The sequence below is a fragment of the Salvelinus alpinus genome, chromosome 4 (genome assembly GCF_045679555.1).
Source record: "Salvelinus alpinus chromosome 4, SLU_Salpinus.1, whole genome shotgun sequence".
NCBI classification, from domain to species: Eukaryota; Metazoa; Chordata; class Actinopteri; order Salmoniformes; family Salmonidae; genus Salvelinus; species Salvelinus alpinus.
In genome coordinates, this window is record NC_092089.1 from 75,990,486 (window position 1) to 76,134,664 (window position 144,179).

At 42.3% G+C, this 144,179-nt stretch overlaps 2 protein-coding genes across 4 annotated transcripts; one reads left to right on the forward strand and one right to left on the reverse strand.

The window, feature by feature from the left end:
- Window positions 1–2,618: 2,618 nt before the first annotated feature.
- LOC139574457 (platelet-derived growth factor C-like) lies at window positions 2,619–73,874 on the reverse strand. Of its 2 annotated transcripts, none has more exons than XM_071399029.1 (6): window positions 72,915–73,874; window positions 42,973–43,168; window positions 36,029–36,206; window positions 5,019–5,178; window positions 4,556–4,773; window positions 2,619–4,127 (listed from the first exon to the last, which is right to left on the reverse strand). In XM_071399029.1, the coding sequence occupies exons 1-6, from the start codon at window positions 73,084–73,086 to the stop codon at window positions 4,014–4,016; spliced, it is 1,038 nt and encodes a 345-aa protein (XP_071255130.1). In that variant the 5' UTR covers window positions 73,087–73,874; the 3' UTR covers window positions 2,619–4,013. The 2 variants fall into 2 exon arrangements, with proteins under 2 accessions (XP_071255130.1, XP_071255129.1); XM_071399028.1 differs by having other exon boundaries at window positions 5,019–5,220.
- A 23,731-nt stretch (window positions 73,875–97,605) lies between these two features.
- Window positions 97,606–127,238, forward strand: glrbb (glycine receptor, beta b). Of its 2 annotated transcripts, none has more exons than XM_071399027.1 (10): window positions 97,606–97,926; window positions 104,404–104,540; window positions 105,707–105,813; window positions 107,163–107,230; window positions 110,321–110,547; window positions 112,491–112,573; window positions 113,210–113,350; window positions 119,078–119,230; window positions 122,402–122,481; window positions 123,413–123,518. In XM_071399027.1, the coding sequence occupies exons 1-9, from the start codon at window positions 97,924–97,926 to the stop codon at window positions 122,464–122,466; spliced, it is 984 nt and encodes a 327-aa protein (XP_071255128.1). In that variant the 5' UTR covers window positions 97,606–97,923; the 3' UTR covers window positions 122,467–122,481; window positions 123,413–123,518. The 2 variants fall into 2 exon arrangements, with proteins under 2 accessions (XP_071255128.1, XP_071255127.1); XM_071399026.1 differs by lacking the exon at window positions 122,402–122,481 and adding an exon at window positions 125,627–127,238 and having other exon boundaries at window positions 97,609–97,926; window positions 123,413–123,708.
- Window positions 127,239–144,179: the final 16,941 nt, after the last annotated feature.

A 144,179-nucleotide genomic window follows, 5' to 3' on the forward strand; every position in this document is an offset into this window, starting at 1 on the left:
CCCTCCAGGGTGTGATGATACAGGCCCTCCGGGGTGTGGTGATACAGAGAAACCTAGAGAAACCAGAGACACTGTTCAAAGGTTTTTAGGGTGATGTTAGTGTAATGTTTGATCAGAACGGTTTTGATGATCAATGGATTTGCAGGATACAGTGACATACAGAGGGAAATATCAATGCCCCTTCCTTAGTTGTTTTTGGAAAGACATTAATGCAATATGCCATGCAGGAATCCTGGCCTCCAAGCCTTTGGCACTGTATGATGGGTAGAGCAGGTTGGTTCCTGACGTTGCAGAGATAGCCTATGGTTAGTTATCCCGGACTATATGTTACTGTCTCCAATCTTGACAGATTTGAGTCATAGGTTTATTCATCACACATCCACATGCGGGATAGCGTGCAGGCACACAGTACATACAAACACACACAGTACACACACACGCTCATGCACACATTTGTACAGTACATACTTATACAGAATGTGAACGCACGCACGCACGCACACACACACACATTTGTTTTACTATCCTTGTGGGGACCAAATTCAAATTCATATTTTCCTTAACCCTAACCCTTAACCTAACCTTAACTCTAACTCCTAACCCCTAATTCTAACCTTAAACCTAACCATAAACCTAAGCCCTAAGACTAAAATAGCCTTTTTCCTTTTGGGGATAGCGTGCAGGCACACAGTACGTACTAACACACACACACAGTACACACACACGCTCATGCACGCATTCATACAGTACATACTTATACAGTATGTGCACGCACACACACATTTGTTTTACTATTCTTGTGGGATAATTCCCATTCAAAATCCTATTTTCCCTAACCCTAAACCTAACCCTTAATCTAGCCCTAACTCCTAACCCTAATTCTAAACCTAACCCTTAATCTAGCCCTAACTCCTAACCCTAATTCTAAACCTAACCCTTAATCTAGCCCTAACTCCTAACCCTAACCCTAAACCTAACCCTTAATCTAGCCCTAACTCCTAACCCTAACCCTAAACCTAACCCTTAATCTAGCCCTAACTCCTAACCCTAATTCTAAACCTAACCCCTAAGACTAACATATCCTTTTTCCTTGTGGGGACCGGTGAAATGTCCCCACAAGGATATTTAAACCAAAAACACACTTAACCCACCAGTTATTGAGTATAAGGGGGCAATTTATTTTCCACACAGGGTCATTGGGTGTTGCATAACTTTGTTTATGAAATAAATGAAATAAGTATGTAATTGTAGTGTTATTTGTTCACTCAGGTTCGCTTTATCTAATATTAGGTTTGGGATGAAGATCTGATAACTTTCAGAATAAAAAATATGCAAAATTCTAGAAAATTAGAAAGGGGCAAATTCTTTTTCACAGCAATGTATTTTGGGGCGGGCTTTTGCCCACCGAATACCCACCTGGGGCCAATGGGGTCATGCCTGCTGGGTAGTTATATTTCCAATTAAGTCTGATTTACAACTCTTTCAACAAGAAAGTTATGATGGTGTCTGTGTATTGCTTTGCTCAAAGTTATACATTTTTATAATTTTTTTTTCACTCATGCATGTGATGTTTTCATTTAAACGTGTCTCTTTGTCAATAAGAAACCAACTGAATGATCTTAGTTTCCCATGCCCCTTGTTCATATTATTTTAAAGGGGGGCTGAACTTCCTGATTTGGCCTTTTCTTAGGCTTGGTCATTAAGAAATGCAGCGGCCATGACTGAAGCCAAACGAGTGTTGTCTTGGGGGGGTTCTCACCTGGCAAGTGTTTGTACATTCACTCTGCCATAACAGTACCCAGTTACAGTCACTCACTCTTCTAGATAACTTGAAACAGTCTAACCAGGTCTTGTGTCTTGAAGTCGCCTAGACTAGCTGGTGCGAGGCAACTTCTTTCACCAATTAGCTTTAGCCAGCTGGTGTGCGACTGTGGCAAATTTGGTTTCACATTGGATAGCCTACCGCTGGGGCTAGTTAGGGACAGTCAAAAAATTACACAATGTAAATGGGACAATATTTGTATATACATTTCTCCAATATATAGTTGGTTTGAGGTTAAGTCATTGAAATGTGGAGCTATTGACATTTTAAAATATTGTCCCATGTACATTGTTTAATTTACTGATGTTCCCTAACCAGCCCCATAGGGATATCGAATGTCAAACCAAGTTGACTATGGGCATTACGATGGGGTTGCGTACAGGTGTGCTCCAAATGTATGATTTATTGGGCGCTGCTAGCTGTCGGCATGTGTGCAGTGTTGAAATAAACTCAACCCAAGGAAAACTGTTATGATAATTTTTTTTCCTGTCATCTCACAAATCTCAGTTTTGGATGAAACTGACTTTATGACCAACAACATTATTATATTTACACTTTAATCAATTTTGACACTAGAATAAATGTTTCTGAGTGATATCGATGCCACATAGGCCGTTATCAAAACGAGAAGTTTCTTTTTAGGAGCAGTTGCTCTTTAATGGTCATGCCTTTCCTATTTATTTAATGAATGTGGAGAGAGGTTATCTTAATTGTTTTGTTATAGAGCGGCAATAAAATACACACAATGGATCCAATCATCCGTTACCTTAGCCATTCCGTCATTAAACAACAACCGTGAATGAAATAGTTTGTTTATTTTCCAACCTCATTAATTGAGGAACATGAGTAGGGTTCCTAGATGACTGGTGCATAAAACAGCTATTTACACTGATATCTGACAGTGGTGTGTTGATACTTTGTCCATGAAGTGTATACGGTGTCACAACAGACCTACTGATAGAGCCATATACAGTACATGCCTATGACCATCATCTTATTCTGTTAGATGACTTTGATGTGTAGCCATCTGCCACCAAATGTAATTTCCTCAGTCAAAATTCCCTAATGATACCAATCAGACCATTCCAATATCAATGAAAAACAGAAGCTTTATCTTGTGAGACCAAATGAAAGTCCTTATATTGCAGGGGGCTATGTCAAAATACAAGTACCTATCTCCAGTAAAACACTGACTGATTTATTTCTTCCGACAGATACAACAACATACATCCTAAAAGGTCATGTTAAATACTTTGGTAGAGAAGAGAACACACCCATATGACATGGACAGACATAGAAATGAATGATATTGAAGAACAACACTCAACTACTGTACAAACGAATGAGAAACTACAATTAATTTCAGCATACAAAAAAAGCATATTGGGCATTAAATTCCCTTTCATTGAACAAATAAATATCTAATATCCACGAATCTATTCTTCCACTCACTAATTGGGGTTATATGAAGTTCTAAAGCAAGCAGATGTTTACACCTTTGCTGAGACGCTATGTACGTTGAAATGCATATTGGTCTAAGTGTGCAACTATCTCCTCACTGAATACAAGTATCTTTGGTAGAAAAATATGACAGCACAGAAGAACCATGAAAATGAAACATTTACACATAAGAGTTTGCAACAGTATGACAGTTCAACATTATTACCACTATTTCACTCCAGAGATCTAATCAGTGGGAAAATGGGGAAAAGAAGTGAGGAATCACTGATAAACAGTGATCCTTTATGGGATTATAAAGTAGCAGAGGAATTGGCCTGAAGGCAGCTCACTTATATACAGAAAGGTACTTGAATGAAGAGGAGCCCAATTTCTCAGATACTCCCTGGCCACGTGTTGAATTTTCACAAGACCGCTTAAAGGTATTTTGCACAGAAAAAGCACAAAAAAATCTCAGAAGCAAAGGGAGAGAAAACCTTCAGAGATTAAAGAATGATTAAGATTGGTCCATCATTCCAGTGCAGTCTATCCATCTCCTGTCTCTTCATTGCACTCAAAGTCAACTACAGGTCCTCCACAGCGGCCAGATCCATCCACAAATGAAGTAGTTCCAGTCAGTTTTTAACCTCGTCCAATTAACAAGAGAACGAGGATTGGCTGGGAGACGCTGGAAGACGCGTGCAGTTTCAAGTGTCTCCTGGGATGCCGGTGGCTCCAGTACACAGGTTTGAGATCAGTCCCAGTCATCTTTGCACACACAGGCACACTCCTCGTGGTGTTCCAGGGGCACATCGGTCATGGACTTCTGCAGGCCTCGGCCCCCGCTTCGGTGCTTCAGCAGGAGAACCTACAGAGGGCAGCGAACCAGAGAGCAGATTGAGAGTTGCCCTCCACCAAAAACAACATCAAACACATTTACATATCATATGCTTCAATTAGCTACATGGCAGAAAAGTCTCCATGATAGGCTACATTTGTTATACATCAATGACACATTTCAACCACCAAATAACAGGATGTAATTTAGCTTGGGTTTATTATGCTTATCTTTCTGAAAAATAATTAACTTCTTGTATAAGTAGCACATAATCTTACCAGGTAGGTACTTTTAATGACCCTTGTCTAGAAATGCAAACTTTTGATAACTTTCCCAAAATGTCCAGGTTTTCCAGAAATCATGGTTGGAAGATTCCTGGATTTCCAGTGTATTCCCTCCTGATTCCAGGAATATTCAAACCTCTGAACTTTGCAACGCTACGTATGCCGCATTTTTACCTCATGGTACTTGTTGACTACCCGGGTGGGCACACACTGGCAGTCGAAGCAGCGGTGCGAGCAGCAGGCACAGTTACCCCCGCAGCGCTTCACCAGGAGGCAGCTAGGCCAAAAGATGGCGTCCGTCCTCTTGAGCTCCTCCCTCAGGGAGACGGAGAAGTTGCGCGGCGTGCAGCTGTACAGTCTCACCTCTTCTCTCAACAGGTTGAGATCCACCCCTGTTCAAGAAATAGTTTAATCTCATCACGTCAGCCTAAAATTATTAAACACATTGTACTAAATTCCAAAGAAGGGGCATCAATTGCTAAGTTGACATTAAATTGCCATTTTCAAAATGGTAAAACTGTCTTGAAAAAGTTTAAAGTTCTTTGCTCAACTGCATCTGTTTTTCCCTCCATCTCAACATGACAAACTTTTCTTCCACTGCAATTCCTATCACTACAACCCCAGCTGTCAGCCATACCTGTGGATTTCTTGTTGTGGAGGAATGACTTTCCCAGGATGTGCCAAGTGGGCTTGTACAGGTCTTCCATGTCCTGCTGCCATCTCTCGGGCTCCAGATACTTCATGACCTCCTCCACGGTGCTGAGGCCAGCCACGGCCTCAGACAACGCATCTGAGCTCTGCAGAGATGGAGCTGGAGTTACCTCGGGCTTCAATACACTCTAAAGAAAACCGGCACAAGGGAAGACGGGGGGAAAATGTTGTTAGACTTCAGCCTCATGGCTTAACTGAATTAAGCATCGATTATTGTAGAGAGCCCCATACAATTACAGCATTGAATCAGAGGTTTAAACAGAATTATACAGGTATTACAGGCGAAACCCCTGAAAAGTAAGATACGATTTACATAATGAGTGATTGTGCTACAGTGCATTACAAAACTGAACATCAAAGCTCCATTTTGGTATCTCTATAGATTCCACAGCTCTTCACTTAGATAGATTTCCATCCAGAAATAACTTCAGTAGCAACAAGGTTTAAGCTGAGACTTCTTTCTGTTACAATGAGGGGCAGTATTGTTTGTTTTCTCTGACTGATATCTGCCTAAGACACGGAATGTACGTCCTCTTGAGCTCCTCCCTCAGGGAAACGTAGAAGTTGCGCAGCTCTGACACTCATCGGATGCGGCAAGGCTTGCAAACCATTACAGACTGCAAAGGGAAGCACAGCCAAGAGCTGCCCAGTTACACGATTCTACCAGATGAGCTAAACTACTTCTATGCTCGCTTCGAGGCAAGTAACACTGAAACATGCATGAGAGCACCAGCTGTTCCGGGAGATCACGCTCTGCACAGCCGATGTGAGTAAGACCTTTAAACAGGTCAACATTCACAAGGCCGCGGGGACAGATGGATTACCAGGAAGTGTACTGCGAGCATGCGCTGACCAACTGGCAAGTGTCTTCACTGACATTTTCAATCTCTCCCTGTCCAAGTCTGGAATATCAACATGTTTTAAGCAGACCACAATTGTGCCTGTGCCCAAGGACACTAAGGTAACCTGCCTAGATGACTACCGACCCGTAGCACTCATGTCTGTAGCCATGAAGTGCTTTGAAAGGCTGGTCATAGCTCACATCAACACCATTATCCCAGAAACCCTAGACCCACTCCAATTTGCATACCGCCCCAACAGATCCACAGATGATGCAATCTCTATTGCACTCCACATTGCCATTTCCCACCTGGACAAAAGGAACACCTATGTGATTATGCTATTCATTGACTACAGCTCAGCATTCAACACCATAGTGCCCTCAAAGCTCATCAATAAGCTTCGGACCCTGGGACTAAACACCTCCCTCTGCAACTGGATCCTGGACAGGCCACCCCCAGGTGGTAAGGGTAGGTAACAACACATCCGCCAAGCTGATCCACAGGGGCCCCTCAGGGAAGTGTGCTCAGTCCGCTCCTGTACTCCCTGTTCACTCATGACTGCACGGCCATGCACAACTCTAACACCATCATTAAGTTTGCCGATGACACAACAGTTCACTGACAATGCGAGACAGCCTATAGGGAGGAGGTCAGAGACCTGGCCGTGTGGTGCCAGGACATCAACCTCTCCCTCAATGTGATCAAGACAAAAGAGATGATTGTGGACTAGAGGAAAAAGAGGACCGAGCATGCCCCCATTCTCATCGACGGGGCTGCAGTGGAGTAAGCTGAGAGCTTCAAGTTCCTTGGTGTCCATATCACCAACAAACAAACATGGTCCAAGCACAAGGTCCAAGCACCTCTCGTGAAGAGGGCACGACAAAACCTATTCCCCCTCAGGACACTGAAAAGATTTGGCATGGATCCTCAGATCCTCAACAGGTTCTTCAGCTGCACCATCAAGAGCATCCTGGCGGGTTGCATCACTGCCTGGTATGGCAACTGCTCGGCCTCCGACCGCAAGGTACTACAGAGGGTAGTGCGAACGGCCCAGTACATCACTGAGGCCAAGCTTCCTGCCATCCAGGACCTCTATACCAGGCGGTGTCAGAGGAAGGCCCTAAAAATGGTCAAAGACTCCAGCCACCCTAGTCATAGACTGTTCTCTCTGCTACCGCACGGCAAGCAGTACCGGAGCGCCAAGTCTAGGGCCAAGAGGCTTCTAAACAGCTTCTACTCCCAAGCCATAAGACTCCTGAACATCTAATCAAATGGCTACCTAGACTATTTGCATTGCCCCCACCCCCCCCTTTCACACCGCTGCTACTCTCTGTTGTTACCATCTATGCATAGTCACTTTAATAACTCTACCTACATATACATATTACCTCAACTAACCAGTGCCCCCGCACATTGACTCTGTTCCGGTACCCCCCTGTATCTAGTCTCGCTATTGTTATTTTACTGCTGCTCTTTAATTACTTGTTACTTTTATTTCTTATTCTTAACCGTATTTTTTAAAACTCAAATCAAATCAATTTTTATTTGTCACATACACATGGTTAGCAGATGTTAATGCGAGTGTAGTGAAATGCTTGTGCTTCTAGTTCCGACAATGCAGTAATAACCAACGAGTAATCTAACCTAACAATTCCACAACTACTACCTTATACACACAAGTGTAAAGGGATAAAGAATATGTACATAAAGATATATGAATGAGTGATGGTACAGAACGGCAGAGGCAAGATGCAGTGGCATAGTGGCATAAAAAGTGCATAAAAGTGGCATAGTTTAAAGTGGCTAGTGATACATGTATTACATAAAGATGGCAAGATGCAGTAGATGGTATAGAGTATAGTATATACATATACATATGAGATGAGTAATGTAGGGTATGTAAACATTATATTAAGTGGCATTGTTTAAAGTGGCTAGTGATACATGTATTACATAAAGATGGCAAGATGCAGTAGATGGTATAGAGTATAGTATATACATATACATATGAGATGAGTAATGTAGGGTATGTAAACATTATATTAAGTGGCATTGTTTAAAGTGGCTAGTGATACATTTTTTTCCATCAATTTCCATTATTAAAGTGAGCTGGAGTTGAGACAGTATGTTGGCATGTTTAACAGTCTGATGGCCTTGAGATAGAAGCTGTTTTTCAGTCTCTCAGTCCCTGCTTTGATGCACCTGTACTGACCTCGCCTTCTGGATGATAGCGGGGTGAACAGGCAGTGGCTCGGGTGGTTGTTGTCCTTGATGATCTTTATGGCCTTCCTGTGACATCGGATGGTGTAGGTGTCCTGGAGGGCAGGTAGTTTGCCCCCGGTGTTGCGTTGTGCAGACCTCACTACCCTCTGGAGAGCCTTACGGTTGTGGGCGGAGCAGTTGCCGTACCAGGCGGTGATACAGCCCGACAGGATGCTCTCGATTGTGCATCTGTAAAAGTTTGTGATTGCTTTTGGTGACAAGCCAAATTTCTTCAGCCTCCTGAGGTTGAAAAGGCGCTGCTGTGCCTTCTTCACAACGCTGTCTGTGTGGGTGGACCAATTCAGTTTGTCCGTGATGTGTACGCCGAGGAACTTAAAACTTACTACCCTCTCCACTACTGTCCCGTCGATGTGGATAGGGTGGTGCTCCCTCTGCTGTTTCCTGAAGTCCACGATCATCTCCCTTGTTTTGTTGACGTTGAGTGTGAGGTTGTTTTCCTGACACCACACTCTGAGGGCCCTCACTTCCTCCCTGTAGGCCGTCTCGTCGTTGTTGGTATTCAAGCCTACCACTGTAGTGTCGTCCGCAAACTTGATGATTGAGTTGGAGGCGTGCATGGCCACGCAGTCGTGGGTGAACAGGGAGTACAGGAGAGGGCTCAGAACGCACCCTTGTGGGGCCCCAGTGTTGAGGATCAGTGGGTTGGAGATGTTGTTACCTACTCTCACCACCTGGGGGCGGCCCGTCAGGAAGTCCAGGACCCAGTTGTACAGTACGGGGTCGAGACCCAGGGTCTCGAGCTTAATGACGAGTTTGGAGGGTACGATGGTGTTAAATGCTGAGCTGTAGTCGATGAACAGCATTCTTAAATAGGTATTCCTCTTGTCCAGATGGGTTAGGGCAGTGTGCAGTGCACTGGGCCTGCAGCCTTGCGAGGGTTAACACGTTTAAATGTTTTACTCACGTCGGCTGCAGTGAAGGAGAGTCCGCAGGTTTTGGTAGCGAGCCGTGTCAGTGGCACTGTATTGTCCTCAAAGCGAGCAAAGAAGTTATTTAGTCTGTCTGGGTTGCAAGACACCCTGGTCCGCGACGGGGCTGGTTTTCTTTTTGTAATCCGTGATTGACTATAGACCCTGGCACATACCTCTTGTGTCTGAGCTGTTGAATTGCAACTCTACTTTGTCTCTATACTGACGCTTAGCTTGTTTGATTGCCTTACGGAGGGAATAGCTACACTGTTTGTATTCGGTCATGTTTCCGGTCACCTTGCCCTGGTTAAAAGCAGTGGTTTGCGCTTTCAGTTTCGCGCGAATGCTGCCATCAATCCACGGTTTCTGGTTTGGGAATGTTTTAATAGTTGCTGTGGGTACAACATCGCCGATGCACTTTCTAATGAACTCGCTCACCGAATCAGCGTATTCGTCAATGTTGTTGTTGGATGCAATGCGGAATATATCCCAATCCACGTGATCGAAGCAGTCTTGAAGCGTGGAATCAGATTGATCGGACCAGCGTTGAACAGACCTGAGCGCGGGAGCTTCCTGTTTTAGTCTCTGTCTATAGACTGCGTTGTTGGTTAGGGGCTCGCAAGTAAGCATTTCACTGTAAGTGTCACGGTCGTCGAATGAAGAGAACCAAAGCGCAGGGTGGTGAGCGTACATATTCCTTTTTTTTTTTTTTATTTTTTTTAATAGAAATGACGCCGACAAAAACAGTAAACAATACAAAACAACCGTGAAGCTTAAGGGCTATGTGCCACAAAAAAAGCTAACTTCCCACAAAGAAAGGAGGGGAAAGGGCTGGTATGGTTCCCAATCAGAGACAACGATAGACAGCTGTCCCTGATTGAGAACCATACCCGGCCAAAACATAGAAATACAAAATCATAGAAAAACAAAACATAGAATGCCCACCCCAAATCACACCCTGACCAAACCAAATAGAGACGTAAAAAGGCTCTCTAAAGTCAGGGCGTGACAGTAAGGCTGTTGTATTCGGGGCATGTGACTAATAACATTTTTTTTGAACGGTGTAGTAGATTGACACCTGGGGTATTGCTATCCCCACATGACCAGGATCAATAGGGCTCAGTCTAAAAGTAATGTACAATATAGGGAATAGGGTGCCATTTGGGAACTTGGTTTCACGCATGGTTTCTGCTCACTCTGTCTGACATGTCAGCTTAATGGTCGCTTTATGTGGCGATACTGACCTAATCCTGTGTGATTGACAAGTTGAATGCATCACTGATGCCAGCAAGCGAGCACTGATAATATTGACACTTCAGCACTGAAAGTGTAACTTTATTTGGTACATTAATTACTAATGATATCAAACTCCCTATATTGTCACAGTGTATGAAAAGCTTTGACAAATCACATTTGCATTATGTTACTTATATCTAGTAACCTACATGACAAACAGTAAATAGAAAGAAATCTTGAGCTGAGTCATAAAAGGAGAAAGGGATTTGATTTGACAGCGTAAAGAGATACAGAATGAATCAGTGAAAATGTCCTGCTACTGGATTGGCATTGTCACACTGAATAATGGCAACGATACAGGAATGTCTGTTCTGATTCACTGACAACATAATACATTCTGATATTACAGTCAGCACTCACTTTGCTGCTGCCACTGCATGAATTAGAGAGGAAGGCTACAGAGTTAAGCAACATGGCTGAGGCAGAGGTTGGAAAATGTTGTTTATGCAAATGCAGTGATGAGACAAGACCGTAACTACCAATTGGATACCACAAAATTAGGGAGAAAATGGGGTAAAATGTAAAAAATATATATACAGTGGCAAGAACAAGTATGTGAACCCTTTGGAATTACCTGGACTTCTGCATAAATTGGTCATAAAATTTGATCTGATCTTCATCTATGTCACAACAATAGACAAACACAGTCTGCTTAAACTAATAACACACAAACAATGATACGTTTTCATGTCTTTATTGAACACACCATGTAAACATTCACAGTGCAGGGTGGAAAAAGAATGTGAACCCTTGGATTTAATAACTAGTTGAGCCTCCTTTGGCAGCAATAACCTCAACCAAACGTTTCTGTAGTTGCGGATCAGACCTGCACAACGGTCAGGAGGAATTTTGGACCCTTCCTCTTCACAAAACGGTTTCAGTTCATCAATGTTCTTTGTATGTCTGGTGTGAACCGCTCTCTTGAGGTCATTCCACAGCATCTCAATCGGGTTGAGGTCAGGACTGACTGGGCCACTCCAGAAGGCATATTTTCTTCTGTTGAAGCCATTCTGTTTTTTTGGGTCGTTGTCCTGTTGCATCACCCAACTTCTGTTGAGCTTCAATTGGCGGACAGATAGCCTTATATTCTCCTGCAAAATGTCTTGATAAACTTGGGAATTCATTTTTCCGTCAATGATAGCAAGCTGTCCAGGCCCTGAGGCAGCAAAGCAGCTCCAAACCATGATGATGCTCCCTCCAACATACTTTACAGTTGGGATGAGGTTTTGATGTTGGTGTGCTGTGCCTTTTTCTCTCCACGCATAGTGTTGTGTGTTCCTTCCAAACAACTCAACTTTAGTTTAATCTGTCCACAGAATATTTTGCCAGTAGCGCTGTGGAACATCCAAATGCACTTTTGCGAACTTCAGACATGCAGCAGTTTTTTGGGGGCAGCAGTGGCTTCTTCCGTGGTGTCCACCCATGAACACCATTCTTGTTTAGTGTTGAATGTATCGTAGACTCGTCAACAGAGATGTTAGCATGTTCCAGAGATATCTGTAAGTCTTTAGCTAACACTCTAGTATTCTTCTTAACCTCATTGAGCATTCTGCCTTGGGCTCTTGCAGCCATCTTTGCAGTACAGCCAATACTAGGAAGAGTAGCAACAGTGCTGAGATTTCCCCATTTATAGACAATTTGTCTTCCCGTGGACTGATGAACATCATGGCTTTTAGATATACTTCTGTAACTCTTTCCAACTTCAAGCAAGTCATCAATTCTTAATCGTGGGTCTTCTGGGATCTCTTTTGTTCAAGGCATGGTTCACATCAGGTAATGCTTTTTGTGAATAGCAAACTCAAATTTGTGAGTGTTTTTATAGTGCAGGGCAGCTCTAACCAACATCTCTAATCTCATCTCAATGATTGTACTCCAGGTTAGCTGACCCCAGACTCCAATTAGCTTTTGGATAAATCATTAGCCTAGGGGTTCACATACTCTTTCCAACCTACACTGTGAATGTTTACATTATGTATTCAATATAGACAAGAAAAATCCAAGAAAAAAATCCAAGTAATTCCAAAGGGTTCACAACCTTTTTCTTGCCACTGTATATATACAGTTGAAGTCGGAAGTTTACATACACTTAGGTTGGAGTCATTAAAACTTGTTTTTCAACCACTCCACAAATGTCTTGTTAACAAACTATAGTTTTGGCAAGTCGGTTAGGACATCTACATTGTGCATGACACAAGTAATTTTTCCAACAATTGTTTACAGACAGATTATTTCACTTATAATTCACTGTATGACAATTCCAGTGGGTCAGAAGTTTACATACACTAAGTTGACTGTGCCTTTAAAACATCTTGGAAAATTCCAGAAAATGATGTCATGGCTTTAGAAGCTTCTGATAGGCTAATTGACATCATTTGAGTCAATTGGAGATATATCCGTGGATGTATTTCAAGGCCCACCTTAAACTTAGTGCCTCTTTGCTTGACATCATTGGAAAATCAAAAGAAATCAGCCAGGACCTAAAAAAAAAAGGTGAAGATCTCCACAAGTTTGGTTCATCCTTGGGAGAAATTATTTACAAACGGCTGAAGGTACCACGTTCATCTGTACAAACAATGGTACGCAAGTATAAACACCATGGGACCACACAGCCGTCTTACCGCTCAGGAAGGAGACGCGTTCTGTCTCCTAGAGATTAATGTACTTTGGTGCGAAAAGTGTAAATCAATCCCAGAAAACAGCAAAGGACCTTGTGAAGATGCTGGAGGAAACAGGTATACAAGTATCTATATCCACAGTAAATATCGACAACGTGAAAGTCCGCTCAGCAAGGAAGATGCCACTGCTCCAAAACCGCCATTAAAAAACAGACTACGGTTTGCAACTGCACATGGGGACAAAGATCATACTTTTTGGAGAAATGTCCTCTGGTCTGATGAAACAAAAATAGAACTGTTTGGCCATAATGACCATCGTTATGTTTGGAGGAAAAAGGGGGAGGCTTGCAAGCCGAAGAACACCATCCCAACCATGAAGCACAGAGGTGGCAGCATCATGTTGTGGGGGTGCTTTGCTGCAGGAGGGACTGGTGCACTTCACAAAATAGATGGCATCATGAGGTAGGAAAATTATGTGAATATATTGAAGCAACATCTCAAGACAGTCAGGAAGTTAAAGCTTGGTCGCAAATGGGTCTTCCAAATGGACAATGACCCCAAGCATACTTCCAAAGTTGTGGCAAAATGGCTTAAGGACACCAAAGTCAAGGTATTGGCGTGGCCATCACAAAGCCCTGACCTCAATCCTATAGAAAATTTGTGGGCAGAACTGAAAAAGTGTGTGCGAGCAAGGAGGCCTACAAACCTGACTCAGTTACACCAGCTCAGGAGGAAGGAGGAATGAGCCAAAATTCACCCAACTTATTGTGGGAAGCTTGTGGAAGGCTAACTGAAATGTTTGACCCAAGTTAAACAATTTAAAGGCAATGCTACCAAGTACTAATTGAGTGTATATAGTCTTCTGACCCACTGAGAATTTGATGAAAGAAATAAAAGCTTATATAAATAATTCTCTCTACTATTATTCTGACATTTCAAGTCTTAAAATAAAGTGGTGATCCTAACTGACCTAAGACAGGGAATTATTACTAGGATTAAATGTCAGGAATTGTAAAAAAACAGAGTTTAAATGTATTTGGCTAAGGTGTATGTAAACTTCTGACTTCAACTGTATATATATTTACAATATAAAATAAAGTAAAAATAAAAAGTAACACTGTAGAATTACATAACAATAACGGGGCTATATACAGGGGGCCCGGTACTGAGTAAATAGGGATTGGGGTGTCAATGTAAATGGTCCGGGTGTCCATTTGATTAATTGTTCAACTGGCTTATAGCTTGCGGGTAGAAACTGTTAAGGAGCCTTTTGGACCTGCTTGCCGTGCGGTAGCAGAGATAACAGTCTATGACTTGGGTGACTGGAGTCTGGTATATAGGTCCTGGATGGCACGAAGCTTGGCCCCAGTGATGTATTGGGCCATATGCACTACACTCTGTAGCGCCTTACGGTCAGATACCGAGCAGTTGCTATATCAGGCGGCGATGCAACCGGTCAGGATGCTCTTGATGGTGCAGCTGTGTAACTGTTTGAGGATCTGGGGACCCATGCCAAATCATTTCAGTCTTCTGAGGGGGAAAAGGTGTTGTTGTGCCCTATTCAGTGTTTGGACCATAATAGTTTATTAGTGATGTGGACACCAAGGAACTTAAAACTCTCGACCCGCTCCACTTCAGCCCCATCGATATAAATGGGGGCCTGTTCAGACCTTATTTTCCTGTAGTCCAAGGCACTGCTTTCTATAAGAAATAACAGTTGAGATTTTTGCTCGCTATTTGAATCCAGTTACTGTTGCCTGGACTTGGCACTGGGTATGAGTGTGGAATGGAAACCATTAACAGCTTGTGAATGTTGACGGTGCTACAGTCCTCCAATTAACGGCACTCCATAGGCACGGCCTCATAAGTGGCATTCAAGCACTCCTTCAGAGACAGATGAAATGCAGTGAATAAAGCTTTGGGAAGGAGCTGAGAGGCCTGACTAAAGGCATTGGGGAACAAAGCACTTAAAAGGGCCAGCGTAACTTTTGACAGGCATGAATTCTCTGAAAACGTTAATCTGGTATCGAGAATCTGGTTGTCGGGTAACTTTAGTTTTTCCTCAGAGGTTTGAAGTGTTCAGGTGTAGCAGAAGCTGTCAACTATTATGGGATGGTAGATAGGGCAGCAAAGAAGGTTCTTTCCAAATATACAGTACTAGTCAAAAGTTTGGACACACCTACTCATTCAAGGATTTTTCTTTATTTTTACTATTTTCTACATTGTAGAATAATAGTGAAGACATCAAAACTATGAAATAACACATATGGAATCATGTAGTTACCAAAAAAGTGTTAAATAAAATCTAAATATATTTGAGATTCGTCAAAGTAGCCACACTTTGCTTTGATGACAGCTTTGCACACTCTTGGCATTCTCTCAACCAGCTTCACCTGGAAAGCATTTCCAACAGTCTTGAAGGAGTTCCCACATATGCTGAGCACTTGTTGGCTACTTTTCCTTCATTCTGCGGTCCAACTCATCCCAAACTATCTCAATTGGGTTGAGGTTGGGTGATTGTGGAGGACAGGTCATCTGATGCAGCACTCCATCACTCTCCTTATTGGTCAAATAGCCCTTAAACTGCCTGGAGGTGTGTCAGGTCATTGTCCTGGTGAAAAACAAATGATAGTCCCACTAAGCCCAAACCAGATGGGATGGCAAATTGTTGTAGAATGCTGTGGTAGCCATGCTGGTTAAGTTTGACTTGAATTCTAAATATATCACTGACAGTGTCACCAGCAAAGCACCATCACACCTCCTCCTCCATGCTTCACGGTGGAAACTACACATTGCGGAGATCATTCGTTCACCTACTCTGCATTTCATAAAGACACAGCGATTGGAACCAAAAATGGATTCATCAGACTAAAGGAGAGATTTCCTCCAGTCTCCATTGCTTGTGTTTCTTGGCCCAAGCAAGTCTCTTCTTATTATTGGTGTCCTTTAGTAGTGGTTTCTTTTAGCAATTCACCCATTAAGCCCTGATTCCATGCAGTCTCCTCAGATCAGTTGATGTTGAGATGTGTCTGTTACTTGAACTCTGTGAAGCATTTATTTGGGCTGCAATTTCTGAGGCTGGTAACTCTGGGTCTTCCTTTCCTGTGGCGGTCCTCATGAGAATCAGTTTCATCATAGCGCTTAATGGCTTTTGCGACAGCACTTGAAGAAACTTTCAAAGTTCTTGACATTTTCCGGATTGACTGACCTTCATGTCTTAAAGTAATGATGGACTGTTGTTTCTCTTTGCTTATTTGAACTGTTTTTGCCATATTAACAAGGTACACCTGTTAATTGAAATGCATTCCAGGTGGCTACCTCATGACGCTGGTTGAGAGAATGCCAAGAGTTTGCAAAGCTCTCATCAAGACAAAGGGTGGCTACTTTGAAGAATCTCAAACAAATCAAAATATATTTTATATTTAACACTTTTTTGGTTAATACATGATTCCATATGTGTTATTTCATAGTTGTGATGTCTTCACTACTGTTCTATAATGTAGAAATAAAGAGCACAAATAGCACAAATAGAGAAAAACACTTGAATTAGTAGGTGTGTCCAATCTTTTGACTGGTACTGTAAATGTGGGGAAACTTGTCAGTGGTGGAACAATGCCCAGATTGGCCCAAAAGTGAAAGTCTGAAGAAGTTTTTTTCCAGTTTCCTATATTTGGAACTCTAACAGCACCACCAGACAACACAATTGTATTTGTATTAAAAATCAATACAACCTAAATACATGTGATGGAACGGAGTCAAAGACTACTTTTGTGTTTTCAGCCAATTATTTGCATGGTTATCAAAATGTGCAAGTCATCAACTCGCCTCCCTTTGACATAACTAAGCTATGACCTCTCCTTAGCAACCCTGCAAATATTTTGCCTCATAACTGCAGTTAACATGTTCACATTCTAACTCTTTTCTTGTGTTGCCTGATACTGAGTCTTTTATCTTAGCCACAACTTCATCGGGTAAGAATTCATCTCAAGAGATATAAAACCCAGACACAGAATAGAATCTATTGTATTCTGCAGCCATCACTAAAAGGTGTTTCAAATTGGTTGCAGGCTGTGTCCATCTTTTAGAAGGAAACTAGCTTAGCAGGCAGACGAGGGACAGCAACTCCTGCCAGAAACGATAGAGGAATTGACGATGTGAAGAGTGAGAGGTGAGCTGAACTAGACATCTGAGGTATGTGCTGTACATGTATTATGTCAGGAGGCACTGAAGAATGTCTGACAGGACTTTATGAATCCAGGACAATGTATCCATCAAAAACCTTGAAGCGCAATCTCATTGAGCAAGCTAATGTCACTTTCTTGCAGGATTGCATATTATGGAGGAATGTGATCAGCTCTAATGCTGGGAAATATTGTACAAATATTGCATAAATAAGTGGATATATTGTTTCAGAATATTACATAAATACATACACACAACACACTACATGACCAAAAGTATGTGGACACATGCTCGTCGAACATCTCATTCCAAAATCATGAGCATTAATATGGAGTATGTCACCCCTTTGCTGCTTTATTAACAGCCTCCACTTATCTGGGAAGGATATTCACTAGTCGTTGGAACATTGCTGTGAAGACTTGCTTCCATTCAGCAACGAGGGCATTAGTGAGGTCGGGCACTGATGTTGTGCGATTAGGCCTGGCTCGCAGTTGGCATTCCAATTCATCCTAAAAAGTATTCGATTGGGTTGAAGTCTGGGCTTGTGCAGGCCGGTCAAGTTCTTCCACACCGATCTCGACAAACCATTTCTGTACCACGCTTTGTGTACGTTGGCATTGTCATGCTGAAACAGGAAAGGGCCTTCCCCAAACTCTTGCCACACAGTTGGAAGCACAGAATCGTCTAGAATGTCATTGTATGCTGTAGCGTTACGATTTCCCTTCACTGGAACTAAGGGGCCTAGTCCGAACCATGAAAAACAGCTCCAGACCTTTATTCCTCCTCCACCAAACTTTTACAGTTGGCAATGTGCATTCGGGCAGGTATCGCTCTCCTGGCATCCGCCAAACCCAGATTCGTCTGGACTGCCAGATGGAGAAGCACAATTCATCACTCCAGAGAACACATTTCCACTGCTCCAGAGTCCAATGGTGGTGAGTTTTACACCACTCCAGCCGACGCTTGGCATTGCGCATGGTGATCTTAGGCATGCCATGGAAACCCATTTCATGAAGCTCCCGACGAACAGTTCTTGTGCTGAAGTTGCTTCCAGAGGCAGTTTGGAACTCGGTAGTGAGAGTTGCAACCGAGGACAGACGATTTTTACGTGCTATTCGCTTCAGCACTCGGCGGTCCCATTCTGTTTGCTTGTGTGGCCTACCGCCTCGCGTCTGAGCCTTTGTTGCTCCAAGACATTTCCACTTCACAATAACAGCACTTGCCCGAGGCAGCTCTAGCAGGGCATACATTTGACAAACTGACTTGTTGGACAGGTGACGTCCAATGACGGTGCCACGTTGAAAATCACTGAGCTCTTCAGTAAAGCCATTCTACTGCCAATGTTTGTCTATGGACATCAATTTTATACACGTGTGTGGCTGAAATAGCTGAATTCACTAATTTGAACGGGTGTCCACATACTTCTTTATATATAGTGTATTACATACACCCGCCGGACAGTTAATTAGGTACAGCCATCTATAGTAGTACCGGGTCGGACCCCCCTTTGCCACCAAAACAGCTTAAATTCTTCAGGACATTCTACACAAGATGTCGGAAACGTTCTTCCACAGGAATGTTGCTCCATGCTGAGGCGATGGCATCACGCAGCTGCTGCAGACTGGACGGCGGTACATTCATGCTGCAAACATGTTTAGTACACTCAGCGTATATCTGACATGGTGCATGTGTGTGAGGTGCATACTTTGTTTGAAAGTAGATTTGTTTAAGACTACCAAGAAACACTCTGTGTGACCCTGATCTAGCCCAATGCAGTAAAAGTTACCTTTCTGTGCCATCGACCACACTGCAATTGAGGTTGGAATAAAAATAGGTTCTTAGTCTCTTGGGAACCCTGCATGGCATTGCCAGTCATATCCTTTCACTAGTCTCTCTCTCTCTCAAGGGCTTTATTGGCAATGGAAACATATGTTTACAGTGCCAAAGCAAGTGAAATAGATAAAACAAAAGTGCCAAAGCAAGTGAAATAGTTAACAAAAGTGAAATAAAAAATAAAAAATGTACAGTAAACATTGCACTCACAAAAGTTCCAAAGGAATAGAGACATTTCAAATGTAATATTATGGCTGTATACAGTGATGTAACGATGTACAAATAGTTAAAGTACAAAATGGAAAATTAATAAACATAAATATGGGTTTTATTTACAATGGTGTTTGTTCTTCACTGGTTGCCCTTTTCTTGTGGCATCAGGTTACACATCTTGCTGCTGTGATGGCACACTGTGGTATTTTACCAAATAGATATGGGAGTTTATCAAAATTTGATTTGTTTTAAAATTCTTTGTGGGTCTGTGTAATCTGAGGGAAATATGTGTCTCGAATATGATCATACATTTGGCAGGTTAGGAAGTGCGCTCAGTTTCCACCTCATTTTTGTAGGCAGTTAGCACATAGACGGTTTTCTCTTGAGAGCCAGGTCTGCCTATGGCGGCCTTTCTCAATAGCAAGGCTATGCTCACTGAGTCTATACATAGTCAAGCTTTACTTCATTTTGTTCGGTTAAATTGTTCAGGTATTCTGCCACTGTGTATTCTCTGTTTAGGGCCAAATAGCATTCTAGTTTGCAGTGGTTTTTTGTTAATTCTTTCCAATGTGTCAAGTAATAATTTTTTTGTTCTCTAATGATTTGGTTGGGTCTAATTGTGTTGCTGTCCTGGGGCTCTGTGGCATCTCTCTCTCTCAAATGTAATTTCATGACTACTCGTTGTCTCACAGTAAGTGTGAAGGCACAATGGACCTCAGTCCCGTAAAGGCCAACTTACTGGAGTGTGAAAAACGGATCACACTGACGCTGACATTTAGGGAGACAATGGCATTTCAGTTTGTTTTCCTTTTTTCTCTCCCCATTCAGAGTTCCTCTTTCCTCCGAGCCATGCTGTGTTTTAACAACCTCTTCGCCGGGCCCTTTAGCTTTCCAAAATCGCTTCCTGTGAATTACAGACCGGGTCTTATTTTTTCCCATTTCCATGGAAGTGGTAAAGAGGAATTATTGCTTGTTTAAATATAAACTCAACTGCTGCCCCCATGGCCTGAGGTTCCAGTAGCGCTGGTTTACCACAGGGAAAAAGTGCTGCTGTTCAGTGGGGCCTTCCAGCGCCCGAGGAATGCTCAGAGAGAAGCCAGGCCGAAGCCAGGCCAAGCTACCCTTTCCTCTCGTGATTTTCGCCAGTAAACGCTCTTGCTGGCACAACACTTGGCTGCCCCGAGTCATAACATGAATGACAGGCCGCCTTGTTCTTGCTCTGTCAATCTATCAATACCCTCAAATATTAAATGTGTGGATGGATGGATGGACAGATGGATGTTGGCAGTATTTAGGTACAGTACCAGTCAAAAGTTTTAGAACACCTACTCATTCAAGGGTTTTTCTTTATTTTAACTATGTTCTACATTGTAGAATACTAGTGAAGACATCAACACTATGAAATAACACATATGGAATCATGTAGTAACCAAAAAAGTGTGAAACATATCAAAATATATTTTATATTTGAGATTCTTCAAAGTAGCCACCCTTTGCCTTGATGACAGCTTTGCACACTCTTGGCATTCTCTCAACCAGCTTCACCTGGAATGCTTTTCCAACCGTCTTGAAGGAGTTCTCACATATGCTGCGCATTTGTTGGCTGGTTTTCCTTCATTCTGCGGTCCAACCTATCCCAACCCATCTCAATTGGGTTGAGGTTGGGTGATTGTGGAGGCCAGGTCATATGATGCAGCACTCCAACACTCTCCTTCTTGGTGAAATAGCTCTTACACAGCCTGGAGAGGTGTTGGTTCATTGTCCTGTTGAAAAACAAATGATAACACTAAGCGCAAACCAGATGGGATGGTGTATCGCTGCAGAATGCTCTTGTCACATCTACTCCTGCTCCTCCGTCCGGTGTTCAACATCGCCGGTTCACTAACCACCGGTCCAGGCAACCCGTCATTACGCGCACCTGGCATTCATCATTACGCCCACCTGCGCTTCATCAATAGGCACACCTGGACTCCATCACTTCACTGATTACCTCCACTATTTCTGTCATTCCCTTAGTTCCATTCCCCAAGCAGTATTAACTATGTGTTTCATGTCTGTACGCTGCTCGTCTATCTTGTATTGTTCCACGTTCCGTTTATTATTAAACTCACCACCGGCACTTTCTTCCAGACTCCCAGCATCCACGTGACAGAATACTCACCAAATGGAAGCAGCAGGAAATCAGGACATCTCCCAGACAGTCGATGAACAGGGATTGCTACTTCGTAAGCACCACGACCAGCTGGCGCAACCGTGCACGGCTATGGAAGAGGTTCTTCGCAGTCTTCCACGTCTCGGACATGCCTGAGAGGCGTTGCCTCCCACTAGCGGAGGATGCTCTGCCACCAGTCGACCCAGCGAGCCAGCACATCAGTCCGCCCAGGTCAGCGATGCCTGTTTGTCCTTGTCAGAGGGGAGCCCCCAAGCTAGCCATGGTTATTACTCTGCTGACTGGGCGGGCATTGGAGTGGGCCACGGCCGTCTGGGGGAGAGAAGAGGAGGAGCTGGCTTCGTATGAGGGGGTTCAAGGCTCTGTTCAGAGGTATTTTTGATCAACCACCGGAGGGCAGGGAGGGGGGTGAGCGCCTAATCCAACTATGGCAGGATGACAAGGCCGCTGCAGAGTACGCACTCACCTTCTGGACAGTAGCAGCATCTAGCGGATGGAATGAGCTGACGCTCCATACGCTATTCCTGAAGAGGACTGCGAGAGGAGGTCCAAGCGGAACTGGCATGTCGGGACGACAACCTCTCCTTGGACGCACTCATCGCGATGGCCATTCGGTTGGATAATCTACTTCGGGAGCGTTGGTACCCACATCTCCCTCAACCTCCCTCAGTGAATACTCTGTAGCAGAAATGAAACCTATGGAGGCAGCGGTCACTTGCCTTCCCGGGGTGGAGCGACGCAGACGGAGACATCGGAGGCTCTGTCTCTATTGTGGTCAAGGGGGCACCAGCTTTAGCAGTGTCCGGTATATCCCAAATCGGTATCCACAAGAGCAGAGGGGCGGTCGCGTTATCTTCCACCTCCCTGGGCAGGTGTGAGTATCCCATCTTCATCAGTTTCTGTTAAACCCTTTTTAGTGTCGATCACACTAGCTGGCTGTCCCTCATGTACTGTTTCTACAGCGCTAGTGGATTCCGGTGCCAAGGGGAACTTTATTGACCAGACCCTTGCCTCCTCTCTGAACATCCCCTCATGCGCTCTCGTCTCCGTTTCAACCATTGATAATCGGCCACAAGGATCCGGGAACCATCACACACGTCAGCACACCACTCAACCTCACTGTTGAGTCCATTCATCAGGAAAACATCCCTTTCTTCATCACTAGTGCACCAGCTCACAAGATCAACCTCGGCCTCCCATGGCTCCAACGCCATAACGCCACCATAAGATGGCATCAGAGAAGAAGGCTGACGTTTTACGTGTCTCCAACCGATTGTGTTTTATTTCTTCGTATATTTGCGTTGTTTGTAACTTATTTTGTAACTTATTTTGTACATAATGTTGCCACTACCGTCTCTTATGGCCGAAAATAACTTCTGGACATCAGGACTGCGATTACTCACCACGGACTGGCAGAATACTTTTTTTCCTTTAACGAGTCTGACGAGCTCGACGTGAATGATATACTGCTTTCTCGGGAACAGGCCCAGATCCCCGTGATTTGCGTGAAGAGGTGGAGAAAAGGGGGCCAGAGGGTGGGCTGACTTCTGAGAATTCGTAGGTGATTGAATAAACCCCCACTTTCTTCCATTCTGCTAGCAAACATGCAATCTTTGGAGAATAATAATCGATGACCTATGAGGAAGATTAAACTACCAACGGGACATTCAACACTGTAATATCTTATGCTTCACGGAGTCGTGGCTGAACGACGACACAATTAATGTACAGCTGGCTGGTTATACACTGTACCGGCAGGACAGAACAGCAGCGTCTGGTAAGACAAGGGGCGGCGGACTATGTATTTTTGTAAATAACAGCTGGTGTACGATATCTAAGGAAGTCTCGAGCTATTGCTCGCCTGAGGTAGAGTATCTCATGATAAGCTGTAGGCCACACTATCTACCTAGAGACTTATCTGTATTTTTTGTAGCTGTTAACATAACACCACAGACAGGCTGGCACTAAGACAGCACTGAATGAGCTGTATTCCGCCATAAGCAAACAAGACATTGCGCACCCAGAGGCAGCGCTCCTAGTAGCCGGGGACTTCAATGCAGGGAAACTTAAATCCGTTTTACCAAATTTCTATCAGCATGTTAAATGTGCAACCAGAGGGAAAAAAACTCTGGACCACCTTTACTCCACACAAAGAGACGCATACAAAGCCCTCCCTCGCCCTCCATTTGGCAAATCTGACCATAATTCTATCCTCCTGATTCCTGTTTACAAGCAAAAATTAATGCAGGAAGCACCAGTGACAAGATCAATAAAAAAGTGGTCAGATGAAGCCAATGCTAAGCTACAGGACTGTTTTGCTAGCACACAGACTGGAATATGTTCCGGGATTCCTCTGATAGCATTGAGGAGTACACCACATTTGTCATTGGCTTCATCAATAAGTGCATCGATGACGTCGTCCCCACAGTGACCATATGTACATACCTCAAACAGAAGCCATGGATTACAGGCAACATCTGCACTGAGCTAAATGCTATAGCTGCCGCTTTCAAGGAGCTGGACTCTAACCTGAAATCCCGTTATGCCCTCCGACGAACCATCAAACAGGCAAAGCGTCAATATAGGACTTAAATTGAATCGCACTACACCGGCTCTGACGCCCGTCGGATGTGGCAGGGCTGGCAAACCATTACAGACTACAAAAGTAAGCACAGTCGTGAGCTGCCCAGTGACACGAGCCTACCAGACACGCTAAACTACTGCAATACTTGTTTCGCGGTATTTAACACTGAAACATGCATGAGAACACCAGCTGTTCCGGAAGACTGTGTGATCACGCTCTCCGTGTTGCGGAGAGCAGGAGAGCAAAAATTCCCCAGTCCTTAACGATTACAAACATACCCATAACATCATGCAGCCACCACTATGCTTGAAAATATGTATTTGCTCCAAACATAACACTTTGTATTCAGGACAAAAAGTGAATTGCTTTGCCACAAGTCAAGGGGTGTGAATACTTTCTGAAGGATTTGTATGTATGCATGCAGGTTCAATATACATGACATATGTATGTGTTCGGCATGCTGTACATATCTTCCTACTACTGTATATATTTAGTCTATAAACCAAGTGTCAACTCCCCTCTATCCCAAGCTGGTCTTCAAAAACTAATGCAAATATGAAAGTGCTTCCCAGAAATCCACTATCTGCAGTTGATTCAATCCCAGTCTAGTGTAAAGAATTCAAATCCCAGACATTCACCTGAGAAACCTCCACACCCAGCAGTTGCTTTGCATTACAGAGGTACAGTATGTATCCTATCTAAATGGCTTCATCTCAGTCTACAGCACTTACAGTGAGGGAAAAAAGTATTTGATCCCCTGCTGATTTTGTACGTTTGCCCACTGACAAAGAAATGATCAGTCTATAATTTTAATGGTAGGTTTATTTGAACAGTGAGAGACAGAATATCAACAAAAAAATCCAGAAAAACGCATGTCAAAAATGTTATGAATTGATTTGCATTTTAATGAGGGAAATAAGTATTTGACCCCTCTGCAAAACATGACTTAGTACTTGGTGGCAAAACCCTTGTTGGCAATCACAGAGGTCAGACGTTTCTTGTAGTTGGCCACCAGGTTTGCACACATCTCAGGAGGGATTTTGTCCCACTCCTCTTTGCAGATCTTCTTCAAGTCATTAAGGTTTTGAGGCTGACGTTTGGCAACTCGAACCTTCAGCTCCCTACACAGATTTTCTATGGGATTAAGGTCTGGAGACTGGCTAGGCCACTCCAGGACCTTAATGTGCTTCTTCTTGAGCCACTCCTTTGTTGCCTTGGCCGTGTGTTTTGGGTCATTGTCATGCTGGAATACCCATCCACGACCCATTTTCAATACCCTGGCTGAGGGAAGGAGGTTTTCACCCAAGATTTGACGGTACATGGCCCCGTCCATCGTCCCTTTGATGCGGTGAAGTTGTCCTGTCCCTTTAGCAGAAAAACACCCCCAAAGCATAATGTTTCCACCTCCATGTTTGACGGTGGGGATGGTTTCTTGGGGTCATAGGCAGCATTCCTCCTCCTTGAAACACGGCAAGTTGGGTTGATGCCAAAGAACTCCATTTTGGTCTCATCTGACCACAACACGTTCACCCAGTTGTCCTCTGAATCATTCAGATGTTCATTGGCAAACTTCAGACGGGCATGTACAGTGGGGAGAACAAGTATTTGATACACTGCCGATTTTGCAGGTTTTCCTACTTACAAAGCATGTAGAGGTCTGTAATTTTTATCATAGGTACACTTCAACTGTGAGAGACGGAATCTAAAACAAAAATCCAGAAAATCACATTGTATGATTTTTAAGTAATTAATTTGCATTTTATTGCAAGACATAAGTATTTGATCACCTTCCAACCAGTAAGAATTCCGGTTCTCACAGACCTGTTAGTTTTTCTTTAAGAAGCCCTCCTGTTCTCCACTCATTACCTGTATTAACTGCACCTGTTTGAACTCGTTACCTGTATAAAAGACACCTGTCCACACACTCAATCAAACAGACTCCAACCTCTCCACAATGGCCAAGACCAGAGAGCTGTGTAAGGACATCAGGGATAAAATTGTAGACCTGCACAAGGCTGGGATGGGCTACAGGACAATAGGCAAGCAGCTTGGTGAGAAGGCAACAACTGTTGGCGCAATTATTAGAAAATGGAAGAAGTTCAAGATGACGGTCAATCATCCTCGGTCTGGGGCTCCATGCAAGATCTCACCTCGTGGGGCATCAATGATCATGAGGAAGGTGAGGGATCAGCCCAGAACTACACGGCAGGACCTGGTCAATGACCTGAAGAGAGCTGGGACCACAGTCTCAAAGAAAACCATTAGTAACACACTATGCCGTCATGGATTAAAATACTGCAGCGCACGCAAGGTCCCCCTGCTCAAGCCAGGGCATGTCCAGGCCCGTCTGAAGTTTTCCAATGACCATCTGGATGATCCAGAGGAAGAATGGGAGAAGGTCATGTGGTCTGATGAGACAAAAATTGAGCTTTTTGGTCTAAACTCCACTCGACGTGTTTGGAGGAAGAAGAAGGATGAGTACAACCCCAAGAACACCATCCCAACCGTGAAGCATGGAGGTGGAAACATCATTCTTTGGGGATGCTTTTCTGCAAAGGGGACAGGACGACTGCACCGTATTGAGGGGAGGATGGATGGGGCCATGTATCGCGAGATCTTGGCCAACAATCTCCTTCCCTCAGTAAGAGCATTGAAGATGGGTCGTGGCTGGGTCTTCCAGCATGACAACGACCCGAAACACACAGCCAGGGCAACTAAGGAGTGGCTCCGTAAGAAGCATCTCAAGGTCCTGGAGTGGCCTAGCCAGTCTCCAGACCTGAAGCCAATAGAAAATCTTTGGAGGGCGCTGAAAGTCCGTATTGCCCAGCGACAGCCCCGAAACCTGAAGGATCTGGAGAAGGTCTGTATGGAGGAGTGGGACAAAATCCCTGCTGCAGTGTGTGCAAACCTGGTCAAGAACTCCAGGAAACGTATGATCTCTGTAATTGCAAACAAAGGTTTCTGTACCAAATATTAAGTTCTTCTTTTCTGATGTATCAAATACTTATGTCATGCAATAAAATGCAAATTAATTACTTAAAAATCATACAATGTGATTTTCTGGATTTTTGTTTTAGATTCCGTCTCTCACAGTTGAAGTGTACCTATGATAAATATTACAGACCTCTACATGCTTTGTAAGTAGGAAAACCTGCAAAATCGGCAGTGTATCAAATACTTGTTCTCCCCACTGTATTTCCCTCATTAAAATGCAAATCAATTTATAACATTTTTGACATGCATTTTTCTGGATATTTTTGTTGTTATTCTGTCTCTCACTGTTCAAATAAACCTACCATTAAAATTATAGACTGATAATATCTTTGTCAGTGGGCAAACGTACAAAATCAGCAGGGGATCAAATACTTTTTTCCTTCACTGTATAATGTACTACCACAGATCCCCTAATCATCAACAACTTAAACCAGCAGTGACATGGAGAAAACAGCATGGTGGTAGAATTGTAGGTAACACAAATACTCTCCCCCTATTGGACATTATATATAGCCCCTCACGATCCAGCCATGCCTCTTGATGTGCACTGTACGCCGGAGACTAAGCCAAAACACACCTCCTTCCCTTCCACTAGAATAAAAAAACAGTTCTACCATAGAGCAAAAACAAATGGACAAATTGTAGACCTTAGGACAGATCAACATTGCTTTTGAGAATCACTGTTTAAGAGGCAAAAATCATACAGCAAACTGGATTCTTACAAGGTTATGGATTCAGAGGTTTGGAGTGCCAGTGTAGTAAATGGTTTACGGTATTTAATAAGGTAATTAGTATTTACTCATTCTGATTAGGATTGATGAAGACTACAGAAAAGTTCACCTAGGGTTCAGAAGAGAAACTGCTGCTTTAGCTAATAAAATACTACTAGATCTCAGATCCTGGTTTGATTGACTGTAGGCGAAATTTCAGATGATCTGTGGTTTGTGAATAAAACATACAACTAGAGCAGAAGAAAGCTGTCCTCATCTTCTCTCCCCTCATGACTTTCACATACATAAATAAATGCATTCATGATCTATCTTAGAACTTGTACAGTGCTTGGATGGGAGACTAAGCAAAGCAAGTTGATGTTGGTGTGCCGTGAATTTGGTGGAGGACCTATTCTGTATGGATTGACAGGTGTCACTGGGGACATTGTTCTGTAAAAAGATGCATTCAAATCAGTAAGGTCCTTATTCTCTGTAAATCTATCTGCTTTATAACTCTCTCTCCTGATATTCGTCTTGAAGATAAAGGAGAGAAACTATACAAAAATCAAGTCCCATCTGGTCTTTCTGACAACATCAATATGGTGCTATATGGAAGGATGATTAAACACCAAAGCTGCTCGTTCTTTTTAGCATGAACTGAAAAAGATGAACAATGCCTTTGTTCCACAGGAGACAATGAAACTCGTTTAGCAGAGATTGAAAGGTCCGGGCATGCACAAATGCTTTAGTAAACACCTCGGGGAAATAAATAATGTTCTGAGCAGGGTATCACACATCAAAGAGAAACATATCTATTAAATCATTTCTGGAGGATATGCATCAGAAATTACCTTCCAGTAATCGTTGATGTGTAAAGTGAGATGGGATATTGGAGCGGAAATCACGGCAGCACCAATCCAGTTGTCAATGCCACAAATGTTTTTCAATGCCCAAAATTGTGTAGTATCATCAAAGGTCTACTCTCAAAAAAACCTTGTGAGATTTATGATTCGGGGGATCATAATGTTCTCAAAGGCATTGAGTATGTTTACATGCACACTAATATTTCGATATTAAACTGAATTTGGCAATCGGCCATGTCGGGCTATCGAGTGGCGCAGCGGTCTAAAGCACTACATCTCAGTGCTAGAGGTGTTACTACAGACACCCTGGTTCAAATCCAGGCTGTATCACAACCGGCCGTGATTGGGAGTCCCATAGGGCGTCGCACAATTGGCCCAGCGTCGTCCGGGTTTGGCCGGTGTAGGCCGTCATTGTAAATAAGAATTTGTTCTTAACTGACTTGCCTAGTTAACTAAAAGGTTACATGGCAAAAGTCATGAGTGGTCCCGTGTGGCTCAGTTGGTAGAGCATGGCGCTTGCAACGCCAGGGTTGTGGGTTCATTCCCCACGGGGGGACCAGGATGAATATGTATGAACTTTCCAATTTGTAAGTCGCTCTGGATAAGAGCGTCAGCTAAATGACTTAAATGTAAAAATGTCATGTAAACACCTTACTCTGCTCATTGGCGTAAGGTCAAAATCGAAGTAACCATACACAGATTAAAAACACATGGTTTTCTGCGCAGTCTTTCGAATTATTAGGACATGTAAAAACCTTAAATCGACGTTCCAGCTGTGAATTTGATCTGCACATGTGCTAGCACCAGCCGAGTGTGTCTCCTTCTTTAGCATGAGTGAAGTGTGTTTGGAACAACTGAATGTATGCGTCTTATAAAGTTTGTATGTTAAAACTACTTCTATGTAGTTCTTTAGCATGAGTGAAGTGTGTTTGGAACAACTGAATGTATGCGTCTTATAAAGTTTGTATGTTAAAACTACTTCTATGTAGTTCTACTTCTATGTAGAAGCACAAGCATTTCGCTACACTCGCATTAACATCTGCTAACCATGTGTACGTGACAAATAAAATTAGATTTGATTTGATATGTCCAAAATAACATGTTCACTGTGGTAGAACGTCTATTTTGATTGCCGATTTTCTGCATTTATCAGAGTTCCATCAGGTAGCCTGATTTCAGATGTGTCCATGTAAACAGGATTTTTAGGGAAATCGTTCTTCTTGCAAAGTATGTAAACATTTTAATCTAACTACTATATTAATCTGACTAGCCACAATTATCGCATTATTGAGTGCATGTACAGTTGAAGTCAGAAGTTTACATACACCTTAGCCAAATACATTTAAACTCAGTTTTTCACAATTCCTGACATTTAATCGTAGTAAAAATCCCTGAATTAGGTCAGTTAGGATCACCAATTTATTTTAAGAATGTGAAATGTCAGAATAATAGTAGAGAGAATTATTTATTTCAGCTTTTATTTCTTTCATCACATTCCCAGTGGGTCAGAAGTTTACATACACTCAATTAGTATTTGGTAGCATTGCCTTTAAATTGTTTAACTTGGGTCAAACATTTCAGTAAGCCTTCCACAAGCTTCCCACAATAAGTTGGGTGAATTTTGGCCCATTCCTCCTTCCTCCTGAGCTGGTGTAACTGAGTCAGGTTTGTAGGCCTCCTTGCTCGCACACGCTTTTTCAGTTCTGCCCACAAATTTCTATAGGATTGAGGTCAGGGCTTCGTGATGGCCACTCCAATACCTTGACTTTGTTGTCCTTAAGCCATTTTGACACAACTTTCATGTCCATTTGGAAGACCCATTTGCATCCAAGCTTTAACTTCCTGACTTATGTCTTGAGATGTTGCTTCAATATATCCACAAAATCTCCCACCTCATGATGCCATCTATTTTGTGAAGTGCACCAGTCCCTCCTGCAGCAAAGCAACCCCACAGCAAGATGCTGCCACCCCCGTGCTTCACGGTTGGGATGGTGTTCTTCGGCTTGCAAGCCTCCCCCTTTTTACTCCAAACACAACGATGGTCATTATGGCCAAACAGTTCTATTTTTGTTTCATCAGACCATAGGACATGTCTTCAAAAAGTACGATCTTTGTCCCCATGTGCAGTTACAATCCGTAGTCTGGCTTTTTTGGAGCAGTGGCAGTTTTGGAGCAGTGGCTTCTTCCTTGCTGAGTGGCCTTTCAGGTTATGTCAATATAGGACTCATTTTACTATGAATATAGATACTTTTGTACCTGTTTCCTCCAGCATCTTCACAAGGTCCGTTGCTATTGTTCTGGGATTGATTTGCACTTTTCGCACCAAAGTACGTTCATCTCTAGGAGACAGAACGCGCCTCCTTCCTGAGTGGTATGATGGCTGCGTGGTCCCATGGTGTTTATACTTGCGTACTATTGTTTGTACAGATGAACGTGGTACCTTCAGGGATTTAGAAATTGCTCCCAAGGAAGAACCAGACTTGTGGGGGTCTTTTTTCTGAGGTCTTGGCTGATTTCTTTTGATTATCCCATGATGTCAAGCAAAGAGGCACTGAGTTTGAAGGTAGGCCTTGAAATACATCCACAGGTACACCTCCATATGACTCAAATGATGTCAATTAGCCTATCAGAAGCTTCTAATTTTCCAAGCTGTTTAAAGGCACAGTCAACTTAGTGTATGTAAACTTCTGACCCACTGGAATTGTGATACAGTGAATTATAAGTGAAATAATCTGTCTGTAAACAATTGTTGGAAAAATTACTTGTGTCATGCACAAATTAAAAGTCCTAACCGACTTGCCAAAACTATAGTTCGTTAACAAGAACTTTGTGGAGTGGTTGAAAAACGAGTTTTAATGACTCCAACCTAAGTGTATTTAAACTTCCGACTTCAACTGTAACCGTATTCAGTGATAGGAAAACATATTTGGATAATTCAGCCTGACTAAACAGTCTTGGCCAAGGGAGGGAGCATGGCTAGCAAAGGGTCTCATGTCACTGGATAGGATGTTTTTAATCTAGATCTGCATGACTTCTGAAAAGGTCTGATCTAATGACACTTTGGGTCATTGAACAATCCAAATGGATCACCTTTAAACTGGAACATGGCTGAAGTTGATGACATCAGTTTTACTCACATTCACACAGGCCTCTACACTCTGGGGGAAAAAAGTGCTATCTAGAACCTAAAAGGGTTCTTCCTGGAACCAAAAAGGTTTTTACCTGGAACCAAAAAAGGACTATCCTATGAGGACAGCCAAAGAACCCTTTTGAAAAACTTTTTTCTAAGAGTGTATGTGCAAAATTAGGGTTAACTATGATCGGCCCAGCATACTATTAGTCTTGACAGATATCATTAAAGGTTAATGAACACAAATGGCTTCCTCTGTACTGTTTCCTATTGCAGAAAATGGGTTACAAGTTATTACACAACCAGATGAATGTCAATTATTATAATGCTTAGGGAAAATTGCATGAAAGGCTCTTAGTATTAAGACAGGCCTTTGTTTATGTGTATGCATGTGTGGGTGAGTCCCTTCAGTTAAGCATATTGGCCTCCAGATTTCATCTAATGAATATAACTGGTTGTACACACTATACGGTGTAGAATAAGGACTCAGCTCCACATTTGACCATCTTTATGGTATGAAAGTATATAGCAAACTTTTAGGTAGCATTTTGGGTGAAAAGAGTCATGGCTCACATTATTAGAAGAAGGACAACATGTTAGGCAGCTGTATACTTGAGATTCTGAAAAAAGTATCAGAAACCCGAAAAAAGTCAGAAAGTACAGGAAATGCATTTGTTTAAAGAAATACGTGGAAGTGTCAGCTCATCTACCAAAAAGAGAGCAAAGTCAATAAAACCAAGTGTGGTAAATATAAACCAAAAGAAAACTGCAAAAGCGCATGAAAAAAAAAACCTGTCTCGTTCTCAGAAAAAAGGGAAAACAGACAAAAAGATGCACCGTTGCTGACCTCCTTTTCCCATTTGTGCCTGTCAGTAACAGAAATGATTTATCTGCACTGCAGGCCATTACGGATTGATGAAGGGAAGAGTTGTTTACTTAGAGTGAGGCGCACACAACTGCAACATGACAGGTTAAAACATGGCAGTCTTCACTTCAGTTTATCTCTGGGTTTTTCCGTAAGTGAATTGTGTGGGCATTAAGGGGCCTCTATGTGTGTGGTCTGGGATGAGGAGAGAGAGAATGAAGGAGAGAGAAGAGAGGGGAGGGGAATGTTGGAGAGAAGACAGGGGTCAGGAAAGGAAAAAAAGTGAGATAGGGTTTAGAGAGAGAAAGAGGAGAGGCGAATAGGATGCGAGACGTAGGATGTAAACAGACAGACAGAGTAATGTGATCTTTCATTATCTAAAATGGGACTATTGACACACATCCTGCCAATAGAGGCTGACTGAATTGAGAGAGAAAGGATGGAAGAAACGGAGAGAAAGAGAGACAGAATGAGAGAGCCATGTAAAAACCTGTTATTTCAGACACAAGTCCAAAGCTAATAGTTGGATCCAGCTCTTAATCCATGTTTTATATCAAATCAAATTTCATTTGTCACATGCACCAAATACAACAGGTGTAGACTTTACTGTGAAATGCGTTCTTACGAGCCCTTTCCCAACAAAGCACATGTAAAAAAATATATAATAAGGAAATAGTAACAATAAAATAACAATAATGAGGCTATATACAAGGAGTACCGGTACAGAGTCAATGTGCAGGGCTACGAGGTAGTTGAGGTAATTGTGGTAATGTACATGTACGTACATAGGTGTAAAAGTGACTAGGCCATTAGGAGAGATAATAAACAAAGTAGCAGCAGCATATTTGAAGAGTGTGAAAGTGTGTATGTGTAAGTGTGTGTGTGGTGTCAATATGCCTGTGTGTGTGTGTGTGTGTGTGTGTGTGTGTGTGTGTGTGTGTGTGTGTGTGTGTGTGTGTGTGTGTGTGTGTGTGTGTGTGTGTGTGTGTGTGTGTGTGTGTGTCATTCTAGTATGTGTGAGTGTGTGGGTAGAGTCTAGTGAGTGTGCACATAGCCAGTGCGAGAATTTCAGTGTAAAAAAATAAACATAACTTAACAAGGGGTTCAATGCAAATAGTCCCTGTAGCCATTTGATTAACTGTTCAGCAGTCTTATGGTTTTGGGGTAGAAGCTGTTCAGGAGCCTTTTGGTCCCAGACTTGGTGCTCCGGTACCACTTGCCGTGCGGTAATTGAAAAGGGCAGTGTGGAGTGCAATTGAGATTGTGTAATCTGTGGATCTGTTGCGGCGGTATGCGAATTGGAGTGGGTCCAGGGTGTCTGGGATGATGGTGTTGATGTGATCCATGACCAGCCTTTCAAAGCATTTCATGGCTACAGATCTGAGTGCTACGGAGTGATAATCATTTAGACAGGCTACCTTGGGCACCTGGACCATGGTAGTCTGCTTGAAACATGTAGGTATTACAGATTGGGCCAGGGAGAGGTTGAAAATATCAGTGAAGACAACTTGCGAGCTGGTCAGCGCATGCTCTGATTAAGTATCCTGGTAATCCGTCTTGCCCTGCGGCCTTGTGAATGTTAACCTGTTTAAAGGTCTTGCTCACACCGGCAACGGCAAGATTGATCACACAGTTGTCCTGAACAGCTGGTGCACTCATGCATGGTTCAGTGTTGTTTTTCTCGAAGCGAGCATAGAAAGTACTTAGCTCGTCTTCTAGGCTTGCGTCACTGGGCAGCTCACGGCTGGGTTTCCCTTTGTAATCCGTGATAGTTTGCAAGCCCTGCCACATCCGACGAGCATCAGAGCCGGTTTAGTAGGATTTGATCATGGTCCTGTATTGATGCTTTGCCTGTTTGATGGTTAAATTGGCGGGCGTAGCATCCGGATTAGTGTCACGCTTCTTGAAAGCTGCAGCTCTAGCCTTTAGCTCTGTGCGGATCTTGCTTCTAATCCATGACTTCGGGTTGGGCTATGTACGTATGGTCAATGTGGAGACGATGTTGTCTGATGCACTTATTAATGAAGCAGGTGACTGATGTGGTGTACTCCTCAATGTTATCGGATGAATCCCAGAACATATTCCAGTCTGTGCTAGCGAAACAGTGCTGTAGCTTAGCATCCATTTCATCGGACCAAATCCGTATTGAGCGCGTCACTGATACTTCCTGTTTGAGTTTTTGCTTGTAAGCAGGAATCGGCAGGATATAGTTATGGTCAGATTTGCCAAATGAAGGGTGAGGGAAAGCTTTGTATGTGTCTCTGTGTGTGGGGATCTAGAGTTTCTTCACCTCTGGTTGTACCGATGGCATGCCGGTAAAAATTTTGTAAAATGGATTTTAGTTTTCCTGCATTAATATCACCGGCCACAAGGGGCACCACCTCTGGATGATAATTTTCTTGTTTGCTTATGGCCCTATACAGCGCGTTGAGTGCAGTCTTAGCGCCAGCATCTGTGGTGGTAAATAGGCGGCTATGAAAAATATAGATAACTCTCTTGGCAAATAGTATGGTCTACAGCTTATCAAGAGTTATTCTACTTCAGGTGAGCAGAACCTCGAGACTTCCTTAATATTAGAGACCGCGCACCAGCTGTTATTAACAAAGAGACACAAACCCCCTCCCCTGAGCTTCCCCGACACTGCCATTCTGTCCTGCCGATGTATAGAAAAAATAGCTAGATTCATATTTTCCATGTCCTTGTTCAGCCATAACTCTGAGAAACATAGGATATTACAGTTCTTTAGATCACGTTGATAGGATAGTCTCGAAACGGAGCTCGTCCAGTTTGTTCTCCAGTGATTGCGCGTTCACCAATAGAACAGAGGGCAGAGGCGGTATATCCACTCTCTGACGTAGTCTTGTCAGGTACCCTGCACGCCGGCCTCTACAGCGCCACCTCCTCCTTCTCCACATGTCGGGGACTTGGGCCTTTGCCTCCGACTCATTGAAGTAAAAGTCCTCATCCAAATCGAGGTTAGTGATAACGGCTCTGATGTCCAGAAGCTCTATTCGGTCATAGGAAACAATGTCGGAAACATTATGTACAACAAAAAGTTAGAATCAGTGGAAAAAATATGGTCAGGAGCCCTAAAACGGCTGGTATTTCCTCCAGCGCTATTCTTCATCAGTCGGAGGAGAATAATTAGACGTGGATTGAATCCAACCAGAGTCAGCAGGCCATGCTGTGCCTGAGAGCCTATCTCAACCAAATCTATTAACACTTCTGCACCATTGCCTCTAATCAAAACCTTGTCTGATTGGATCACAGGTGCATCAAATGTCCGTACAGTCACGACTTCTATTACAACAGCACTTAGGTATAAACACTGGTCAAAACAAATACGTTGAGAGAGGTTTGCACATACAGAACAACAGATTGAATAATAGGTCATTATGTAAGGGAGTGTTTTTGTGTTGTTTGTGTGCTCAGAGGAAAGGTGGCTTACGATTGGGAGCAGGGAGTAGCGAATGCTGAACCCGGGCTCGGAGGGGAAGTACTCGTCGGAGATAAATCGCACCCGGATCTGACTGCCTTTGGACGTGTGACTGGCGGGTACCTGGGACCCGCACCAGCGGCCCAGGATGGTGTTCTCAGATGGCTCCTCGATCTCCACAAAATCATACCTGGAAAAAGAACACAGAGAGAGGGGGGGGGGGGTAGCGAGAGAGAGAGGGGAGGTGAGAGAGAGAGCATTGGCTCAATATGTGTGGTCCCCTGAATTCACATTGCCATTGGAGACAGGACATAAAGTTGGCATGCATTGAAAGAGAGCACTTAATGCATATACTGAACATTACACACCAAACTGGGTGCTGGCACATTTATATATCCTCTGAGGCACTGAATTGGTGTGGAAATCTAAAGGGCTTTCATGGTTCCTTCTCTCAATCTGGGACCTTACCCATGTAGCATGATGCAATTTCATAAATTGCCTGTGATTGCTTATTGTGAGGTTAGCTTTGTCCCTCTGGAGCCCTAATACACCCCCCACTGAGCTGTAGCTGCCCTACACAGCCCCCTCCTGTTTTATATTTCCCTTCCCCTCCTCCCGCCCATCCATCCATCCATCCATCCAGTTCTCCGAGGAGAAAGGGATATTCTATCACTAAATGGTTTCTAACGGTGGGGCCTAATGCTCAAAGTGTCTCCGCCGGGAGCGATGGGCAGCTCTATAATTTAGAGTCGATATTAAATGAAGAAAACATAAGCTGAGTATTGCTTGTGCAATCATTCAGCGAGCAACCTCAAGTGGGTTAGGAGGGAAAGTATTAGCAGTCGTCGCCTCTGGTTAGCGATAATGGGCCAGACACAAACCCTGGCACAAGTCTATTAGGCTAAGGCTAAACACTGTAAGCAAATACATATTTTGTTGAGCTTTGGATTTACTTTTGAATTAAACCTGTGCTCATTAGCGGTAGCATAGCGCTCCACTCGCAACGATGCCTCTTGGCTCCTCAAATAAGAGTTACCTTGTCCGTGCCTTGTAAACAAAATCTGATAGATCTTTACAAAGTCGTATTACAGTCGATTAAAATAATCGGTACTTTATTTGAGATTACATTATCACTTTCAGGAATTGAGTAGAAGGAAAACAAAATCAGGACAAATGTGCATCTGTGATTGTGTTTTGTAACAATGTATTCCAGCATAATAGGTTTTGTTACTCGATTTTGTTAACCGTTGATATTCAGATTTCTATTTAGGCTTCGGACGTAGATGACTCGTCACTGGTCTTCATGGAAATTACTTGAGCAACTAATTCACATCGTATCTCTATTGATTAATTGGTTTCAGAAATGTTGTCAATTAGCATTCTAGAGTGGAGAGAGGGGACAGACAACCTTACCTTGTTTTATCACTCTCTAAATACAGCAGAGTTCCAGAAAACCTTTCATCCTAATTTCAAAGAGTCGTTCCAGGGTAGTGGGTCTTGTTATTTTGTGGAACCAATGATCCACATTCAATAAACCCTTGTTTCACAGTCCACAGTCAAGTCTGGTACTAATCACTCAAGCGTTGTTGACAGGCACACTTACCTTTCATTCAGCGCTGCCAATAGAGATATTAGGTTACCGAGGACATTGTTTACATTTTCCGTCTCCCTGACAGTTTCAGTTTGAGCTGGTTTCTATAAAAACAACACAGGGGACACGCATACAACTAAAAAGGGATTTGCTGTGATGTTAAATAAACCTTGACTGACAAATTTCCTGACATGGTTGCCTTTGATTTAGGAAAGGTCACGCAGGAGGAAGGGAGGGGCTCAATGGCGTTCAGAGGGAGACGTAAGGGTGCAAACGTTTTCTTATACACATGCAATAGTTAACGTACCTAATGTTATCAATATACTGTAAATCCCATTCAAACATTAATTTTATTCAGTGCCTACAGTGCATTCACTAAGTATTCATACCCCTTGACTTATTCCACATTTTGTTGTGTTACAGCCTGAATTCATACAGAAGTATCTCATTTACAGACACTACGTTCAAAGTTTGGGGTCACTTAGAAATGTCCTTGTTTTTGAAAGACAAGCACATTTTTTGTCCATTAAAATAACATCAAATTGATCAGAAATACAGTGTCGACATTGTTAATGTTGTAAATTACTATTGTAGCTGGAAACGGCAGATGTTTTATGGAATGACTTTTGAACGGTCGTGTAAGTATTCACACCCCTGAGTCAATACTTTGTAAAAGCACTTTTGTCGGCGATTACATCATTGAGTCGTCTTGGGTATTGTCACGCCCTGACCTTAGAGATCCTTTTAATTCTCTATTTGGTTAGGTCAGGGTGTGACTAGGGTGGGCAATCTGTTTTCTATTTCTTTGTTGGCCGGGTATGGTTCCCAATCAGAGGCAGCTGTCTATGGTTGTCTCTGATTGGGGATCATACTTAGGCAGCCTTTTCCACCTGTAGTTTGTGGGATCTTGTTTTTGGTACTGTGCTGTTTAGCCCTACTAGACGTTACGTTTCGGGGATTTTTTCAGTTTTTTTCGGTGTTCATTTAATAAATGAAAATGTACGCCTACGACGCTGCACCTTCCATTGACGATTGTAACAGGTATGCCTGTATCAGCTTTGCACATCGGGATTTGGGGATTTTTTCCCATTCTTCCTTGAAGATTGCTGTTCATTGCCCTCCTCCCTATCTAATTTAACAGAGATTGAAAATCTGCAAGTCTTTCCACAGATTGTCATTGGGATTCAAGTCTGGGCTTTGGCTGGGCCACTCAAGTACTTTCACATTCTTGTTCTGAAGCTATATGAGCATTGCTTTGAATCTTTGCCCCAGTCTAAGGTTGTTAGCACTCTGAAGCAGGTTCTCATCAAGGATTTGCCTGTATTTGGCTCCATTCATTGTTCCCTCTATCCTTACCAGTCTCCCAGTCCCGGCAGCTGAAAGCATCACAATAGCATTATGCTGCCACCACCATGCTTTACGGTAGGGATGGTGTTAAACAGGTGATGAGCTGTGCCTGGTTTTCTCCAAACATAGAGCTATGCATTCAGGCCAAAGAGTTACATGTTTGATGTCATATAATCTTTTGTCTTATGATCCCAGTCTTTCATGTGCCTTTTTGCAAACTCCAGGCATGCTGTCATGTGCTTTTTTCTCAGTAGTGGCTTCTGTCTGGCCACCCTCCCATAAAGCCCAGATTGGTGAAGCGCTGTAGAGACTGTTGTCCTTCTGGTAGGTTCTCCCATCTCAGCTAAGGAACCCTGTAGTTCTGTCAGAGTGGTCATTGGGTTCTTGGTCCCCTCCCTGGCCTATCCATCTTGCCCAGTTGCTCAGTTTGGTCAGACGGCCAGCTCTAGTCTGGGTAGTTCCATATTTTTTCAATTTCCCAATGATGGAGACCACTGTTTCTTGGAACCTTTCAACACCCAGATATATGCCTCATCACATCACAATATGTGCCTCATCACAATTCATAGATCTCTAAAAGATCTATGAACAGTTCCTTAGACTTCATGGTCAAATTTCTGCTCTGACATGGACTGTCAACTGTGGGACCTTATATAGACATTTGTGTTTCTTTCTAAATCATGACCAAACAATTAAATTGGCCACAGGTGGACTCCAATCAAGTTGTAGCGACATCTCAAGGATGATCAAAGGAAATTGGAGTGTCATAGCAAAGGGGTGTGAATACTTACGTAAATGTATTTTATTTTCAATAAATGTGCAAACATTTCTATAACCATGTTTTCACTTTGTCATTATGGGTATTATGTTAAGATGGGTGAAAAAAAAAGTTATACATTTTGAATTCAGACTGTAACAAAATGTGGAATAAGCCAAGGGATATGAATACTTTTGAAGGCACTGTATCTTTTCCAATCATTTGTGTTTGAGACATACAGTATAGCTGGATCTACACAACCTATGATGTGGGTTTTTGACTACATGTTGTAACAGTACACACAGTGCAATAAGCATCATTAGCTGTCAATATTCAGCTCTTCTTTCCTGATATGGTTTGGAGGACTGTGAAGCAGGCCGACAGCCCCACGGTGGCAGATGGCTAATCTATAATGCAGTGCAACCTGCTTATTACATAGTTCCATGTGTAATGCCACACTCCAACACATTATTTATAGAAATACAGTAAAAGTTCTGGAGAATGATTAAAGCCACTGTAGCCGTGTGTCTCAAGTGTCTCTGTGCTGCTATGCCAACCGACAGGTTGGTAATATGACTTTTCTCCGCTGGATTTGAGAAGAATGTTTTTCATCCCCCCTCAGACAAGCAGAATAGTAGATGAGCATCTGAACTACTGAAGATTCTTCTCTTCTTGAGGATGATTGTTCGCTGCATGGGCTCTCTCTTTCTGTCTCTCTGGAGTTTCCCCCCCCACTCTGTAATTTGTTTTATCCCCGGCTACTGCTGCTAATTAGAGAACCAAGGATTTGAGGATTTGTATTCTCTTATTTATTTAGTAGTTAATGTGCTGTGAGGCGTAGGGTAGAGCACAATTAACAAGATAATTGTGTGTGTGTGTGGGTGTGGGTGTGGGTGTGTGTGTGTGTGTGTGTGTGTGTGTGTGTGTGTGAATGTTTTCCGTTTACATATTTCAGCTTGCATTGGATTCCTATGGGGGTACACCGACTACAAGATAGACGGGGATGTACACAATGTGGTGGAAGGAGGTAGAGCTGACAAGAGTGTGTGTGTGTGTGTGTGTGTGTGTGTGTGTGTGTGTGTGTGTGTGTGTGTGTGTGTGTGTGTGTGTGTGTGTGACCCATTCTTGGTACGTTCTTAACACAGAACATGGAACTCCTGTAATGAAGCAGCCAATAAAATTTAATTTTCAATAATTTTCCAAAATGTAGGAAAACACCATTCTAAACAGTGCACCTGATGAGAGCGGTTCCATATGTGACAGAGATGAAAATACAGCAAATAAGGGCGTTATTGTGACCATAAACGGTGGGCATTTTTTCAGGCGGAGTTATAATGCTTGTTCAAGCATACACAGTTTAAAGACAAATGAATACTGCCTCCAGCTCACATTGTAAAATGGTGGGTAACGCACTGATAGACTGTTGTCTGCAATTGAATGGTGAACGGGAGGCGCGCTTCAATTGCCAATTGATGAATAAAAATAGTAGCTCTTTTTACTCGTGCACCAAAACTGTTTTAACACATGATTGCATTTAGAAATGTTGCGCAGTGAATGGGCTTATAAAAGTGCAGCAGCAACCAGCTGAGGAGCTGCAGGTGCGTGTGATAGTTGTGTTTGATAAATAAGATACATGATGACTAAGGAAAATACACACAGGCCAATTTAATTCCACAAAATTATGCAAATTAACCTTTTTTTGTTGTCATTTTGTCCGGCAACAGTTTTATTTTTCGGCTTTTCATTTTTAGCTTGCGCATGTGTAAGAGAGAATCAAATAGGGGAGGAGGATACAGACAGACAGAGCGAGAGAGAGAGTGTGTGTGTGTGTAAAAGAGAGAGTGTGCGTAAAAGAGAGAGTGTGTGTGTGTAAAGGAGAGAGAGACTTGTGAAGATGTCTCTGCTTCTGCTTATGTGTGTACCTATTCATCTGTTTGCTATCTCTGCCAACTGTGTGTCTTGGGACCTGATCAAATAAAAGATGTTCTCTGTTGGAAAATGAAAGAAGAGGGAGGTAAAAACGGAGAGGTGGCAATGACTTGTACGACAGTGCAAGAGGATGTTGTTATCATCTGCTCCCATCCTCTGGGACTGCAACTAGTGCAGTCTTGTATGGAGGTAGGGCCAGCACAAAGGCTGTCAATCCTCACTCTTCCCCACCGTGGGACTCCTCCTCTTGGGCTTCAGACAACACAGTGACCCCATTCATCAAAAGAGATCCACCCACCCAAAATGGCTGAACGTGGGGTCAAATTACCAGCACTGAAACCTCTGGACACGATGAGACAACCTTTACTATAAGGTGTAAATGCCCCCTTTTGGTTCTTCTGACCCCAGAATCAGCTATAGGATCAGCCTGAGTATGATCTCATCTCTGGGGATCTGGCTGTCTGTGGCACGGTCATGTCATACATCATAACTACCATCAGGGGGCTCTCCAACAATAGCTAGCCACTCTCTGTTCTCTCCCCCTCTGCTTTCTACAGGATCTCTCCATATCAACCAGGCAGTCAGATTGGATGTATTGACACCCGGATGCTGAGTATAATGCATGAAGGAAATCGATCACAGACTGGCTCAGCACTGCTGTTCCTAATGAATGGCAACAGAGACAAAGGTAGCTAGTAATTGAAAGGGGGTATTAGATCAAATAAGGGGAGGTCTAAGACCCTTCACAGACTTTAGCTCCTGGGGGGAAAGACCTCTCCGTCATTTGTCCAATCACACGACCCGTATGTAGAGGAACTTGCTGCCGACGAAATATGCACCCACGCCGTATGGCCTTGGAAAAACAACTCACTCTGAGCTGTACTTGTTCATTTTCATCAGCCGCCACACTGGGCAAAAGGCAATTTCACAAATGGGCCCTCTTTGACTCTAAATCTTGAAAAATGTACCACAACACTGCCATGATATATGTCATGCTCCCCGGTGCCGCCGCATGCTAACTGAACTCGGGAAGTCCTGATGAAAAGCTGGCTAAAGAATAGAGTAAAACTAGATTAACTACTACCACTGTAGATGGACATGTAGGCCTACATACTGCATAGTTGCAGTATACTGCACTGTATTGTCATGGTACGTCATGTATTTAATTTAGTTATTAAATGGCACGGTACACCCATCAGGTATATCTCAAGGTGAAACACAACATGCTGACTTGGCTATATTGGCTATTCAGTATGTTGCATTTTTATTTTACAACAAATCTGACAGTATGTCATAAGCATATGTTATATGCCTTTATGCGTATGATCTTACTTGCATATTCCGTCCTCTGGGTCTTCCAGGCCGAATCTCTGGTCAAAGGACAAGTGGATTCTCCTGTTGTCACTGGAGGCCATTAGTCTCCAGACCAACACGGTACTCCTGGGGTAGGTAAATGGGAAGTCTGGACTATGGATCATTCCCTCTCCTACGACTGTGATTATCTTCTCATGCTGGGAATCTTGGACACCTTGGAAAAATTGTTGGGAAATGAGAATGTTACTTTTATGTTATATTTACATTGGTAGAAGAGCTGTTTCAGAGAAGATGAGTGTGTAAAGATGAACAGTAATGGTCAACTTCATCCCTGCTGGGGTTGTAATTGCGGTTTTATTTAAGATTTTGGCCATTTCAGGACACATGGTAGAAACCTACTGATACAGAAGGCTAAGATAAAAAAATATACATACAATAACTGTTTTTGGATGGCCATTTATTGGAATAGTAAAATACCATACTTAAAATAATAAACCTTGTATTCACGTGTAAATGGTAAGTGCAATGGGGTGGAAGCGTCAAAACCTCTAATATAATACAACATTACCACAGAAAAACCTCCAATATAATACATTACCACAGAAAAACCTCCAATATAATACATTACCACAGAAAAATCTCCAATATAATACAACATTACCACAGAAAAACCTCCAATATAATACATTACCACAGAAAAACCTCCAATATAATACATTACCACAGAAAAACCTCCAATATAATACAACATTACCACAGAAAAACCTCCAATATAATACATTACCACAGAAAAACATCCAATATAATACAATATTACCACAGAAAAACCTCCAATATAATACATTACCACAGAAAAACCTCCAATATAATACAATAAAAAACCTCCAATATAATACATTACCACAGAAAAACCTCCAATATAATACATTACCACAGAAAAACCTTCAATATAATACATTACCACAGAAAAACCTCCAATATAGTACAACATTACCACAGAAAACCTCCAATATAATACATTACCACAGAAAAACCTTCAATATAATACAACATTACCACAGAAAAATCTCCAAAATAATACAATATTACCACAGAAAAAAAGACATGAGAAAATGAAGAAAATTAATATCTCTGAGGAAAAAGGAAGAATGCACTGACTGTTCTGCCAGGCTAAATATGCGAACACCGAACAGATAAATAATAATTTATTACACAGAGGCTACCAGCTAAATAGCTTTTTTATGAAATATTGATCGTCAGAACCGGATAATATTTAAAAAGTAATACATGGGAGTAATAAAAGTATAACTTAATGAATGATTATGAAACCTCTTTATTGAAATGCGGAGACCACGGTTTTATTTTCTGCTAACGCAGCCGACTGTTTCAGAGAGTTGCTGTGGATATTGAAATGATCCTTGAAGGAATCAACACACACTAACTTTTTACTCACAACAAGTTGGTTCGGGCCAGTAGGGGCCCAAGTAGGTAACAAGGGAAGAAACATCGAACATGTAAGGCCTGTTTGCAATGTACAGTAATGCTCACTATAGTCTCAATCTGACAAGGAAAATCACAGTAAATTGTATTATTTTATTGTTACGCTCGTCGTTTGAATGAGGAGACCCTGCCATAACCTCCTCCCATGTCCATGATGTCCTCCACTCCCTTTTCTCCAGGGCCAAGGATCCCTGCTCCTCCTGGCCACGCTGCTTGGTCCTTTGGTGGTGGGATCTTCTGTTAAGCTCGTCATTTGAATGAGGAGACCAAGGTGCAGCGTGGTAGGCGAACATCTTACTTATTTAAAATGAACACCGAAAAACAACAAAATACAAAACGAACGTAAAGTTCTGCAGGTAACACAGCAACTATACAAAATCAAGATCCCACAAACTAAGGTTGGAAAAGGCTGCCTAAGTATGATCCCCAATCAGAGACAACCATAGACAGCTGCCTCTGATTGGGAACCATACCAGGCCAACATAGAAATACAACATAGATTGCCCACCCTAGTCACACCCTGACCTAACCAAATAGAGAATAAAAAAGGCTCTCTAAGGTCAGGGCGTGACATTTATCTACTTTTGTTAGTAGAAAAACTGCTACAACATTGATTACAAACACTGATATATCTATTAGACTATTTATTTAGTCAAGTAAAATTCTGCCTGAACACTCTCCCGTTTGACAAAAGATTAAGTGTTGTTACAAGCAGCACCTGTGTCCTTCCCTGTAGGGTATTTGAGTGAATTTTTACAACCAGAGCAGAAAACAACAACCTCAAAGCACCTTTCTAACACAGACACTATAATTTCCGCAAATCTCTTGCCGCTGTCAGCTGTGACGCCGCATCTCATCTCCATGAACTCCTGGAAGGAAGTTTGTTGGACATGGGGGCCATTAAAATGGAAGGCGGCGCTGTGGGTTTTTAACAAGCTCCCTACGCCGGTTGCCCCCGGGACCTGCGGCCAAGGGGTCTTAAATCATACCCCTCCCGCCGCCCCTCTACGCTCCCCCTCTCCATCAGGGCCTGTCACCTCCAGGAGAATACACTGCCAATAAACCGTCTCTCTGTCTGCTGCCCCACCGGTTCATAATATACTGACTGCATCCCACCTGAGCCCCCATCAAGACAACAATAGCGAGCTGAACCAATCTCCTAGGAAACAGTGTTATGATGTCACAAACAGATTTATAAACAGACAGCCTTGGGAAATAAGAGGAAGGAAAGCTTTTCCTGATGAACAATTGGATTTCAATTGTGCAGTATAGAATTTCAATTTTCTAATCAAGTCAGGTAAAGCCAGAGGGAGACAGCACCATGATGTGAACATATCCAAGAGTCACAAATCATACATCTTGCTTTCCTAGTATGATTTGACAAGGAATGATACATTCTGCATCGGTAACACAGCCGTTTCTGATGGTGTCAGTGAGACCCCACAGATACCTCTTACAGGGGAAATACTAAGGCGTTAATAGTTTTGCTGAAGGAACGTGCCATTGGAAGTTTCTTAGTGGATTAAATGGATGTGTAACCATTTTGTGGCACTGCATGTGGAGGCATTTACACTAGGGCATATTGAGTTGAATTACTCTTTATTTTGCCGTATATTTTTAAGAGAGGAGAGTGCCTCATATCTGGCAAGCGTGATTCATGTCCTGCTCATTTGCTTTTGATAGAAACAAAAACACAGGCCATGCTAAGTTTGCCACGAGTGCCGACTGCGTTGGCTCTGGACAATCTCAAAGAATGATTCAATGTCAACCCCAAAATCGTGTTCGGAGAGTCCAAAGACAACATTGCTGACCGAGGGAGTGGTCGACAGAGAGACACTGTGTGTAAGAGTCTGATCCAAGATCCAACTCGCTTTGATCCACTTTAATACAGTCCGTTCCTCTGGCACAAAATACTGCACTGTCGATCACAAATATGAGATCTATAATGGTGATGACACCGCTTGGTGAGATAACACTTACATCAGGCTCTGTCCAAAAGACTTTGATGTTTTTATTTAGGTTTGGTGGCAGGCCAGCTAGGAGAGAGCGACACAAATAATAACACGGTAGCACGTCAAAACATTTCTCAATCAAACTGCTTCGAAAAATCTTTGCTTCCAACACCAACCACAGTGAGCAAAAAGAAAAGCCACCTTGTTTGGGAAAACGAGCTGTTGCGGCAAGATGATTCTTGCACTCCCCCGGAGATAGAAAAATTGCATTTTGTGCAACATCATCCCACAGAAAATGGTCTATTACCCTTCAGGCAGTATTTCATGGCTGTACACCTCATATACACCTCTTCCAGAAGACAAAACACTATGTTCTCAGTCAGAGATAAACAGATCATACTTGTTGCTTCAGCCAACTTTTCTTTGATGTCTTTGATGTCCATAAAAAAGTTTGATAGCTCTTTTCATCTGGCGGTGCAAGTAACGGCAGCACCGGGCCCAATTGATTGACTGCTCGCTTGCTATTCATTGGCTGGCAGGGCCTCTAACGGCTATAGAAGCAACAAGTGGATAGGCCCTTTAATGCTATTAAGCCTAGGCCTTCCATCACAATGGCATGTCTTTAATTACCTTCTTATTATATTACAGTGTGGGGAACACAGAGGCTCATAAAGTACATAATGATTAATGGGAAAATATGTGTCCTTTAACACACAACCTCAGATATACAGTAGATGTGGACATGTGGCACAGTAAGCATAGTAGGATACACATGGTTTTAATGTAGGTTGAGCGAACAACCAACCCCATGAAAAACATACTTGGTACAATTATAAATAGACATGTGCATTTGGGAACCATTCCCAAACATAATTCCTCTGGGAAAAAATCTGTTAAACGCTGAATGGAATGCCTGTTTAATAAGACTGTAATTAAGGGTAGAAATGTCAAAGGAAAATCTGGCCTCACTGTCGTTGAGAAAGGGGGGGAAATTGATATAGAAAATAGAGGTTAGGCCTTGATGAAAAGGTTTTTAGACACGTGGGGAGAAAAAGTGATATGCTACTCTATCCACAAAACAAAAAAGGATATTATGTTTCATGTTGAACTTTTAAAAACCACAGTCTGATATACCATACAAATCAAGTTCTATTTGCATGTGAAAATGTCATGGGATGCATTTGGCGATAACCCACTGATGGTACAGTTACAGCGTGTCTTTACTATAATACATGGGGAAGAGGATATATGTATGCATCTCTCTTCTGTCATGGGTCTTTCTGTTAAAATATGAACTAGAACAATTTTGTTGATCCTCTGTAGTTTATTGCCAGATTCCACTTGCACAAAACCTTTCTTTGATTACAGTACAGTATGAGATTACAAACCATCTTTCTTTTACATACGTACATTCAACCTCCATTTTCATGACTTTCTCAGGAATAATACAGCTTTCATACGTCGCCCTTTCAACTTTTCCATTAACTGACCCTTTTTTAGCCACATGGTCCAGCGTTTTCCCTATATGCATTTAGCAACGTGGCACCGGAGCTAAATGGTCAAATGTTTTCAGTGTAAACTTAAAAACGACTAAAATATCTAAAATATATATTTTTGATAAAATCATCTTTGAGAATAATCACCAAAATAAGAACTAGACCGAGGAAGTATCTGAAATTCAAAAAATGGCACGGCATGTGGTCGCCATTGATTTTGTTATAACGATTGAGTCACTCAGATAGCATAAGAACAAGACTTAAGTCATGGCAAAATGTGTATAATTGCAGGAAATGTTCTTTGAAACTGTAAAATGTTCTCTCTGTCCCAACGTGTAAAATTGCAGAAAATTTACTTTAAAACAGCAACATTGTCTCTGTGGCCAAGAGGAGGGTCTTTAAAACCGTGCCACACCCCCTTCCCCCAATGCTAACTTTGCCACCGCTGCTGGGGGAAACACTGTGGTCCTCTAGGTCTGTCTTTTTCTGGGTGAAATCCAGAGTTCCAGATGACCTCACTCTTCAGGTTAACCAATGTCACATAATGATCTGAGGGTTGTCCCCGGAGTGAATTACCTCAAACCTGACTTTTCCTTGACCCACTTTTATTTTTTCTCCTGCGAGGAAAGTGTAACCACGATTAAGGGAGGATGTGAGTTTGAATAAATAGGCCTATACAGTGCTACCATTGTGCTTTGTTCACACGTTACTGGGTAAACCATTCTGATCTATGCTACCGCTGTTAAACATTAACCTTACTATGCCCAAAACAGATGACAGTGAGTGAGTGCTCACATGAACACGCACATTGAGAGACATAGAGGGACGCCCACATCCACAATTACCCACAGTCATATTCCACAACACTCATGCATGAATGCTCAATCACACTCAGGAGCATGCACATACATATGCAAACGCACAAACACACAAACATACACACACACACAATATGAAAAGGCAGCCTGTGGGCTTGCTGTATGTGTCCTATCACAGTGGAATAACAAAACTTCCTCTGGCTTTGCTGTAACATTACAAAATTATCATGTTTTCATTATTATATCATAAATGTGTCACATTACAGAAACCCTGTAGCAATGAGCTTATCTAACAGACATGTGGTGTAGTATACGTCAGACATAACTTTTGTTCCCCTAATAGACCAGCACTATTCATGTCAGACCACAAAACACCTCAACTCCCACAAAACGGTTAGCATTCTACTCCAAGTTTAATGGAAGGTTCTCAGAGGTTACAGTAATAATTCTCCATTCCAGTTGGCACTGGTTAGAGGTAAACTGTATCTATTTGCTATGGATTGCATTGACATGAGGGTCACGCCTGTTAAGCGGACAAAATATCATTTTCACATGGAACAGCAAAAATCGGACAATTCAACACTGTGCCACCTGCGCCCTCGACTGTCTCGCTTAGGTCTCCGACGTCAACCCTAAGTGGCCATGGCAGTTATTTCCCTTCCTATAAAACAACACGAGAACTATCAGGGCACTGAATCAAAATAGTTTTTATTTTACCCGTGTTACCCGCTAATCAAAAGTCGCTATGAGTCCCTAAACAACAGTGTCCAAGCCGCTTTGCTCAGGTGATGAAACAATACCCAACAATGAATTCTTGTTTTTTCTTCCTCCTTTCAGGCCAAAGCAATGGCTTGCACATCTGTTGCTTATTACAGCTTAAGGGTGGTTAGTACAGGTGCAGTAAATTCCAGGCCTTGCTTTGGGATATTTATTGCCTTTGGGTTTAAAGTCGGTCAGACAAAAAGTTGCTGAAATACGGCATGGGATTTTTTCATGCCATTAAAAAATAATTTGGCTGCATGAGACCACTGCCTTCTGTAACGATTCAATCTGCCGGGCATATGCTCCTGTATGAGACGAAACATGAAGCGTGACGGCTTTGACACCTGAAATCCCTGGAGAGGTCACTGATGCTACTGTGACGGCTGGTGAGGAAGGGATGACAGAGGACTGCAAGCTGGCTGAGTCATGGCACTGTTTTGTGTGTGTGTTATACTGTAGATGTGTGTTTGTAGTTTGTAGGCGAGTGTATTTGTGTTGGTTTTAGTCTACAAAAGGCATCCTTATGTGAATTGAGTCAGTCATATACTGACTATGTCTTATAACATATAAACCACTATGGCTAGTGTCGAAGACAAAATCAATGGTAAAAATCACTGATTTTTGATTGACAGAATGACTCAAACCTTTGACTCCCTACCAGGTGAGGGGGAAATCTCACCCATCTACCACAGAGGATATGTACCTCCCCTCGGGTCCTCTGTCCATCACAACATGGGACCAGGAGTGGCCCTCTGTTAGCACGTCCTGCTGAAGCATGGCAAAACATCCGCGGACGCTATCGGATGGCCCAACCAGATACCGCCCAACCTGACAGCGGGCATGTGTAACTGGGTGGAGATGGCTGCTGGCATATTCATGTTTCTGTTTCCAGAGTTCTTGAGACACTTTAACTCTTCCGAACTTATCGGATCACTTTCCATCTCTTTCTGTCCCTCTCTCTCTTTCAAGCACATGGGAAGAGTTCTAGTGCAGGGCGGTACAACTGTGAAGCTTGTGAAAATGCCATGCAGTATCACTATTACAACTTGATGAGTCTATCTTTGACTTCAGTCCAACTGTTGCCTTGAGGGTACACTGTAGAGCTGTTGGTAACATGGACAGATTGTAAACCTGGCTCTTTATTTTTTCACATCTTTCTAGTGGACAGATATAGAATATTTGGCAAGTTTACAGAGACCATGTTCGTGCACTTGATGTACACAGTTTGAGGAAATATCAATAACTTTTTATTTTAATGAGATGCCTGTAGATATGTATTAGGGATTCCTCAAATTGGCATCCAAAATCTATGATGGGGGGCATTTGGATTGAACAATCAGAATGAGTGAGGGAATCTGGGTTGAACCATTGGATTGCCTGCAAACCCTCCAGGTATTCCAGGCAAAATCAAATCAAATTGTATTGGTCACATGGTTAGCAGATGTTAATGCTTGTGACAGTATTGCATAGCACAGTATTGCTATGGCAGCCTAAGAGCTCTGAAATATTGATTGATTCACATTAAATTCACATGAATACAGGCAAGCATTTTTTTTTGTTATGGCTCAGAAACACATACCCCTGGGTAAGACATATGAAACACGCAGGCTCAAACAGGGCTTTAGAAGTGGGGGCCACTGCAGGATTTGCATTACTTTGAGTAATAAAGGGGCATAATCTATAAATCTCTGTAACAAATCACTCAGTTTAAAGGCATGGTCCTGAGAGAAACAAACGTCATTTGAACATTAACTGCAATTTGTTGAACGTTAGCCGAGGTGATGAGGTCTTCTTCTACACACACTCTACCAGCGTGTGTGTGAGAGCGTGTGAGCACGTGCATTTGTGTGAAAATGAGACACACCAAATCTAAATTGAACTCTTTCGACACTTTGGCTCTTGCCATTCCAGTGACTGAATCGTACAGATGTAGGATGTTTATTTGATCACCCTGTTGCAGAAGAACTTGTAAAACTTGTAGTGTATTTGAGGTTTAAAAAGGCTTCTGCCGTTTGTAATTTCCACTTTGAAATGACAGATTTTCCAATATAACCCCTACAAAAATCATCCATTAATTATAATCCATATAATAATTTGCTTTTGTTGCAGCAGGGTTATTTTGCTGTTGTAGCATACTGGCTCAAATTAAGATCCTACATCTGTATGCCACACAAGGGCTCTGCTCCGGTTACAAATGGTCCCTGTCCCTCAACAATTTGGGCAAGCCTCTAATTAGTGCAGACTCTCATGTCTGGCCTCTTCAAAAAGAAGATCAGGTGTCGCTCCAACCGCTTCACTAATACTTTCACTACAGGATTTATATTTGTGTGCAGGCAACAGCTTGACCCATTGGATTCTGACCCTTGACCCCTGGGTCTGCACTTAGACATGACATCACCTGTGTGCCAACCATCACAGAGAAGCACAAGCTGCTATCTGATCAATCCCACAGAATGGCTTCTTTTGTATTTAAGACTCATCTAGTGAATAACAATTATGCTCATCTTTCTGACAGCGTTAAGTTGTTAGATACGAATGAAAAGTTGAACGTTTTCATAGTCTTTCTAAAATACTTCTGCTGGGAGTGAAAGCGACAGCCTGCGAACTGTAACCAGTCCTCACAATTAAACATATATTTTGTGGGACACTATCAAAGCTGAGATCTGTAGCTTGTTGGCTAAATCAAAGGCAGTCTAGTTATCTAGAAAAGTAAAACAACCACTGCCATTGTTGGAGGGCCAGATTTGCCTTAATTTCTGCATTAGCCGTCAAAATTAGTAGATATCAAAGATAATTCTTGTTTCACAGTAGACGTAATAGGTTAGGAGGAGAATGGGAGGTTCGAGACGTGTCTTACAAACACTGGGAAACAAGCCTAACCCTCTGTCTGGCTCAACACCAGCCCGTTGACAGACAGGCCAAATCTTTTTTGAAATTCTCTCCACAGCTGTGAGGTCTTATGGCGGAGGCTGCTCCGGGCCCCTTTGTAGTCACATCTGTTGAAATGGACAGCTGGATGTTTGGAGTAAATTACAGTTTTATCTGGGCAGGCCATATTGGTACACAGCTTGACTCAAGATCCACATACTGCTATTTAAGGCTGATTAGAGATCCAGGTTGTTTGATAGAGTTGGAGACTGAAGACAGAATGGCGATCATAGTCCCACTTTGCACATAGCAGCTCTTTAGACCCAAAAACAGAACACTACATTCGCAATGACCACCTTGAAATAGTTCCACAGTGGAGGTCTTGATAAAGTGTGAAGTTAACGTATAAGAGGTGGGGCGAACTTTTGAGATTCTTTTAACACAGAAAGTGCCCAACTCTGGGCTGGTAACTAATTGGTTGGCTATATCTCCGATTGCAGCTTGGACAATACCCACATTCACACTCCACAGAGAGCCTCAGCTTCACACATGTTCCTCCCACAGTCCATTACTTGTAATCTTAGTTTATAAATGAAAAGCTCTACTTGTAACTTCTCACGAAAGACCACACTGATTTAATTTGCCTAAGTCATGCCCTTGAAAACAGATTGCAGCCACCTACAGCAGCCGGAGACTGAAAAATTGGGCGGTACATAAAAAAAGTAGGTACATAAAAAAAAAACTTATGAGCAACCCTTTAATAAAAACAAGAACTTATGAGCAACCCTTTAATAAAAACAAGAACTTATGAGCAATCCTTTAATAAAAACAAGAACTTATGAGCAACCCTTTAATAAGCTTGGAGATATGCAAGTGAATCTGGGCAAAGCTTTTCAGAAGGTCTAATGTGATATTCAGCAGCGGAAAATTTTGTAAATAATCCTAGCCAGGAAAAGGGTGACAAGCACCGAAGAACATTTTAATCTGGGCAATTAAAAACAAAATGTTATGGCTCTGCTTTTTTCTCCGAGATATATATCTGTTTCTTTTAGAGGGTTACCCTCTACTTCTAATTAATGGCTGCCCCACCAGGCTCCCATAACCCAGAGTCCAGCTGTCTGGGGAAGGGAAGCAGCAGTGGGGATCGAGTGGCCTGAGAGAGCCCAAGGTAATGAAAGTAGGTAGTCAGCCGATTACTTTCCATTGCCTGAGAGCCAAAACTGTATGCCTTACTAAATATGGACATGTGTGTTTGTGCAATTTTCCAATTACTTTCAACTTGGCATATCTTGGTTTTGTAAAGCCAAGTGTATTTGTACCTGGTTATTTAGAGTAGTTGACCTAAGTAGCAATTTGAGGGTTACAAAATGGAAAGTAATGTATTTTAGTGCAAAAGTCTGCAAGGGGCACTGATTTAATTCCTGCAGGTGAGTAAGTAAGTTGGTTTCTGTATACTCAGCAGCTCAGAGCAGTAATCATGACCCTCTGATAAAATCATAGTGTGGTCAGTTGACAGATGTTTTAACTACAGAACATGACCCTTCATTAGTCCCTAGTGGTTAGAGTGTTGGGCCAGTAACCGAAAGGTTGCTGGATCGAATCCCTGAGCTGACAAGGTAAAAATATGTCGTTCTGCCCCTGAGCAAGGCAGTTAACCCACTGTTCCCCGGGTGCCGAAGACATGGATGTCGATTAAGGCAGCACCCCGCACCTCTCTGATTCACAGGGGTTGGGTTAAATGCGGAAGACACATTTCAAGTGAATGCATTCAGTTGTACAACTGACTAGGTATCTCCCATTCCCTACAGCACATTACCCTTCATTAGTCCCTACAGTACAATACCCTCCATTAATCCCTACAGTACAGTACATTGCCCTTCATTAGTCAGTCAGTACAGTACATTACCCTTCATTAGTCCCTACAGTACAATACCCTCCATTAATCCCTACAGTACAGTACATTACCCTTTATTAGTACCAACAGTACAGTGATTTGTAACGGAACTCTAATTCCTCCTCCTCCTCGGACGAGGAGAGGAGAGAGGGATCTGAAGACCAATGTGCAGCGAGGTATGATGCCATAATGATTTATTAACAAGACGAAACTAAACACACGAAGAACACTTGATAATTTTACAAAACAACAAAACGATGAAGACAGACCTGGACACGAACTTACATATAACGTGAAGAACGCATGAACAGGTACACGACTACAAAACAAACGCTACAGTCCCGTGTGGCACGAACATACATACAGACACAGGAGACAACCACCCACAACGAACACTGTGAAACAACCTACCTAAATATGACTCTCAATTAGAGGAACGCCAAACACCTGCCTCTAATTGAGAGCCATACCAGGCAACCCTTAAACCAACATAGAAACAGACAACATAGAATGCCCACCCAAACTCACGTCCTGACCAACTAACACATACAACAAACTAACATAAATAGGTCAGGAACGTGACATGATTAGTGCTTTTTGAGGTCGGTTTAGTTCCGGTTCGATAATTTTCTTTTTTTACATATCACAGTCTTTGATTTCAGTTTCAAATATTTGTTTTTACATGAAATGCATTATGCATTATGCGGGTTGAATGCTGTAAAAACACAGAATAAAACAATTAAGAAAAGTCTCATGATGGTAGTGACTGCCATTACTGCTTATCACTTATTAACCATAATTTATTCACATTACTCTACTTCAATAAAATATTTCAGTTGTGTATATTACATTAGTTTTATTTTATGACTGATTATTTAATTCCAAATCAACATCTCACCTCTATAGAGCTGCTGGCTATGCGGTCTGAAAATCAACATTTTTGTAGTTTTTCAAAATAAATTACGGATACTTTAATGACTGCTGAATACCAACCATCAAATCACTTAGATCATGTATTTTCAGGTAGAGATACCTCGCGAAGCAACTGCTCTCTATCCCTCTCAATCATTATTCTCTCCCTATCCGTGTCTGCTACACACCGACTGGACAAGTAGGCGCACAATTGATTATGGTCATTGTAGTTAATTACCACGTTTTCTTCACTAAACAATGTAGAATATTGGCCGGTTGGGAACTACAACTCCCTACTACATCGCACAGTTCGTGCTTGATCTGATTTATCTTTAGAGAAATTGCGCATTCAGCTCACAGAAAAAAAATAACTAAATGGAATTCAAATAATTTAACAGACATCGGTCAATTAGTTTTATTAAATCCTACAAATAACAAAAATGTTGGTTAATCGCTCAGCACTAGGCACATTACCCTATCATTAGTCCCTACAGTACAGCACATTACCCTTCATTACACCTCAAAGCCCAACGCATATGGCCTTCAATTAATCCCATTGATATGGCCTTTCACCCACCAAAACATATACATTTACTGTGACTAATGTCTGAGGAGTATTTAGCTCAGGGTTCCCCAACTGGCGGCATGGTTTCATTTGGCCCCCAAAGTTTTCTGAGCCATATATGTATATACACTGCTCAAAAAAATAAAGGGAACACTTAAACAACACAATGTAACTCCAAGTCAATCACACTTCTGTGAAATCAAACTGTCCACTTAGGAAGCAACACTGATTGACAATAAATTTCACATGCTGTTGTGCAAATGGAATAGACAAAAGGTGGAAATTATAGGCAATTAGCAAGACACCCCCAATAAAGGAGTGGTTCTGCAGGTGGTGACCACAGACCACTTCTCAGTTCCTATGCTTCCTGGCTGATGTTTTGGTCACTTTTGAATGCTGGCGGTGCTTTCACTCTAGTGGTAGCATGAGACGGAGTCTACAACCCACACAAGTGGCTCAGGTAGTGCAGCTCATCCAGGATGGCACATCAATGCGAGCTGTGGCAAGAAGGTTTGCTGTGTCTGTCAGCGTAGTGTCCAGAGCATGGAGGAGCTACCAGGAGACAGGCCAGTACATCAGGAGACGTGGAGGAGAACGTAGGAGGGCAACAACCCAGCAGCAGGACCGCTATCTCCGCCTGGTCTACCATTTTGTCTGATTTCTTTTAATTTTCCCATGGTGTCAAGCAAAGAGACACTGAATTTGAAGGTATGCCTTGAAATACATCCACAGGTACACCTCCAATTGACTCAAATAGTGTCAAATAGCCTATCAGAAGCTTCTAAAGCAATGACATTCTATGGAATTCTCCAAGCTGTTAAAAGTCACAGTCAACGTGTATGTAAACTTCTGACCCACTGGAATTGTGATGCAATGAGGTACAAGTGAAATAATCTGTCTGTAAACAATTGTTGGAAAAATTACTTGTGTCATGCACAAAGTAGATGTCCTAACTGACTTGCCAAAACTATAGTTTGTTAACAAGAAATTTGTGGAGAGGTTGAAAAACGAGTTTTAATGACTCCAACCTAAGTTTATGTAAACTTCCGACTTCAACTGTATATATACACACACATACACACACACAGTACCAGTCAAAGGTTTGGACACGTCTCCCGGGTGGCGCAGTGATCTATGGCACTGCATCGCACTTTTAGCAGTGCCACCAGAGACTCTGGGTTCAAGCACAGGCTCTGTCGCAGCCGGCCGCGACCGGGAGGTACATGGTGCGACGCACAATTGGGCTAGTGTCATCCGGGTTTGGCCGGTAGGGATATCCTTGTCTCATTGTGCACTAGTGACTCATGTGGCGGGCCGGGTGCAGTGCATGCTGACCAGGTCACTAGGTGTATGGTGTTTCCTCCGACACAATGGTGCTGCTGGCTTCCGAGTTGGATGTGCGCTGTGTTAAGTAGCAGTGCGGCTTGGTTGGGTTGTGTTTTGGAGGATGCATGGCTCTCGACCTTCGTCTCTCCCGAGACCGTACGGGAGTTTTAGCGATGAGACAAGACAGTAACGACTAACAATTGGATACCACAAAATTGGGGAGAAAAAGGGGGTAAAAATATGTATAAAAAAGTTTGGACGCACCTACTCATTCCAGGTTTCTTCTTTATTTTTACTATTTTGGCATTATCTCAACGAGCTTCACCTGGAATGCTTTTCCAACAGTCTTGAAGGAGTTCCCACATATTCTGAGCACTTGTTGGCTGCTTTTCCTTCACTCTAGTATCCAAGTCATCCAAAATCATCTCAATTGGGTTGAGGTCGGGTGACTGTGGAGGTTAGGTCATCTGATGCAGCCCTCCATCACTCTCCTCCTTGGTCAAATAGCACTTACACAGCCTGGAGGTGTGTTGGGTGATTGTCCTGTTGAAAAACAAATTATAGTTCCACTAAGCGCAAACCGGATGGGATGGCGTATTGCTGCAGAATGCTTTGGTAGACATACTGGTTAAGTGTCCCTTGAATTCTAAATAAATGACTGACAGTGTCACCAGCAAAGAACCATCACACCTCCTCCTCCATGCTTCACGGCGGGAACCACACATGCCGAGATCATCCGTTCACCTACTCTACGTCATACAAAGACACAGCGGTTGGAACCAAAAATCTCAAATTTGGACTCATCAGACCAAAGGACAGATTTCCACCAGTCTAATGTCCATTGCTCGTGTTTCTTGGCCCAAGCAAGTCTCTTCTTATTATTGGTGTCATTTAGTAGTGGTTTCTTTGCAGCAATTCGACCAGAAATGCCTGTTTCACACAGTCTCCTCTGAACAGTTGATGTTGAGATGTGTCTGTTACTTGAACTCTGTGAAGCATTTATTTGGACTGTCGTCTATTTGCTTATTTGAGTTGTTCTTGCCATTACATGGACTTTTACCAAATAAGGCTATCTTCTGTATACCACCCCTACCTTGTCACAACACAAATGATTGGCTCAAACGTTTTAAGAAGGAAATACATTCCACAAATTAACTTTTAACAAGGCACACCTGTTAATTGAAATGCATTCCAGTTCACCACATCATGAATCTGGTTGAGAGAATGCCAAGACTGTGCAAAGCTGTCATCAAGGCATAGGGTGGCTACTTTGAAGAATCTCAAATATTAAATATATTTTGATGTGTTTAACACTGTTTTACTACATGATTCCATATGTGTTATTTCATAGTTTTGATGTCTTCACTATTATTCTACAATGTAGACAAGAGTAAAAATAAAGAAAAATCCTTGAATGAGTAGGTGTGTCCAAACTTTTAACTGGTACTGTATATATTTAAAAGTTTTATTGTTGGACATTAAAGACTGTAAAAACACTTAACCAGCTACAAGGGATTTTAATTTAAGAAATCTGTTAAAGTATTCCCACACATAATAGAGAGACACATGATCGTATACAAATGTAAGCAAGGTTTGAAATGATTATGTTTTCGTCAAACATTATCTGTTTGGTCTTCTTGCGGTCAATTTGCAGTCTACAAAATATTTGTAATTATGTTCCGGCCCCCCGACCATACCCTCAACAAAAAATCTAGTTGATGATCCTTAATTTAGGTGATTTTGTGCAACCAAGTGAAATGTCTCATTTGGGGTTTTAGGGTGGGTTTCTGAATAGCACTTTGTGACATCGGCTGATGTAAAAAGGGCTTTATAAATACATTTGATTGATTGATTTTGTACATTTCAGTTTCCTTAAACTGAAGGCTGCAAATGACATAGGCAGATGAGCGCTAAACACTCAGTGTTCAGTTCCCTTTTTAACAGCCTCCACAGGTCATTAAGCTTCTGACTGTCCCAATTCGTCAAAGGGCCCACAGCCTTTTTCATTTAACTGTGGCTGCTAAAAAAACAGGTGCTAAATCATGTGTGTCTGTTTTCCTCCAAAAATAACCCATTGCATAAGACAAATGTTAGAGAAAGATAATACAAAAGCGGAATTATAATTGCAGAAGCATGTACTAAAAGCTTTGATTTTATCTTTAGAGATCATGAATATTCATGTACGAATGCACTTACAGATAAAATGACTGACTAATTTCCTTCTAGATGGATGCCTGAGAAACAGAGGTTTGCTCTAAAGCACACTTAAATTCAAATGCAGTCTTAAAAATGCTAATTTCCATCTTGGTAAGCATTGTGACTCTTATGAGAGGAAACTGCAGTTATGTATAGAGATGGGAGGAGCCCAACTATGACCTCTAAATGACTCCACACATGCAGATGGCTGGTTTAAAAAAAAAGGTACAGTAGCAATTGCTTCAGGGTGATTTGGACAAAGGGCATGTCTCAAAGTTCTGATGTTGCTGCCTCTCTTCCTGTCATCGACCTAAAAACTCTGGAGGTGAAATAATATGGAGCATGCCAGCTGTAGCTCTTTAACTAGGCAAGTCAGTTAAGAACAAATTCTTATTTACAACGACGGCCTACCGGGGAACAGTGGGTTAACAGCAGAACGACAGATTTCTACCTTGTCAGCTCAGGGATTCGATCCAGCAACCTTTTGGTTACTGGCCCAACGCTATAACCACTAGGCTACCTGCTACCCCATCATTGCAGTAGAGACAAGGAAAGGAAGCCTCAAGGAGAGGACTACTAAGACACCCATAGGGCACTATAATTTAAAGGAAGTTTAAAGGGCAGATATTATGTAATTACTTCGATTGACTGAAGTACTTATTTCCTTTTTTAAAATCCACTATTATTCCTCATAATTTGTTCTTCAACCATGTCAAATCAAAATCAAACTTTATTTGTCACATGCGCCGAATACAACATGCTACCTTACAGGCCCTTAACCAACAGTGCAGTCAGGTCTTTAATGATGTCAGGTCTTTAATGATGTCAGGTTTGTGCTAATACCACCTTTCTCCTTTTGTTTGCCTTTTTTATACACTGGAAGGTAAGATTTTTTTCACAGGTGTGAGGTGTTGACGTGTTGTATCTACAGTACTTTTCTGACACACCCTGACTGCCCTACAGTTCCTCTAGCTGCTTGAACTGTATGAGTGCACTCAAGATGAAAGATTCCTCTTGATTAGTCATTCATCATCTTGAGGAAGTTAGTTTAGTGAGATTAAGAAATCACAGAAGTAGATTACAAATGCATTTTAGGAAATGATTGCAAAACAACATCCATCAAAACAATGTCAAACCTTGAAAATGGCAAAAAGTATATCTTGAGGCGTTTTAATTGAGCTCCTCCTGTCACACGTTATCTCTGTGAGATATTGCGAAAACAAGCAGAGCCTTGTATGATTATTTTCACAGCTCCACACCATGACATTACACAAGATACTTTTCTCTTGCTAAGGTAACACGCATGTGTCTAGTACCTTCACACTCACGTCACTGTACTGACATGGTTTCAAGTGATATAAGATGAAAAGTTATTACTTGGCCCACTTCTTACCAATTATTGTGGTACAGTATGTTAGGGTTATGATTGTTATGTTGGTACCCCAGGACCACAGTATATTATTTACCATCACTATGTACATAGTATCTGACTCATTACTGGGCCTATAAAAATCCATTGACACCATCTGATCTCCAATCGGTGCCAGATATAAGCCAACTCGATGACCTAAGGCCTGTCAACAGGTGGGAGGGGAGACAAATTGTAGAACAAACTTTGTCCCGTCAAGCTGAATAGAATGAAAGATGGAGTTTGACAAATGGGGTGACACATGATAGATTGGGCTTGTCAATGGCATCTCAATAGCCAGCAGGGCTCCTGGGTTATTTTAATTCTGTCATCTAAGAGAAACAGCTGAGCAGATGTTTGGCTTGCTGTTGGGAAGAAAATTAAAAAGGGTCTCACACCTTTACTGATAACCGGAGGACCTGTCCCCAGACTGCAATTGATTCAGATAAAGATTGGTTGATAAATTCGGCCTCCCTTCAGGCGCTGCTGTAGCTCAATCTTTACCTTGTTTTCAGTTTGTCCTTTTCCCACCCTGACTGTATTATCAGTAGCTATGCACGTGTTAGCACTAGCACGGACTGTTGCCAAAGGGATGATAGCCCGTTGCTAATGTTTCCAAATGTATCACCTCATGATTTACACCGTCCTTGCGTTAATAGGATTGGGAGTGAAAAGCCTGAGACAATATTAAGCTTTTTATATCTGATAGTGTCATTCTGCATTGTCAGACAGTCATGGCCGCCAATGAGACAGACCTAGCCTTGCTCCATTACAATCAGTCTGCTAAATGAATATGCCTTCATCAATAAAAAGGAGATTCCCGAATACATTGACAGGCCATCTGCACCGTGCACCACACGTATCTCCAGAACACAGTTGCTCAAATCATTACAGTGAGTCTTACCGAAGCGCTAGCTAACAGCCCACTGTGCATTTCATTCCATTTGGGCTCTGGGAAATGGATACCCCTCCCAGGGGAGCTAGTGTGGGTACTGCAAGGGGCAGCATATGTGTAGTGTACTGAAAACCTATTTGTGCTTTGGAAAAAGCCATGCATTCTCCAAATAGTATGTGTGATTGGGTTACGGACTCCGTATGCTAGTGGCATACTGTCATATATCAAATCCCACCATGTGCAAGGCGATATAATCCAGCTACTCAGGACACTGGTGAACCCATGATTACTGGGACAGGTGCTTTTTTACTTTTCCTATAAATGTATTATGGCTGGCATATTTCTGGTCTTAGGTTAATGGTTTCTCGATTTTTCTCACTCAGTTCAGATGACACCCAAGGCAGAAACAGTCAGGATTTGATTTCTATAGATCCACTTGAATTATAGTATAGCTTAAATAAGTGGAACTGAGAGCAAGCAAGACAGAAACAAAATATGAACCATATTATGTGCACTCATTGTACCTACCTCTAGACTTCAAGGTGTGTCATAGGAACCACGCATGGACCCAAAGCTAAGTCATTGAAAATGGCGTGGAACTATGCATGATTAATCATAATTTTGAACTGCATTAAGCTCCCCTCCTCACTCACTCACTCACTCACTCACTCATTCACTCACTCTAGCTATATGAGGCCAGGCATGTGAGAACAACTGATGAGGGGCTCCTGTAAAACTCTTAACAGTATATAAGCTCTATACGTGACCCCATAAGAGACAGTGGACGGAATAAAGGGCTAATACTTATTTTCCATGTTCAGACTTCACATCTCAACCTGCAGCGAGAAGTTGATCTTGCTCTGATATCATAATTCATGCGTAGCAGATCATGCATCACTATCTCTCAGAATTACATTAGAAATTAGCTCAGTTGAGATAATAAATGCCTCAAAAAATGTACAGCATATCTAATAACTGTGAGGAGAGGACTTTGTTTGCTGCGTTTCAAACATAGTGGCACCTTCAGATTGTTACAATGGAGAAGAACATGCGGGTGGAACAGAGGGATTGGTACCAAATTGCTGGGTCAGTAGCATATTTCCTACCAGTGAGTGTCTTTCATCTCAGTCCTGCCACCCTGAATCATGCAAAAAGTGAGGCTGCATTGTTATTTTTTGGTGTGTGTGGGCTGCTGGAGGCATATATTGAAGTCACGCTTGTAAAACAATCATAGATTTCTTCAGGAAATCCATGATCACAATGGGAGTTGTCAGGAATAATTTATCAGAATGGTCATTTGTGAATACAGTAGTCTGGTTTTCTGTTTGGTCAATGATTGAAACAAAACGTGTTTACATGTCACATCTGAGTAATTCAGGTTCTGTGAACATTTAACATAGCGACCACTGACCAGTCCCTCACTAACCAGCTGTGATCTCCTACCAAAGCAATACAACTTTGTTCCCTTCTCTGCAACATGCAAGCACAGAATCAACAGCAAATGTTGGCTACCATCCTGTGTTGTCATGTGTTGCTGCCATGCTATGTTGTCGTCTTAGGTCTCTTTATGTAGTGTTGTGTTGTCTCTCTTGTCGTGATGTGTGTTTTGTCCTATATTTTGATTTAATTTATTTTTTATCCAAGCCCCCATACCCACAGGAGGCCTTTTGCCTTTAGTTAGGCCGTCATTGTAAATAGGAATTTGTTCTTAACTGACTTGCCTAGTTAAATAAAGGTTAAATAAAATAAAAATCCATCTGTATATTAGAAGCCACAGCTGCACAACATTTCAGTACTTGTCCGGGGTCATGCTCCTTGTCAATCAATCGCAAGGTGACGGCTGAGCCCCACGCAGTGAAGAGGAGATGGAACAGGACACTTTCAAATAGTTCTCTGACAGGGGTCGATGACATCTGCCAAACTATGTAGACATACCCTCCAGAGATGGTAACCAAGGTCAACTCATCACATCTTACCCTCTGACAAAATTGTAAGTCCAATGGAATTCAGTTTGCTTTCAAAACAGCTAATATCCCCCACAGACGGCTTAAGTCTATGTTAGTGCAGGGCTGTTCCAGCGATGTACTAATCGCAGGTTGACGTTTATTGTCATGGGTCTTGCCCTGGAGGCAGAACTGCACGGTTTCTGCTAGATCGGCCAGCTCCAAAGTCAAAATTGTCTATATCATAAAACTTCATGAAAGCTAAAATGAGCTTTCGGTCTTAATTTAAGGTTAGGGTTAGACATTGGGGTTAGTAGTGTGGTTAAGGTTAGGGTTTAAGGTTAGGGTTCAAATCAGATTTTATGACTTTGTGGCTGTACCAGCTAGTGACCACTCTGCAGAGCTGCCTCCAGTACATTAGTCATTTCAATAAATGCCAACCTGCGTACTAATCCTTAAACACAGTTACAGATAACCCAAATGTAATAAGTTTGGAAACGTCAATATGAGCTACATTGAGAGGAAGCAACTGCATGAAAAATGCTTTAATTACCCAACAGTAATGCACTGATTATGCCAACAGTAATATTTACACGCCATATTTAATTCTCTCGTGTAGTCGTTTCAGAAATGCTTTCTCCTCAAGACATTTCCCAAGGAAATGTCGGCCTATGTAATGTTTCATGTAATGACACAATAGTTACATGTAGCCTATTTCACCTCAACGACCCGAGTAAGGTCAATCTTTCTGAAAATGCCAAATTGATTATTTCAATTGTGCAATGAGCACATAAACCACTGGCAGAAGTGCAGCTGAGAGACAAGAGGCTTGAGGAAAAGATGCTGCCCAGCAGTAGATGACAGGTATTTGCGCTGACAGGTTATCCTGACTTGAGGCAGACATACTCCACCCTTCATGTCTAGACCGCACCGGGCAGACTTTCTTCTCTCTCAAAAATGTCAATGTTAGCATTGGGCTATTTACAGTGGCGTGTTTATATGACCAAATTTATGTGCTCTTGATATTTTTGTCTCCTCTGGGAAACGTGGTGCTTGGACTCGGTGGTCGGCTCAAAACCGAATAGATTTTCAGCTCTAGGCCTAATTCCAAGAAGGAATAGATAAAGAAACACTTGCTATATTGGATGTGCTGTAGCAATTGTTCAAAGGCAGCTGATAACATTCATTAACTTCTACTGCTATCTAAGAATCTCTCTTGAATTTAAGTTTCAATGAGGCATTTAATTTTGCAGGAAATAAGGAAAGTCTCTTAAAATGGAGCAATAGGTTTTCATGTCCATGTTCCTGGTCTAGGATTGGTTGGCTTTGTGTCTCGACAGTAATTAAGTCACTGGTTCACAGGTGTAAACATGCAAAAAGTTACAATGAAATTGCCCAAATTGAAGATCTAAAACTGTAATACGAACATGACACTGCTATTCATAATTTGCATGAATCCATAACTGTCATTGACACTCAGCGTGCTGGCTATAGTTTGGGTCTGTAAGGCCTTGACTGGTAGATTAAGTTGAGGACACAGATGTTCCCTATCCACATAGTATAGGAAGACTATTCCCCACTTACTCTTTAAAAGGACAAGAAGGGAATGTATTGTGATAGAAAAAGAAAAGGCATGCGCCGTTACAGAACTGTGGCTGGATGGGTGACCCTCCCCACAGGGACATATCAATGAGAAAGTCAAGATTTATTTTTTTGTGTCCTAGAAAAAAAGACACTCAGGATGCTGACCTGAAAAGGACATTGATTCTGCTGAAAACAACCGGGCCTTACAAAGTACCTGGGGGTAATGTTGATACTGCAAGTGAGAGAGAAGCCACCGCCTGCCTGGAGAGGCTTTTCTCTGCCAATGCAGAGCTTAAAAACCTGTGACCCAGTTCCCTTGAGAAACTCCCTCCTGCTTGGGGAGAATGTACACTCGCTGCCCAAAATGACAAACAGCAGGCAAGCGGTGGCATGCTCGCCTGCCAAATACAGTTCTCCGACGTTCAAGTTGTGCTGACAGCAAAAACATAGACACTGTTATCTACTGTTAGTCCTCACTTGAGACTCTGAGGTGGTGAGAGGGGAACAAGTCTACATGGACTGCTTGTGGAGAGAATGACTGTGTTTGGTGTCTCAGTGAGGAAAGGCTCTTGTGTGGTCAGTATATTTTCTGGTCTATTTGTGTTGCAATGTCCTTACAAGTGGGTAAAAAATTACCCATTTTACTTTTAGGCATTTTTTTGTTGTCAGTGTAGGCCGACTACCTTAGTGCGAGTAACTAACTGTACATTGCTACAGTACATTAGTTCACTCTGAGAAACTTATTTAGAGAAACATCTGAACCGTATTAAAGAATAACTTGATATTCCAAATCCTTTTCGTGTTGTTTCACCAGTTTACAGCTATCCCGTAATTTCAAATAAAATATAAACTTAACCACTATGGGATCCACTTAACACAACAACAGACTGGTACCGTGAATCCCAGCTGACAAACTGGTAGCTGTCAACAGACTGGGCTAACAGCTATATAAACCACCCTAGTGAGTCCAGCACACATTGGATAATCATTGCCTGATAGGGAGAGGTGTTACTTCCTAAACAGAGCAAAACATGCAATATGCTGACTTCAACAAATCCCACACCACACACAAGGCTATGGGTTTGATTTTTGGAAATTATGCTTGTCCCTGTATGGAACTACACAGTACATTAAGTTTTAAAAAAGTTTGTCAAATCTCCAGATAGATATGGGCCAGAGAGTGACTTGAGATTTGCAAGAATAACTTCAAGTTTGATGCAACTATCCATTGACGTCAACGCATGAAACGAAAGTCCCACCTCCATGTATAGCTACATCTCAAGTCCTATTCATGGTCTGAAGTGACCTAACATACTACAGACCATTATGCATGTTGGTTCCTTATCGTCTGTTTGTTTGTTTGTATCGGGACCTATTGAATGCACAATGCACTTCTGTGTTCCCAGACTAGAGGTCAACCGATTAATCGGAATGGCAGATTAATTAGGGCCGATTTCAAGTTTTCATAACAATCGGTAATCGACATTTTTGGACACCGATTATGGCCGATTACATTGCACTCCACGAGGAGACTGCGTGGCAGGCTGACTACCTGTTATGTGAGTGCAGCAAGGAGCCAAGGTAAGGTGCTAGCTAGCATTAAACATATCTTATAAAAAACAATCAATCTTAACATAATCACTAGTTAACTACACATGGTTGATGATATTACTAGTTTATCTAGCTTGTCCTGCGTTGCATATAATCGATGCGGTGCCTGTTAATGTATCATTGAATCACAGCCTACTTCGCCAAACGGGTGATTTAATAAGCACATTCGCGAAAAAAGCACTGTCATTGCACCAATGTGTACCTAACCATAAACATTAACGCCTTTCTTAAATTCAATACACAAGTTTCTATTTTTAAACCTGCATATTTAGTTAATATTGCCTGCTAACATGAATTTCTTTTAACTAGAGAAATTGTGTCACTTCTCTTGCGTTCAGGGTATATGCAGCAGTTTGGGCCGCCTGGCTCGTTGCGAACTGTGTGAAGACCATTTCTTCCTAACAAAGACAGCCAACTTCGCCAAACGGGAGATGATTTAACAAAAGCGCATTTGCGAAAAAAGCACAATCGTTGCACGAATGTACCTAACTATAAACATCAATGCCTTTCTTAAAATCAATACACAGAAGTATATATTTTTAAACCTGCATATTTAGGTCAAATAAATTCATGTTAGCAGGCAATATTATTTAGGGAAATTGTGTCACTTCTCTTGCGTTCATTGCACGCAGAGTCAGGGTATATGCAACAGTTTGGGCCGCCTGGCTCGTTGCGAACTAATTTGCCAGAATTTTACATAATTATGACATAACTCTGAAGGTTGTGCAATGTAAAAGCAATATTTAGGCTTATGGATGCCACCCGTTAGATAAAATAAGGAACGGTTCCATATTTCACTGACAGAATAAACGTTTTGTTTTTGAAATGATGGTTTCCAGATTTGACCATATTAATGACCTAAGGCTCGTATTTCTGTGTGTTTCATATTATAATTAAGTCTATGATTTGATAGAGCAGTCTGACTGAGCGGTGGTAGGCAGCAGCAGGCTCGTACGCATTCATTCAAACAGCCCTTTCCTGCGTTTGCCAGCAGCTCTTCGCAATGCTTCAAGCATTGTGCTGTTTATGACTTCAAGCCTATCAACTCCCGAGATTAGGCTGGCAATACTAAAGTACCTATTAGAACATCCAATAGTCAAAGGTACATGAAATACAAATGGTATAGAGAGAAATAGTCCTATAATAACTACAACCTAAAACTTCTTACCTGGGAATATTGAAGACTCATGTTAAAAGGAACCACCAGCTTTCATATGTTCTGATGTTCTGAGCAAGGAACTTAAAAATTAGCTTTTTTACATAGCACATATTGCACTTTTACTTTCTTCTTCAACACTTTGTTTTTGCATTATTTAAACCAAATTGAACATGTTTCATTATTTATTTGAGACTAAATAGATTTTATTGATGTATTATATTAAGTTAAAATAAAAGTGTTCATTGTTCATTCAGTATTGTTGTAATTGTCATTACTACAAATATATATATGCAAAAATCGGCCAATTAATCGGTATCGGCTTTTTTTGGTCCTCCAATAATAGGTATCGGTATCGGCGTTGAAAAATCATAATCGGTCGACCTCTACCCCAGACATCCATGTATACAGTGAGGGAAAAAAGTATTTGATCCCCTGCTGATTTTGTACGTTTGCCCACTGACAAAAAAATTATCAGTCTATAATTTTAATGGTAGGTTTATTTGAACAGTGAGAGACAGAATACCAACAAAAATATCCAGAAAAATGCATGTCAAAAATGTTATAAATTGATTTGCATTTTAATGAGGGAAATAAGTATTTGACCCCCTCTCAATCAGAAAGATTTCTGGCTCCCAGGTGTCTTTCATACAGGTAACGAACGGAGATTAGGAGCACACTCTTAAAGGGAGTGCTCCTAATCTCAGTTTCTTACCTATATAAAAGACACCTGTCCACAGAAGCAATCAATCAATCAGATTCCAAACTCTCCACCATGGCCAAGACCAAAGAGCTCTCCAAGGATGTCAGGGACAAGATTGTAGACCTACACAAGGCTGGAATGGGCTACAAGACCATCGCCAAGCAGCTTGGTGAGAAGGTGACAACAGTTTCTGTGATTATTCGCAAATGGAAGAAACACAAAAGAACTGTCAATCTCCCTCAGCCTGGGGCTCCATGCAAGATCTCACCTCGTGGAGTTGCAATGATCATGAGAACGGTGAGGAATCAGCCCAGAACTACACAGGAGGATCTTGTCAATGATCTCAAGGCAGCTGGGACCATAGTCATCAAGAAAACAATTGGTAACACACTATGCCGTGAAGGACTGAAATCCTGCAGCGCCCGCAAGGTCCCCCTGCTCAAGAAAGCACATATACATGCCCGTCTGAAGTTTGCCAATGAACATCTGAATGATTCAGAGGACAACTGGGTGAACGTGTTGTGGTCAGATGAGACCAAAATGGAGTTCTTTGGCATCAACCCAACTTGCCGTGTTTGGAGGAGGAGGAATGCTGCCTATGACCCCAAGAAACCATCCCCACCGTCAAACATGGAGGTGGAAACATTATGCTTTGGGGGTGTTTTTCTGCTAAAGGGACAGGACAACTTCACCGCATCAAAGGGACGATGGACGGGGCCATGTACCGTCAAATCTTGGGTGAAAACCTCCTTCCCTCAGCCAGGGTATTGAAAATGGGTCGTGGATGGGTATTCCAGCATGACAATGACCCAAAACACACGGCCAAGGCAACAAAGGAGTGGCTCAAGAAGAAGCACATTAAGGTCCTGGAGTGACCTAGCCAGTCTCCAGACCTTAATCCCATAGAAAATCTGTGTAGGGAGCTGAAGGTTCCAGTTGCCAAACGTCAGCCTCGAAACCTTAATGACTTGAAGAAGATCTGCAAAGAGGAGTGGGACAAAATCCCTCCTGAGATGTGTGCAAACCTGGTGGCCAACTACAAGAAACGTCTGACCTCTGTGATTGCCAACAAGGGTTTTGCCACCAAGTACTAAGTCATGTTTTGCAGAGGGGTCAAATACTTATTTCCCTCATTAAAATGCAAATCAATTCATAACATTTTTGACATGCGTTTTTCTGGATTTTTTTGTTGATATTCTGTCTCTCACTGTTCAAATAAACCTACCATTAAAATTATAGACTGATCATTTCTTTGTCAGTGGGCAAACGTACAAAATCAGCAGGGGATCAAATACTTTTTTCCCTCACTGTACGTGAAAAGCTGCACATTTCCATTGGCCTGTGAGTTCTATTAACCTCCCGTAATCCCCTAATCTGTCTGTTTCAGAACAGCAGTCCCTGTGATCATTGGCATGTCTTGCATGTTCCTTGGCTTCCTGGACTGGTGCTGAAAGAGGCTACACTAGATTATCCCTAGGTAATCTGCATCTCGTACTAAAATCTGCAGCTGGGTTCTTGAATCTTTGGAAAAATAGTTTCAGAAGTTTGATTTTGAGGCAGTTTCATTTGGCTGACAATGCAATGCCAACACTCACTTATCAACCGCAAGATCGTGGAAAAGACACTGTAAACATTTAAGCATATTAACAAAATGTTAATTCATCAAGAAACAATCCAACCTGAAACCCAAAGTGTAATAAGCTACAATACAAGGTGAAGTGGTTTAAGTAGTGGCTGAGCCTCCCTCACTGGAGATGTGAGCCAAGTGGAACAGAATGAGAATGTCATGGCCGATCGTTACTTCCTGACACACCAAGCGAATAGGACTCCATCTTCTGTAATAAAGATTAAAGCCTATGTATCAGGTTGCATAACAACAGTCAACAACAACAGTTCCCTTGGAGAAAGTTACTGTAGTACAGGGACTGCACTAGCAACCATGCTGAGACTGATAGTATAGGGACCACACTAGCAACCATGCTGAGACTGATAGTATAGGGACCACACTAGCAACCATGCTGAGACTGATAGTAGAGGGACCACACTAGCAACCATGCTGAGACTGATAGTAGAGGGACCACACTAGCAACCATGCTGAGACTGATAGTAGAGGGACCACACTAGCAACCATGCTGAGACTGATAGTAGAGGGACCACACTAGCAACCATGCTGAGACTGATAGTAGAGGGACCACACTAGCAACCATGCTGAGACTGATAGTAGAGGGACCACACTAGCAACCATGCTGAGACTGATAGTAGAGGGACCACACTAGCAACCATGCTGAGACTGATAGTAGAGGGACCACACTAGCAACCATGCTGAGACTGATAGTAGAGGGACCACACTAGCAACCATGCTGAGACTGATAGTAGAGGGACCACACTAGCAACCATGCTGAGACTAATAGTAGAGGGACCACACTAGAAACCATGCTGAGACTAATAGTAGAGGGACCACACTAGAAACCATGCTGAGACTAATAGTAGAGGGAACACACTAGCAACCATGCTGAGACTAATAGTAGAGGGACCACACTAGCAACCATGCTGAGACTAATAGTAGAGGGACCACACTAGCAACCATGCTGAGACTGATAGTAGAGGGAACACACTAGCAACCATGCTGAGACTGATAGTAGAGGGAACACACTAGCAACCATGCCGAGACTGATAGTAGAGGGAACACACTAGCAACCATGCTGAGACTGATAGTAGAGGGAACACACTAGCAACCATGCTGAGACTGATAGTAGAGGGACCACAATAGCAACCATGCTGAGACTAATAGTAGAGGGACCATACTAGCAACCATGCTGAGACTAATAGTAGAGGGACCACACTAGCAACCATGCTGAGACTGATAGAGTAGAGTAGAGTGACTGCAACTCTCCCAGGACTGTCACTCTCCCAGTAACCACCACTAAACATGCCAGATAGGGCTAGCTTTCAGTATCAAATTGTAGCCGAGCATCAGCAATCAACCACACTGCAGCACTGGTGAAACACTCACACGTCAGAGCCAAAGGTTACCGTTAGCCAGGGCCTTTATTCTCATTCAATGTGTGGCCACTGTTTGCCAATGGAGGAGCTGCATACAGGAATGTGAGGTATGCAAATTAGGTGTTTGGGGTGAAGGGTAGCCTAGCGGATGGTTGACAGTTCGAATCCTGTGTCTAACGGGAAAAATGGGGCGGGAAGTGAGCTAGCAACCAGAGGGTTGCTGGTATCAAATTCTAGATGCCATTGCCTGCCGTTGTGCCCTTGAGCAAGGCACTTAACCCCCCACAACAACAGGTCCCCGGGTGCCCAGTGTGGCAGCCCCCTGCACCAGTCCAAAACCTGTATATGTATGTGTATGTATTTGTGCCTTTCTGAGGGGTTGGGTTAAAAGCGAAAGTCACATTTCGGTTGGACCTTATGTGCAATTGACCAATAAAGTGATCTTACTCTTAAGAAGAATGTTTAATGTTTTAAGTAAGACATAGGGTGACATATGAAACTATTTTTGTTGTTAGTGACACTGTAATTATATGGTAATGACGCTGGTAAGTATTGAATAAACAAAGAGATTAGTGAATCAGATCAGATTCACTAATTCTGATTAGTGAATCAGAATTAGTGTAAAGCAAAAATCTGCAAACAGTTTACATATAATAAACGAATGGAAAGAGTACATTGCTATACGCCGCCTAGTGTATGCTTCATCAAATAATGTTAAATTAACTGCAAAATTACCTGGATGCAAAAGCTAGTTATGAATTTATGCACAGGTGTGCACATCCATGCACACAGGCACACACACACACCTCATCACAACAACAGATTGATTCCAAGTTCCACATGCTGGAAAGAATAAATTATTTGCAGAGATTATTAATTGGACAGTCTCTTACAATTTATGTATGTCTTATCACCACATTTATTTGACTTTAAAAGGGGAAATAACAACAAAACAAAAAACTATTTGACAGTCTAAATCAGTGGGGTTCAGAGAATAAGCAAATTACATCACCTGGAATGACTACCATTGAATGAATGGAGCCTTTTACGATCATAGAGAAAACCTCTCTCAGGGGACATTACATTTCAGAGGGGTTTCCCCCTTAAACACACACGGGCACACTTGAAATGTAAAGGTAATAATATCCACTTCCTATCCTGGATAATGCTGTTTGAACTGAATAAAACGTATTCATTCATTGCTGTTTAAACTCAAGCAATATGTGCTTTTTAAGAGGAGTATGTTTGAGTTCTGGAAGTTTATGTATGAGCAGGAATGGATATGTGAGAATTGTTAAAGTTCTTTATTTCCAACTCAACCCATGTTAAAAGTGACAGCTAAACACACATTCAAAACACGCAACTTACCGTTTTGTTCCTTTAAACTTGGTTGTTGGAATTTGCTGACATGACTTGATTCAGCTTCTGAGCCATGTTGTTGGAGAAGCGATACAAACAGGATTAATAATGGAAGGATCATTTGGATTAGTGGCGGACAGCGATTACAAAACACTGTTGATGAGACGTTTAGTATCACCATGCACAAACGTTGTTTGGATGACAACAATGCTGTTTTGGACACATTTGTAGCGGATAAACGCAGAGTAAAATCGACATAATCTCATCCAAATACGGAGTCCTTTGAAAAAAAATGAAACGTCAAAAAAATCCCGTAATATCCACAAAAGAACAACTTTGAAACCAACGGCCGTCTCGCAAGACAAACTGGTTCCGATGCAAGTGCGCACCTGTGGAGTATATGGAAAATTGGCTTGGAAGTTCTTTAGTCACTGCTGCGCTTGAACTAAATCACATATCCACTTTAAAGTTCCAACAAAGGCACCGAAGTACTTATATATTGAGTGAAATAAATCGTAAATTCTTAAATCTTTAACTTTTTGTCCAAGGAGAAGTGCGATACTGTTGCCTGCGCGCGACATTCATTAGTTTCCAAAGTCTCCGCCGTCTGCAAGTCCAATCCACAGATTTGCAGGCATTACAATAAACTTCACATTAACCGCAGATACCACAAGAGTGCAGTGCAATTCGATACAGTTTGTACAGTGGATGATATTGCAGAGCACACATAACTCCAGTTGTTTGGTGAGGTCTTGGCTCAGTGGCTGTTGACTGGAACTAAACTATGCTGGAGACTGGAGCTAAACTGTCGCTAAAAGTGAGACGACAAGGTCTGGATTTTTGGAAAAGCAGACTGCCAACTGAACTGACGACACAACAGGTGCTATACAAAAAGTAAAACTTCCTAGTGAAGAAAACTACACGGGAAGTTAACTATTCAGTTGCTGCAGCTCTCCTGGTGTATGTCCAGCTAGCACATTTGGTTCCTTGGAAGTTGTGGGAACATACGTTTTTGGTTTCCAGTTGGTTCTGGGAACAAAGCCATAAAACGGGTAAAACATAATGTTTTCTAAACGTTCTGAGAACGGAAGTGAACATTTCGCCTGTTCTGGGAAGTAAATGTTTAGGTTGCAGGGAGAATCTCAGAACGTTTTACTATAGTTAAAGTTACCTGAAAGTTTTCCTGGGAGGTTTTATTAACGCTCTGAGAGCGAAAATTTTAGGCAATTTGGAGTTTTTTGAATAACTTCCTTAAATCTTTCACTGAATGTTTCAATAAGACTTTTAATAACACTGCTAGGTTATTTTGGGTTAACTTTTAAACTCCACGCACAGACAGGGCACATGGAAATTAATTCCCTTAGGCATTTTTTAAATTTGTATTTTTTATTTCACCTTTATTTAACCAGGTAGGCAAGTTGAGAACAAGTTCTCATTTACAATTGCGACCTGGCCAAGATAAAGCAAAGCAGTTCGACACATACAACAACACAGAGTTACACATGGAGTAAAACAATCATACAGTCAACAATACAGTAGAAAAATAAGTCTATATACAATGTGAGCAAATGAGGTGAGATAAGGGAGGTAAAGGCAAAAAAAGACCATGGTGGCGGAGTAAATACAATATAGCAAGTAAAACACTGGAATGGTAGATTTGCAGTGGAAGAATGTGCAAAGGCATTAATCCTGCAAACACATTTATTTTTTATTGTGACACGGCATGAGTGAGATTTGAACCTATAATCTTCTGTTCTGTATTTGTTATTTAGCAGACACTCTTATCCAGAGCAATTTACAGTTACTGCATTCGTTTTAAGATAGCTAGGTGGAACAACCACAAATCACAGTTAAAGTAAGTACAATTTTCTTCAATAAAGTAGCTATCAAGTCAGACCTAGTAAGGGGTAAAAAAGTAAAGTGCGAGTGTTAGTTCACAAAAAGTTCACAAAAGGGGGGTGCTGTGGGATAATTTAAGATACTCTTTGAAGAGGCAGAGTTTCAGATGTTTTCGGGAAGATGGGCAGGGACTCTGCTGTCCTAGCGTCACGGGGAAGCTGGTTCCAGCATTGGGGTGCTTATAATCTTCTGTTCTCTGTCCATGGAATTATTCCAGTGCGCCACCAGGATGGAGCTAGCGTCCCATGTTTTTTTTTAATGCATACAAAGCTGTTCATTTTAGTCTATTAAACAGACCCCATTTCAAGGAAACAAGATCAGGTGTGGCCAATTACTGGGCTCAGCCATCACACATTAACACACTTAACAAGATAGAGGATAGAGAGAGTTCTGTTGATGCTGAGAACGGAATGTAGAGTATATGTTTAAGTGATAATGCCAGAGAAGCCGGTGTTTGAAGGAAATATTGGCACGGGTATTGTTAGGCCCGAGACGAAGTCGCCAATATATCCTTCAAACACCGGCTTCGAGGGCATTATCACTTTTATACAACGGGTTACCAACATATTCAAATAATGATTGACATGTTTTCATTATAAATGTTATTTTGATTAATTTATTCATACGATTTCATCCTTCCACAAGATATAGTCCCGACCCTAATCTAGGGTTGCTACCCAAGCAGGCTGGTCGTTCGTTCTATCGGTTCGGTTGCTAGAGACGCGACCCATTCGTACAGTCTTTTTGTTCTGTATCGCTCGTTCTAAATGTTCCATTGCTATACTGGCTGGCAACGTTCTTATCCCTTGCTTGCTAGCTAGCCAACTACGGCAAATGTACAGTCACGTCAAAAAGTGTAGCCAGAATAACTGCAAAGTAGCTGCATTTGCATTTGTTTAAGCTGTTTTCTAGAGACATTTATTTGGATGCATCCATAACAATGAGCTAATGAAGTGCGATTTCGCCTGGCATAAAAAATATGCTCACCTGTCAGGACACTGTGTTGTTTAGAGGAGCTAGCCAACAATATAGCTAACACAATCACTTCAAACTGAAGCTGGAAAGACTGCAAACTACCTGCACATTGTTTCGTTTTACCTTTTCATTTGACATTTCTTTGTATATATCCATAAACATTATGCCAACTGATTAACGATTTCGACTGGCTGAGAAACGCTGCTTGCCTGTCTGTCTCGTCCCGACTTCCCACATGTTCATTACTATGGGACAACTGGAGATCGAATTTGATTATGAAACAATGTTGCAAATGTCGGAGAGACAAACAGCAAGATTTATACAAATCTTGAAAACTACATTTTAGTGTAAAAGAAATGTGCGATAATGTCTAGATGCATTTTATAGTGGAGACATACATACATTTCTTGACTGGGCTGATGAGACAATGGATTGCGCTGTCAGATGGAACAGAGTAAATAGGCATTTTAACATCATAGATTTAGCCGTTGGTAAATTGTAGAATAGACACCAGCTGGAATGCGGGTTTAACCAATCAGCATTCAGGATTAGACCAACCCAATTTTAATTATAAACTGGGTGATTCTGGCCCTGAATGCTGATTGGCTGACAGCCGTGGTATATCAGACCGTACACCACAGGTATGTCAAAACATTTATTTTTACTGCGCTAATTATGTTGGTGACCAGATTATAATAGCAACAAGGCACTTCGGGGGTTTATGGCCTATTGCCAATATTCCACAACTAAGAGCTGTATCCAGGCACCACATGTTGTGTCTTGCGTAAGAACAGCCCTTAGCCATGGTATATTGGCCATATACTACACCCCCTTGTGCCTTATTGCTTAAATAACATTTTTAGAACATTCTCTGAACGTTACTAAAGTTTTCTATGGAAAGTTTTCTTAATGTTCTCTGAACAATTTGACAACATGTCTTTAAATAGGACCATGAGGAAACCTGTAAGAAACATTATGCTGAAGTACTGAAATTCCCACAGAACAACATTGTTTCTTAATGTTCTCTGAACTATTTGAGAACATTCCAAATGTCAAACCAGTTGGAGAAGGTTCCTAGAACATTACCACAATTGAAATTAAATGTAACCATGTTTGAACTTTAAGGAAGAGTTCTGTTAAAGTATGTTATTTTGTTAAGTTGCTTAAATGTGCTGAGAATGTTCCAAAACCAAGCAACTATCCTGCAGAATTTCCAGAAAGTTGTGTGAAGGTTGTATGCAAAATAACCATAGGACAAACATGCTCTAGAGTCTATTGATGCATCCATGCCTCACACAGTGAAGTCATTTTGAGTATTGATTATCTCCCGGTGTTTTTATACTAGAGATCTACCGTTTCTTATAGTGGCTGAAGCTCAATCCCATCTTTCTGCTGATATTCCGGGGCTTGTGAAAGTGGCTTTTTTCTACACATGAGAGGATCCGGACAAGAAAATCAGCACAAAATCATCTGTAAAACCCGAACCATATGAGTTACACACTAATATGTCATGATATCAAAATGGGATATTCTCACAAACATGAATGTGTCGGTTGTTCTATTCTACGAAGTACACAAGCTTCAAGGGAGTCTTCTGAAGGTAACCCAGTACCAATGTTGCCTATAATGGCCACTGAGCAAATTTCAGGTATGCTGAGCGCAAACTTGAACATTGTGCAACTTCCAGCTTGCGTTTACTGTAAGCACTGATGCTGCACCCCTTTTAAGTTACAGTTTTAACAGTGGCCATGTAGTCTAATGGAAAAAAAAGAAAGAAAATGCATCCCAGAATTTTTTTACATGGAAATATCTGTTTTTGTTATTCAGCCTACAGTAGCATCCAATGTGTGGTGTTCAATGTAGGCCTACATTCCATGAGACTTTTGATTAAAAAAAACATGCAGGGCTTGACATGAACCTGTTTATCCACTTGTCCTTCAGACAAGAAGATGACTGAACATGTTGTTGTGTTGTTTGATGCAATAAACCACTTCACAAAATAAACTGCATTATTATTCCCATACCATTATTACAGAGAATCAGACTAATTATGCTACCCTTATTGAAGCCTGTCTCAAAAAAAAACACTGCCCCTTTAAGACAAACACGCTTTTTACCTGACTCGCTTGTCTAGAAACTGATATATTTTGTACACTTGTAGGAAGCAATCACTCCCCTATTGCTGACTACAAATTATCTATAACTGGGCTAATAACTCACTAACTAGCAAAGGATATGAACAAAATGTGCACACGTGGCTACATGAAGCTCTCGCTCTGATCTCAAAACAAGAGCATCTACTCATGACCGCTAATGCTGTAAACACAGTCCAGTTCAAAGTAAATGGCACAGACCCATATATGGCAATGGTCTATTTGCATATAGGCCTAGTGCAGCTCTGATTGTTTAAAATCAAATAAAACTTTATTAGTCACATGCGCCGAATACAACAAGTGTAGACCTTTTCAAAAAAGATTTAAGAGAATATTGACCAAATAAACTGAAGTAAAACATTATAAAAAGTAACACAATAAAATAACAATAACGATAATATAAACATGGGGGTACCGGTACTGAGTCAATGTGCGGAGGTACAGGTTAGTCAAGGTAATTTGTACATGTAGGTAGGGGTGAAGTGACTATGCATAGATAATAAACAGTGAGTAGCAGCAGTGTACAAAACAAATGGAGGGGGGGTGGTGTCAATGCAAATAGTCCGGTGGCTATTTGATTAATTGTTCAGCAGTCTTATGGCTTGGGGGTAGAAGCTGTTAAGGAGCCTTTTGGTCCTAGACTTGGAGCTCCGGTACCGCTTGCCGTGTGGTAGCAGAGTACGCCGTGCGGTAACAGTCTATGACTTGTGACTGGAGTCTCTGACAATTTTTGGGGCTTTCCTCTGACAAAGCCTAGTATATAGGTCCTGGATGGCAGGAAATTGGCCCCAGTGATGTACTGGGCTGTACGCACTACCCTCTGTAGCGCGGTCAGATTCCTAGCAGTTGCCATACCAGGCGGTGATGCATCCGGTCATGATGCTCTCGATGGTGCATCTGTAGAACTTTTTGAGGATCTGGGGACCCATGCCAAATCTTTTCAGTCTCCTGAGGGGGAAAATGTGTTGTCATGCCCTCTTCATGACTGTCTTGGTGAGTTTGGACCATGATAGTTCTTTAGTGATGTGGACACCAAGGAATTTGAAACTCTCAACCCGCTCCACTATAGCCCCATTGATGTTAATATGGCTGCATCCCGCTACCGGGATTGATATGACAACAGCCAGTAAAAGTGCAGGGCGCCAAATTCAAACAACAGAAATCTCATAATAAAAATTATCAGTGGTCTTGTATGTCTTCCATTTCCGAATAATTGCTCCCACAGTTGATTTCTTCAAACCAAGCTGCTTACCTATTGCAGATTCAGTCTTCCCAGCCTGGTGCAGGTCTACAATTTAGTTTCTGGTGTCCTTTGACAGCTCTTTGGTCTTGGCCATAGTGGAGTTTGGAGTGTGACTGTTTGAGGTTGTGGACAGTGTCTTTTATACTGATAACAAGTTCAAACAGGTGCCATCAATACAGGTAACGAGTGGAGGACAGAGGAGCCTCTTAAAGAAGAAGTTACAGGTGTGTGAGAGCCAGAAATCTTGCTTGTTTGTAGGTGACCAAATACTTATTTTCCACCATAATTTGCAAATAAATTCATTAAAAATCCTACAATGTGATTTTCTGGATTTTTTTTTCTCATTTTGTCTGTCATAGTTGAAGTGTACCTATGATGAAAATTACAGGCCTCTCTCATCTTTTTAAGTGGGAGAACTTGCACAATTGGTGGCTGACTAAATACTTTTTTGCCCCACTGTACAAATTCCATTCAAATTAAGCTTCTTGGGGAATTTAGTCCACCGCCACCTTGTCAATTGATAATGGAGCTGTGAGGACTAATGGCAGACGCTGATGCCTCAGTGACTGAAAGTTTCCTTGAGCAATATACTGTATACCGCGGATGTTACTTGTAATCCATGGCTTCTGGTTGGGATATGTACGTATGGTAACTGTGGGGATAACGTCTTCGATGCACTTATTGATGTAACCGTTGACTGAGGTGGTATTCTCCTCAATGCCATTGAATGAGTCCCGGAACATATTCCAATCTGTGCTAACAAAACAGTCCTGTAGCGCCATCTGACCACTTCCGTATTGAGCGAGTCACTGGTACTTCCTGCTTTAGTTTTTCCTTGTAAGCAGAAATCAGGAGGATAGAATTATGGTCAGATTTGCAATATGGAGGGCGAGGGAGAGCTTTCTATTTATCTCTGTGTGTGGAGAAAAGATTGTATAGAGTTTTTTTCCTCTGGTTGCATGTGACATGCTGGTAGAAATGAGGTGGAACGGATTTAAGTTTGCCTGCATTAAAGTCCCCGGCCACTAGCAGCACCGCTTCTGGATGAGCATTTTCTTGTTTGCTTATTGTTTGCTTACTCTGCTACTTTGTGTAGAGTACGGGCTGAGTAGTGCGTATCAATGCAATAGAATCCTACTCTGATGCATTCTGCCTACAACAACATCTGTTGCATAGTTTGTTTTGTTTCGGTATTTTGCATTGAAAGTGGCTAATATTGTGTGTCACAATTGCCACAGTAATGGGAAACATTGATAGTGTTAACAGCGAAAACTCTAGCACAGTGGTCACCAACCTTTTCTGAGTCAAGATCATTTTGAGTCAAAATGCAAGATCTACCGCTCATGACTTTAAAAAAAAATGTAAGCCTTTGCAATTAAAAACAGTACTGTAGCAATGAGGTTTGCGCAGTAAGCTATATGCCCAATACATTACCACCGCATATTGGCTTTGCTTGAATTGCCTTACCAATGCATTGTTGTTCGGGCCATTTTTAAAAATTATATTCCAAAATTTGAGGTCGGCTATATGATCACACCGGTAAAATATCTATTATCTACTTGTGAAGCACAGCTGAGTGAGCATACGTTTAAATAATTAGCTTTTTATTTTTATTTTACTGGGCTGATTGTGTCTACATCTAATGATCAGTCTCAGTTAAATAAAGGTTACATTTTATTTTTTTGTCTCAGCGGAGGGAGAGAGCAGCAAACTGAGGGTATGTCGTTCAACATCCCTCTGCTCTCCCTTTCCTCCACTGTCACTGACTAAAAGGGGACAGCGTCTTCCAGCTGATAGCGAAACTCAAGTCGCACCACATTATTTCTGCCTCATGCTCAAGTTCATGTTGTTACTCCTAGGAACAGAGAAAGTGAAATATTCCTCGATATTAAAATATACACTTTCTAACTCATTCATTACTGTTGCAGTGCTTGTTGTAGCACTGAGTGGAAATAGGAAGAACACACATTTTATGGCTTATAAAAGTGTTGACAGTGCTGAATAACTTAAACATGAATTCATTCATAAAAACAGCATTTCTTTGCTGTATTATTTGACCGTCTCTCTCTAGTCATGGTTTTAAACGTTTTGAAATCTCACAGTATCAGCTTTGCTGTAGCTTTCTTTTATGCCTGCTACCTAACTGCAGACACGGTTATCTGAGCCATCCGATTGGCCAGCGGTAGACCTACAGTGCACTATATTTGCTCTCTGGGCCCCCCGGGAAGGCAGAGTTTGTGCCTTCAGACACATGCAATGGTTCAAAATGGCAGCAGTTTGCCTACCCGGTGTGCTGGGCAGCTGAATCAGGTGCACCTGCACTAGAGAAATAAAAAAAAATAGGAACACAAGGCTTCGACCAGTCGATCGCGACCTACCGGTTGGTGACCACTGCTCTAGGAAGTTGAGGGAAGTTCAATCGTGCTTCTCTCTGTCGACTGATATTTCTGCGCTGCAGTCCCAGGCGGAGCTGTGCCCAGTTCATAGGGAGCATTGCCAAGTACCGGCTGTAAAAATTGCAGTTTTTACAGCCGGTACTTTCCCAAGTACCGGCTGTAAAAACTGCCTGTGCCATCAAACCCCTACAACTCATCCAGAACGCCGCAGCCCGTCTGGTGTTCAACCTTCCCAAGTTCTCTCACGTCACCCCGCTCCTCCGCTCTCTCCACTGGCTTCCAGTTGAAGCTCGCATCCGCTACAAGACCATGGTGCTTGCCTACGGAGCTGTGAGGGGAACGGCACCTCAGTACCTTCAGGCTCTGATCAGGCCCTACACCCAAACAAGGGCTCTGCGTTCATCCACCTCTGGCCTGCTCGCCTCCCTACCACTGAGGAAGTACAGTTCCCGCTCAGCCCAGTCAAAACTGTTCGCTGCTCTGGCACCCCAATGGTGGAACAAACTCCCTCACGACGCCAGGACAGCGGAGTCAATCACCACCTTCCGGAGACACCTGAAACCCCACCTCTTCAAGGAATACCTAGGATAAAGCAATCCTTCTGCCCCCCCCCCCCCCCCCCTTAAAAGATTTAGATGCACTATTGTAAAGTGGCTGTTCCACTGGATGTCATTAGGTGAATGCACCAATTTGTAAGTCGCTCTGGATAAGAGCGTCTGCTAAATGACTTAAATGTAAATGTAAATGTAAAAAGGGCATTGGGTTAAAATGTGCCATGAATAACGTGACCAAACATGGGTCTAAAATATGTCTTCTTTTTTTCCTGAGTTTTCTTATATCTCTTAGATATAGGACAGACACTTTAAAACCTTTTTTTGACTGTCTGTTTTGCCATTTATGTTTCTAAGTTTCTATGGGCTATAGCAGTAAAGGCAAAATTCAATGTTATATAAAATATTTATTTTATACCTACAGGGGTCCTAAAATAAAAAAACAAATGGCTAAATTATAAATTTTATGAACATATTAAAACAATTCTATATGTTAACTTAGTACATGTTGCAATCTAAGGGCTTATAAACTGATTTTGCAAACATGCAAACATATTCCCTGATAAAGTAGCCTACAGTAACAAACCATGTGTGTCCATGATGCATAATGCATTGTGCCTGTATTGAACTACAGTATCTACTGTAAATTGGATAATTAATCTTCAATATAATCACATCATAAATTAAATCAGCTAGATTTTGCATCAATAGAGCGATAATGCATGGCACATTTAAGTCAAGCAATGTTAATGCAATAGGCCACAATGTAATGTATAAAATATAATTTCGATCAGCTAGTCCTCTTTTTCTCTCTTTGTTTTTTCCTACCCATTGCTGTTAAACGTATCCCTTGTGATATCATGCCATTAAGGGTTAATATAATTTTGATATTGGCACTGAAGGCTACACATAACTTTCCCATTTCAACAATGTGAATACTGTACCATAAACACTCCCCCTGGACTCATTCCTTAATCTCACCATCATTGCCCAGAACTTTTCATCATGGGGAAGTTAGAACAATGCCTAATGCCTGTTTGGGGAAATGTTTAAGAACTCAAAATATGTCATTTCAAAGCTGTAGACACCGCTGTTACCATTTCCCCCTTCTGTTCCCAATTTCCACTCTCCAGCACAATGCTGTACCTCATCATATGCGTTTCATGTGGTTACTCTCATCTCATTGTCAGTGGAATCCTCATATGTGTGTCCCTGTGTAAGTATACCAGCAGACAAAGCAATCAAAGGGAGTTGCAGACACATTGAACCTATTCACCATGACACATGATGCAATGGCAGAGCAACTTAGCCCTGTCTCACATTGGTGAGACATTGCAGCCTCAGAGGGAGGGAAAGCCTAAAGATATCGCCACCTGAAAAGTATGAGAGGTTTTAATGTTTTTAATCAAAGTTAACGGCAGATAAGAGATTGCATGGCTGTGATACACGGGTTGGTGTGTTGCCTCCATGTAGTGTGGCATATAGAGGTCCTCTTGTGCCTTCTGTAAGGGCCAAGTCCCTTTGTGTAAAGAAGAGTATCACATTCCACCCCTGCAAAAGCCTGCAGCAGATGTCAGCACTTCACATTGTGGAATCTCTCTCTCTCTCTCTCTTTCTCTCTATCTCCCTCTCTCTTGTGCACACACACACACACACACACACACACACACACACACACACACACACACACACACACACACACACACACACACACACACACACACACACACACACACACACACACACACACACACACACACACACACACACACACACAGTCTCTGCCCCTGAGCAAGGCAGTTAACCCACTGTTCTCCGGGCGCCGAAGACGTGGATGTCGATTAAGGCAACCCCCCGCACCTCTCTGATTCAGAGGGGTTGGGTTAAATGCGGAAGATACATTTCAGTTGAATACATTCTGTTGGACAACTGACTAGGTATCCCCCTTTCCCTTTGTAAAGCTAACCTTGTGGGGACACACAATTCAGTGCCATTCTAAATCCTATTTTCTCTAACCCCTAATCGTACTCCTACCCTAACCCTAACCCTAACCTTAACCAAGAAACCATACCTTTTTTTTTTTTTTTTTTTTTTTTAAATAAATTTTATCACCTTTTCTCCCCAATTTTTGTGGTATCCAATCGCTAGTAATTACTATCTTGTCTCATCGCTACAACTCCCGTACGGGCTCGGGAGAGACGAAGGTCGAAAGTCATGCGTCCTCCGAAGCACAACCCAACCTAGCCGCACTGCTTCTTAACACAGCGCGCCTCCAACCCGGAAGCCAGCCGCACCAATGTGTCGGAGGAAACACCGTGCACCCGCCCCCTCGGTTAGCGCGCACTGCGCCCGGCCCGCCACAGGAGTCGCTGGAGCGCGATGAGACAAGGATATCCCTACCGGCCAAACCCTCCCTAACCCGGACGACGCTAAGCCAATTGTGCGTCGCCCCACGGACCTCCCGGTCGCGGCCGGCTGCGACAGAGCCTGGGCGCGAACCCAGACTCTGGTGGCGCAGCATAGCACTGCGATGCAGTGCTCTAGACCACTGCGCCACCCGGGAGGCCCAAGAAACCATACCTTAACCCTAAACCTAACCCTAGCTCCTAACCCTAAACATAATTCAAACCCTAACACTAATTCTAACCTTAACCCTTAACCCTCTATAAATACCATTTGACCTTGTGGGGAGCAACAAAATGTTCCCGGTTGGTCAAATTTGTGTTTGTTTACTATTCTTTTGGGGACTTCTGGTCTCCACAAGAATAGTTGAACACATCACACACACATACACTTAAGCATGCACACACATACACCCTCTCTCTCTCCCTCTCTCTCACACACAGGCACATACTCTTTCACCCCTGGAGGTTTTGTCTGTGAAAGCTTGGTATTTTGTCTCCCTGTCCACATGTGATTGCTGCTTCCATGGTGGTCTCCTGAAACACAGAGACTGATACGAAACATGCAATAAACAGAGGAAATTAGAAACAAGACGGACCTTTGGGTCACTGCAAGCATACAAAGACATGCAAGCCAGAAGGCTCTGCAGTAGGCTGGATGTAAATGTATACAAGAGAAAATCCACAGCCTCTAGCAGAGCTAAATCCCATTACGGTCCAGTTGCCTTTTTGGGACACACTGTCAAATAAATGCCCCATACGTTATGTATTCGTCACGGTGAATGTGAGATATTATTTTGTTAGAGGTGAATTACAGTGAAAACCATATGAATGGACATTGCTATAGAGTATTCAAATCATAGTACATCATTATCGTACCTTGAGGAGAGGTTTAGGCTGTTTTACTGACTTCATTTGTACGTTACTTATTTTTTTTACCAGCCTTGGGTATTGAGTGCTCCGCTGAGCTGTTACCATTTGAAGCTACAAAGAAATAATCGAGCACCTTTAAAGTCAGATGTTGATCTCCACAGAAAACCAAAACTGTGACTCTCCTTGAATCTTACAGTATGTCACAGTCACAAATGTCCTTCAGCAGTATTATTTTGTTACAGTGGAGTTTTGCTTTGAGGCTAGAGCCCCCTGGTGGTAGTCCCTGAAGCTGCAGGTCAAATCTTGACTAATGGCTGACAATGTGTCTGGTGTTGGAGACCATTACTCATGGGCAATCTCCAATCGCACAGAAGAGTTTTGTATGTCATATAGTTACAGTGTCCAGTCAAATATATGGAAAGTGGTATTCAATTTCATAACTGTTAGTAATGTGTTATCCCTGTATTCTGATCCAACAGGTAAACACTGCCAATACGCTGGGCAGGTACGGCACGGTAAACTCTACGTATGTCGACTCAATAGGAAATTGCATTTAAAAAACGAAATGCCTATAACCCTCGAACGGATTGAATCCCAGCCTGTGTGTGATGGAGAGAGGGAGTGTGAGACCTTGTGTGAGACAAGGAAGAGATAACGAGAGAAAAAAGCATGTGATCAATATGGAAAGGGAGAACTCAGCAACGAAGAAAACACCAATTCCGTGCATGTCTGTGTACTTAGAAAAACCTGATTACCAATGGCCTTGACTGATACGTCTAGCTAGCAGGCCTCTCCCTTAGCCATCAACAATCAGCTTTTGATTACCATATACCTCTTTCTCTAAATAAGACCCATTTGTCAATGAGAAGACTACCAAAAATATTTGATCGGTTGAGATCTAGATAGTGTCTGGTAGGCCATCACCACTAATCCATTTCCCTCTAAACGTCTTCAATCTTTGCATCTTCAACATATACTGTAGGAATATGAATCCCTTCTCCTGGTGCCTCTGCCACCTCAATCACCAATCAACTGTTCATCCACTTTATCAGCACTATTTGCCACATGGTTAGTGCTTGTCGCTGTCAATACTCATATTTCTCACCATTATTACTCCCAATAACTAGACAAGTACACACACGATTCACGCACATGCACGTGCACACACACACACACACACACACACACACACACACACACACACACACACACACACACACACACACACACACACACACACACACACACACACACACACACACACACACACACACACACACACACACACACACACACACACACACACACACACACACACACACACACACGTTGAATGGCGCCAGAGGAGGTGGCTGCTGTTTTACCGGCTCCTAACCAATTGTGCTATTATGTGTTTTTTCATGTTATTTGTAACTTATTTTGTACATAATGTTTCTGCCACTGTCTCTTATGAACGAAAAGAGCTTCTGGATATCAGGACAGCGATTACTCACCTCGTACTGGACGAATACTTTTTCTTTAACGAGTCAGATACAAAGGATTTACTTCAGACACTGGAAGGCTAAATCCCTGTCATTCACATGAAGAAGAAACTGAGACATCGGGGACGTAGGTCGGGGTGCCTTGTAAGGATCCGATGGCGAGTGGGTAATCCGCCTCTACCATCAGTCTTATTAGGCAACGTGAAATCATTTGATAATATACTGGATAGGCTCCGATCAAGACTATCCTACCAACGGGACATTAAAAACTCTAATATCTTATGTTTCACTGAGTCGTGGTTGAACGACGATATGGATAACATACAGCTGGCTGGGTTTTCCATGCATCGGCAAAATAGAATAGCTGCCTCTGGTAAGACAAGGGATGGCAGTCTGTGTCTATTTGTAAATAACAGCTGGTGCACAAAATCTAATATTAAGGAAGTCTCAAGGTTTTCCTCGCCTGTGGTAGAGTATCTCATGGTAAGCTGTAGGCCACACCATTTACCATCTATATTTTTCGTAGCTGTCTATCTACCACCAGAAACCGATGCTGGCACTTAGACCACACTCAACGAGCTGTATAAGACCATAGGCAAACAAGGAAATACTCATCCAAAGGCGGCGCTCCTAGTGGCCGGGGACTTTAATGCAGGGAAACTTACATCTGCTTACCTAATTTCTACCAGAATGTTACATGTGCAACCAGAGACAAAAAACCTCTAGACCACCTTTATTCCACACACAGAGACATGTACAAAGCTCTCCCTCGCCCTCCATTTGGCAAATCTGATCATAACTCTATCCTCCTGATTCCTGCTTACAAGCAAAAACTAAAGCAGGAAGTACCAGTAACTCGCTCAATAAGGAAGTGGTCAGATGACGCAGATGCTAAACTACAAGACTGTTTTGCTAGCACACAGACTGGAATATGTTCCGGGATTCTTCCGATGGCATTGAGGAGTACACCACATCAGTCACTGGCTTCATCAATAAGTGCATCGATGACGTCGTCCCCACATTGACCGTACGTACATACCCCAACCAGAAGCCATGGATTACAGGCAACATCCACACTGAGTTAAAGGGTAGAGCTGCCGCTTTCAAGGAGCGGGACTCTAACCAGGACGCTTATAAGAAATCCCGCTATGCCCTCCGATGAACCATCAAACAGGCAAAGCTTCAAAACAGGACTAAGATTGAATCGTATTACACCGGCTCCAACGCTCGTCGGATGTGGCAGGGCTTGCAAACTATTACAGACTACAAATGGAAGCACAGCTGCGAGCTCCAATCGACACAAGGCTAGACGGTGAGCTAAATGACTTCTACGCTCGCTTCGAGGTAAGCAACACTGAAATATGCATAAGAGCACCAGCTGTTCCAGATGACTGTGTTATCACGCTCTCCGTAGCCAATGTAAGTAAGACCTTTAAACAGGTCAACATTCACAAGACCGCAGGGCCAGACGAATTACCGGGACGTATACTCCGAGCATGCTCTGAGCAACTGGCAACCTGGCAACTGACATTTTCAACCTTTCCCTCACGGAGTCTGTAATACCAACATGTTTCAAGCAGACCACCATAGTCCCTGTGTCCAAGAACACCAAGATAACCTGCCTAAATGACTACCACCCCGCAGCACGCACGTCTGTAACCATCAAGTGCTTTGAAAGGCTGATCATGGCTCACATCAACACCATTATCTCAGAAACTCTAGACCCACCCAATTTGCATACCGCCCCAACAGATCTACAGATGACGCAATCTCTATTGCACTCCACACTTCCCTTTCCCACCTGGACAAAAGGAACACCTACGTGAGAATGCTATGCATTGACTACAGCTCAGCGTTCAACACCATAGTGCCCACAAAGTTCATCACTAAGCTAAGGACCCTGGGACTAAACACCTCCTTCTGCAACTGGATCCTGGACTTCCTGATGGGCCGCCACCAGGTGGTAAGGGTAGGTAACAACACGTCTGCCACACTGATCCTCAACACGGAAGCCCCTCAGGGGTGCGTGTTCAGTCCCCTCCTTTACTCCTTGTTAACACATGATTGAATGGCCAAGCACGACTCCAACACCATCATTAAGTTTACCGACAACACAACAGTGCTAGGCCTGATCACTGACAACGATGAGACAGCCTATAGGGAGGTTGTCAGGGACCTGGCCATGTTGTGCCAAGATAACAACCTCTTTTTCAATGTTATCAATACAAAGGAGATGATCGTGGACTACAGGAAAAGGAGGACTGAGCACGCCCCTATTCTCATTGACGGGGCTGTAGTGGAGCAGGTAGACAGCTTCAAGTTCCTTGGTGTCCACATCACCAACGAACTATCATGGTCCATTCACACCAAGACAGTTGTGAAGGGGACACTACAACGCCTATTCCCCCTCAAAAGACTGAAAAGATTTGGCATGGGTCCTCAGATCCTCAAAAAGTTCTACAGCTGCACCATCGAGAGCATCCTGACTGGTTGCATCACCGCCTGGTATGGCAATTTCTCAGCCTCAGACCGCAAGGCACTACAGTGGGTAGTGCGTGCTGCCCAGTACATCACTGGGGCCAAGGTTCTGCCATCCAGGACCTCTATACCATGTGGTGTCAGAGGAAGGCCCTAAAACTTGCCAAAGACTTCAGCCACCCTAGTCATAGACTGTTCTCTCTGCTACCGCACGGCAAGCGGTACCGGATCGCCAAGTCTAGTTCCAAAAGGCTTCTTAACAGTTTCTACCTCTAAGACATAAGACTCCTGACCCACCCCCCCAACACCCTGCCCAGGGACTGCGGTTGAAAATAGCCGGCTGGCTAAAACTGGCACTTTTACTGAAACGTTGATTAATGTGCACTGTCCCTGTAAAAATAAAATGAACTCAATAAACTCAAACCCCTGCTACTCTCTGTTTATTATCTATGCATAGTCACTTTACCGCTACCTACATGTACACATTATCCTCAATTACCTCGACTAACCGGTGCCCCGCACATTGACTCTGCACTGGTACTCCCTGTATAAAGCCTCGCTACTGTTATTTTATTGTTGCTCTTTAATTATTTGTTATTTTTCAATTTCGTATATTTATTTTTTACTTCAGTTTATTTTAGTAAATACTTTCTTAACACTTATTTTTCTTAAATCTGCATTGGTAGTTAAGGGCTTGTAGGTACGCATTTCACTGTAAGGTCTACACCTGTTGTATTCAGCGCATGTGACAAATACAACTTTATTTTATTTGATACACTCACACACCACATTTCTAATTGAATCACTAATTGAAGACTGAATCCTTAGGGCTAAACAAAGGCCTCCCAAATAATCAAAGTGATATACCACTACCTCTACCACTACCTCTACCACTACCACTATCTCAGTTGTTTTTTTAAACCTATTTTTCACCCCAATTTTGTGGTATCCAATTGTAGTTACAGTCTTGTCTCATCGCTGCAACTCCCGTACCGACTCGGGAGAGGCGAAGGTTGAGAGCCGTGCGTCCTCCAAAACACAACCCAACCAAGCCGCACTGCTTCTTGTCACAATGCCCACTTAACCCGGAAGTCAGCCACACCAATGTGTCGGAGGAAACAGCATACACCTGGCGACCGTGTCAGCGTGCACTGCGCCTGGCCCGCCACAGAAGTCGCTAGTGCGCGATGGGACAAGGATATCCCTGCCGGCCAAACCCTCCCCTAACCCAGACGACGCTGGGCCAATTGTGTGCCGCCCCATGGGTCTCCCGGTCGTGGCCGGCTGCGACAGAGCCTGGACTCTAGCCCAGAATCTCTAGTGGCACAGCTAGCACTACGTTGCAGTGCCATAGACCACTGCACCACTCTGGAGGCCCTACTACCTCTATCTCTACCACTACCTCTACCACTACCACTACCACTACCTCTACATCTAGCACTACCACTACCTCTACCACTACCTCTACCTCTACCTCTACCTCTACCTCTACCTCTACCTCTGCTGCTACCTCTATCTCTACCACTGCCACTACCTGTGCCACTACCACTATCTCTACCTCTACCACTACCACTATCTCTATCTCTACCTCGGCCACTACCTCTGCCACTACCTCTATATCTACCACTACCTCTACCTCTGCCACTACCTCTACCGCTACCACTACATCTGCCACTACCACTCTACTAGGGATGCACCGATATGAAATTTTTGGCGAATACCGATATCCGCTATTTTCCTTGTGAAAAAAAACTATACAGATAACCGATATACATTTTTTTTGCTGCCTTTTAAGCATTCTAGTACAGTTAAATAGTTAACACACACACACACACACACTGACCAAAAAGTTATTTTGTTGGCATTTACGTATGTCCTCATTACCAGTAAAACATTATCAAAACCTATTTCTTTCACTTACTTGCTGTGCTGTTTCGTTGTTCATTTGTTCAGTCTCAACCAGGATTTCATCATACATGTCAAGCAGTGAAGTTTCAGCTCTGTCTGTCCGTGGCCTCTCTTCCTCGGTGTACACTGTCACTGTGTCGGTTTCCATCTTGTCCAGCTGTGTCTGTAACATTTAATGTAAACCCTTTTTATTTTGTCTGCATCGAAGTAGCAGTCCTTGCACCTAGCATCGAGCATGGTGGCGACACAATAAAGCGGCCCAGAGAGAATGCCACCGAAACACTTGTTCACAGATTCTTGAAGAGTACTTTTGCAAGTTTTAACCCCACGGTATGTGTTGGAAGTTTTGTTGAGCAGGCGTTTCAATGCCATGACAGAGGGTATCATGTCTGCGTCAGACGCAGTTGAGCTTATTTCTCAAGTCAGTTGTTCGAAAGGAGCTAGGAGTGTTTATGTTTCCAAGTTTCAAACAGGTTCTCAAATGCCATTGAAATGGCAGCAGCGGTGTGAGAACCAGCACATTCTGGAGCATGCAATACGGCTTTCCTCAGTACGAAATCCTTGTCGACCCACTGTGCTGTCAGACTCAGCATGCTCATGGGGCTGACATCGATGGTCCAAATGTCAGTCGTGAAACTAATAGCAGTGACGTCCATAGCAAGTAGCTCATAGATGTGCGTTTCAACAATACTGTGTAACTCCGGTAGGGCAACATCTGAAAAATAGCGCCTACTTGGTAGTGTGTACCGGTGCAAGACCAGTCGGCGAAAGCCAACATCATCCACGACAGAGAACGGTTGATTGTCAAGGGCAATGAATTTCATTATCTTGGCGTTAATGGATTTCGCCTTTGAGTTGTCTCACTGAAATGTTGTTACTCATTTCAAATGACTGCTCGACTTGAACTTGTTAAGTTGTTGGAAGTGCGCGCTTAGTATTTTTATGCTTTTGTTCTGTGTAGCGCTGTATTTTTTGTGGCGTCATTATGTCATCTACCTACGTTATATAGGTATGCAGGTCAGCTTTGACATCGGTTTTGCAACATTGGCATTTTTTGCTAATATCGTCCGATTCCGATATGCTTACCGATATACAGTATCATGCATCCCTAACCTCTACCACTACCTCTACCAGTACCTCTACCACTACCTCTACCACTACCTCTACCACTACCTCTACCACTACCACTATCTCTACCACTACCACTACTTCTACCTCTACCACTACTTCTACCTCTAGCACTACCTCTACCACTACCACTAACTCTACCAGTACCTCTACCTCTACCAACACCTCTACCACTACCTCTACCACTACTTCTACCCCTACCTCTACCCCTACCTCTACCCCTACCACTACCTCTACACCTACCTCTACACCTACCTCTACCTCTACACCTACCTCTACACCTACCACTACACCTACCACTACCACTACCACTACCTCTACCACTACCACTACCACTACCACTACCACTACCTCTTCCCCACATTGGTCCCCATAGTGTCGGTCCGAGGCAGATTGGACCAGTTCCCCACATTGGTCCCTATAGTGTCGGTCGGATTGACAGGCCATGACAAAAATATGTCAATATGGGATTAGCAAATATAATGTGGTATTTATTATATCTGGCATGCAGGCCACATTTTGTTATCAGTAAGGACTTTGTGTTGACACGTTCTTTGTTTTAATGAAAATAAAGCCCTTGACAGAGGTAGAGGTACTGGTCCAATCTGCCTCAGACCGATAATATAGGGACAAATGTGTGGAACTTGTCCAATCTGCCCTAGACCGATACTATTCAAATCAAATTGTATTTTTCAAATGCGCCGAATACAATAGGTGTAGACCTTACCATGAAATGCTTACTTACAAGCCCTTAACCATCAATGCAGTTTTTTTAAGTAATAAAATATTTGCTAAAATAATTAAATACAAATTAAATAAACTAAAGTTTAAAAAAGTAACACAATAAAATAACAATAATGAGGCTATATACATGGGATACCGGTACCGAGTCCATGTGCGGGGGTACAGGTTAGTCGAGGTAATTGAGGTAATATGTACTGTCCATTTAGGTAGGGATATAGTGACTATGCATAGATAATTAACAGAGAGTAGCAGCAGTGTAAAAAAGAGGGTCAATGCAAATAGTCCGGGTAGCCATTGGATTAATTGTTTAGCAGTTTTATGGCTTGGGGGTAGAAGCTATTAAGGAGCACTTTGGACCTAGACATGGCGCTCCGGTACCGCTTGGCATGTGGTAGCAGGTAGAACAGTCTATGACTTGGGTGGCTGGAGTCTTTGACAATTTTTATGGCCTTCCTCTGACATCGCCTGGTATAGAGATCCTGGATGGCAGGAAGCTCGGCCCCAGTGATGTACTGGGCCGTACGCACTACCCTCTGTAGCACCTTGTGGTCAGTTGTCGAGCAGTTGCCATACCAAGTGGTGATGCAACCAGTCAGGATGCTCTCGATGGTGCAGCTGTAAAACTTTTTGAGGATATGAGGACCCATGCCAAATCTTTTCAGTCTCCTGAGGGGGAATATACATTGTCTTGGTATGTTTGGACCATGATAGTTTTGAAGCTCTTGACCCGCTCCACTATTAGGGACCAACGTGGGGAACCTGCCCAATCTGGGAACCTGCCCAATCTTCCCCAGACTGATACGAAAGGTACCAATGTGGGGAACCTGTCTAATCTGCCCCAGACTCATTGAATAATAGAAAAGGAACTGAAGCTCTGGGTTATATGTGAAATGGGATTTGGAATAGATTACATAAGGCCCATTTAAAAAGGTGATGCAAACTGTTCCTCAGTAATACCTCTTGGCTAGACGTACAAAGTCGAGGGTCATAAACCACATAGTTTGATTCTCTTTGATATCAGACTGTGTGAGAGAGAAAGGATTGTCTCCACCTCAGAGATCAGCTTTGATTCACTGTTGGCCTGGCTACAATGTGGAGGTACACTGCACACCATATATGGTAGAGAACCTCAACTCCCAATGTCCTGATGCATGCATTCGCGCACGCACACGCACGCGCGCACACACACACACACACACGCACACGCACACGCACACTGTGTTTGTTGGCAAACAAGCATGTATTCGCTCATGCAAACTCCCTCTCCCTCACAGACTCAACATGTAAAGTGTGGTCCGATGTTTCATGAGCTGAAATAAAAGATCACAGAAATGTTCCACATGCACAAATTTGTTTACATCACTGTTAGTGAGCATTTCTCATTTGCCAAGATAATCCATCCACCTGACTGGTGTGGCATATCAAGAAGATGATTAAACAGCATGTGTCAGCATGACAGGTGCACCTTGTCCTGGGGACAATAAAAGGCCACACGAAAATGTGCAGTTTCGTCACACAACACAATGCCACAGATGTCTCAAGTTTTGAGGGAGCGTGCAATTGGCATGCTGACTACAGGAATGTCCACCAGAGCTGTTTGCAGATAATTTTATGTTAATGTATCTACCATAACGTTGCTTTAGAGAATTTGGCAGTACGTCCAACCGGCCTCAGAACCGCAGACCACCTGTAACCATGCCAGACCAAGACCTCCACATCTGACTTCTTCACCTGAGGGATCGTCTGAGACCAGTTACCCGGACAGTTGAAACTGTGGGTTTGCTCGACCGAAGAATTTCTGCACAAACTGTCAGAAACCATCTCAGGGAAGCTCCTCTACATGCTCGTCGTCCTCACCAGGGTCTTGACCTGACTGCAGTTTGGCGTCGTAACCGATTTCAGTGGGCAACTGCTCACCTTCGATGGCCGTTGGCACGCTGGAGAAGTGTGATCTTCACAGATTAATTCCGGAATCAACTGTACCGGGCAGTATTGCATTGTGTGGGCGAGCGGTTTGCTGATGTCAACATTGTGAGCAGAGTGTCACATGGTGGCGGTGGGGTTATGGTATGGGCAGATATAAGCTACGAACAACGAGCAGAATTGAATTTTATCGATAGCAATTTGAATGCACAGAGATACTGTGACGAGATCCTGAGGCCCATTGTCGTGCCATTCATCTGCCGCCATCACCTCATGTTTCAGCATGTAATAAACGGCCCCATGTCACATGTACACAATTCCTGGAAGATGAAAATGTTCCCTTTCTTCCATGGCCTGCAGACTCCTCAGACATGTCACCCATTGAGCAGGTTTGGGATGCTCTGGATCGATAGGAACAACAGCGTGTTCCAGTTCCAGCCAATATCCAACAACTTCACACTGCCATTGAAGAGGAGTGGGACAACATTCCACAGGCCACAATCAACAGCCTGATCAACTATATGTGAAGGAGATGTGTTGTGCTGCATGAGGCAAAAGGGGGGTCACACCAGATACTGACTGGTTTTATGATCCATGCCCCTACCTTTTTTAAGGTATCTAACCAAACAATGCATATCTGTATTCCCAGTCATGTGAAATCCATAGATTAGGGAATTTATTTCAATTGACTGATTTCCTTATACAACCTGTAACTCAGTAAAATCTTTGAAATTGATGCATGTTGGGTTTATATTTTTGTTCAGTGGATCCTTATTTAGTGTAGAGACATGGATATAGAAATGACAGAGATTAAGAGAGATTAAATAGATAATACTTGCCAGGTATGTTGAGCTATAGATGTGATGTTGTGTTATAGATGTTATGTTGTGTTATAGATGTTGTGTTGTGTTCTAGATGTGATGTTGTGTTATAGATGTGATGTTGTGTTATAGATGTGATGTTGTGTTATAGATGTGATGTTGTGTTATAGATGTCGTGTTGTGATCTAGATGTCATGTTGTGTTCTAGATGTTATGTTGTGTTATAGATGTGATGTTGTGTTATAGATGTGATGTTGTGTTATAGATGTTATGTTGTGATCTAGATGTTATGTTGTGTTATAGATGCTGTGTTGTGTTCTAGATGTTATGTTGTGTTATAGATGCTGTGTTGTGTTCTAGATGTTATGTTGTGTTCTAGATGTGATGTTTTGTTATAGATATTGTGTTGTGTTATAGATGCTGTGTCGTGTTCTAGATGTTATGTTGTGTTATAGATGGTGTGTTGTGTTATAGATGTTATGTTGTAGATGGTGTGTTGTGTTCTAGATGTTATGTTGTGTTATAGATGTTGTGTGGTGTTATAGATGTTATGTTGTGTTATAGATGTTGTGTTGTGTTATAGATGTTGTGTTGTGTTCTAGATGTTGTGTTTTAGATGTTATGTTGTGTTCTAGATGTTGTGTTATAGATGCTGTGTTGTGTTCTAGATGTTATGTTGTAGATGCTGTGTTGTGTTCTAGATGTTATATTGAGTTATGAATGTAGTTGTTATGTCATGGATGTTATGTTGTGTTAAGGATGTTATGTTGTGTCATAGATGTTACGTTGTGTTATAGATGTTATGTATGTTATGTTGAATTATAGTTGTCATGTTGTGTTATAGATGTTATGTTGTGTTATGGATGTTACGTTGTGTTATAGCTGTTATGTTGTGTTATGTATGTTATGTTGAATTATAGATGTCATGTTGTGTTATAGATGTTATGTTGTGTTATGGATGTTACGTTGTGTTATAGCTGTTATGTTGTGTTATGTATGTTATGTTGAATTATAGATGTCATGTTGTGTTATAGATGTCATGTTGTGTTATAGCTGTTACGTTGTGTTATAGATGTTATGTTGTGTTATGTATGTTATGTTGAATTATAGATGTCATGTTGTGTTATAGATGTTATGTTGTGTTATGGATGTTACGTTGTGTTATGGATGTTATAGTGCAATTAAAGCACTAATGGAGAAGATTGTGTTTGGTGAACATAATTCCTATTGACCTGATGATACCAATAGTCATTCCAGTTGGCTTCTCGTTGACAGAAAATGACACAATAAATGTTACAGACTAACCTACTTTATTCAGTCATTGTTGGATTTTGTTGATCACCCCAACAAGAGCATAGCCTTTCTGACCTTGATAGGCATTCAGTCATCAATCAATCAACGTTTTAACACCTCAACACAATATTAAAATATATAATTGACCTACATGCACTAACATGTATGTATCTACAATCCAACAAAACATAATTAATTAGATGCTGTCATTTGTTTTGCTAAATAGCCTATGGCGTCATGTGCAATCTTCACAAGCGCTCGACCGACTCTTCAGTTGGCGCTAAACGTTGCTCATGAATATGACATAATAAATAATAGGAAGTTTGTACGCTTCACATGAATATATATTATTGCCCAAACGTAATGGGCTTCCATGTATCGTTGGGGGCAGAAAGCGGCTGCCCGTGGTGCTGAGGCAATGATGTATTAATGTGTGCATCCCGCTTCTGCGCATGTTGCATGACAGGTGCACACGCAATCCTCCATCTTGGGCATCCCGAACTGAGGCAAAAGGGCATCAACCATATACATTCAATACAAATACAAATCTGACCGCGCGTAGAGAAAAACAGGCATATACCCGAAATGTAAATTAGAGATAAAAATCAACAACTGCTACTTCGAATGAATGACGGACGAGGGAGACCAGAATGAAGAATATCGACTGCGTATGGTCAAGGAAGACTAGCGACCTTTTACACTGTCAGCTTTTGCGGGTCTAGTAACGAATAAACTATTAAAGAAAACAAAATGGTAAGTGAAATGCTTGTATTTTTAAACAAAACGACGTTGTAGCCTATGTTCACTTCAATGTAGGCAATGTGAAATGCATGACCCCGAAGTATGTAGTTAATGACATTTCCCCCTATTCTCCTATCACCTCATATCGTGGTGGTCGCTTCGCTATGTATAATATTCTCCATCTTTTGCAAGTGGTGCTCAATCTTTGGCCAAGTGGCAGCGTCTTCTCTTGTTGCGATTAGACCTGATGCGAGGTGCAGGCAGCCACAGGTAGTGATTGTTGAAATTGGTAGGCTATTAGAAGGAATTGTATCGCTTGTTTGCTTGACTTAAATAGGGAGGTGCACAGTAAACGTCTCGATAAGACACAAAGATGAAAATTTTTCAGCAGACTATCAAATGTGGAATGGAAAAATGTTTTGCAGTGCCTGGGTAGCCAAATTAAATGGGCATTTCTGTGCTGTTCAATAATAGCAGTGTTTTTGCTACATTGTGCATACTGTATGTCCACAGGCAATAAGAGCCGTTTAATATGCCTCCAAGGTCACAAATCCAATAGTGCAATTAAAGCACTAATGGAGAAGATTGTGTTTGGTGAACATAATTCCTATTGACCTGATGATACCAATAGTCATTCTATGTGGGAGCTTGTGTCACTGACTTTACATTTGAATTTAACTCTACATACAGTGCATTTGGAAAGTATTCAGACCCCTTGACTTTTTCCACAGTTTGTTACATTAGAGCCTTATTCTAAAATAGATTAAATTATTTTTCTCCCTCATCAATCTCCACATCTCCATAATGACCAAGTGAAAACAGGTTTTTAGAACTGTTTGCAAATGTATTAAAAATAAAAAACACAAATACCTTATTTACATAAGTATTCAGACCCTTTGCTATGAGACTCGAAATTGAGCTCAGGTGCATCCTGTTTCCATTGATCATCCTTGAGATGTTTCTACAACTTGATTTTAGTCCACCTGTGGTAAATTACATTTATTGGAAATTATTTGGAAAGGCACACACCTGTCTATATAATGTCCCACAGTTGACAGTGCATGTCAGAGCAAAAACCAAGCCATGAGGTGGAAGGAATTGTCCGTAGCCACTGATCTGGGGAAGGGTACCAAAACATTTCTGCAGTATTGAAGGTCCCCAAGAACACAATGGCCTCCATCATTCTTAAATGGAAGAAGTTTGGAACCACTAAGACTCTTCCTAGAGCTGGCCGCCCAGCCAAACTGGAGTTCTTCTGTGGAGCTGGGAGAACCTTCCAGAAGGACAACCCTCTCTGCAGCACTCCACCAATCAGGCATTTATTGTAGAGTGAGATACAAGATTCTCTGGTCTGATGAAATCAGGTTTGAACTCTTTGGCCTGAATGTCAAGCGTCACGTCTGGAGGAAACCTGACACCATCCCTAAGGTGAAGCATGGTGGTGGCAGCATTATGTTGTGGGGATGTTTTTCAGCGACAGGGACTGGGGGACTTGTCAGGATCAAGGGAAAGATGAACGAAGCAAAGTACAGAGAGATCCTTGATGAAAACCTTCTCCAGAGCACTCAGGACCTCAGACTGGGGAGAAGGTTCAGCTTCCAACAGGACAACGACCCTAAGCACACAGCCAAGACAACGCAGGATTGGCTTCGGGACAAGTCTCTTCAGGACAAGTCTCCTTGAGTGGCCCAGCCAGAGCCCGGACTTGAACCCGATCGAACATCTCTGGAGAGATCTGAAAATAGCTGTACAGCGACGTTCCCCATCCAACCTGACAGAGGTTGAGAGGACCTGCAGAGAAGAATGGGAGAAACTCCACAAATACAGGTGTGCCAAGCTTGTACCCAAGAACACTTGAGGCTGTATTCGCTGCCAAAAGTGCTTCAACAAAGTACTGAGTAAAGGGTCTGAATACCTATGTAAATGTGATATTTTAGTTTTTTTTATAAGGCTGTAACGTACCAAAATGTGGAAAAAGTCAAGGGGTCTGAATACTCTCCGAATGCACTGTATAAACAACACAAGGTTCTTATGCTAAGAATGGATCAGTAAGAATGGAGTGACATAGTGGTGAACTCTCTTAAAACTGGGCTTTTTTTAGGTTATTTGCAATGTTTTCTCAATCAACTTTTCTACCTGTTCTTGACCGAAGTGCAACTGACTCTACTCTAAAATCCCTTGATTCTGTTTATCATAGTACCCTTCGTTTTATTAGATCTGGCAGTTAATATTCTTCACTGCATCCTTTACCAAAAAGTTGACTGGGCCTCTTTAAAGGCAAGTAGATCACTTAATTTCTCTCTTTTTGTTTATAAATCCCTACTCCACAAGCTTCCAACATGCTTAACATCTTTGTTGAAATTAAGAATTTCAGGTTATAATTCAAGGTCACAGGGTTGGATAACAATGATGACTTCCATGGTAACCACAGAGTTCAGGAGATCTGCTTTTTCAAAGCAGGTACCTCGTGTGGAACTGTCACGATAGCTAGGAGTGGTGGGTGTGGAGTCAGGCGCAGAGAGCAAAGTTTCCAAATGAGACGTATTTATTCCAAGCTGGGTCAAGCCAAAACAACAGGCACAATGACCACAAAAACAGGACAGCAGACAAGCCGTATAGGAACAAAACACAAACATCCACTGACAGAAAGGAAATAAGCCCGCACAAAAGCAGGCAGGCCCTGAAGGCTTAAATAGCCCCGAATTAACTACAAATAAGGTACAGGTGAAAACAATCAAGACAAAACCAACAGAAAGGGGAAAAGGAATCGGTGGCAGCTAGTAGACCGGTGACGACGACCGCCGAGCGCCGCCCGAACAGGGAGAGGAGCCACCTTCGGTGGAAGTCGTGACAGGAATAGTCTCCAGTTGGCACTTCGTTTCGATCATTGGGTGTCCCTGGGTCAATTTAAGATATTGGTTAAGGATTTTTATAGTGATTAATGTGTTTCTTTTAATTGATTATAATGGCAATGTGTATATTGTATGTGTATTTTGTATATAATTATTTGTGTGCTGGTCTCAATGTGTCTTCCTGGTTGCATTTTTTACATTTCATTTGAAATAAAAGTTAAATAAAATAGATATTATTTACATTATATTAGGAGAGCAGCAATGATTGCCTCCTCCGTCCTCACTCAGTGAAAAGGGAAAATACTCGAACAAACTATATTTAGGAAACAGGGACCACGCCAATGCAAAGTGACTAAAAGCTTATGAAATATGCAGGGTATACCAGCAATAGCACAACTTTGCACAGCTCTGTGAACTTGACTGTAAATCACTTTAGAGAGAGAGAGAGAAAGAAAAATAAAAAAAATAAAAAAATAAAAACTAATTAAGGTTATATTTCACTGGAAGATAATGATTAGGAGTAATTCTAGGTCAATGGAATTCTGGGTCGTACACAAAGAAGTACATGACGGGATAGGTGTCATGTCAAATAAACCACCAACACTTCAGCTGTGTGGAATCAATAATCATGTGTGAAATACAGATGTAGGATCTTAATTTTAGCCAGTTTTCTACAGCGGGAAAATAACACCAAATGTGAATTATTATGTGGATTGTAATTAATGGACATTTTTCATTGGGTTAATACATCTTTCATTAGGGCAAATCAAATTTGACATTTCAAAGTGGAAATAACAAACTTTAGAAGCCTTTTTAAAACTAAAATACACCACAAGTTTGCATTTCCTGCTGTGCAACAAAAGGGTGATCAAATTAAGATCATACATCTGTATGAGCTAGGAGAGGTTTTAGTGCTGAGGTACAGAGTGAACCAAAGTGGGACACAGTTCTGCTACTGCTGATGATGATCAATGTGGGAGTAGCAGACAGGGAATTCCTTGTGCAGCAGCAGAGTGTCTAGACAATGAAATGCAAGAGCTCCATTCTGGCAAATGAACTAGTCTAGGAAGACTGGGTTGTAATGTCTTAATGGAATAAAGGTATACATTGAGTTGGTGGCATCAATCAATCAATGCAATTGTAGAGTACTTTAGACACTTAACAAGTGCTTTGAATTTAGTAAAATTGCTGTATTATTTTCAATTTATGAAACTCTCCAAAACAACCATTTCAGCAAGAGGAAGACATTATACTTTAAGAATGCTGTGATTAGGTTGTTTAATTGGGCTTGGGGTGCCGCTAGCGCCACACCTCCCACATTCCACTGAAAAGGCAGAGCGGCAAATTCAAAAAAACATTTTTTTTAAATATTTAACTTTTACACATTAACAAGTCCAATACAGCATATGAAAGGCAGACATCTTGTGAATCTAACCACCATGTTCGATTTTTAAAATGTTTTACAGGGAAGACAAAATATGTAAATCTATTAGCTAACCACGTCAGCAAAAGAGAGCACTTTTCTAACTGCATCAGTTTTTTACTCCGTCACTAGCTATCACTAATTCGACCAAATTAAGATATATATAGCCACTAACCAAGAAACAACTTCATAAGATCACAGTCTGATAACATATTTATTGTATAGCATTTTTTTTTTTTGAAAAATGTGTATATTTATGGTATAAATCATAAATTACATTTCAGCTACAATCAGAAAGCAGCCATAACATTTACAGACACCAACATCAAATACCGAATTACTCCTCATAAAACATTTCTGAGAAATACATACTGTGCAGCAATTGAAAAACAGGATTCTTGTGATTCCAGACAATATTTCCGATTTATTAAATGTTTTACATCGAAAACTAAATGTAGCGCTAAATTAGCATAGCCACGCCAGACAGACACACTTGGGCGCGCGCGACCAGTTGACATGCACGACAGATATATGAAATAACATTATAAATTTGGTCTTACTTTGGCTGATCTTTCATCAGAATGTTGATCAAGTTGTCCTTAGTCCAGAAGAGTCGTTCAATCCCTTCAGAATGGCAACTTTCCATCTTCATTTAGCAGGGGTACTCGTCGAGTGGCACGGAACTCTCCAACGTAAACAAAATAAACATTACGGAACACGGCAAAACTCCCGAAAAAATTCAAATAATCTGATTAAACTATATTGAAAAAACATACATTACGATGACATGGTCTCATTTATCAAATCAAATCCGAGCTGGAGATAGTTCACATCCGAAACGGCAGCAAAACAAAACATGATATCTCTCCCAAGTCGCACGCTTCTGACTTCCTGAAATTGACGGTCACGTCAAAGAAATAGGTCTTATTTCACGTCAGAACAAGATAAACGCATGATTTCTCCTCTGACGTACTCTTGACACCCAGAGGAAGGCGTACGAGGTGTGTTTCGGGTCATTAGTGGCATGACCATGTATAGGCAGAGCGTTGAAGCGAGCATAAACATCTTGCATTTTACTTCCTGGTCGGGGAAAGTGCTGCCAAAGGACTTGTGTTCCACTCAGAGAAAAAATTAAAACGGTTTTAGAAACTTGAGACTCTTTTCTATCCAATACTATTAACAATATGCATATTGTAATAGCAGAAATTGATTAAAAGGCCGTTTGAAAATTTGCGCATATTTTCCAGTTTTTCCAATTCGCCCCCTAGAGCCCAAACAGGTTAACAGACACTCTTACATGAAATGACACAATAACTCTTAGACACTGAGTGTACAAAACATTAAGAACACCATCCTAATATTGAGTTGCATCCCCCCACCCTCTTTGCCCTCAGAACAGCCTCAATTCGTTCAGGGCATGGACTGTCGAAAGTGTTTCACAGGGATGCTGGGCCGATGCTTCCCACAGTTGTGTCAAGTTGGCTAGATGTCTTTTGTGTAGGGAACCAGTCTTGACACACTCAAAACGGTGCGCCTGGAACCTACTACCATACCCAGTTCAAAGGCACTTCAATATTCTGTCTTGCCCATTCATCCTCTGAATGGCACACATGCACAATCTATGTCTCATTTGTCTCAAGGCTTGAAAATCCTTCTTTAACCTGTCTCCTCCCCTTCATCTACACTGATTGAAGTGAATTTAACAAAAGACATCACCTGGTCAGTCTATATCGTGGAAAGAGCAGATGTTGTTTGTACCCTCAGTGTATTAATACATTTTCAGTGTACAGTATGTGTATGTACTTCTCCAACCAACTGAGCCACAAGATTAAAAGTACACAGAACGTTCAAAGTTATGAATCGAATCAGATTATATTGGTGATAGAATCTCATCCGAGTCATATCCATGGAGTACCAATCTGTTGACAGAACAATAGATGTGATAGATCTACAGTCTTTATTTACAGGAAGGGATTTAAACTAGAGCTTGCAAATGTGTGCCTACTGTATTCATATGGGTTAGCAGAATGGGCTTTAGTCTTATATAACTTACAAATGGGGTAGCCTTGCTCCATATGTGCAAATCAACTTCAAGTTTTATTGGATGGCTAAAAGACAACATTTGGAAAGAGCGTGTGAATGTCGACACATTAAGCATGAGTGAGTTGAAGACATGAAGAGATCTATTTTTAAATTTTCTTTCTCTCTTTTCAGGCCCAGGGGTTGACCAATATGGGCGTCAAGAAGCTGGCCATCCTTCTCCTCGTCTTCTTGGTCTGGATAGAGGGAGGATGCACTAAAGAAAAAGGGACAAAGAAAGGGAAGAAGGGGAAGCAAGTCTACTGTCCTTCGTAAGTGCAAAATTTCACCCCACCTCATGAGATTCCCTGCGGCATTGCCTAAATTGCTCAAACTCAAAAATACGATCAGTTACTCTGACCATTTTCAAATACTTAGTGTTTGAAAATGCAATCCAAGAAGAAACAGATGTTTGATACATTAGAAATCAGGACAGCTGGCCAGAAGTATCGTCTCTCCCCAAAATTTATTTGTCATCCCTATCCCTGTTTTAGCTTCAAATCCTAATTTGTCATGCAATGTTTGATGTCTTACTGTATTATTGAAATTGAAGGGAAACCTTTAATTTCATTACAATATTCACAGTGAATGCCTAAACTGGAGAGAAAACAATGTTTTGTTGGTGGGGAACTTATGGTGGAGCAGAGGGGATACACCTTGATCAAGGGAACTGCAAACGTGCACACACAAATTCCAGCCGAGCACTTTTACTCATCCTCAGTGCCTGATGAGGTTTACATAATCATATGTAATGTGCTTTTCAAGTTGAATTCCTTGGCAGAGTTCAGTTGCCACCCACGTGGAGTGGATTTTCCCTCTTTCCTCTGCCAAGTCCTGCTCCCTCCATCCATCTCTCCTCAGGTCAATGTTATTTCAGCAAATCAGTTTCAGAAAGCAGAAGATGTTCCTTGAAAGTTGAACATTCTTCTAAGGTCACAACTGATGTGAATCTTTCACAAATACACTAAGAACCTTTGCTTGTTGACAGAAATGCAACAGATTTTCACCCTACGTTCCAAGAATGTCATGCTGGGGTTGCAGGAAGCATTATGCAAATGTGATATTCTGCAACATTGTGGATGTTGCCATTTACAGTAGCTGCTGACATTAAAGCAAAATATACAGCCATAAACTACTGATTCCTTGAATTCTTGAGGAACTTCCTTTATTTTTCACTCTCCTATGAGAACCAAGAACACTTCCCATAATCTTGTGAACATTTAACTCTAATTTTGCAGACATTCCAGGAATGCTCTGAGACCCCAAGCATCGTTTGCTGGGGAGGTCCTATTACCGAAGCTACTTGAATCACCAACTGGTAGTTCTCAGGTTATGGAAACACAAAGATCTACTTCCGTCTGCACAGTTAATCCAGGAGAATTTGACCTGCTACGTAATGTGGTTTAGAGTTTCCTCCTTTTTTCTTTCTTCTTTGCAGACAGCTGACACCTGAGGATCTCGCACGGGTCCCTGAGAATTCAACCAGTAACATCTTGAACAGATTACTGATCACATATGATCCTCGAATCAGGCCCAACTTCAAAGGTTAGCCTGCTTTCTCTCTCTCTCTCTTTCTCTCTCTTTCTCTCAATTCAATTCAAGGGGCTTTATTGGCATGGAAACATATGTTTACATTGTCAAAGCAAGTGAAATGAATAAACAAAAGTGAAATAAACAATAAAAAGTGAACAGTAAATATTACACTCACACAAGTTCCAAAAGAATAAAGACATTCCAAATGTCATTTTATGTCTATATACAGTGTTGCAACGATGTGCAAATAGTTCAAGTAAAAAAGGGAAAATAAATAAACATAAATATGGGTTGTATTTACAATGGTGTTTGTTCTTGGTTCTTCACTGGTTGCCCTTTTCTTCTGGCAACAGGTCACAAATCTTGCTGCTGTGATTGCACACTGTGGTATTTCACCCAATAGATATGAGATTTTATCAAAATTGGATGTGTTTTCAAATTCTTTGTATGTCTGTGTAATCTGAGGGAAATATGTGTCTCTAATATGGTCATACATTTGCCAGGAGGTCTCTCTCTCTCTCTCGCTCTCTTTTTCTCTCCATCTCTCTCTCTCTCTTCCTCTCTCTTTCTTTCCCTCACTCTTTCTTTCTCTCTCTCTCTCTCCCTTTATCTCTTTCTCACTCTATCTCCATCTCTCTCTCTCTCTCTTTCTTTTTTTACTCTTATCATCCAAGTTTCCATGTTGAGGAAGCTATGTTAAAGGCAGTTATTGGAGAAGACCTTTACAGTAATTCACAATTTGATTGAACTCAATCTATACACCTTATCAAAATAACCAGCACTCCCAGGCTTTTAAGATGTTTTGTGCCCCAATAGAAACCCCAGCTAATGATGTAATGGGTCCAGGGTGGTCTTCTTTAGACCATCGCAGACCCATCCTCATTCCCTGGCCTCGGCTCTGTATGCATCTCCCAGACTTCGACTGTTTGATGTGGTTCGTGCCATGTGAATTCCCTCTATGACTGCCTGGTTATTCCTCCCACTGGGCCCACATCTGGTGTTCATATCAAGGCTTGACATCCATTAAAGTCAGCGCTCTAATCTCAGAAATTAAATTTGAAGCTGTTTCTCGGGCATCCCTTCGCCGTTTTGTGTGACGGGAGATATTTTTTACTGTGTTTTCTGAATTTCAACTTCGTTGGCTATAGTCACAGCTATAGGCTGATATTCTGAAATGCATTTTGAATTGTAACGTTTACATCAAGTAGATTTTCCTCATGAAGCTTATGAATATGAGATGTTAGCTAAGATTGTATTGAAACGTAGGTTAAGCCTGTTCAGTTCAGTAAGATTGTGAATGAGAGGTCTTCATGCTGCCTGTTTTCAGCTGCTACTGTTCTAACCTTGTTTTGTTTTTTTAGGCATTCCTGTGGAGGACAAAGTGAACATATTTATAAACAGCTTTGGGTCAATCCAGGAGACCACTATGGTAAGACTTCCTCACTGTGTGATAGAAGTTCCCTGTTTATCCTCCCCAATTCCTGAATTTAACCATAAGGGTAAACAACTGACCTTAGGTCATCATCTAGGTGCATCTTTAACCTACTAAAACTCTCCATGGTTCAATTACATCTGATCAACATATCATTTTATCAATCACTATTATAATAGTACATTATTAATAAGCATAGGGGATTGGGGAAGTTGTATTGTACGCAGACTACAGTGCGTCAGATGATTTAACGGTGAATCATTATTAGGACAAAGGCTTTCATGCCTCATTTATCTGATGGCTTCATTGCTGAAAGAACTGTGTTTGCGAATGCTAATGAATGTAGATTAAACTCAGGACGAGATGATTTGACCCTGACTCACTTTGAGAGACATTAAAGAGAACGCTGTTTAAACTTCCTAATAACCTACCTAATGTTGTCTTTTCATTCCACAAATGGGAGGAGTAGAATAGTTAACAATCTGTTCAGTTAGCGACTCAGGCCCTATGTAGGCTAATGGATTTGCGAGTGAGCGTTACTGTAGATGGATTTGGAATGCAAATAGGCCTGCTGCACTGTAGATACTGTAGATACAGGAATGGCAAGTATGTCGGTGGGTGGATGGAGACAGACAGACAGCCAGTGTCTGTTAACCCATGGGTGTTGTTATCCAGCTATGTATCACTTGGGGCCTCGGAGCTTTATGTTAGCTCTGTTTTGCTGAGGCAGGTGTGTATGTCTTCTCCAGAGTCAACTCCTGTTCCAATGTCTTTGCACTTCATGGGGAGTGACACCCATAACAAAGCTTAGATCCTGTATCCTGGAATGTCTTGGGTTTCCACCTAAAATATTTCCCTTGGCCAGAGATCAGTGGCGTGTGTCTGCGGTCTACCGGTGCACTTAATACCAACAGTGGGGAATTTCACACCGGGGACGATTAAGGTGATGCTATGTGTCACATGAAAACGATAACAGTCAAAACCCAAGAGTTAGCGGTGAGACAGACAGACAGGCGCTCATCTTTTCCATATTTCCACTTAGTTATATCCCAGCATGAACAAGAGATAGTTTAAGAAGGAGTGAAAGACAGAGAAAGAGAGAGAGAGAGAGAGGGATGAAGAGAGACAGCTGAGAACCTCTAGTTCTCCATTTATCACTCGACGGGGCATCTGATCTTTTGAAATACTGTTCTGTCATTTACACCTCAGCTAAATGCTCCAATCCGCTGCACGCCCACCTTAGTTAACACATCCATTTTCACTTTATGAGGCACAGTCGCCTGGAGAGAATGACTAATATGATGTTGCAGCGGGCAATAAATCGCCACCATGTTTCATAAGGCCTCTCCGTCTTGAGCTTTCCTCTTTCATTACACTTGGTGGATGTGTTAAATCTTTGCCAAATTCACAGCGGCAGATGGGTGGTTGATACCCGGCCGCAGAGAATACATTTAATCTTTTGAGATTTACAAAAATCAAGGTGTGAAATTTGGAACGCAACAGAGGTTGGTTGAGTTTCTGTCAGGGTACAGTCAAAGATAGGCCTGTTAAACGTTATGGTCAGTTGTTAAGGCCACGATACAGTGGTGCAGCGGAACAACTATTGGACATTTTGTTTATGAATATATATTATGAATGAAGATGGTCATTGTCATTAAACTGATCACAATTTTAACAAGGCAACACCAAGTGCACACACGCACACACACATACACGCACACGCACAGTTGGTGTGTTTGGGAATTATTTGACAGGTCATTCGTCTTCACGAAATTAACTAATAGCCCCCCCCTACACCTGCTCTCCAACAGAATTTTGAAGTACACCAAAACTCAATGGCACATAAAACGTCACTGTTCTCTTAAACAACATGGTCTAAGCTCTTACTGAAGCTCTTAATGAGGCTTTTGCATAATTCCGTGTAACCCCTTGAACCTTTGCAACATCCTTCAATAGTTCCTTTAATGTCAACATTTCTTATATTGATTTTAATCAAAATAGAATCAGCATTTCTCTGCATATCTGTAGCACCTAAGCCTTGTTTACACTGCCGGTCTAAACGCACAAATCAGTTTTGTTTTTCAAATCCATTTTGGGATACTGACTGTTCAAACAGCAAGTTAGAAGTGACCAAATCAGATTTGTGTGTGTTCAGACTGCAGTTCTTTGCTGTCATGGCTACACTAGTTGTCATAGTAATGACGGGTTTGTGCGCAGTGTTGTAGGCTGATTGGTGATGGTGTTCTGCTTCCTCTCATGCAGAAGTTATGTAGCAAGCTAAGGTGACTGACAACAATGCCTGCCATAGAAGTCTCCCAGTTGCTTTGAATTTTGAAAATCATACTGTAAGAACAAAGGATAAGATGATCCAACTTTCAAAACAAGTCATTTTTGGCTAACCACAAGAGTCAACTAGCTAGTTAGGTAGCTGTTTACTTTCTAGCACATTAACTCATTTGCTTGTGTTTTTGTCAAACTACCACATGTTCTTGTCAAACTGTTAACAGAGTAGCTAGCAAGCAACAAGATATGCCAAATAACAGTCTAAAACCCACTTGAGGGCAAATAAATCTGATTTGACTGTTCAGACACAAGTCATATGGCCAGGAATCAGATTTCTATCTAATTTCAAACTACCTAAGAAGGCTTCAGACACTTTTGATCAAACTGGTTTGTTTATAATTAGTGGGTAGAGTTCGTGGGAAGAAGTCAGCCATTTTGTTAGCCATCTGGATTCCCTGTTAACAGTGCCAGTTGACTAATGATTGATAGTAACCACACAGTTTTATTACATGTAACTCCATGAAGTCAGGTTTGCTTGTCAACCGTTTATCAGAGCACATGTCTGCCTACTTTGTGCCTACAATTAGTGATATTTGAGCCTTGACATTAGCATAAACCTTAGCATTAGCTCATCCATGGTTAGCATAGCTGTGGGACTGTGTTTCTCTATTGTCTTTTTGCCTACATTTAGCTTACATTTTGTAAAACTAGAGCCTTCACAAATGGATTCATCTCCATTAGTGACAATAACTGCAGGACTAGGGTTTTGTTGTGCTTTTGTGTTCCCGACTGTGAACATAACAGGATTACAGAGTGAACATCTTTCTGAGGCAGCGATGGAATGATCCCAGACTCAGGCTACCTCAGGACTTTAAGTCTGACTCACTCACCGTTGATCCCAAGATGTTCAAATGCCTGTGGAAGCCTGATTTGTTCTTCGCTAACGAGAAGAGCGCCAACTTCCACGACGTCACCCAGGAGAACATTCTCCTCTTCATCTTCCGCAACGGTGACGTCCTCATCAGCATGAGGTTAGTGTTGGCGTACTGTTATACATTTTTACTGATTTATTTTCCTATACAGATGATGCCATTAAGATTTGAAAAATATATTTTAGCAGATAAACTTTCAGATAAACATATGTATTGCTAATCATCCTATGGCGTATGGTCAATTATTCTTCTTTGTCTAATGAGTGTGTGGATTATCACGGTATAGCTATCTGAACATACATGTGTCTTTAAAATTGTAGAGTGGTTGCTCTCCTTTTAGCCAGCTTTGGAGACAGCCATTTCCTCACAGTTACTGTAAACTGAGTCCTAACAACCTAATTAGATTCAAATGAGGTATAATCAAGTCCATACCTTCATTGTTCATTCAGAGTGCTTTAACATTGTTATCTGATGGCTCACAGAAATTGCTGCACTATTTTGAAACTAAAGCATTTGTATTGTCTTAGATTTACTGGCACTGCCATGTACTAACAAATTAAACATAGCTTTTTTTATGATTTTGGAACTCAGACCACAGCAGCTAGAATACAATATACCTCAGAAAACTATTTGTGACAAATGCTGATGATTTAAAAAAATATATATATATATTTGATTGATTGAAAATATGGTTATTTTATGTTAATGTTCACTCTGGTAAACTTTGTTGAAGATACATTGACTATACAGCTATGTAGATGAACAAGATAAATATATATATATATATATATTAGTACTATATTAATACACAACATCCACCAGGAATCATGTCATGACATCATTTGTGTTTGTGCATCCGGTGCACATAAAAATCTCTCTGTAATACTTTAATGCTGCTTTAAGGACTTAGAGTAATCAGAGATTTGGAGATGTGATACATCTGTTGAGCCTTTTTACTGATCTGGAATGCCAATATTCTATGTTATTAGTGAGAGTAATGTCCACAGGATGACAACGCTAAAAACCTATGGCAGCCTGTATTTTCCCACAATACCCCACTCCACTCCACCCAGCCCAAAGATTAGCACATTAATAAGACTTTCCCCCCACTAATACTGTCCAATGTTAATCTCCCCAGTCAGTTCTCCCTCTACTTACTGCATCTGGAGCCTCGACATTAGTCTTGTCCTTATAAGCTGTGTGACAAGGTGACACTAGCTGCTGTAAGAACTATAGTATAGAGAAAGGAGAATGTTTTGTCCTCTTACACTCCCAAGTACTGAAGCTCGGCTGCTCGCCTGCTCAGCTGCTCAGCTGCTCAGCTGCTTACTCCTGATCCCATGTTGGATACCCTATGTGTATTTTTATGTCACTCAGGGCTAAAAGCTATGAGTCACTCCCCAAGCGTACAGTGTTGTTGTGGTGATGTACTCTATGTACTGTGTATACATGATGGGGAAAGCTGTCAAAATACTAAAATAGCACTCCTCTAAAATCTCAACCAAAACCCAAAGCTTTCATGTGCAAATGGACTGCTGGGAAATATATATGCAACTCTGCACAATACAGGTGTTGCTCACATTAAGAATGTATTCCCGGAGCTGAGGAAGCATCTTTTTCAATCATTCAGCAGTCGCCATTGTCTCTTAAATGATATAGCTTTGCGGTATTGATGAACAGATTTGGGAGGAAACGTTTTTAGATGAAAGTCTGAATCCCCAGCAGCTCTGTAATTCTCGTTCTACATCCATCTAGCTCACAGCTCATACTTAAATTCAAGGACACAGACATTTCTAATATATTTTTCAGTCAATTTGATCAGTTTAGCCTACTTTTCACTAGAAGGAAGCATTTTATTGCAGTAGGTCACAATGAATTCAACCTCAATCAGATAGATCTCAATTGATGGGTTTTAAAAACATTCATAATTTCTAATTATGTCCACAGGCATAGGGTGGTATTGGCTGAAGAGCAACGTGACATGAAACAAATCATCAATAGCATTAATGATGAAATCATTAAAGGGTTCTGCATTTTGCCAGGTTGTCTGTCACTCTATCCTGTCCTTTGGACCTGACCCTGTTCCCCATGGATACGCAGCGCTGTAAGATGCAGCTGGAGAGCTGTGAGTAACTGATAATGGCTCAGTTTCACATTACCATATATGGTATCTGTTAGAGAGAGAGCTATAGTTCTGAATTCCTGAATTCATGTAAATTATGTTTTTCAGTTACAGACCAATTGGTTTAATTTATATCCAGGTTGTTTTATTATGCATTGTTGGAACTGTCTGTTACGTGTTGTGATGTCTTTCCTGTTGTCTCTTTCCTGTCTCGTTTTATTTATTTATTTAGCGCTGCCCTTGCCCTTCACCACTTCCCAGGCCGTCATCGTAAATAAGAATTTATTCTTAACTGACTTGCCTAAACAAATAAAATGCATGTAATCACGCTAGCAAATGTATAGGACATGTAAATCAGTCTTTATTTCATGTTTGTTAGGGAAGGATTACAAGTAATTAAATATGACTACTGGACAATCTTATTATTAGCAGAGTGTGATTACTATTAATATAAAAATGTACTTCAAACAACATTGAGATATAGTGTAATCATGTCAGGATGGAGATTTATATACACTATAAACTGTTGTTGACGACGACGATGTGTGTTTGTGTGTTTGTGCGTGCGTGCCTGTGGATGCTTTCACGTGTATGTGTGTGTGTGTGTGTATGTGTGTGTACCCGTCTCTGTGTCTACAGTTGGCTATACGACGGATGACCTGCAGTTTATGTGGCAGTCAGGGGACCCTGTCCAGATGGAGGAAATCGCCCTGCCCCAGTTTGATATCAAACAGGAGGACATAGAGTATGGAAACTGCACCAAATTCTATGCAGGGACAGGTAATCTCCCCATAGGCATGAAACACAAGTATTCTGTTTTCATTTGAGTGAAAACTACGGCTAGGAATTGCCAGGGATTTCACAATATCATATTATCACAATACTGATACAATCTCTATTGTTGTTCAATACTGTGATTTTATTGCTATTCCATTGCTCACCATATGTGTGCTGCAGAGGGACAAGAGAGAGCCATGACTCATGGATATAAAATAGGATGGCAGGTAGTCTAGTGGTTAGAGTATTGGGCCTAAAGGTTGCTGGTTCAAATATCTGAGCTGACACAATGAAAAATCTGTTGATGAGCCCTTGAGCAAGTCACTTAACCCTAATCTGCTCCAGGAGTTCCATAGTACTATGGCTGACCCTGTAAAACAACACATTTCACTGCACCTACAGTTGAAGTTGGAAATTTACATACACCTTAGCCAAATACATTTAAACTCAGTTTTTCACAATTCCTGACATTTAATCCTAGTACAAATTCCCTATCTTAGGTCAGTTAGGATCACCACAATACTTTAAGAATGTGAAATGTCAGAATAATAGTAGAGAGAATTGTTTATTTCAGCTTATATTTCTTTCATCACATTCCCAGTGGGTCAGAAGTTTACATACACTCAATTAGTATTTGGTAGCATTGCCTTTAAATTGTTTAACTTGGGTCAAACATTTAGGGTAGCCTTCCACAAGCTTCCCACAATAAGTTGGGTGAATTTTGGCCCATTCCTCCTGACAGAGCTGGTGTAACTGAGTCAGGTTTGTAGGCCTCCTTGCTCGCACACGCTTTTTCAGTTCTGCCCACAACTTTTCTATGGGATTGAGGTCAGGGCTTTGTGATGGCCACTCCAATACCTTGACTGTGTTGTCCTTAAGCCATTTTGCCACAACTTTGGAAGTATGCTTGGGGTCATTGTCCATTTGGAAGACCCATTTGCGACCAAGCTTTAACTTCCTGACTGATGTCTTGAGATGTTGCTTCAATATATCCACATAATGCCATCTATTTTATGAAGTGCACCAGTCCCCCCTGCAGCAAAGCACCCCCACAACGTGATGCTGCCACCCCCGTGCTTTACGGTTGGGATGGTGTTCTTCGGCTTGCAAGCCTCCCCTTTTTACTCCTAACATAACGATGGTCATTATGGCCAAACAGTTATATTTTTGTTTCATCAGACCAGAGGACATTTCTCCAAAAAGTACTATCTTTGTCTCCATGTGCAGTTGCAAACCATAGTTGTGCTTTTTTATTGCGGTTTTGGAGCAGTGGCTTCTTCCTTGCTGTGCGGCCTTTCAGGTTATGTCGATATAGGACTCGTTTTACTGTGGATATAGATACTTTTGTACCTGTTTCCTCCAGCATCTTCACAAGGTCCTTTGCTGTTGTTCTGGGATTGATTTGCACTTTTCGCACCAAAGTACGTTCATCTCTAGGAGACAGAACGCGTCTCCTTCCTGAGCGGTATGACAGCTTCGTGGTCCCATGGTGTTTATACTTGAGTATTATTGTTTGTACAGATGAACGTGGTACCTTCAGGCGTTTGGAAATTTCTTCTAAGGATGAACCAGACTTGTTGAGGTCTACAATTTTTTTTCTGAGGTCTTGGCTGATTTTTTGTTGTTGATTTTCCCATGATGTCAAGCAAAGAGGCACTGAGTTTGAAGGTAGGCCTTGAAATACATCCACAGGTACACCTCCAATTGATTCAAATTATGTCAATTAGCCTATCAGAAGCTTCTAAAGCCATGACATCATTTTCTGGAAATTTCCTAAGCTGTTTAAAGGCACAGTCAACTTAGTGTATGTAAACTTCTGACCCACTGGAATTGTGATACAGTGAATTATAAGTGAAATAATCTGTCTGTAAACAATTGTTGGAAAAATGACTTGTGTCATGCACAAAGTAGATGTCCTAACTCACTTGCCAAAACTATAGTTTGTTTACAAGAAATTTGTGGAGTGGTTGAAAAACGAGTTTTAATGACTTCAACCTCAGTGTATGGAAACTTCCGACTTCAACTGTATCTGGTGTATATGACAATAAAAACATGTATTTATTTTCTGTACTTTAAACAAATTGGCTCCCTATTTAAAATGAAGATGGAGAACAAGCTATGAAGGAAAAGTACTCGAGTTTTGGTGAAGTTACAGCCAACTAGCGTGAAATAATATTGTGATATTGTCAAGAATAATATCCCGATATGTAACTGTATCGATTTTTCCCCTATCACTAGTGAAAACTGTGCTAACTACAGGTATAAGGCATTATTACTTGTCATAAGCATGTACACATGGGTTTGCAAATCAATTGTACGTAACATGCCCATAATACAATCAGTCTACTGCTGTGTGCAATATGCTAGGTGTATTGCACTATAGGCCTATACGGCTAGACATAAAAACGACCTACTATGTTTTACTCATAATTTTTTAAAGAATATGCAATGAAACCATATTGGACTGCTCTATTTTACTCATGCCAGACTCTCTCTTGCATTTGGCATCAGTTGCATGGCAATAATTATTGATAAGAAAATAAGAAATTAGCACAGTGAGAAATCCTTTGAACCAATGAACTTCCAGTCTCCTGATTAAGCTTCGCCATTAACTGGAGCGTCAGAGACTTTAATAATCTTGGCTTAACAATGTAAAGCTCTGGCTTTTCCATTTCATCCATTCATTAATTATTCCCTGTAAATTGAAATGCTTACGTGGCTCGATACCAACGCTAAGATATCATTTTCTCATAAACTTCAAAGACTCCAAAGGCCTCAAAATAAACCAGTGTTCTATTTTACTTTTCAATGTTGTATTTGCATGTGTTACATACAACGGTTTTTCATCTCTATCTCTGTAAGTTCTTCATTAATGAGAACTGTAGCACATGTAGTTGTATGTAGCTAATCTATCTAAATAGCTTTGGCCAAAGCTTAAAATGGTGTCTCTTACACTACTCCTGCACATGCACATTGAAGAAACACACAGTAGTCTACATTGGTTGCCCTCATGCTCAATATAGCCTGGAGATATTAAAACTTTGATAGGTCATGCTTCGCTAAAGCACCTTAAAAACCCAGGCCTTTTCCTCACCTGTCAGTGTGAGTAGCTAAATGTTAACTCTAAAAACAAAGCAACGAGTGTCACTGGAGGTTAGCATAGCACCGTTAGCAATCAGTTCGAACACGACCCCTGCACACTCACACAGGGGAGCAACACAGCTGGAAGCGAGGCAACCTTTAATGGGGTTGTTGTGACAACCAAGCGAGACACAAAGATCACCGGGGGGAGCCCATTCTATGACACAGCTCCCCCCACCCCTACGGCATGGCACACACACACAGAGACAGAGGTGTGTAAACATTGCCTCATTATTTAACTAGGCAAGTCAGTTAAGAACAAATTCGTTAGAGCCCAACGCTCTAACCACTAGGTTACCTGCCACCCTCATGCTTATGTCCACCCCAAACCCCTACATGGTCTCAAAGCCTGGTTTAACAATCATTTCACACCTTGATTACATTGAGACAATCACATACAGTGTGTCTCTTTTTTTATTCGTGGGAATACTTGGGAAGAGATTTCTTTGACCAAACCCCCCCCCACCAAAAAAAAAACAGTTGAAAGTTAGAATAATAAAATACACAGTAGGGTCGAATTACCGACCGGGGTGGGGCCCATTGATCAATAGTTATCATTTTCTAAAAATGCAAACATTTGCCTCCACCCTATTGCCAAATTAGTAGAACTGCATGAAAGTAAAATTTTTGCAGCAAACTTGCTTTAATACACTCTTAAGGATCGGACACTTTTTTTAAATTTTCGCCTAAAATGACATACCCAAATCTAACTGCCTGTAGCTCAGGACCTGAAGCAAGGATATGCATATTCTTGGTACCATTTGAAAGAAAACACTTTGAAGTTTGTGGAAATGTGAAATTAATTTAGGAGAATATAACACATTCGATCTGGTAAAAGTACCATCATCTTTGAAATGCAAGAGAAAGGCCATAATGTATTATTCCAGCCCAGGGGCAATTCAGATTTTGGCCACTAGATGGCGGCAGTGTATGTGCAAAGTTTTAGACTGATCCAATGAACATTGCATATCTGTTCAAAATGTTGTCTCAAGACTGCCCAAAGTTGCCTAATTGGTTTATTAATACATTTTTCAAGTTTCTAATTGTGTACTCTCCTCAAACAATATAAGGGTATTATTTCACTGTAATAGCTACTGTAAATTGGACAGTGCAGTTAGATTAACAAGAATTTAAGCTTTCTGCCCATATCAGATATGTCTATGTCCTGGGATTTTTTTGTTATTGTTACTTACAGCCTCATGCTAATCACATTAGTCTACGTTAGTTCAACCGGCCCGCGGGGGGACACCGATCCCGTAGAGGTTAAAACAGCAACATTCTCTGTATGCCCCATTGCAAAATGTGCAGAATTGCAGAGAAATACTATAAAACATAAATTGTTTCTCATTGAAGTCATGAGGGGCTCCGTTAAAATAATTTGCTCCCAGGAACATCGCTACAAGGTCCACCAAAAGGAATGGCAGGGGCCTCACTACAGGGTCCACCAAGAGCAGCGTTTCCCACACTAAGGGACGCCAGATTTTTTTTTACCCAATTGAAAAAGTAAGCATTGGCCATTTATTGCATCACTTTTTTTACATGGTGGGGTCATGAAAAATGTTTGATATCAAAATGGGGTCAGGGGCCAAAAACAACAAGTTTGGGAACACCTGACCTAGAGGATTGGCAGGGGCATCGCTACAGGGTCTACTTAAGGGAAAGGTAGGTGCAGGTGCTAGGAAACAGGGTGTGAAAACACAAGAGAGACATGTTTAAAGATCCAATGCAGCATTTTTTTATCTCAATATAAAATCATTTCGGAGGAACAATTAAGTACCTTACTGTGATTATTTTCAATTAAAATGTTAAAAAATAAACAAAAATAGCTTCTTAGCAAAGAGCAATTTCTCAAACAAGATTTTTTTTTTATTGATGTCCCCAGGCAGGGCAAAACTCCATCCCACCAAAACAGGCTGAAATTTCAGGCAGTATTTTCAAACAGATCTTTTAAAACACATGAAAATCACATTTTTGACTGCACTGGGCCTTTAATATAGTTACTCCAAAGCAGATAACGAGGGAAAGAAACAGTGAAACAGCAGTCTGTCTGGGACGTGAGATATCATGGTTATTCATAAAGGCAATTAAACAGTAGATCATTAAGAGAGAGAGAGAGAGGAAGCTGACAAAATTGAATACGCCATGGGCTGCCCCTCCCCTCTTCTGTTCTGCTTCTGAAAGAATAATCCAAGAGGAAATAGCCCCCGGTGTTAGACGAGTTTATGAACATGCACATTTATCCAGGAATATAGGGTATCTTGATGATGATGCACTCTCTTTCTGCTTGTCCTGAGTCAAACTCTTGGAAAATACTTGTTGTTCATTCTTTCATTCTTTCGTTCATTCTTTCACTCACAGACCGATAGTCATCAGTCATTTAGTGTTCATATTATTGTCTACCCAAATTCATTTTATATTACTTTGTTATGAACATTTGACCCTACCGGTAGCTTGAAAAACTTTGTACACTTTAGTTTGTGAATATACATATTATACTCATCCTAAACCAGGGAGTGCCAACCCTCACCTTACTGGTTGTGCGGGCTTTTGTTCCAGCCTTGCTCTATAACACTATCTTTACTCCTCTAGGCTACTACACGTGTGTGGAGGTGATATTCACCCTGAGGAGGCAGGTGGGCTTCTACATGATGGGTGTCTATGCCCCCACACTTCTCATTGTGGTCCTCTCCTGGCTCTCCTTCTGGATCAACCCTGATGCCAGCGCTGCCAGGGTCCCTCTGGGTATGCACTTTAATCCCTACTCTAACCTCTAACCACTGACCCCTAACCCCTATCCTAACCACTGACTGACCCATAACCCCTATCCTAACCACTGACCCCTAACCCCTATCCTAACCACTGACTAACCTGTATCCTAACCACTAACCCCTATCCTAACCACTGACCCCTAACCCCTATCCTAACCACTGATTGACCCATAACCCGTATCCTAACCACTGACCCATAACCCGTATCCTAACCACTGACCCCTAACCCCTGTCCTAATCACTGATCCCTAACCCCTATCCTAACCACTGACTGACCCATAATCCCTATCCTAACTACTGATCCCTAACCCCTATCCTAACCACTTACCCGTAGCTCCTATCCTAACTACTGACCCCTAACCCCTATCCTAACCACTTACCCGTAGCTCCTATCCTAACTACTGATCCCTAACCCCTATCCTAACCACTGACTGACCCATAACCCCTATCCTAACACTTACCCGTAGCTCCTATCCTAACTACTGACCCCTAACCCCTATCCTAACCACTTACCCGTAGCTCCTATCCTAACTACTGATCCCTAACCCCTATCCTAACCACTGACTGACCCATAACCCCTATCCTAACACTTACCCGTAGCTCCTATCCTAACTACTGATCCCTAACCCCTATCCTAACCACTTACCCGTAGCTCCTATCCTAACTACTGATCCCTAACCCCTATCCTAACCACTTACCCGTAGCTCCTATCCTAACTACTGATCCCTAACCCCTATCCTAAACTTACCCGTAGCGCCTATCCTAACCACTGACTGACCCATAACCCCTATCCTAACCACTGACCCCTAACCCCTATCCTAACCACTGACTAACCTGTATCCTAACCACTAACCCCTATCCTAACCACTGACCCCTAACCCCTATCCTAACCACTGATTGACCCATAACCCGTATCCTAACCACTGACCCATAACCCGTATCCTAACCACTGACCCATAATCCCTATCCTAACTACTGATCCCTAACCCCTATCCTAACCACTTACCCGTAGCTCCTATCCTAACTACTGACCCCTAACCCCTATCCTAACCACTTACCCGTAGCTCCTATCCTAACTACTGATCCCTAACCCCTATCCTAACCACTGACTGACCCATAACCCCTATCCTAACACTTACCCGTAGCTCCTATCCTAACTACTGACCCCTAACCCCTATCCTAACCACTTACCCGTAGCTCCTATCCTAACTACTGATCCCTAACCCCTATCCTAACCACTGACTGACCCATAACCCCTATCCTAACACTTACCCGTAGCTCCTATCCTAACTACTGATCCCTAACCCCTATCCTAACCACTTACCCGTAGCTCCTATCCTAACTACTGATCCCTAACCCCTATCCTAACTAACCACTTACCCGTAGCTCCTATCCTAACTACTGATCCCTAACCCCTATCCTAACCACTTACCCGTAGCTCCTATCCTAACTACTGATCCCTAACCCCTATCCTAAACTTACCCGTAGCGCCTATCCTAACTACTGATCCCTAACCCCCATCCTAACCACTTACCTTTAACTTCTATCCTACCCACTGACTCCTAACCCCTATCCAAATCCCATGTCAATGTGTCTGAGCTAGTCTCCCATGTCACTGTGTCTGACTGTAGCTAGTCTCCCATGTCACTGTGTCTGACTGTAGCTAGTCTCCCATGTCACTGTGTCTGACTGTAGCTAGTCTCCCATGTCACTGTGTCTGACTGTAGCTAGTCTCCCATGTCACTGTGTCTGACTGTAGGTAGTCTTCCATGTCACTGTGTCTGACTGTAGCTAGTTTCCCATGTCACCGTGTCTGACTGTGGGTAGTCTCCCATGTCACTGTGTCTGACTGTAGGTAGTCTCCCATGTCACTGTGTCTGACTGTGGGTAGTCTCCCATGTCACTGTGTCTGACTGTAGGTTGTCTCCCATGTCACTGTGTCTGACTGTGGGTAGTCTCCCATGTCACTGTGTCTGACTGTGGGTAGTCTCCCATGTCACTGTGTCTGACTGTAGCTAGTTTCCCATGTCACTGTGTCTGACTGTGGGTAGTCTCCCATGTCACTGTGTCTGACTGTAGCTAGTTTCCCATGTCACTGTGTCTGACTGTGGGTAGTCTCCCATGTCACTGTGTCTGACTGTAGGTAGTCTCCCATGTCACTGTGTCTGACTGTGGGTAGTCTCCCATGTCACTGTGTCTGACTGTAGCTAGTTTCCCATGTCACTGTGTCTGACTGTGGGTAGTCTCCCATGTCACTGTGTCTGACTGTGGGTAGTCTCCCATGTCACTGTGTCTGACTGTAGGTAGTCTCCCATGTCACTGTGTCTGACTGTAGCTAGTCTCCCATGTCACTGTGTCTGACTGTGGGTAGTCTCCCATGTCACTGTCTCTGACTGTGGGTAGTCTCCCATGTCACTGTGTCTGACTGTGGGTAGTCTCCCATGTCACTGTGTCTGACTGTAGCTAGTCTCCCATGTCACTGTGTCTGACTGTAGCTAGTCTCCCATGTCACTGTGTCTGACTGTAGCTAGTCTCCCATGTCACTGTGTCTGACTGTAGGTAGTCTCCCATGTCACTGTGTCTGACTGTAGCTAGTCTCCCATGTCACTGTGGTGTTGTCTGAATTTAGCCTAAAAAATAAAAACAGAATAATCCTACGTTTCGTTATTCTTTTGCTTTATTAATTGAAATAATAGTGAAATGTAGCGTGATTCAATTCGGATTTTGAGGCTGGTCTGACTAATGGAGGCATCAAATGCAGCATAATATAGCCATCCATTTGACATCACTGCATGATGACATGAGAGTGGTTTAGTGTTTTTCATATACTCTAGTGTCCCATTTTACTGTTTCACTGACTGCCTGAGGGAGTGCAATGTGAATAGCAATGGAACCATCTATTGTCATTCCACTGTCTCCCCTACATGATACATAATGTATCATGAAACAATTTATGTTGTATGAGTAACTCGCCTAGTCCATCGTCAACAAGCCTGCACGAGTGGGAAATAGCAACTTCTCCCCGTGTGATGTCACTTCATCCATTCTGATGGGTCTGGAGAGAGCTGTGTGGATAAGAGGACCATATACATTGTTACTCCCACCACTGCCGTCACTACCTCCTCCTCCTCTGTTTCCCCTCCAGCTGTTAGTCACTTTCCTCCCATCCCTCCATCTCCTCTGGAGGGCCACCTCATGACACCTCAGTAAATGGGATCAGCACAGGTCAGTCATCTCCTGTGTGTGTCCATTCATTCACCTCTGTGTGTGGGTGAGTGCGTGTGTGTGTGCGTGTGTGTTGGCGTACATGTGATTAGATGTGTGGAGTATTTCCGTATACACTTCCTACTATGTGTGTCGTGTTGGACTCATTTTGTTCCCATAATACAGCGTCCCATCCAGGGCCAAGCGTCAGCAAACAAAGCATTATGCTGTTTCAACAGAGCCAACACCTTCCCTGTGTTATGTAAAATAGGCCAGCTTGCATGCTGGGATGAAAAGGATTTCAGAGCTCGGTGAACTCCGATGGGGTTAGGTAATCATCCGAAATAAGGACCCCACGCTTTTATTTCGAGATATTTCTGCAGTCACTTATATAACGGCCTAGATTAATTGTCCAATCAGAGAGGAAAAACAATAGAAAATAGCTCTTTATTATTGCTGGCGCTGTGAACCCACTTCATCACTAGAATGAGGAAGGTAGAAAGGTAAAGGAAGGTTCATGGGTTTATAATTGGGATCTTAGTACTGTATATCCTGGGATATGGGTTTGAATGTGAGTGTTTTAGTACCACGGCCTAGTCCAGGTGATTCATATATCCATTATTCTGTACTGTACATCAGGGGTATTCAATTCCAACTGTCGAGGGCTGCTGTGTCTTCTCCCTGCTATTTACCACTCACCTGGTTTAGATCAAAGACTAGACCTCTGATTTAAAGGCAAGGATGAAAACTAGCAAATACTGCGACCCTCAAGGTCTGAAGTTGAATCTCCTTGTCTGCTGTGCATTCTATGTTGAGCATTAGAGAGTCGAGTCCAAATGCTAATTTGAACTCCTTTGACACATCTAGAAGTATCCCCAACACTAAGCTCTGCTCACCTTCCTTGGATGTTTAGTTGACAAGGTCACCTCTTCCCTCCCTGTTAACCTCCCAGGGATCCTCTCGGTGCTCTCCCTGTCTTCTGAGTGCACGTCCCTGGCGTCAGAGCTGCCCAAGGTTTCCTACGTGAAGGCCATCGACATCTGGCTGATCGCCTGCCTACTGTTTGGCTTCGCCTCGCTGGTGGAGTACGCCGTGGTGCAGGTGATGCTCAACAGCCCCAAGCGCATCGAGGCCGAGAAGGCCAAGATGGCATCCAAGGTGAAGGCAGAGGGTAAGGAAAAGGCGGCAGGCAAGAACAACACGGTCAACGGTACCAGCGAGACGCCCTGTCATGTCAGCACACTGCAGGTGGGTGAAGGAAAGGTGGGGAGGGGATGGGTGTTTGTGGGGAATGGGGTGGGGGGTGGGGGGGTGTTGCTTGTGTACGTGAGTTCGCTTTTTGTAATTAGAAATAGGATGAAGTCTCCAGACACTGATCTAAGTCAGGATGTAGTTGTCTCCAGACACTGATCTAAGTCAGGATGAAGTTGTCTCCAGACACTGATTTAAGTCAGGATGTAGTTGTTTCCTGACACTGATCTAAGTCAGGATGAAGTTGTCTCCAGACACTGATTTAAGTCAGGATGTAGTTGTCTCCAGACACTGATCTAAGTCAGGATGAAGATGTCTCCAGACACTGATTTAAGTCAGGATGTAGTTGTTTCCTGACACTGATCTAAGTCAGGATGAAGTTGTCACTAATGGATACAGATGCTTGCGTGTGTGCACGTTTGCGTACATGTGTGTGTACTCGTGTGTGCGCGTGTGCTATCCTCACACTTAGTTGAATGACGAATGGTTAACCTTGTCCCTAGGCATGATTAAAGTGAAGTTAGCAATCTAAATGCTAAATAGATTGGACGATCCAATCATTCATAAATGCTAACATCTTCTGCACTCTTGCCTGGCACGGATAAAGATTGACACTCAGGTACAGATTTCGCTCCTGAAAGGTCGTGTTAATCATACACTTCATTGAAATTACTTGACATTGTAATGTATGTTAGTCAAGACTTCGAGAATATTACACTCGTCCGCAGAGATGAAATATGTTTTCTTATCAAATGTAAATTAAATGAACAACGATTTAATGAGATTAATGGTTAGAGTGAAAAACTAGCAACTATATGATTAGTTTCTCAATTGCCCTGTAGCCCTTGAGGGAAGTCGATGAGAAAGATCGATGTTGAAATTTGGGTTTTTAGAAGCTACTTCCCACAGATGATTTTGTATTTAGCAATCTATTGTAACAGCATGTCAATTCACCAAAGAAAACACATGAGAAGACTTCCAGATTACATCTCCAAAACAGCAACATTAGGGATATTTTGCCACTGTCTATGGGTGCCATCAAAAGACAATGCATAAGATAATTGTGTATCTGTTGCATTGTCATCTCATTCAGAAAGAAACTGCCAGACACCACACCAATGCAAAACACCACTGCATGGTCAAAATGGCACCCTTTGTATATGCCAATATATATGGACACCAATAATGATCAAACCAGCATCACTCAAAGTGTCTCTCTCCAGTAAGATCCTATACAGAGGAATGCAGCTGATCTATCGCTCTGACGTTTAGGGAACGGAGGTTCCATAGGGAACGCACAACACAGCCAATGTCTACAGAAGGTAGGCATGTTAGCACCATCCTACCCTCCAACCACACTAGAACCATAGAACGTATCTGACTGAAACCACACCAAACGGTCCTGAATGGGTTGGCAAAGCACAGTCATAAAGTAACTAATGTCAGAATGTCACATGAATGAAGGCATTACTTGATTGGAATGAAGGCATTTCTCTCTGGCTCTGGCCACTACTGCTCAGCGTTGGCAGTTGGCAGTAAGGGAGGAGGATGACATGGGATGTGATTAGAGCTCTAGCTGACTCCTAGTTCATGGGCTGCCGAGATGTATGATGCCATTAGCTGAGAGAAAGTCAGAGAGCTGGAGAGTGACTGGATGGGAATGTTTGGAGTAGTGGGACTAATGCAATGTTTTCAATTGCTCCCATCACTACCTCACCACCAATGCCATTGTTCACTTGAGCAAGGCACTTAATCCCTAACCTGCTCAAGAGGCACTGCTTTTTTCCTGACCCTGGGCTCTCCCCAGCCTTCTGTGAATGTGTGTGTGTGGTGTGATTGTGGGGTGGGTACTCTGTTAGCAAAAATACCGCTTTCCCATAAACAAAGTTATGTTTACCACCTTTCCCTTTTCCAGGGGGCAGAGACCCGGTGCAAAAAGGTGTGCACCTCCAAATCGGACCTGCGCACCAACGACTTCAGCATTGTTGGCTCACTGCCGCGGGACTTTGAGCTCTCGAACTTTGACTGCTACGGGAAGCCCATTACCTTGCCCCACGGCCTGAGCAAAAGCCAGGCCAAGGCAAAGAAACCGCCGCCGCCCAAGCCCATCATCCCCTCAGCTGCCAAGCGGGTCGACCTCTATGCCCGAGCCCTCTTCCCCTTCTCCTTCCTCTTCTTCAACGTCATCTATTGGTCCGTGTACTTGTGATCAGGGATGGAATTGAAGGGTTTTGGGCCAGCTTGGCTAGTAGACCACACCTTTGCTTGTGATCATCTCGTATTTTGATCCATTCTTCCTTAATTTTTCAAGTTATTTATTTGTTGATCTGTTTATATTAATCTATATATTATTAACTATCATTATTGGCACTAGAACAATTATATCATCCATGAATTCATAATTATTGGCACTAGGAAGAGCGAACATCCATCATAGGTGTAATTCGTGAGATGAATGATATAAATGATTTGACAATTTGAAAATCAATAAAGAATAAAAAATATAATTAAGAATTTATGGAAAAAGAATACTGTTGTAGTACTTAGTTCAAGGAAATCATAAGAGACAGTACAAATTATTGTAAATTGGTCTCCATGTTTGAGCTAGCAGGGTTTTAACGCAGACAGTCGCAGAATTTCAAAACGCATTCTGATATGTTAAAGAAATTGCATTGTGAAACCCAAACGTATTATGTCGAAGTCTCTCAAACGCTCCAGAGTACCGCACCAGGGTACCGCATTTCAAATGTGAAAACAACCCTAAAAATAGATTAAAGAAAGAATTAATAACAAATATGAGTGTACATAGCCAGGTGCTTTTTGTCGCTAAGAGCAGGAACTTGCTCGCAAGATTGATAAGATGGCATCGGCACAAAGTTTACAATTGCATGTTAAAAATTGCTTATATGAATATAAATGCAGTATATTATATCTATGAAAGTTTATTAAAGCTACTATATGTAACTTTTTGGGTGACCTGACCAAGTTCACGTAGAAAAGTGAGTTACGGATCTGTAATTCTCATTGAAAGCAAGTCTAAGAAGTGGAAGATCGGTTCTATGTGCGCTATATCTATGCTTCCCGTTCTTAATTTCGTTTTTGCGTCTATCACTTTCGGTTTTGTACACCAGCTTCAAACAGCTGAAAATGCTATATTTTGGGATTTTGAAAAGGTTTTTCACAGCGGTTTGGATGGTACAATGATTCTCTACACGATGCATTGCTTGTTTTGTCACGTAAACTAAAATTAGGCTAACTCTAATATTAAATACTAAATATTACCTTTAATACTATGGTATTATTTTCTCTCTCCAAGACTACAGTTGATATATGAAAAAGCGTGTCGTTGTTCAGTTGGTTATATGACATTGCCACTACGAGAATTGTACCTTTTGACGATCTCTCACATATCACTACATGTTCAGCACCATATTTCATGTGTAAATGGGTTAACAAACTGACCATGTATATGTGATTTGCAAGTTTACAATTTACAAACTAAATAAATGTTTATATGACTCACTCAACGATGTATTTGTGATATTATTTGTTGTAGTCTAAATCTGTCTGTCTCTACACACATTTATCACACATTTACCACAATGACTAAAGAATGTGAGATTAAACAAATGTTGTATACCCATTGCTCATTAAAATAAACGCAAGGATTTTGCCAGAGATCATAAAAATTAACCCCTTCCCCTAAATTATTCACATGGTATCAAAAGGTTTAACTTTTCCTCGTAAAAACAGTCACATTTGTGATAGATCATTCACAGTAAGATGAATAAATAAAATAAAATGTTATTTGTCACATGCTTCATAGACAACAAGTGTAGACTAGCAGTGAAATGCTTACTTAAGGGTCCTTTTCCAACAATGCAGTTAAGATAAGATTTTGTTCTATGTAAAAAATAGACATAGTGACACAAGGAATAAATACACAGGGGTACGAGGTCATAATATGGCTATATACAGGGAGTACCAGTACTGAGTGGATGTGCAGGGGTACGAGGTAATAACATGGATATATACAGGGAGTACCAGTACTGAGTGGATGTGCAGGGGTACGAGGTAATAACATGGATATATACAGTGTGGAAGTGTGTGTGTGTGGCTTCAGTATGCATGTGTGTGCATGTTATGTGTGTGGGTGTATGTAGTGTGTTGTGTACGCATGTGTCTGTGTGTGCAATTGATTTGCTATTTAGCAGTCTTTTTTAGAAGTCTCGGCCTCCTGAGGGGGACGAGGCGTTGTCGTTCCCTCTTTACGACTGTGTTGGTGTGTGTGGACCATGATAGATCCTTAGTGATGTGGACACAGGAACATGAAGCGCTCAACCCGCTCCACTACAGCCCAGTCAATGTGAATGGGGGCGAGCTCGGCCCTTCGTTTCCTAATTGCGGATTATCAGTGGGAAACTGATTGAAAAAGGACAGGTTTTTTATGTCTTTTTCTGACTACCACATGACCAGTTGGTCATAATTGTGACCTCTATCTGACCAGCTGGTCATAATTCTGACCACTATATTATGTGCTATATTATGTACTGGTCATAGACCTCATCCTAACCTGGTAATAACTTGACTACAGTTTATTACCTGCTGTAGAAAGTATTGCAGAGGATAGAGTTGGATATTGAAAACATTGTTCATTACATTTATATTTGTTTCCATAGTCCCCAATTAAAGTTGAAATCTGCAACATATTCTTACATTTAAAATAGATCAAGCAATGGAAAAAACACATCTACATCACCATTTTATTCACATCTGCATATAGTAATTGGTTTCATAATTCACCCACAGACATTACATGCATTGAAATACTGGGACACAGAGTATATAAAGGCTGATTGTTTTTTAAAATTAATATTAATATGTGTGGATCTTCATCAAGGATCTCTGAGCACAGAAGGCGATCTGGAGCATAGTGGCCCTCTTGAAGAGTGGTGTGATGGGTCAGATCTGGAGCATAATGCCCCTCTTGAAGAGTGGTGTGATGGGTCAGATCTGGAGCATAGTGGCCCTCTTGAAGAGTGGTGTGATGGGTCAGATCTGGAGCATAATGGCCCTCTTGAAGAGTGGTGTGATGGGTCAGATTTGGAGCATAATGGCCCTCTTGTAGAGTGGTGTGATGGGTCAGATCTGGAGCTTAGTGGCCCTCTTGAAGAGTGGTGTGATGGGTCAGATCTAGAGCGTAGTGGCCCTCTTGAAAAGTGGTGTGATGGGTCAGATCTGGAGCGTAGTGTCCCTCTTGAAGAGTGGTGTGATGGGTCAGATCTGGAGCGTAGTGGCCCTCTTGAAGAGTGGTGTGATGGGTCAGATCTGGAGCTTAGTGGCCCTCTTGAAGAGTGGTGGGATGGGTCAGATCTGGAGCATAATGGCCCTCTTGAAGAGCGGTGTGATGGGTCTGATCTGGAGCATAGTGGCCCTCTTGAAGAGTGGTGTGATGGGTCAGATCTGGAGCATAATGGCCCTCTTGAAGAGTGGTGTGATGGGTCAGATCTGGAGCATAGTGGCCCTCTTGAAGAGTGGTGTGATGGGTCAGATCTAGAGCGTAGTGGCCCTCTTGAAGAGTGGTGTGATGGGTCAGATCTAGAGCGTAGTGGCCCTCTTGAAAAGTGGTGTGATTGGTCAGATCTGGAGCGTAGTGGCCCTCTTGAAGAGTGGTGTGATGGGTCAGATCTGGAGCGTAGTGGCCCTCTTGAAGAGTGGTGTGATGGGTCAGATCTAGAGCATAGTGTCCCTCTTGAAAAGTGGTGTGATGGGTCAGATCTAGAGCGTAGTGGCCCTCTTGAAGAGTGGTGTGATGGGTCAGATCTGGAGCATAGTGTCCCTCTTGAAAAGTGGTGTGATGGGTCAGATCTAGAGCGTAGTGTCCCTCTTGAAGAGTGGTGTGATGGGTCAGATCTGGAGCATAGTGGCCCTTTTGAAGAGTGGTGTGATGGGTCAGATCTGGAGCATAATGGCCCTCTTGAAGAGTGGTGTGATGGGTCAGATCTGGCTTTTAGTGTCCCTCTTGAAGAGTGGTGTGATGGGTCAGATCTGGAGCATAGTGGCCCTCTTGAAGAGTGGTGTGATGGGTCAGATCTGGAGTATAATGGCCCTCTTGAAGAGTGGTGTGATGGGTCAGATCTGGATTTTAGTGGCCCTCTTGAAGAGTGGTGTGATGGGTCAGATCTGGAGCTTAGTGGCCCTCTTGAAGAGTGGTGTGATGGGTCAGATCTGGAGCATAACGACCCTCTTGAAGAGCGGTGTGATGGGTCAGATCTGGAGCATAGTGGCCCTCTTGAAGAGTGGTGTGATGGGTCAGATCTGGCTTTTAGTGTCCCTCTTGAAGAGTGGTGTGATGGGTCAGATCTGGAGCATAGTGGCCCTCTTGAAGAGTGGTGTGATGGGTCAGATCTGGAACATAATGGCCCTCTTGAAGAGTGGTGTGATGGGTCAGATCTGGATTTTAGTGGCCCTCTTGAAGAGTGGTGTGATGGGTCAGATCTGGAGCTTAGTGGCCCTCTTGAAGAGTGGTGTGATGGGTCAGATCTGGAGCATAACGACCCTCTTGAAGAGCGGTGTGATGGGTCAGATCTGGAGCATAGTGGCCCTCTTGAAGAGTGGTGTGATGGATTAGATCTAGAGCGTAGTGTCCCTCTTGAAAAGTGATGTGATGGGGCAGATCTGCAGTGAAGAGAATCAACGCATTACAACTTTATACATTTGAGATTTTAAAATAACATTTTACAGGACATTCCTGAAGAAAGTTTGTGGACTCAGCTGGCTAAAAGTATTTCCATGGTACTAGTTGAAGCAGTTTGTGACAGTTATAGCTCAGAGATGTCTTCAAAAATTAGAAACTTGCTCGTATACTGTACAGTGCATACGGAAAGTATTCAGAACCCTTGACTTTTTCCACATTTTGTTACATTACAGCCTTATTCTGAAATGGATTACATTTACATTTACATTTAAGTCATTTAGCAGACGCTCTTATCCAGAGCGACTTACAAATTGGATTAAATAGTTTCCGTCCCTCATCAATCTACATACAATACCCCATAATGACAAAGCAAAAACAGGTTTTTAGATTTTTTTTGCAAATGTAGTAAAAATAAAAAAATCATTATTTACATAAGCATTCAGACCCTTTGCTATGAGACTCGAAATTGAGCTAAAGTGCATCCTGTTTCCATTGATCATCCTTGAGATGTTTCTACAATGTGATTAGAGTCCACCTGTGGTAAATTCAATTGCATGTCTCTTGGGGAATCAAGTCTCAGTGAGACCTGATGCAGAGAAAAAAAACATGATTGATCCCAGCACAGCTAGTACAAACCTAGTTCTTACAAAGCTGGTTAGTAGAAATCAATACACGTTGAACAGTATCAAACAGAACAAATAAATAATTGCACACAAAACTTACCTTCAGTAACTATGAATTGAATGAGGGGTGGTTCTGCTCTCTCCCTGGGGTGTGGCTGAATAAGTCATTCGTAACTGAGTGGCTGGCCAAGCACTGCTGTAGAGGCCATGCATCAGGGCATTGATATATGTTTCAGGAACTGTAAAGACGAATCATGATTAATCATTACCTAAGGTCTTCACAGTTAGCCTAGCCAGTACATTGACTATGCTGTCCCTCAGCAATCTGGCCGTCAGGCAGACAGATGGAGAGAAACAGAAAAACATAGACTATTTACATTACTTGGCCGGCAGACTGGATAACTTCCCTTTGTTCCCTCCTCCCATCCAAGCTAGAAGATTCAGAAATTGAAAAAGGCAGTTGAGAGTTGTAATCTCTCTCTCTCTCTCTCTCTCTCTCTCTCTCTCTCTCAATTCAATTCAATTCAATTCAATTCAAGGGGCTTAATTGGCATGAGAGAGAGGTAGAGAGAGAGAGGTAGAGAGAGAGAGGTAGAGAGAGGTAGAGAGAGAGAGAGGTAGAGAGAGAGAGGTAGAGAGAGAGAGGTAGAGAGAGAGAGAGAGCGAGAGAGAGGTAGAGAGAGAGAGGTAGAGAGAGAGAGGTAAAGGTAGAGAGAGAGAGGGAGAGAGAGAGAGAGAGAGAGAGAGAGAGAGAGAGAGAGAGAGAGAGAGAGAGAGAGAGAGAGAGAGAGAGAGAGAGAGAGAGGTAGAGCTTTATTGGCATGGGAAACATGTGTTAACATTGCCAAAGCAAGTGAGGTAGATAATATACAAAAGTGAAATAAACAATACAAATTAACAGTACACCACTCTCTCTCTCTCTCTCTCTCTCTCTCTCTCTCTCTCTCTCTCTCTCTCTCTCTACCTCTCTCTCTCTCTCTCTGGATGGAGATCTGGTCAGGTTTGTTGAGGATGGAAAGTACAGAAGAAAATGCAATTGGTTCAGTGGTTATATTACATGTAGGGTTAGACCATAGATTAATTTAAATAACATGTTATGAATATATCCTTATTTATCAAGCAAATAAGTACCATCTTGACTTCTTTGCTTCTTTTTTTTTTTTTCTTCTTTGCTGTTGCTGTCATGGTAACAGACATTACAGAGGGAAGATTTCAGCGGTTACTCAGGGCAACCAATCTCGCCGACGAATGTTTCTGGAATGAATACACATGCCAGACGGTGAGACAAAGACATAACAATAACAACACGTGAGTTTATCGAGAATGACAAAGTAGTGGTTAAAAGGTATACTAATATCACTCAGGAAATTCACTGTTTTTAGGGCCAAAATGTGTTGGTTAAATAGATTTTCCCCAAAATCTATAAATATTAACTGGTTCCTATGGAATTTCCTCTCATGGATGTCCCCTTTAACCTTATTTTGAAAGCCTGGGAGAAATAGATTGAGCTCTGCAGTGCCCACTAGAGGATGTTTCTATTTCTGCCTTTAATTTAAATGGCTGGAGGAGATAAGGTTCCTTTGGAACAGAAAATAAACAAGTGAAGCTAAAAATATGAAGTCAAATACCACCGCATCACATGTAAAATAGGCATGAGTATGTGGCATCTTGGTTCTCAAATAAAGATTTTGATCACCTTGTGTGTCTGGTATCTTTGCCTTATTCCTTTAAAACATGGTGCTATAAGCTTGCTACCAGCTTCCTGTCTTGTTAAACATGTCACATTACAAAATCAATATGCAATCTAGGTTTTTATTTTGGGTCAGTCAGATGCCTTGTTCCCATAGAGACGGCATTATGAGGCAAACACTTGTCTTGATTTGTCCTACTCTAAAAGCAATGCTATGATAGTCAATGGCATCTGAGATGAAGAAAGTGAGTATCTATGCTGCTCATGACTCATCCTCTCTCATCACTGACATAACGGGGATAATTCTGTATCTGCACCACCCCCACCCTCCTCCAGCCCCCCTGCTGCTAACATAGCTCTGTAACCTATAACACACAGACTGGCTTCTAATCTAACCTGACCTTTCACAGGGGGACAACCTCCCCCATTGGACACACAGGTAACCAACAGACCTGAGTCAACCTCCCCAACCCCCCTTCCACATGGGGGACACAGATAACCAACAGACCTGAGTGACAGTTAGAGCTGATTAGTTCAAATAGGAGTTCCACTACATGTGGTCAATGATCACCCCGCTTAACCCTACAGATTCCAGGTTATGGAACGTAGGGTGATTTTTCCTAGAGATTTTGGGGCATTAGATCATCTTCGATTCTGAAATGTGGGTTACATTTTTTTCTGTTGCTTGTCCTCTGAAATGGTAATAGAGATATTTAACCACAGAGATTAATCTAATCTCCTAATTGATGCTGGAGGGAATAGCGGATGTTTTACGGGCTCCTGACCAACTGTGCTATTTTGTATTTTTCGCTGATCTTAACATTTTTTTTACATAATGTTTCCACCATTGTTTCCTATGACCAAAAATATCTTCTGAACATCTGAACAGCGATCACTAACCTCGATTTGGACGAGGACTTCTACTTCAATGAGTTGGGGGGTGAAGGACATATTGATTATCGCGGACCAGGCCCAAATCCCCGACACTCGAAGGAGGAGGAGACCGCGCTATAGAGGCAGGCATTTGGGATACCTTACGAGTATATATCGGAGAGTGGATAAATTGTCTCTACCCGCCGTTCTAGTGGCGAATGTTCAATCACTGGAGAATAAAGTGGATGAGCTCCGTTCGAGACTATCCTATCCTGTGTTTCTCTAGCTGGTTTTCTATTCATTGGCAAGACAGAATGGCAGTGTCGGGGAAGCTCAGGAGAGGGGGTGTGTGTCTCTTTCTTAATAACAGCTGGTGCGCAGTCTCTAATATTAAGGAAGTCTCGAGGTTCTGCTCGCCTGAGTTAGAATACCTCATGATAAGGTGTAGACCATACTATTTACCAAGAGTTTTCAGCTATATTTTTCATAGCTATCTATTTACCACCACAAACCGATGCTAGCACTAACGACGCACTCAACGAGCTGTATAGGGCCATAAGCAAACAAGAACATGCTCATCCAGAGGCGGTGCTCCTAGTGGCCGGTGATTATAATGCAGGGAAGCTGAAATCTGTTTTACTTAATTTCACCTGTACAACCAGATGGGAAAAAAACTCTAGATCCCCGTTACTCCACACACAGATGCATACAACGCTTTCCCTCACCCTCCATTTGGCAAATCTGACCATAACACTATCCTCCTGATTCCTGCTTAAAAGAAAAACTTAAAGAGGAAGTATCAGTGCAATGCTGAAGTGGTCCGATGAAGCGGATTCTAAGCTACAGGACTGTTTCACTAGCACAGACTGGAATATGTTCCTGGATTTATCCGATGGCATTGAGGAATTTACCATATCAGTCACCAGCTTCATTAATAAGTGCATCGGACGACGTCGTCCCCACAGTGACCGTACGTACATGTACATATCCCAACCACAAGCCATGGATTACAAGCAACATCCTCACTGAGCTATAAGCTAGAAGTGCCGCTTTCAAGGAGCGGGACACTAATCCGGACGCTTATAAAAAATCCCGCTACGCCCTCAGAAGAACCATCAAACAGGCAAAGAGTCAAAAACAGGACAAAGATCGAATCCTACTACATGCATGAGAGCACCAGCTGTTCCTTACGAGTGTGTGATCACGTTCTCCATAGCCGGTATGAGTAAGACATTTAAACAGGTTAACATTGACCGCAGGAACAGACGGATTACCAGGATGCGTACTCAGAGCATGCGCTGTTCAGCTGGCAAGTGTCTTCACTGACATTTTCAACCAATCCCTGACCCGGTCTGTAATACAAGCTTGTTTCAAGCTTGTTGCAGACAACCATAGTCCCCGTGCCCAAGAACGCTAAGGTAACCTGTCTAAATCGCCCCGTACCACTCACATCGGTAGCAATGAAATGCTTAAAAAAGCTTTAAAAGGCTTTACAAAGCTCACATCAACACTATCATACCAGACACTCTGGACCCACTCCAATTCGCATATTGTCCCAACAGATCCACAGAGGACGCAATCTCAATCGCACTCCACACCAAGCTCATCAATAAGCTAAGGACCCAGGGACTCACCTTCCTCTTCACCTGGATTCTGGACTTCTTGACGGGCCGCCCCCATTTGGGGAGAGTAGGCAACAACACATCCGCCGCGCTGACCCTCAACACGGGGGCCCCTCAGGGGTGGACTCCCCTTCTGTACTCCCTGTTCACCCATGAATGCATGGCCTCGCACAACTCCAGAACCATCATTAACTTTGCAGATGACATGATGGAGGAAGGCCTGATCACCGACGACAATGAGACAGCTTACAGGGAGGACGTCAGAGTCCTGGCAGTGTGGTCTCAGGACAACAACCTCTCCCTCAAAGTCAGCAAGACAGAGGAGCTGATCGTGGACTACAAAAAAATGGAGGGCCGAGCACGCCCCAATCCACTTTGACGGGGCTGTAGTGGAAGGGATCGAGAGCTTCAAGTTCCTCGGTGTCCACATCATTAAGAAATGATCATGGTCCACACACACCAACATAGTCGTAAAGAGGGAACGACAACGCCTCTTCCCCCTCAGGAGGCTGAAATTTGGCATGGGCCCCCTCAGATCTTCAAAAAGTTCCATAGCTGCACCATTGAGAGAATCTTGACTGGCTGCAATGCCACTTGGTATGGCAACTGCTTGGCATCCGACCGCAAGGCGCTACAGCGCCCAGTACATTACTGGGGCCGTGCTCCCTGACATCCAGGACCTTGATACCAGGTGGAATCAGAGGAAGGCCTTAAAAATTGACAAAGACTCCAGCTGTTCTCTCTGCTACCGCACAGTAAGCGATACCGATGCACCAAGTCTGCAAACCACAGGACCCTGAACAGCTCCTACCCCCAAGCCATAAGACTGCTAAATAGTTACTTAAATATACTGAACAGAAATACACTACATGACCAAAAGTATGTGGACACATGTTCATCGAAGATCTCATTCCAAAATCATGGGCATTATTATGGAGTTGGTCCCCCCCTTTGCCGCTACAACAGCCTCCACTCTTCTGGGAAGGCTTTCCACTAGATGTTGGAATATTGCTGCGGGGACTTGTTTCCATTCAGCCACAAGAGCAGTGAGGTCGGCACTGATGTTGGGCGATTAGGCCTGGGTCGCAGTCAGAGTTCCATTTCATCCCAAAGGTGTTCGATGGGATGGAGGTCAGGGCTCTGTGCAGGCCAGTCAAGTTCTTCCACACCGATTTCAACAAATCATTTCTGTATGGACCTCGCTTTGTGCACAGGGGCATTGTCATGCTGAAACAGGACAGGGCCTTCTCCAAACTATTGCCACAAAGTTGGAAGCATAGAATCGTCTAGAATGTCATTGTATACTGTAGCATTAAGATTTCCCTTCACTGGAACTAAGGAACCATGAAAAACAGCCCCAGACCATTATTCCTCCTCCACCAAATGTTACAGTTGGGACTATGCATTGGGGCAGGTAGCATTCTCCTGGCATCCACCAAAGCCAGATTGGTCCGTCGCACTGCCAGATGGTTAAGCGTGATTCATCACTCCAGAGAACACGTTTCCACTGCTCCAGAGTCCAATGGAGGCGAGCTTTACACCACTCCAGCCGACACTTGGCATTGCGCATGGTGATCTTAGGCTTGTGTGCGGCTGCTCGGCCATGGAAAACCATTTCATGAAGCTCCCGACGAACAGTTCTTGTGGTGACGTTGCTACCAGAGGCAGTTTGGAACTCGGTAGTTAGTGTTGTAACCGAGGACAGATGATTTTTACGCGCTACGTGCTTCATCACTCTGCGATCCCGTTCTGTGAGCTTGTGTGGCCTACCACTTTGGGCCGTTGTTGTTCCTAGACATTTCCACTTCACAAAAACAGCATTTACATTTGACCGGGGCTGCTCTAACAGGGCAGAAATTTGACTAACTAACTTGTTGGAAAGGTGGCATCCTATGACGGTACCACTTTGAAAGTCACTGAGCTCTTCAGTAAGGCCATTCTACTGACAATGTATGTCTATGGAGATTGCATGGCTGTGTACTCAATTTTATACACCTACCAGGAAAGGGTGTGGCTGAAATAGCCGAATCCACTGATTTCAACGGGTGTCCACATGAATTACAGTTCATATAAGGAAATCAGTCTATTGAAATAAATTAAATTGGCAATAATCTATGGATTTCACATGATTGAGAATACAGATATGCATCTGTTGGTCACAGATACCTTCAAAAAAAGGTAGGGTTGTGGATCAGAAAACCAGTCACTATCTGGTGTGACCACCATTTGCCTAATGCAGCGTGACACATGTCTTTCGCATAGAGATGATCAGGCTGCTGATTTTGGCCTGTGGAATTTTGTCCCATTCCTTTTCAATGTGTGAAGTTGCTGGATATACTGGCAGGAATTGGAACACACTGTTGTATACGTCGATCCAAAGCATCCCAAACATTCTCAATGGGTGAAATGTCTGGTGAGTATGATGGCCATGGAAGAACTGGTACATTTTCAGCTTTCAGGAATTGTGTACAGATCCTTGCGACATGGGGCTGTGTATTATCATGCTGAAACATGAGGTGATGGCGTCGGATGAATGGCACGACAAAAACCTGGAATTTTGTCACGGTATCTCTGTGCATTCAAATTGCTATTGATAAAATGCAATTGTGTTCGTTGTCCGTACCTTATGCCTGCCCATACCATAACCCCACCGCCACCATGGGGCACTCTGTTTACAACGTTGACATCAGCAAACCGCTCGCCCACACGACGCCATTCACGTGGTCTGCGGTTGTGAAGCCAGTTGGACGTACTGACAAATTTTCTAAAACAACATTGGTAGAGAAATTAACATTCAATTCTCTAGCAACAACTCTGGTGAACATTCCTGCAGTCAGCATGTCAATTGCATGGTCCCTCAAAACTTGAGACATCTGTGGCATTGTGTTGTGTGACAAAATTGCATATTTTAGAGTGGCCTTTTATTGTCCCCAACATAAGGTAAATCTATGTAATGATCATGCTGTTTAAAACCAAGCCCTTTCTAAGCAGGGGTAGGGTGGGGTTCTACTAAGCTATATGGAATTGTTTAAAGAAAGTCGTACCGAAGACCATTTGGCTATTTGATAAAAGAAAATATACCAAAAATATTTGATGATTTTTTGGGGGGGGTTTTACTGCAATTAGCCCATACAAATGCATTGAATAAAAGATTCACTACATGTAATTACAGATAGTCCCTCCCCCAAAAAATCGGGAAACCTTTTCTTTCTTTTTTTACATTTATTTATCCCCTTTTTTTAGGCACTAAACTATCTCCATTTATACTTCCATACATTTTTGTTAACTGGTACCGGGACCGTCAGAAGAGTACAGAGTGCAGAGGGTCATATTAGTGTATAGCCCAAACTGTTCGGACGCTGCAGACGGTGGTGGGGGGTAACGCAAAATGGAGAACACCATCGTGTTCATGAAAGTTTCATCGTTCCGTAGAGGGGTAATATTTTGTAGGTCAAACCATTCGGTTGCTAAAGACGATTTTGTGAGAAGACCGATTTTCGGGATGTCTCATGGTCTAACAAACACAGTTCTAGCTCTGTTTCCTTTCACCGCGGATGCGGAAGTGCGACATTGGCGGATGCGGTGGATTGAGACATATCCAATGCGTATCCTAATTAGATATCCGCAGGCCTGCAGACATCGACTCTAAGGGGTTTTAATCAGCTTCTTGATATGCCACACCTGTCAGGTGGATGGATTATCTTGGCAAAGGGGAAATACTCACTAACAGGGATGTATTCATATTTGTGCAAAGCATTTGAGAGAAATACTGTCAGCTTTTTGTGCATATGGAACATTTCTAGGATATTTCATTTCAGCTCATGAAACATGTTATATTTTTGTTCAGTGTAGTTAACCAATAGCTACTCTGACTATCTGCATTGACCCTTTTTGCACAAATTATTTTGACTCATCACATACGCTGTTGTTACTATTTATTATCTATCCTGTTGCCTAGTCACTTTATACCTACCTATATGTACATATCTACCTCAGTTACCTCGTACCCCTGCACATCGACTCGGTATTGGTACCCGATGTATATAGCCAAGATACTGTTACTCATTGTGCCTTTATTCCTTGTTATTATCTTTCTATAATTTATTCAATTTTTCTCTCTACATTGTTGGGAAAGGCCCGTTAGTTAACATTTCACTGTTAGTCTACACTTGTTGTTTACGAAGCATGTGATGAATGAAATTTGATTTGATTTAAAGAGTAATGCATCTCTATGTGTTTAACAGCCTCAAAATTGCTGTTGTATTCGATAACAAAGTTAACTCACATATTACTGTACCTTAGTCTGAATTTGAGTAAGGTGTGGGTTTAAATTAATGAAATGCAAATAAAATTAAGGTCTCTCGAGATTATATTCATTGTAATTGATTCATTTCTTTTTTATATGTACCTGCCAAATAACTTAGGGAATCCATTTTTGAGTCTTTTAAAAATGTCCACGCTCTTGATGGCTGTGGCCTTGGTGACTGTAGTACGGCATGGCATGAGGAGGTATGGGACTTGAGGAAGTGTGGTTACTGGGACTTTCCGTAAAGCAATGGGGTCGTGGGTGGCTCAACGCAGGGCTTGGGCTGAGCAGACTGAACCAATTGCCAAACTTTCCATGACTCCTGGCTCGGTTGCCAGGAGTGAACAAGTTAGTTCTGCTCAGACCTGAGAGAGAAGAAAGGAAGGGATGGATGAAGTTAGAAGGAAGGAGAGTGTGTGTGTGAGAGAGAGAGAAAGGGGGAGAGGAAGTGTGAGAGAGAGAAAAGGAGAGAGAGAAAGGGAGAGAGGAAGTGTGAGAGCGTGAAAGAGAGGAAGACAGCTCACAAAAACTCATGACAAATTTGTGGAGTCTCACAGAAAGAGAGAAATGGAAGAGAAGACCCATCTAGAAAGCTGGAAGGGCTATTAAACATATAATTAATAAACAGTGTTAACCGTCTCCAACCTCAGACATGTACACTCCCTGAATTAGTCTCAGGGCTCTTCTCTTAGTTAAGGCCCTTACAATCGTTTCCACACTATTTTACTGTGAAAAATTATAGGACAATTATAATATCTTATGCATATGTAAATATTCTGAGTGTGTTATAGTTTAGCTATCTCTAATCTGTATGCTTGAGGGCAATTAATATTCCAAGCACAGCGCATAGCATTAGAAACCATACAGTATTGCATAATATCTATTGTGTGATGCTTTACAGTAGATCCACAGAGACCATTAGGTATCAGTGTAATATGAGGTCACACAATAGACTGTCTATGACCTATTCTAATGTAATATAGACTTTCACACACATATTTTATGTAAACCACTGAGTCAGAGTGAGTTGCCAATCTCAGCACTCTTCCTGACCTGGGTGCTGATCCATGGTAGGTCGGCTCGTGGGAATTTTCACTGTTTGTAATATATGCTTGGCCTAGAACATTTTTCGGCTCATGTGCCTTTCTGTGCATTCATGCCGCCACCTTGCTGTATTCAGTATATTGCTCAAGGAAACTTTCAGTCACTGAGGCATCAGCGCCATTAGTCCTCACAGCTCCATTATCAATTGACAAGGTGGCGGTGGACTAAATTCCCCAAGAAGCTTAATTTGAATGGAATTTGTATATCCTCTAAAGTCATTCAGGAATTTGTTTGTCAGTGACTCAGCCCTGAATATGCAAATATGTCAGTTCGTTATATGAAATTATTACTCAGGGTTACAAATGTCCCTGAATTCCAGGTTGATACTCAAAATCCAGTTCCTCACAAAAGGGTATAATTTCACAAACTTGCTGAGTCTTAGGTCGGCAGTGTACCCCAATTCTTCTCAGATCGCTTTGCCTATTCCTTTCTCAGTCAGTAAGAGCTTATCTTGCTTTCTGCTTCAAGCAGTTTCTGCCTAAGCAGACATCACCACACAGTCCCCTCTACTCTCTATGCTCTTGTGCAAGTTCTTGTGCTCATCCATATAATAGCATCATGAAGCCGCGAGCCCGAGGGAGTAGGAACACTTTGATATGAAATGAACCGCTACAGAAGCTCAATTCACCCCAGCTACTGTACAGCCACTGTACCATTGTGTAGCATTGCAACAGATAGCGTAGGTTTTTATTGCATAATCCCCCATTACCAATTGTCTCAGTATAACTAATTTGCAAAGATAGTTATCACTTCTGCATTGTGTCTAGTTCCCCTGTCAGCACAAGTTGAATGAACTGTCAGTCAACGATCACTCTAGCCCAGGGGATGTCAAACCCATTTTCCCCCGGTGGACGCATTCGATTTTCAACTAGGTCCGGAGGGCCGCACAGAAAATGGGTTATATTTCCGTGCTGTCAAAATGTGCAAAAAATGTCCTGAATTCTCCCTGACTGTCTAGCTTTCATTATTAATGAAGGTCCATTATAATTTATACACAGTTTTGATTTGGTTGTAGTCATTTGAAAGTATATTGAGTTTGTTTTCCCATATTTTTGGGGTTATTTTTTAAATTTACGGGCCAGATTGGATCCTGTAGCCCATATGTTTGACACGTCTGTTCTAGCCCCTCTTGTTTTAGGTACATTCAGCATGTGTAAGCCAATTTTATATTTTTATTTAACCTTTATTTACCTAGGCAAGTCAGTTAAGAACAAATTCTTATTTACAATGACGGCCTACCCCGGTCAAATCCAGACAACACTGGGCCAATTATGCGCCGTCCATTGGGACACCCAATCACGGCCAGTTGCGATAGAGACCGGAATTGAACCAGGGCCTGTAGTGATGCCTTTAGCACTGAGATGCAGTGCCTTAGACCATGAACCTTGTTATAATGTTAATTCATTCCTAAAGCTATTCTACCCCTCACTTTTGAGTGTAATCTTATTGAACTACCTCTGGATACAATACGGTATATTCTACCAAGTCAGTCAGTGGTAAGCTCCTAAACAAACCAACATATCAAAGAAGATGGGAGAAGCCCAAGAGGTCAATGCCGAGACAGATTCCTTATAGATCCGTGAGTCTGGCATCGAATGGGACCGACAATATACAGAGAGCCCAACTTTCTCTCCCAGACTCCCATTCACCAATTATACACTGCCAGTAGTTGCTCTTCTGCACAGATACATATAGATATCTGGTTGACAACCAGACAATTAGAGCAGAAAGCTATGAATATTTACGAGAGAGAGAGTGGCATCCAACATCCCAGGCTCAGTGACTGATACAATAATAACCCAGCGCCCTGGGTTGACTGAGGTAGCATGAGTTAGTGGGGTGTTCATGATGCTTTGCACCCCCTGATGTATAGCTATCAGTCACTTATGTGTACTGTAGCTATTTCCGACTGTGCAGTACTATTGCTGCACTGGGTTTGTACTGCTTGTTTTAGCTATGGTCCTAATACCATGCTGCTCTGGGTTGATACTGCTGGTTTGAGCTATGGTCCTAATACCGTGCTGCTCTGGGCTGATACTGCTGGTTTGAGCTATGGTCCTAATACCATGCTGCTCTGGGCTGATACTACTGGTTTGAGCTATGGTCCTGCTCTGGGTTGATACTGCTGGTTATAGTCCTAACACCATGGTGTTCTGGGTTGATACTGCTGGTTATAGTCCTAACACCAAGCTGCTCTGGGCTGATACTGCTGGTTTGAGCTATGGTCCTAATACCATGCTGCTCTGGGTTGATACTGCTGTTTTGAGCTATGGTCCAAATACCATACTGCTTTGGGTTGATACTGCTGGTTTGAGCTATGGTCCTAATACCAAGCTGCTCTGGGCTGATACTGCTGGTTTGAGCTATGGTCCTAATACCATGCTGCTCTGGGCTGATACTACTGGTTTGAGCTATGGTCCTGCTCTGGGCTGATACTGCTGGTTTGAGCTATGGTCCCAATACCATGCTGCTCTGGGCTGATACTGCTGGTTTGAGCTATGGTCCTAATACCATGCTGCTCTGGGCTGATACTACTGGTTTGAGCTATGGTCCTGCTCTGGGTTGATACTGCTGGATATAGTCCTAACACCATGGTGTTCTGGGTTGATACTGCTGTTTTGAGCTATGGTCCAAATACCATACTGCTTTGGGTTGATACTGCTGTTTTGAGCTATGGTCCAAATACATTACTGCTTTGGGTTGATACTGCTGGTTTGAGCTATGGTCCTAATACCATGCTGCTCTGGGCTGATACTACTGGTTTGAGCTATGGTCCTAATACCATGCTGCTTTGGGTTGATACTGCTGGTTTGAGCTATGGTCCTAATACCATGCTGCTCTGGGCTGATACTGCTGGTTTGAGCTATGGTCCTAATACCATGCTGCTCTGGGCTGATACTGCTGGTTTGAGCTATGGTCCTAATACCATGCTGCTCTGAGCTGATACTGCTGGTTTGAGCTATGGTCCTAATACCATGCTGCTCTGGGCTGATACTGCTGGTTTGAGCTATGGTCCCAATACCATGCTGCTCTGGGCTGATACTGCTGGTTTGAGCTATGGTCCTAATACCATGCTGCTCTGGGCTGATACTGCTGGTTTGAGCTATGGTCCTAATACCATGCTGCTCTGGGCTGATACTGCTGGTTTGAGCTATGGTCCTGCTCTGGGTTGATACTGCTGGTTATAGTCCTAACACCATGTTGTTCTGGGTTGATACTGCTGTTTTGAGCTATGGTCCAAATACCATACTGCTTTGGGTTGATACTGCTGGTTTGAGCTATGGTCCTAATACCATGCTGCTTTGGGTTGATACTGCTGGTTTGAGCTATGGTCCTAATACCATGCTGCTCTGGGCTGATACTGCTGGTTTGAGCTATGGTCCTAATACCATGCTGCTCTGGGTTGATACTGCTGGTTTGAGCTATGGTCCTAATACCATGCTGCTCTGGGTTGATACTGCTGGTTTGAGCTATGGTCCTAATACCATGCTGCTCTGGGTTGATACTGCTGGTTTGAGCTATGGTCCTAACACCATGCTGCTCTGGGTTGATA

Bases quoted from the DNA above. Each gene is read 5' to 3' on its own strand.
- LOC139574457 (XM_071399028.1), bottom strand. From the start codon at position 73,086: ATGGTGATACTAAACGTCTCATCAACAGTGTTTTGTAATCGCTGTCCG. The intron at 5,221-36,028 runs GTAAGCCACCTT...GGTTTTCTTTAG, and splicing joins GCTACTCCCTGCTCCCAATC to AGTGTATTGAAGCCCGAGGT. The intron at 4,774-5,018 runs GTATGGCTGACA...TTTCTTGAACAG, and splicing joins CCACAACAAGAAATCCACAG to GGGTGGATCTCAACCTGTTG.
- glrbb (XM_071399026.1), top strand. The intron at 107,231-110,320 runs GTAAGACTTCCT...TGAACATAACAG, and splicing joins CAATCCAGGAGACCACTATG to GATTACAGAGTGAACATCTT. The intron at 113,351-119,077 runs GTAATCTCCCCA...TTACTCCTCTAG, and splicing joins CAAATTCTATGCAGGGACAG to GCTACTACACGTGTGTGGAG.